The sequence below is a fragment of the Pleurodeles waltl genome, chromosome 1_2 (genome assembly GCF_031143425.1).
Source record: "Pleurodeles waltl isolate 20211129_DDA chromosome 1_2, aPleWal1.hap1.20221129, whole genome shotgun sequence".
NCBI lineage: Eukaryota > Metazoa > Chordata > Amphibia > Caudata > Salamandridae > Pleurodeles > Pleurodeles waltl.
In genome coordinates, this window is record NC_090437.1 from 448,232,364 (window position 1) to 448,376,542 (window position 144,179).

Sequence of the window (144,179 nt, forward strand, 5' to 3'; positions counted from 1 at the left end):
CAATGGTTTATAAATTAGCATTATGCATAATAGGAATGACAAACTGAACTTAACATTTGGAGTTTTGAAGCGTCATCAGATTGAGGAAATCGTGCAATTGTTATATGAGTATTCAACAATAGAGATAATGACTTCCAGGTGGGATAGATATCGGACCACCAATCCCAGAATGCTTTGCAGAAAAAAATACATGCAGCAACAACTAGTGTTAAACAAACTTAACCACCTTGAAGAAGACAGAAAGCTGAAACATGTGGTGTGTGGCAAAATGTTGGTTGACAAATAAATGGAGGTTGCTTAATGGAGCCCCCGGAAGTGCAGTGTGATTTTTGTTTGGTATGGAATCTGTAGCTCTGTAGGCCCTTTGCTTTGGAATAAATATATATATATATATATATATATATATATGGAAAATGTCACTTACCCAGTGTACATTTGTTCGTGGCATGATGCGCTGCAGATTCACATGCTGTGCACTGTTCCTGCCATCTAGTGTTGGGCTCGGAGTGTTACAAGTTGTTTTTCTTCGAAGAAGTCTTTTCGAGTCACGAGACCGAGTGACTCCTCCCTTTCGGCTCCATTGCGCATGGGCGTCGACTCCATCTTAGATTGTTTTCCCCGCAAAGGGTGAGGTAGGAGTTGGTAGAGTAAGGATACTAGAGGTGCCCATGCAATGGAGTAGAAATGTATGTACATAGTGTGTAGTAAAATAATATTTATTTACATATTTACAATTTACATGCAAGTAAAACGGCTACAGGCTCCCGGGGAGGTGGAAGGGCGCATGTGAAGCTGCAGCGTATCATGCCACGAACAGATGTACACTGGGTAAGTGACATTTTCCGTTCGATGGCATGTGTAGCTGCAGATACACATGCTGTGCATAGACTACAAAGCAGTAATCTCCCCAAAAGCACTGGTCAGCCTGTAGGAGTTGAAGTTGTCTGAAATAATGTTCCTAATACAGCCTGTCCTACTGTGGCTTGTTGTGTTGCTACCACATCTACACAGTAATGCTTAGTGAATGTATGGAGCGTAGACCAGATGGCTGCCTTACAAATTTCTGTAATTGGTATACTACCAAGAAAAGCCATTGTGGCGCCTTTCTTTCTAGTGGAGTGTACCCTTGGCGTAATGGGTAATTCCCTTTTAGCTTTAAGGTAACAAGTTTGAATGCATTTAACTATCCATCTGGCAATGCCCTGTTTGGACATAGGGTTACCTGCACGAGGTTTTTGGAAAGCTACAAACAATTGTTTAGTTTTACGAAATTGTTCCGTTCTGTCAATGTAATACATTAGCGCTCTTTTAATGTCTAATGTATGCAATGCTCTTTCAGCTACTGTGTCTGGTTGTGGAAAGAAGACTGGGAGTTCCACAGTTTGGTTTAGATGGAATGATGATATGACTTTTGGTAAAAATGTTGGATATTTGTACGGAGAACCACTTTATGTTTATGTATTTGTATAAAGGGTTCTTGAATAGTAAATGCCTGTATCTCACTAACTCTTCGAAGTGATGTGATGGCTATTAGAAAGGCTACTTTCCAGGTTAGAAATTGGATTTGACAAGAATGCATGGATTCAAATGGTGGGCCCATGATTCGTGGTAATACAATATTAAGATTTCACGAAGGTACTGGTGGTGACCTTGGGGGTATGATTCTTTTTAGTCCTTCCATAAAGGCTTTAATAACTGGGATTCTAAAAAACGATTTTGTATGTTTAATCTGCAGATAAGCAGATATTGCAGTGAGATAGATTTTAATGGAAGAAAAAGCTAGATTTGACTTTTGTAAGTGTACTAAATAAGTTACAATGTTTTGTGTGGAGGCTTCTAGTGGCATAATTTGATTAGCCTGGCAGTAGCAAACAAATCTTTTCCATTTGTTCGCGCAACAATGTCTTGTTGTGGGTTTTCTTGCTTGTTTAATGACCTCCATACACTCTTTTGAAAGGTTTAAATATCCAAATTCTAAGACTTCAGGAGCCAGATTGCTAGGTTGAGCGATGCTGGATTCGGGTGTCTGATCTGTTGTTTGTGTTGTGTCAACAGATCTGGTCTGTTTGGTAGTTTGATGTGGGGTACTACTGATAAGTCCAACAGTGTGGTGTACCACGGTTGGCGAGCCCACGTTGGGGCTATAGGTATTAGTTTGAGTTTGTTTTGACTTAGTTTGTTGACCACATAAGGAATGAGCCGGAGAGGGGGAAAATCATAAGCAAATATCCCTGACGAGCTGATCCATAGAGCATTGCCCTTGGACTGAGGGTGTGGGTACCTGGACGCGAAGTTTTGGCATTTTGCGTTTTCTTTTGTTGCAAATAGATCTATGTTTGGTGTCCCCCAGCGGTAGAAGTGATCCTGTAGAATCTGGGGATGTATTTCCCATTCATGAGTTTGCTGTTGCTCTCGACTGAGATTGTCGGCTAACCTGATTTTGAATGCCTGGTATGTATTGTGCTATCAGGCGAATGTTGTTGTGAATTGCCCAATGCCAACTTTTTTGTGCTAAAAGACACAGCTGTGACGAGTGTCCCCCCCCTGTTTGTTTAGATAATACATTGTTGTCGTATTGTCTGTCTTGACAAGAATGTGTTTGTGGGCTAGCAGTGGTTGAAACGCTTTTAATGCTAGAAATACCGTTAGCAGTTCCAAGTGATTTATGTGAAGTAGTTTTTTTTTTGATTGTCCCACTGACCTTGTATGCTGTGATTGTTGAGGTGTGCTCCCCACCCAACCATGGAAGCGTCTGTTGTGATAATGGCGTGAGGCACTGGGTCTCAAAAGGCTGCCCTTTGCTTAAATTTACAGGGTTCCACCATTGAAGCGAAGAGTGTGTTTGGCGGTCTATCAACACTAGATCTTGGAGTTGACCCTGTGCCTGCGTCCATTGTTTTGCTAGGCACTGCTGTAAGGGCCGCATGTGTAGTCTTGGGTTTGGGACAATAGCTATGCATGAGGACATCATGCCTAGTAGTTTCATCACAAACCTTACTGTGTATTGTTGGTTTGGTTGCATGCTTGATTTTACAATTTGGAACGACTGAATTCTTTGTGGACTTGGAGTGGCAATAGCTTTTTGTGTGTTGAGTGTTGCTCCCAAGTATTGTTGTATTTGGGATGGTTGTAGATGTGATTTTTGGTAATTTATAGAAAACCCTAGTTTGTGTAGAGTATCTATGACGTATTGCGTTTGAAATTGACATTGTTGCTGAGTGTTGGCTTTTATTAGCCAATCGTCCAAATATGGGAATACGTGCATGTGCTTTCTCCTTATATGAGCTGCTACTACAGCTAGGCATTTTGTAAATACTCTGGGGGCTGTTGTTATTCCGAACGGTAGCACTTTGAATTGATAATGTTTGCCTTGTATTACAAACCTTAGGTATTTCCTGTGAGATGGATGGATGGGTATATGGAAATACGCATCCTTGAGAACCAGTGTTGTCATGTATTCCCCTTTTTTTTAGTAAGGGAACTACGTCTTGAAGTGTTACCATGTGGAAATGATCTGATTTGATAAAGAGATTCAGTGTTCTGAGATCTAAGATTGGCCTTAATGTGTTGTCCTTTTTTGGAATAAGGAAATACAGGGAGTAAACGCCTGTTCCCTTTTGGTGATAGCGTACTAGCTCTATGGCTTGTTTTTGTAGCAGTGCTTGGACCTCTATATGTAATAGGTCTAAGTGTTGTGGAGACAATCTGTGCGGTTTTGGTGGGACATCTGGAGGGGATGTTGTGAATTCCATGCAATAACCATGTTGGATAATTGATAGGACCCACGTGTCTGTGGTAATATGTGTCCAACTGTGGTAGTATCTGGTTAGCCTCCTCCCCACTGGTGACAAGTGTTGGGGTAGTGTGACATTGAAGTCACTGTTTGCTAGGGCTTGGTTTGGCAGGCTGGAATTTCCCTCTTCCTCTTGGGAATAGTCCTCTATAGGAACCCCAACCCCCCCCCTTTGGTATTGTGACTGGTAGGTGGGTTTTGTTTGGGAGGTGGATGGTTTAGATGTCTGTTGCCGAAACCCCCCTCTAAATTGTGGTTTCCTAAAAGTGCCTCTGAATTGTGGGGAGTAGAGCGCGCCCATGGCTTTGGCTGTGTCTGTGTCTTTTTTCATCATCTCGATCTCTGTATCGACTTCTGGCCCAAACAACTGATGTTGGTTAAACGGCATATTTAGTACCGCTTGTTGTATTTCTGGTTTGAATCCAGAACTTCGCAGCCATACATGCCTTCGAATGGTTACAGCTGTGTTGACAGTTTGTGCTGCTGTATCTGCAGAGTCTAATGCAGACCTTATCTGATTGTTTGATATGGCCTGTCCCTCTTCATCTACTTGCTGGGCAAGTTTTTGGTGTTCCTTGGGCAAGTGCTGGATGATGTCTTGCATCTTGTCCCAGTGTGCCCTGTCGTAGCGTGCAAGTAGGGCTTGCAAATTTGCAATTCACCATTGATTGGCTGCTTGTGATGCCACGCTCTTGCCCGCTGCGTCGAAATTTCGACTTTGTCAGGTGGTGGGGCATCCCCTGATGATTATGAGTTCGCCCTTTTTCTTACAGCCCCCACAACCACTGAGTCCGGGGTGAGCTGTTGCGTTATAGGGTGGTTTATATTTCTTTTCGACCCTCGGCGTGATAGCTCTTCCCTTTACAGGCTCTCGGAAGACCTGTTGTGTGTGCTTGAGCATGCCTGGTAGCATTGGCAGGCTTTGATAGAATGCGTGGGTGGATGCCAGAGTGTTGAAAAGGAAGTCATCCTTCACTGGTTCAGAGTGCATTGTTACGTTGTGGAACGTAGCTGCCCTGGACAGTACTTGCGTATATGCTGTACTGTCCTCTGGTGGTGAAGGCTTGGTTGGATAACACTCTGGGCTGTTGTCCGATATAGGTGGATCGTATAGATCCCATGCATCAGCATCATCTTGGGTCATCCCAGTATGTGTGGGTGGCAGCGTTATCAGAGACTCTCCCCTTTCTTACGAGGCCTTCCTGAAAGTGTTTCCTGGCCCCCGATCGCAGTTTCCTGAAAGTGCCTCGTAAGAAAGGGGAGAGTCGCCCCTTTCTTATGAGGCCTTCCTGAAAGTGTTTCCTGGCCTGCGATCGGGGGCCAGGAAACACCACTAGACACCAGGGATTTCACTTGGGGGGGGGGTCGGCCCCCTCGGAAAACGGGATGCCATCCCCCCCCGGGGGCATATTTTTTTTTACAAAAAAAGGTAGGTGCCCCCAGGGGCTAAATTTAATTTTTATTTAAAAAAAGAAAAGAAAAATAAATGGACAGGGTGTGGCACGTGGGCAGGGCGACCCCCTGTGGGGGCAATATTTTTTTTAGTTGTTGTAGGGTTTCCCTGGGGGCCATTTTGGCCCCCAAGGAAACCATACAACAACTTAAAAAAATATAGATCTATATATATATATATATACATGGATATATCTATAGATAGATCTATAGATATATATAGATACATATATATATATATATATATATATATATATATATATATATATATATATATAGATCTATCTATAGATATATCTATGTAGATAGATATATATATATATATATATAGAGATATATATATATATATACATATATATCACTTTTGTCAATACGTGTGTGGTTTCCCTGGGGGCTGCGATCGGCCCCCAGGAAAACCAGACCCACATATAAAAGTGATATTTATATATATATATAAAAAAAAAAAAATATATATATATATATATATATATATATATATATAGATTTGCCACCAGTTGTCTTGCAGTTGCAGCTTGCGTCTTCTAAGCCAGTGTTCCCCAACCCCCGGGCCGTGGACCGGTGCCGGTCCGTGGATCAATCGGCACCGGGCCGCCCCACTGTGGCCGGCGGTAAATGTTTGATAATTTTTACGTGGCCTGCTTGTCACACAATGGGACAAGCGGGCCACGGAAAAATTATCAAACATTTACCGGTCCACGGCAGTAAAAAGGTTGGACAACACTGTTCTAAGCAATGCACATACTTCAACTGACGCTTTTCAACTGTAGCTTTTAGGCAGCAATAAAAAAGTCAAGTAAGTATTGTGATTATGTTTCTGCTACAAAAGGGTCAGACTTGTCTAGTGGCAGTTTTAGCGCCATAAAGAAGCGCAGAAGGTTTATATGCCTACTGCAAAGAGCAAATTTGTATTTTATGTAAATAGCTGAGTACATTAGTAAAGTCAGCAATTACCTGCGCTATAATACAAATGAAATGTATGTGCGGGGTGGAGGGCGGCTATGGAGAGATGAAGGGCACTTTTGAAGGGTGGTAATGAGGGAATCCGAGGAGGAGGGAGTGGGAGCACCAATAATGATTGTTGGACTGGGCGCAGGAGGTGCTAAAGACTGTGACGAATGGTGTTTTTTTAGTGTCTTGAAAGAACGTGCTGATTGAGGGAGGAAGCGCAGGTAAGGTGGCCTCTACTGTTGCACGTATCTCACACACACCATCCATTTTGTGACTGTCTACGTAGGCTAGTGTTTTAGAGCAATAGTTTAGCCAATAACAGAGATGGCATCTTGATGGATGACTGCTGCCGTCACTCGGGATATAGAGGACAGCTCTGACATAGGATCAGAGACTGAGACATCAGATACTGAGACAGCATCTGAGGGATAGGACAATGGCGCAGACTCTGGGAGTGATTTTTCAGTCAGAGGAGTCCCATTCGATAACTCCTCTTCCAGTAAATTATGAGGGAGGTGGTGAGGACAGTCCTGCTGTCCCTTCGCAAGCAGTCTGTGCAACGGGGTAATAGTGGGTTAGCCCAATCCAGAGAGCAGGTGAATACGGCGGCAAGCAGAGAGAGAGAGTGCTCTCTTGGGAGCTCCCCAATTTAGTTCAGCCCCAAATTCCACCGCCCAAATCATATTGTGGAGACATCAAAATTATTTATCGCAAAACAAACTGGTTTTCTAAGGCAGGCACCTGTGTTTTTGGTCCTGGGTTCGACGGCCATATAGAGAAACACACTAAACCCAAACATTTCTGGAAACTAGACATTCGGGGGAGTCCACAGAGGTGTGACTTGTGTGGATTCCCCAAAGTTTTCTTACCCAGAATACCCTGCAAAGCTGAAATGTTGAATAAAAACTTCTATTTTTCTCGCATTTCTGTCACATAAACTACAGGAATATGCTGGGATCCACAAAATTCCTACCACCCAGTGATTCCTCACCTGTCCTGATAAAAACACTACCCCACTTGAGTGCCTACATCTAGTGCCTGCGTCAGGAATGGATCACCCCAGGGTCAACAGCTGCCTCATGTAAGGACCAACCTTGACCGTTGTGTGATCTATTCCTGTTGCGGGCACCAGGCCTACTCACACAAGTGAGGTACCATTTTTATCGGGAGTCTTGGGGAAACACTGGGTGGAAGGAAATTTGTGGCTCCTCTCAGATTCCAGAACTTTCTGTCACCGAAATGTGAGGAAAATGTGTTTGTTTAGCCAAATTTTGAGGTTTGCAAAGGATTTTGGGTAACAGAACCTGGTCAGAGCCCCACAAGTCAGCCCATCTTGGATTCCCCTAGGTCTCTAGTTTTCAAAAATGCACAGGTTTGGTAGGTTTCCCTAGGTGCCGGCTGAGCTAGAGGCCAAAATCTACAGGTAGGCACTTTGCAAAAAACACCTCTGTTTTCTGTGAAAAAATGTGATGTGTCCACGTTGTGTTTTGGGCCATTTTCATTCGTGGGCGCTAGGCCTACCCACGCAAGTGAGGTACCATTTTTATCGGGAGACTTAGGGGAACGCTGGGTGGGAGGAAATTTGTGGCTCCTCTCAGATTCCAGAACTTTCTGTCACCGAAATGTGAGGAAAATTTGTTTTTTTAGCCAAATTCTGAAGTTTGCAAAGGATTCTGGGTAACAGAACCTGGTCAGAGCCCCACAAGTCACCCCATCTTGGATTCCCCTAGGTCTCTAGTTTTAAAAAATGCACTGCTTTGCTAGGTTTCCCAAGGTGCCGGCTGAGCTAGAGGCCAAAATCCACAGGTAGGCACTTTCTAAAAAACACCTCTGTTTTCTGTGAAAAAATGTGATGTGTCCACGTTGTGTTTTGGGCCATTTCCATTTGTGGGCGCTAGGCCTACCCACGCAAGTGAGGTACCATTTTTATTGGGAGTCTTGGGGGAACGCTGGGTGGAAGGAAATTTGTGACACCTGTCAGATTCTAGAACTTTCTGTCGCCGAAATGTGAGGAAAAGTGTTTTTTTGGCCAAATTTTGAGGTTTGCAAAGGATTCTGGGTAACAGAACCTGGTCAGAGCCCCACAAGTCACCCCATCTTGGATTCCCCTAGGTCTCTAGTTTTCACAAATGCACAGGTTTGGTAGGTTTCCCTAGGTGCTGGCTGAACTAGAGGCCAAAATCTACAGGTAGGCACTCTGCAAAAAACACCTCTGTTTTCTGTCAAAAAATGGGATGTGTCCACGTTGTGTTTTGGGGCATTTCCTGTCACGGGCGCTAGGCCTACCCACACAAGTGAGGTATCAATTGTATCAGGAGACTTGGGGGAACGCTGGGTGGAAGGAAATTTGTGGCTCCTCTCAGATTGCAGAACTTTCTGTCACCGAAATGTGAGAAAAATGTGTTTTTTTAGCCAAATATTGAGGTTTGCAAATGATTCTGGGTAACAGAACCTGGTCAGAGCACCACAAGTCACCTCATCTTGGATTCCCCTAGGTGCCGGCTGAGCTAGAGGCCAAAATCTACAGCTAGGCACTTTGCAAAAAACACGTCAGATTTCAATGTAAAAATGTGATGTGTCCATGTTGGTTTTCCTGTCGCAAGCATTAGGCCTACCCACGCAAGTGAGGTACCATTTTTATCGGGAGACTCGGGGGAACACAGAATAGCAAAACAAGTGTTATTGCCCCTTGTCTTTCTCTACATTTATTCCTTCCAAATGTAAGACAGTGTGTAAAAAAGACGTCTATTTGAGAAATGGCCTGTAATTCACATGCTAGTATGGGCACCCCGGAATTCAGAGATGTGTAAATAACCACTGCTTCTCAACACCTTATCTTATGCCCATTTTGTAAATACAAAGGTTTACTTGATACCTATTTTTCACACTTTATATTTCAGCAAATGAATTGTTGTATACCCGGTATAGAATGAAAACCCATTGCAAGGTGCAGCTCATTTATTGGCTCTGGGTACCTAGGGATCTTGATGAACCTTCAAGCCCTATATATCCTCGCAACCGGAAGAGTCCATCACACGTAACGGTATATTGCTTTAAAATATCTGACACTGCAGGAAAAAGTTACAGAGTAAAACGTGGAGAAATATGGCTGTTTTTTTTCAGCTCACTTTCAATATTTTTTTCTTTCAGCTGTTATTTTCTGTAGGAAAACCTTGTAGGATCTACACAAATTACCCCTTGCTGAATTCAGAATTTTGTCTACTTTTCAGAACTGTTTAGCTTTCCGGGATCCAGCATTGGTTTAACACCCATTCCTGTCACTAACTGGAAGGAGGCTGAAAGAACCAAAAATAGTAAAAATGGGGTATGTCCCAGTAAAATGCCAAAATTGTGTTGAAAAATGTGGTTTTCTGATTCAAGTCTGCCCGTTCCTGAAAGGTGGGAAGATGGTGATTTTAGCACCAGAAACCCTTTGTTGATGCCATTTTCAGGGACAAAAACACAAGCCTTCTTCTGCAGCCCTTTTTTCTCATTTAAAAAAAAAAACCTACATTTTCACTGTATTGTGGCTAATTTCTTGGTCTCCTCCGGGGGAAACCACAAACTCTGGGTACCATTAGAATCCCTAGGATGTTGGAAAAAAAGGACGCAAAGTTGGCGTGGATAGCTTATGTGGACAAAAAGTTATGAAGGCCTAAGTGCGAACTACCCCAAATAGCCAAAAAAGGGCTCAGCACTGGGGGGGGAGGAAAGGCCCAGCAGCTAAGAGGTTAAAAGAAATCGAAAACACACATCAAAGACACCTACCCAAAAACCACCCAATACCTAGCTGTGTAATCACGGTGCACTCCCAAATGTACGTACATAGTAGAACACAGTACACAAAAATACATGTAATATATAAAATAAAATTAGTAATCATTGTGTGTGTGTGTGTGTGTGTGTGTGCAGTTGCCACTAGGTAGTTAGAGTTAGGATCATGTTTCCATAGAAAAAGCGTTTTTTGACTTGCCTATATCTTTGGCACCATTTGACGAATCTTCACGAACTTTTAACCAAAAAAGTGCTGCAGTGATTCTTGTTGCACATGGAAGGGCCAAGAAAAAGGGGGCTCAAAATAGGTTTCATTTCCCATGTTAATTTCCATAGGTTCTTTAGACACGACTACAGGCTGAACCACTGGATGGAAATACACCAAATTTTGCAGAAAGCTGTCTGTCGGTAGCAGATTACGCTTTCGCTTATTATGAATCTGTTCAGTAGTTTTTGAGATATTAAGGGAAAATGAATTTGTATATCTATGGCCGCAAATAATTCACAAAATCTGTACATTTTTCACGAAAAAGCGTGCAAAAAGAAGCATTGCAATTGGCTGACCGCAACCTGACTACAAAGTTGCAGCCGCCGTTTGTTCGTGAATATGGAAAAATCTGAAAAAACACAGACCCATTCATGAACTAATTCATTCACTCATAAATGCATTCAGAGACTCATGCGTCCACTTACACACCCACTCAAACACCCATGCACCCCCTCACACCCACTCAGACTCATACACCCACTTTCAGACCCACACACACGCACTGACAGATCCACTGACAGAGACTGGCCCTGTGGCCATCCTGCGCTGCTCACAACCAAAGGATGTGTGTGGCGTGGATTTGGGTGGTTAGAAGGGCTTTGCTGCAAGTCCTGGCTGTAGGCAGGGGTTGGAATAAAATATAGTAATTAAAATTGCTTTATGTTAAAAAAAACATAGAAATTCACTGAAAAAAACAAAGGTTACAGGGACATTATAGTTAGGTTCTGAATTTACTTGTACTCGCGCCATAGCCATGCACAGCTAATTACTCCACATATTATATCATTGAAGAGATCTTGTTTGTCATCTTTCATATAATCACTGCAACATTTCCAGTAAGAAAACTGTGCATGGCAAGGGCATGAGTTATAGTTACCTTGGGGTGCGAGTTATAGTTACTTAAAAGAACTCTAACTATAACTTCTGAATTTCTATGGTTTTGTACAAGTAAATTCAGAAGCGGTAACCTTTGGTTTTTTCATATATATATATATAATTTTGCAATTCAGAGTGTCACATGCTATTTATTACCATTGTTGACTGTGGGAGGGGGAATGGCTCACTAGAGGCGAAACGTTTCGCAGTTCATTATGTCATTATGACCCTTCCCTCCCTCAACAACAAATAGCATATTATATTCTGCACATCTGCACATGCGGATTATGCAATGAGTTTTGTTCATGTGTATTTCTTTCACCAAACAGTATTTAAACAAAACCAGGATCTTAGGGGTTACGGTTGTGCAGTAAGGTACACCACAATAAAGAGGATTCATGACAAGGAGCATTGTTTCCCTATTTCATGTAAATTGCTACATGCAATCTGTGAGGCAGTACCCTGTTTTCTCCAGTCAGTTTTGCTGTATGGCGGTAATAAACTGGAATTTGACTTCTACACTGTAATACTGTAATACAAAATGTGTTAATGTGGTTATGAGTACAGTTGCTTCAAATAACGTGTTATTGGGCCACATCTGTTTTCACTGCTGCAACACAAACTGTATATATACATATATATATATATATATATATATATATATATATATATATATATATATATATTCAAGCCAATTCAGTCCTCTCACAGCGCGCTCTCCAGCTGGTGATTGCGTCAGGGATGGACCATATCCTTTCAATTAATTTACCGTATTTATCGGCGTATAACACGCACTTTTTCTCCCTGAAAATAGGGGGCAAATGATGTGTGCGTGTTATACGCCGATAAAATGTAATGAGTTTTTTTTCTGAAATTTCCTCTTAAAATGAGGTGCGTGTTATACGCTGGTGCGTGTTATACGCCGATAAATACGGTACTTCAAATAAATGTGCAGAACTCCAAAAGACTTTCTTTTCATTTTTAATGGTTCTCCAGAGCATACCATCACCAACACCAATGTGTTTCGACTCTCAGTCTTGATCACAGTAAGTGAGTGCATTTTCTATTTTGCCTATATATATTCTCCCACTTGCTGCCATTATGCAGCATTCTGGGAAATGTAGTGAGAGTTAGAATATAATACAAACACAAAACAAAAAAAATACTTAACAAACCACCATTAAGGTGCCCAATATATGTTGACAGACATTCTATTCCAAATTCCCACAATTCTACAATATAATGCCACAGTGTTGAAAAGGAAGTCATCCTCCACTGGATCAGAGTGCATTGTTACGTTGTGAAACGTAGCTGCCCTGGACAGTACTTGCGTATATGCTGTACTGTCCTCTGGTGGTGAAGGCTTGGTTGGATAACACTCTGGGCTGTTGTCCGATATAGGTGGATCGTATAGATCCCGTGCATCAGCATCATCTTGGGTCATCCCAGTATGTGTGGGTGACAGTGTTATCGGAGACTCTCTCCTTTCTTACGAGGCCTTCCTGAAAGTGTTTCCTGGCCCCCGATCGCAGCTTCCTGAAAGTGCCTCGTAAGAAAGGGGAGAGTCGCCCCTTTCTTACGAGGCCTTCCTGAAAGTGTTTCCTGGCCTGCGATCGGGGGCCAGGAAACACCACTAGACACTAGGGCTTTCACTTGGTGGGGGTCGCCCCCCTCGAAAGACGGGACGCCACCCCCCAACCCCCCCACCCCGGGGGCATATTTTTTTTAACAAAAAAAGGTAGGTGCCCCCAGGGGCTGAATTTAATTTTTATTTTAAAAAAAGTAAAAAAATAAATGGACAGGGTATGGCACGTGGGCAGGGCGACCCCCTGTGGGGGCAATATTTTTTTTAGTTGTCGTAGGGTTCCTCTAGGTATTTGGCCCCCAAGGAAACCATACAACAACTAAAAAAAATATAGATCTATATATATATATAGATATATCTATAATATATCTATAGATAGATCTATAGATATATATAGATACATGTATATATATATATATATAGATCTATCTATAGATATATCTATGTAGATATATATATATAAATATATATATATATATATATATATATATATATATATATATATATATATCACTTTTGTCAATACGTGTGTGGTTTCCCTGGGGGCTGCGATCGGCCCCCAGGAAAACCAGACCCACATATAAAAGTGATATTTATATATATATATATATATATATATATATATATATATATATATATATATATATATATATATATATATATAGATTTGCCACCAGTTGTCTTGCAGTTGCAGCTTGCGTCTTCTAAGCAATGCACATACTTCAACTGACGCTTTTCAACTGTAGCTTTTAGGCAGCAATAAAAAAGCAAAGTAAGTATTGTGATTATGTTTCTGATACAAAAGGGTCAGACTTGTCTAGTGGCATTTTTAGTGCCATAAAGAAGCGCAGAAGGTTTATATGCCTACTGCAAAGAGCAAATCTGTATTTTATGTAAATAGCTGAGTACATTTGTAAAGTCAGCCATTACCTGCGCTATAATACAAATGAAATGTATGTGCGGGGTGGAGGGCGGCTATGGAGAGATGAAGGGCACTTTTGCTGGGTGGTAATGAGGGAATCCGAGGAGGAGGGAGTGGGAGCACCAATAATGATTGTTGGACTGGGTGCAGGAGGTGCTAAAGACTGTGACGAATGGTGTGTGACAAGGTGTTTTTTGAGTTTCTTGAAAGAACGTGCTGATTGAGGGAAGAAGCGCAGGTAAGGTGGCCTCTACTGTTGCACGTATCTCACACACACCATCCATTTTGTGACTGTGTACGTAGGCTAGTGTTTTAGAGCAATAGTTTAGCCAATAACAGAGATGGCATCTTGATGGATGACTGCTGCCGTCACTCGGGTTATAGAGGACAGCTCTGACATAGGATCAGAGACTGAGACATCAGATACTGAGACAGCATCTGAGGGATAGGACAATGGCGCAGACTCTGGGAGTGATTTTTCAGTCAGAGGAGTCCCATTCGATAACTCCTCTTCCAGTAAATTATGAGGGAGGTGATGAGGACAGTCCTGCTGTCCCTTCGCAAGCAGTCTGTGCAACAGGATAATAGTGGGTTAGCCCAACCCAGAGAGCAGGTGAATGCGGCGGCAAGCAGAGAGAGAGAGTGCTCTCTTGGGAGCTCCCCAATTTAGTTCAGCCCCAAATTCCACCGCCCAAATCGTATTGTGGAGACATCAAAATTATCTATCGCAAAACAAACTGGTTTTGTAAGGCAGGCACCTGTGTTTTTGGTCCTGGGTTCGGTGGCCATATAGAGAAACACACTAAACCCAAACATTTCTGGAAACTAGACATTCGGGGGAGTCCACAGAGGTGTGACTTGTGTGGATTCCCCAAAGTTTTCTTACCCAGAATACCCTGCAAAGCTGAAATGTTGAATAAAAACTCTATTTTTCTCGCATTTCTGTCACATAAACTACAGGAATATGCTGGGAACCACAAAATTCCTACCACCCAGTGATTCCTCACCTGTCCTGATAAAAACACTACCCCACTTAAGTGCCTACATCTAGTGCCTGGGTCAGGAATGGATCACCCCAGGGTCAACAGCTGCCTCATGTAAGGACCAACATTGACCGTTGTGTGATCTATTCCTGTTGCGGGCACCAGGCCACACAAGTGAGGTGTCCACGTTGTGTTTTGGGCTATTTCCATTCGTGGGCGCTAAGCCTACCCATGCAAGTGAGGTACCATTTGTATCGGGAGACTTAGGGGAACGCTGGGTGGAAGGAAATGTGTGCCTCCTCTCAGATTCCAGAACTTTCTGTCACCGAAATGTGAGGAAAATTAGTTTTTTTAGCCAAATTTTGAGGTTTGCAAAGGATTCTGGGTAACAGAACCTGGTCAGAGCCCCACAAGTCACCCCATCTTGGATTCCCCTAGGTCTCTAGTTTTCAAAAATGCCCTGGTTTGCTAGGTTTCCCAAGGTGCCGGCTGAGCTAGAGGCCAAAATCCACAGGTAGGCACTTTCTAAAAAACACCTCTGTTTTCTGTGAAAAAATGATGTGTCCACGTTGTGTTTTGGGCCATTTCCATTCGTGGGCGCTAGGCCTACCCACGCAAGTGAGGTTCCATTTTTATCGAGAGACCTGGGGGAACGCTGGGTGGAAGGAAATTTGTGACTCCTGTCAGATTCTAGAACTTTCTGTCGCCGAAATGTGAGGAAAAGTTTTTTTTGGCCAAATTTTGAGGTTTGCAAAGGATTCTGGGTAACAGAACCTGGTCAGAGCCCCACAAGTCACCACATCTTGGATTCCCCTAGGTCTCTAGTTTTCACAAATGCACAGGTTTGGTAGGTTTCCCTAGGTGCCGGCTGAACTAGAGGCCAAAATCTACAGGTAGGCACTCTGCAAAACACACCTCTGTTTTCTGTCAAAAAATTAGATGTGTCCACGTTGTGTTTTGGGGCATTTCCTGTAGCGGGCACTAGGCCTACCCCACACAAGTGAGGTATCAATTGTATCAGGAGACTTGGGGGAACGCTGGGTGGAAGGAAATTTGTGGCTCCTCTCAGATTGCAGAACTTTCTGTCACCGAAATGTGAGAAAAATGTGTTTTTTTAGCCAAATATTGAGGTTTGCAAATGATTCTGGGTAACAGAACCTGGTCAGAGCACCACAAGTCACCTCATCTTGGATTCCCCTAGGTGTCTAGTTTTCAAAAATACCAAGGTTTGCTAGGTTTCTCTAGAGACCAAAATCTACAGCTAGGCACTTTGCAAAAAACACGTCAGATTTCAATGTAAAAATGTGATGTGTCCATGTTGCGTTTCCTGTCGCAAGCATTAGGCCTACCCACGCAAGTGAGGTACCATTTTTATCGGGAGACTTGGGGGAACACAGAATAGCAAAACAAGTGTAATTGCCCCTTGTCTTTCTCTACATTTTTTCCTTCTAAATGTAAGACAGTGTGTAAAAAAGACGTCTATTTGAGAAATGGCCTGTAATTCACATGCTAGTATGGGCACCCCGGAATTCAGAGATGTGCAAATAACCACTGCTTCTCAACACCTTATCTTATGCCCATTTTGGAAATACAAAGGTTTGCTTGATACCTATTTTTCACTCTTTATATTTCAGCAAATGAATTGTTGTATACCCGGTATAGAATGAAAACCCATTGCAAGGTGCAGCTCATTTATTGGCTCTGGGTACCTAGGGATCTTAATGAACCTTCAAGCCCTATATATCCTCGCAACCGGAAGAGTCCATCACAAGTAACGGTATATTGCTTTAAAAAATCTGACACTGCAGGAAAAAGTTACAGAGTAAAACGTGGAGAAAAATTGTTTTCAGCTCACTTTCAATATTTTTTTATTTCAGCTGTTATTTTCTGTAGGAAAACCTTGTAGGATCTACACAAATGACCCCTTGCTGAATTCAGAATTTTGTCTACTTTTCAGAACTGTTTAGCTTTCCGGGATCCAGCATTGGTTTAACACCCATTCCTGTCACTAACTGGAAGGAGGCTGAAAGCACCAAAAATAGTAAAAATGGGGTATGTCCGAGTATAATGCCAAAATTGTGTTGAAAAATGTGGTTTTCTGATTCAAGTCTGCCCGTTGCTGAAAGGTGGGAAGATGGTGATTTTAGCACCAGAAACCCTTTGTTGATGCCTTTTCCAGGGAAAAAACCACAAGCCTTCTTCTGCAGCCCTTTTTTCCCATTTTTTTGAAAAAAACTAAATTGTCACTGTATTTTGGGTAATTTCTTGGTCTCCTCCAGGGGAAACCACAAACTCTGGGTACCATTAGAATCCCTAGGATGTTGGTAAAAAAGGACGCAAATTTGGCGTGGATAGCTTATGTGGACAAAAAGTTATGAAGGCCTAAGCGCGAACTACCCCAAATAGCCAAAAAAGGGCTCAGCACTGGGGGGGGGAAAGGCCCAGCAGCTAAGAGGTTAAAAGAAATCGAAAACACACATCAAAGACACCTACCCAAAAACCACCCAATACCTAGCTGTGTAATCACGGTGCACTCCCAAATGTACGTACATAGTAGAACACAGTACACAAAAATACATGTAATATATAAAATAAAATTAGTAATCAATGTGTGTGTGTGCAGTTGCCACTAGGTAGTTAGAGTTAGGATCATGTTTCCATAGAAAAAGTGTTTTTTGACTTGCCTATATCTTTGGCACCATTTGACGAATCTTCACAAAATTTTACCAAAAAAGTGCTGCGGTGATTCTTGTTGCACATGGAAGGGCCAAGAAAAAGGGGGCTCAAAATAGGTTTCATTTCCCATGTTAATTTCCATAGGTTCTTTAGACACGACTACAGGCTGAACCACTGGATGGAATTACACCAAATTTTGCAGAAAGCTGGCTGTCGATAGCAGATTACGCTTTCGCTTATTATGAATCTGTTCAGTAGTTTTTGAGATATTAAGGGAAAATGAATTTGTATATCTATGGCCGCAGATAATTCACAAAATCTGTACATTTTTCACGAAAAGGCGTGCAAAAAGAAGCATTGCAATTGGCTGACCGCAACCTGACTACAAAGTTGCAGCCGCCGTTTGTTCGTGAATATGGAAAAATCTGAAAAAACACAGACCCATTCATGAACTAATTCATTCACTCATAAATGCATTCAGAGACTCATGCGTCCACTTACACACCCACTCAAACACCCATGCACCCCCTCACACCCACTCAGACTCATACACCCACTTTCAGACCCACACACACGCACTGACAGATCCACTGACAGAGACTGGCCCTGCGGCCATCCTGCGCTGCTCACAACCAAAGGATGTGTGTGGCGTGGGTTTGGGTGGTTAGAAGAACTTTGCTGCAAGTCCTGGCTGTAGGCAGGGGTTGGAATAAAATATAGTAATTAAAATTGCTTTATGTTAAAAAAACATAGAAATTCACTGAAAAAAACAAAGGTTACAGGGACATTATAGTTAGGTTCTGAATTTACTTGTTCTCGCGCCATAGCCATGCACAGCTAATTACTCCACATATTATATCATTGAAGAGATCTTGTTTGTCATCTTTCATATAATCACTGCAACATTTCCAGTAAGAAAACTGTGCATGGCAAGGGCATGAGTTATAGTTACCTTGGGGTGCGAGTTATAGTTACTTAAAAGAACTCTAACTATAACTTCTGAATTTCTATGGTTTTGTACAAGTAAATTCAGAAGCGGTAACCTTTGGTTTTTTCATATATATATATATAATTTTGCAATTCAGAGTGTCACATGCTATTTATTACCATTGTTGACTGTGGGAGGGGGAATGGCTCACTAGAGGCGAAACATTTCGCAGTTCATTATGTCATTATGACCCTTCCCTCCCTCAACAACAAATAGCATATTATATTCTGCACATCTGCACATGCGGATTATGCAATGAGTTTTGTTCGTGTGTATTTCTTTCACCAAACAGTATTTAAACAAAACCAGGATCTTAGGGGTTACGGTTGTGCAGTAAGGTACGCCACAATAAAGAGGATTCATGACAAGGAGCATTGTTTCCCTATTTCATGTAAATTGCTACATGCAATCTGTGAGGCAGTACCCTGTTTTCTCCAGTCAGTTTTGCTGTATCGTGGTAATAAACTGGAATTTGACTTCTACACTGTAATACAAAATGTGTTAATGTGGTTGTGAGTACAGTTGCTTAAATTACGTGTTATTGGGCCACATCTGTTTTCACTGCTGCAACACAAACTGTATATATACATATATATATATATATATATATATATGTGTATATATATATATATATTCAAGCCAATTCAGTCCTCTCACAGCGCGCTCTCCAGCTGGTGCTTGCGTCAGGGATGGACTATATCCTTTCAATGAATTTACTTCAAATAAATATGCAGAACTCCAAAAGACTTTCTTTTCATTTTTAATGGTCACCAGAGCATACCATCACCAACACCAATGTGTTTCGACTCTCAGTCTTGATCACAGTAAGTGAGTGCATTTTCTATTTTGCCTATATATACTCTCCCACTTGCTGCCATTATGCAGCATTCTGGGAAATGTAGTGAGAGTTAGAATATAATACAAACACAAAACAAATGAGGGCTTATGTCTCCCCAGTGATTCAGAAAGGCAAGCTAGAAGCTTAACATGCTGTGCTCTAAATAGAACAAGCAGAGGGAGAGTAGAAACTGTTAGGTAATATGATAGCTTTGTTCTTATGTTTTACTCTCCTGGTGACTATTTCAATCCTACTATGTTGTATTGTTCTGGTTATGCGGCTCACGCCTTATTATCTAAAATACAGTCGTTTTATTAAAACATTATATAAAACTTATACTGTCTTTGTCATTTGTATATGAGACCATATTGTAAATGAGAGAGTTGGTTTGGATCTGAGTGACCACGACTTCCCTGAGAAGTTCCAAAGATGTCATGTGCTCGGCTGCCTAATAATTTCTTCCCCCTGGGAGAAATGAGGCACTGCTAGTTAGCCGGAGCAAAAACCGGATTTAGGGTGACAGTTCTTTACAAGTGGGTCAGACTCAGTCCCCCACACCGTTATCGATCCTGCTGCCTAGAAATCCAGTAGTCTCATTTAGGATAATGAGAGCCCACGCGACATGGCGCCGCCAATGATTGGTCTGGCTCTAATGTTTAGGTCTGACTGACTCTCTCGGTCTCATATATATTTTGACTCCTCGGTTCCGTACGCGGAGACGTCCGTGGGGCTGAGGGTTTCCGCCACCACAGGATAGGTACGTCCTATTGCTTAGTGGTTGGTTGTTCAAGCTTGAACTTTGAAAGGAAAAACCCCGATATTGGTGTGCCTTCTCTGACCTAGAGCTATTTTTTGCAAATGGCGAATCCTAATGTAGTGAATATAGCAATCAATATGCGTCACAGGACATCTGATAGCACATTGACTGACAGTCCAGGGGGGTCCAGTCACTTTTGTGGTGGACGCCCATGCAGCCTATAGAACAGAACTTTTTTATTCTTGGGTCATATTTCCAGCAGCTGATGGGGGTACTAATACTTTTCACGAATACACTGTTGCGAATGTCCCTGGACAATACCGGGCTTACGCTTACTTAGAGATACCTCTCTCTTATCAAGAACACCATAATTGGCTTGATGGCGCCCTCCCACATACAGTAGCACAAGTGAGATTAGGTCCGATGAGTAATGATGGTCCGACCTGGCCTTTATTGGCTACTTACACACCATATCCTGCGGTTGCAAATTTGGCAGTGGCTGATGTGCGTCGTTTATATATAGACTTAGCAACAACATACAGAAGACTGGTTCAGTTTGTGATGCAGACATTAAATACTAATGCAGCGCGTGCTGCTCCGGCACACCCACATGCAGTGGTTCCGGGAATCAATCCGGCCACTGTACACTCAGTTATGGGCAAGGTACCGGCTAAACGTGAGGAGACTCCATTTTGACTGGCGCAAAAAATTAATACGCTGGAAGCAGTATTTCCCCATACGGGACCTCAGGATAAACATAGAATTTTGACGATGTGTTTGCCGTATGGGATGGTTCCTCCGGTGGACCTTTGTAATACCTGGGACACAGTGTTTGCCGCGCTCTACACTACAGCACACGGTACACCGACTTTAGCTAATTTACCGGAAGTGCTTAAACAAATTCAAGATGAATATGGGGCTGCCCCTGCCTTAGATTTGGGCATGCAGTTAATGGGCAATTTTGCCGCAGTTTCTTCTATTATTTTGAGTAATCTCAAGGGAGAGGCAGTAGCACTAGCCGTGCGACTGCGTCTTCGGGATGTTCTGCAGATTAATCAAGAGCGGGAACTTCCGCGAATAATAGCTGAGACATATTCAAGTATTGGTCGCGATAGCCTAGGGGCTAGACCGCAGAAACCCCATTGCAGGGTAAAAATAATAAAGATAATGCTAAGCAACAGCAACCTGAGGGTACAAAAAAGCGCTGGGAAAAGAAACAGCAAACACCTAAAAAGGATGGGGGACAGTCTCCGCAACCGGAGACCCCGCAGAATAGGTATAATCTCAGGAATAGGGATAATTTGAAGACGCCTGATAGATATCAATATACTGATACACGCCAATCTCGTTCCTTTCAGGACTCCTCAGAGAAGAGAAGTGAGAGAGGTGGGCGGTCAGAGCGGAGGACGGAGTACGTGAAACCGAGACAGGATTCACAACGCTCGGCGGAGGTTTCTGTTCAACAGGAAGAGAAACCGCTGCAACAAAAACAGCAATTTAAAAAGAAAAAAGTGGCAGCAGTCTCAGTTAGACATGCCGCTCAAGAAGAGAGTTCTCTTGACGAACAAGACATGGGCGTTAGCACTGTTAGACAGCGCGGCAGAGGTCACAATAGTTCGCCAGAGTCTTCTAGAGCATCTGGAGGTGAAAGCAACTGATGACTTCACACAAGTCGAAACGGCGGACATGCGAGTCTCTGATCCTGATAGAGTATATCAGGTGACTCTACGATTAGAAGGGGACATTGACCGCATTGTACACGCCATCTTTTGGGACCATGTGGTAAAATCATATGATGTTCTGTTGGCCGAACAGGATTGGCCACCTGACTTTGTTCGCGACTGTCCGGTTGGGGAGGATGTTATTGAACCTTCCTTCTCACCACTTGTTCCGAGAGAGCTAGCGGAGTCCTATGGTAAAACATGGGCTCTAGCACAGGCTCCCGCCCTATATAGAAATAATGTGGGGTGGGATAGACAATCACCTTATCATGTAATTCCAATAAAGGGCACACCTCAGCCACAGCCGCAGTATCCTATTAAATTTGAGGCAAGGGCATCGGTTCGGAAAATTCTTACACAATTGGAGTACCAGGGTGTAATTGAGCCCTGTGTCTCGCTGATGAATAATCCCTTATTTACGGTTGCTAAACCGGACCATTCATATAGGATAGTGGTGGATTACAGACATTTGAATAGTCACACACGCACATATGAAATACAGAATTCACATAGCGCAGCGCTTATGAACAATATAGTGCGTAAGAAATACAAAACAACGTTGGATATCTTGAATGGATTTTTCTGCCAAAATATAGCACCCAAAAGTCGGGACTATACCAGTTTCAGTGCGTTTGGCTCTCAGAAATGTTTTTGTCGTTTGCCTCAGGGGTATAAGAATAGCCCTGGACTGTTTTCGGCTCGTGTGACTGAAATGCTGCACGAGTTGGACCCTGAAGCGTTATCATATGTTGATGACATATATCTGACAGACGATGAGGTTCTGCAACATCTAAGGCGCGTATCGCGCATTGTTGTGGGGTTTGCTGATATTGGCTATAAGTTTAATTTTAAGAAATCAAAGATTGCCATCCTCAGCGTAATTTTCCTGGGATATGAGTTGTCGAGTGAGGGCAAGAGCCTAGCGCCACATTTTTTGGAGAAATGTGCTTTATTGCAGCCTCCTAATACGGTCCGGAAGCTTCAGTCATTGTTGGGGTTTCTGAATTTTGGCAGAACTTACATTCCTGATTATGCTACGTGTATAAAACCCTTTTACGAACTGATTCGCCCGAATTTTTCGAGTACATTTTGGACGATTGAGCATACACACATACTGCGAGAGTTACAGACTGATCTCTTAGCGGTTAAACACTTACACACACGGGACAATAAGACACATTTAGTCATCAGGATGATACCTGGGGCTGTTGGGTTTACGTATGTCACCTTTAATGAGGGTGAGACAGTCCCGATTGCATACAAGTCCCACTTGTATTCTGCTGCAGAACAACGATTTGCACAGACTGAGAAAATACTCACTGCAGTACAGATGGCTGTGATTAAAGAAAGACCGCTTGCCCAGGGCCAACGCATCATTGTCGTTTCCCCGATTCCGGCCTTAGAGGCTGTTACAAAAGCGAGTGTTCCTAATTCGAAAGCTTTACACCCGCGATGGATACAATGGGCTACGTCTTTGACAGCCACTGATGTAGATTACATATTTGACCCTAAACTGCAGACTCAGGAATTACTTCAATATGAAATGGAGTACCCAGTTCCTGCTGGCACATTGCCTATTGACCAATATCAAGTGGTCATGTATACCGATGGCTCTGCGCAACCAGCGGTTGGGACTAAACAACAGTATTCTGCTGCATGTGCGGTGGTGAGTGGCACTATGGAGGGGGAGGTGTTCTGCCCCCGACATACTTAGACTAAAACCTTGGGAGATTGCACGGTGCAGCTGGCAGAGCTCAAAGCTCTTTTGTTAGCGTTGGAGCACGCGGATCCGGCGATTTTGACCTTGCTGGTCTGTGACTCCTACTACTGTGTTCAGTCTTTCAATGAATATCTGCACTATTGGAAGTTGAATGGGTTCAGAGATTCTAAAGGCAACACCATTAAACATAAATTGTTGTGGGGTAAGGTTGCGAATCTGAAAGAAACGCTTCCTAAGGTCCATGTTGTGCATACACTTGGACACCAGCGCATTGGAATACACGTTGCTGGGAATACTTTGGCTGATGAAGCCGCAAAGTCGGCAGTGGCTGTCGCCACTGTGGCCGCAATGACTCGTTCGAGTTCCAAACCAGACACAGAGATTTAAAAAGCTACGGCTGATGGCACGCCGTTTACTAAAGGATTTCCTTCTAAATATAGTTACTGCTTGAGTAGTGCGCTAAATGCTGTTGTTAATATTCCAGGCATTGGTGTACATGAACTACCCAATAGAATTGAGAGACCTCGATTAATTTCTGCAGCACATGAGGGGGTGGCATCTGCACATGCTGGTGTGGCTGCCACGATTTCACTTTTACAGGCTCGTTACTGGTGGCCTGGTCTCTATAAAGAGACGAAGCAGTATGTCCTTTGTTGTGACGTCTGTCAACAAATTAAAGCTTTGTCGGCTAGACGCCCGCAGCAGACGCCCCTTCTCATTTCAAACAAACCGTTACAGTGTGTGTACTTGGATCATTGTGGTCCGCTGACACCAGATAGTGCATACAAATATATATTGGTTGCTGTAGATTGGTGCTCCAGATTTGTGTGGGTAGGGCCACAACGCTCGGCTGACGCTCGGACTGTTATTAAAGATTTGCGCATCTTTGTCGATACATTTGCAGTTGCGGCTTTTCATTCGGACCAGGGCCCTGCTTTTGCCTCTAAGGCATTTAGGGACACCATGGGTTCGTTGGGGGTCCAACTCCAATTCTCGTCTCCATTTCATCCCGAGGGAAATTCTGTCGTGGAGCGTTTAAATCGTGATTTAAAGCAATCCTTAACGGCCAGAGTTATAGGTACGGGTCGTAGTTGGCTAGCCCACCTCTATGGAGTACAGAGAGCGCTTAATAACTTGCCTAGACGGTCACTGGGGGGTCGTACTTCATATGAGTGCCTGTTTGGAACACGAATGTATGTTCCTGATCTAGATGGTCCTGGTGTGGAGGCAGCAGTTACGCCCTTTGACATAAATGATCGTGTCACTGTTTTGCAGGATTTACAACAATAACAATGGAAGCAAATCTGGATAAACATGAAAAACAAGTAGAAGAACGAAAGCAAATGAAATTCATAAGGGATGAGGTGGATTCCAATACAGGAAGAATCCTGACCTTTGCAAAAAGAGTTGATATTCTGAAACAACAACTACACACGGGCCAGCTGTTGCTGGGGGCAGCTGTTGAAATAACGAATAGTGAATTTGATACTGATTGGAGTGGGGTGAGGGAGAAGTAACATCCCTCAACACACAGAAAACAACTTTTTTAGACAAAATGAAACTACTTTACATGGATCAAACAACACCAAGAGGCAGAGGTCGAGGACATGGACGCAGTGCAGGAAGTATACAAGAAGAAAGAGATGGAGAAAGACGAGAACGGGCCAGGAAAAACAAGAGGCTACCCACTAAGCAACAGACAAAGGAAATAAGACAAGAGGATGAGAATAAGGGTGAGGACAACTTCGTCATCAACCTGTCGAAGCATGAGTTAAGAGAACAAGAACTAAGGTACTCATTCTGAGTTTGGCGGTAACCGAACTGCCACGCCAATGGCATGATGGCGGAGCAGACCGTCAAATCACGACTAAGGAGCTGAAACTAACGCAATACAGACAACTCACCGCCAGCCCCGCCACCGCCGACGAGCAGCATCCACCGGCGGAAGACAACTTCAGGCAGGAGGCAGCCAATGTCTGGCCCTCCATATTCCGAGTAACCATTCCGCCAGAATATCCGGTGGGGCCTTACTGCCATGAAAAATGTGGCGGAAACAAAGTATAAAAGGAAACAACCACCTTCAGGCACAGAGACGACGCCACGGCCGCCATAGCAAATGAACTGCTAGTCTTCCCAGCATTGTATCTCGCCATACATCTTCAGGACCACCGACAAAGACAACAACCGTAAGTATACCTAGCACAGAGGGGAGGGAAATGGCAGTGAAACACTCCCACACAGAACACACATACCCCACACACACAGTGAAGGTCACACACACGCACACACAACATACGTCAGTGCCAAATACCCAATATACTCACAAAGCCATGCAGATACGTGCCTAACATACAGCGCAATGCACAACACCACCAACACACCCCATAACCACACAATGACAACTACCCCACAAACACCTCAATGATGGCATAGACAGGCACGTTGTGCGACACCACTCACACACCATGAACTCCACGTAGCAATGACACACAATCAATAGCTGTGAACACACATCCAAACAATCATACATGTGACACAACACGTACAACCAACAATCAAGGAAATATACACATGCAGCACTAGACACCCGGACGCACACAACACCCCATACAAACACACAAGCAAGCAGACACACACATCAAAACATCCCTATGGCCCAAACCATCTACAAGCACATGCAACAACACAGACACAATCCACACACAGACCTCACACACCTTTGCACACAGATGGCACACCACCATGTAGAAGGAAACCAGGACAGGCATCTTATCTTGCCAACCACAGCAATGTGGGAAGTTGTATTCAACCAATAAACTATACACAAAATGTGCCAATGGCAAGTCCAATGTCCACTACAGCAGGACACATTGTCCATTAATATGGGCCCAACTTGACTCCTGACTGAAAATAGGCTTCCACTTCATTGGGGCAGCAATGGGACAGGCAATCACCTTAGGGGTGTGGGGGTGGTGGGGGATGCTTGGATGTGGAAGGGGCGTGTTTTGTTTTGGGATTGGGAGGGGTGACCTTGGCACTGGGAGGGGTGGCTTTTTTTGCCGGGTGGAGGAGCAGGGGAAACACCAGAGGGGGGACCCAAGGAATGGGAGGTGGAAGGGCCCGAGAGGGGCAGGGGGGCACGCTGTTTATGGGGAAGATGGGGTGGGAGAGGAGTAAGGAAGTCAAGGGCATCAAGGAAAACTCTCTTAGGTACATGGGGGCGGTCACATGACTGAGGGTTGGGAGTGGAGGTAGAGGGAGTGCTCGTCTGACGTGTCTGTTTGCTGTACGTGGATGCTGGTGTGTGCAGTGTCTGGATGTGTATGGTGGATGAATGTTGGGTGGGTGAGTGGGTACCTATGCTTTTCTTGGGAGGAGGTAGAGATGGAGGGAGAGGGAATGGGTGATGTGCGAATGAATGTTGTGGTGGTGTGTGCAAGTGAGGTGGATGTGCTGCAGGTGGCAGAGACGGTAGTCGTGGTGAGTGTGATGTGGTGTGTGGGGTGTGTGACTGTTAGTCTGCAGTTGTGGTGATTGAGGGGAAGACAGGAATGACAGCAGGGCCAGTGTGTGATGATGCTGTGTTGGCAGGTGTGAGTGGAGATGTGACTGTATGGGAGGAGATGGTGGGAGAAGTGTCTGTTGTTGTGTCTGCAGATGTGTGTTGTGTGTGTGCATGCCTGTGTGAACGTTTGTGATGTCCATGTCTGTCTTTGCGCACCTTGTCTGTTGTAATGGGTGTATGTGTTTGTGTTGGTGTGCCATGGACGGGTGTAGGGAGAGGGCTTGTGGATTGGGAACAGGTAGCTGGAGGAGGGACAGAAGATGAAGGGATACTGGCTGTCGTCAACGAGGAGGCGAGATCCTTAAACGATCTCTGGAGGCCAGACAAGGCACTGTAAATGCCTTCTAAGAACGCAATGGTCTGCTGCATCTGGGATGCCAGTCCCTGGATGGCATTCACGATCGTTGTCTGCCCCACAGAGATGGACCTCAGGAGGTCAATAGCCTCCTCATTGAGGGCAGCAGGGCTGACTTGGGCAGGGGCAGAGATGCCTGCGGCGAAGGAGACTCCCACCCTCCTGGGTGAGCGGGCACGGGCAAGTGGGTGGGGTGCTACATGGAGGGCAGTGCTGGAAAGGGGAGTGGCGGACAACAATGGTGTTGGTGTGGTACCAGAAGGGTCCGCCACTGTCAGGGAGCCACCATCGGAGAAGGTATCTGAGTCAGATGTTGTGGTAGCTCTAGTCTCCCCCGTGGTGCTCCCTTCTCCCTCCGTCCCACTGGTCCCCTCGGCTTCACTGCTGTCTGCCTGCTGGGTCACGTGGGCTGCAGCATCCCCACTCGCCGGTGCCCTTCCTCCCTCGCCAGATGATGCTAATGCACACAGACAGAGGAAGAGAGAGAAAAGGAGGGTGGCAGAAACAGAAAGGGAGGAAAATATTAGTACCCACACATTCACTTCACATACACACAATGCAGATAACAGTCGCTGCCTGCAAAACAACAGACCAATTAGCAGTCATTCCCAATTAGAGTCATGCAAGCTATGTCCAAACCCATCCAAACCCTGCAGACCAAACTCCTGCATGAAGACAACTACATGCCCATTGATGCAAAATGACTACTGCTAGAATCAAGCCCAGGACTATACGCAATAACATGTCATCCATAACGGGATGATACTAATCTAAGCAGAGAGGAACTCCGTACACTAACTAACTGATAGGAATGTGAGGAGTACATGTGGTACAGAGGATCCATTGATGTAGGAAGTGATGCAACTGCAACCTTCACGTAACATGCCTGTCATTACCCATATACAGTGCCATCATGACTACTTCGTACTACTACAGTACACGCGGAGATGGAGGATGCAGCCATTGACATGACAGCAGATTTGAGAGACCCATACCTACAGCTGAACATGTGTCACTGCACCACCACTATTCATCCTACATGGCTCAACAGAGTGACCGTCACACACTCCTACTTTATGGGTGTGGAAACCAGGACTGTACATTCCCTAAATCACATATGACTATGTTCATTCCAAGTCCAAGGAGGGTGACAGTGCACCACCATGCAGTAGTGACCTGACAGTCAACACTTACCCCCTTGTGGAAGCTGTGCTGTCTTCAAGCACCCATCCAAATCAGGGTAGGCCAACACCAGTATGCGGGCCACTAGGGGGGTCAGGGTCCGACGTGTACCCCTCACATGTTGGGAGGCCGTCCCCAGCTGGACCTTTGCGGTCTTCCGGGCTCAGCGCCGCAGGTCCTCCCACCGCTTCCTCCAGTGGATGCTCTGCCGGCAATGGGCCCCGAGGGTCCACACTTCCTTGGCGATGGCTCGCCATAAGCCTTTCTTCTGGTGGGCGCTGACCTGATTGGGAAACAGTGAGAAAAGGGGGGACAAGATGTAAATGATACCAATCCAGCAGTAAGCTTTGGTGACACACAACGAACACTGCTCATGCACACTGGCAATATCCCACACATATCATGTGCATGCTACAGAACTGATCAGTAATGACATGTCAATGTGCACACACATACTTCGTCAAACAACACCCAACATGTGGGACCAAGGACGTTGTACTGACCTGTTGTCCAGAAGCTTCGTACAACCGCCATACAAGGGTAGGACCCATTCCACAAGTTTTTCCATCTCCTCTGTTGAGAAGGCTGGGCCCTTTCCCCCGCAGTGTGTGCCACTGTTGATCCAAGAGACAGGACACAGCAGCATACAAAGTGGAGGTCTGTCTAGCCCGAATGCCAGGAGTCAAGTGAGCTGTCCCACACAAAATGGAGGTTACGACCGTAGCATTCATGACCGTCACCGACGGCGGTGATGGTCATTGGTCCCAGTCTCCAATTGACATCAATGTTAACCAATGAGGAGTTGCACAGTGGTTGTGACCGCACTCTGCAAATACGACTTCCGCCGGCGGAACATGGTCACTTCCAGCAGTCCAAAGCGTGCCGGACACGCGGCTGCCATTTTAGTGTGTAACATTACTGTCCAGCGTAACTACCTGCCTGTCATCACAAATACATACTTCATGTCTGACATGGTGAATAAAGACACACGTAGTGTGTATCTAGTGACATTTACAGACTTGTCACAACAATTGTCAGCATACTTGATCAGTATAGTAAAACACAGGGAAGGTGTAGGTGTACATGTCCTATATACGTCCATTCACACAGGAATCATGTGCCATTGTCTGGTTAGGTACGGAGGGTAGAGTAATGTGTACTCCCACATTACAGGCAACTTGCATGACTACTACATAATAACTGTTGTGTGCCATACTGAATGGCCTACATTGTGACAGATACCCTTATTGTTGTTTGCATCCCGGCACAAATTTGGCCACAATGGAGTGATGAATAATGCACCAATTTACCGGCCACTTGTAGATCTTGAAACCATGGAAGAGTGCTACATCATTCTGACCTATCAACTGAACCGTTTGTGCATCAGGGAACTGGTCGCCCAGTTGAAGGCAGACCTCCTGCCGGGTTTGAGGAATCCCCATGCCATCCCTCCAACAGTCCAGGTGTTGTCAGTCCTGCATTTCCTGGCGAGTGGCTCTTTTCAGAGCACAGAGGGGCTGGCTGCAGGCTTTTCGCAGCCCAAGTTCTGTAAGGTTTTGCAGGATGTGCTGGATCCTGTAAACAAGCATGTGCACAGGTACATTAGGGGCCAGATGTAGCAAGGCTTCTGCGCCTAACAAACAGTGAAAATCGCTGTTTGCGAGGCGCAAAAGCCACATCGCGATGCCCATTCCCATTTTGCGAGTCGGTAACCTGGTTACCAACTTGCAAAATGGGACTGCGAGTCACAAATAGGAAGGGGTGTTCCCCTTCCTATTTGCGAGTTGCAGAGCGATGTAAGATTGCTTTGTGACCGCGAACGCGGTCGCAAAGCAATCGCAGTTACCACCAGTGTCACACTGGTGGTAACCCATTCGCAAAAGGGAAGGGGTCCCTATGGGACCCCTTCCTCTTTGTGAATGGCCTTGAAAATAAATTTTCAGAGCAGGCAGTGGTCCTATGGACCACTGCCTGCTCTGAAAAAGTGAAACGGACACATTTCATTTTTTCGTTTGTAATGCATATCGTTTTCCTTTAAGGAAAACGGGCTGCATTACGAAAAAAAAAACAGCTTTATTTAAAAGCAGTCACATACATGGAGGTCTGCTGTCTCCAGCAGGCCACCATCCCTGTAAGTGCTGCGACTTGCAAGGGGGTCGCAAATTGCGACCCACCTCATTAATATTAATGAGGTGGGCCTTTGCAACCCCCTTGCGACTCGCAGATGGTGTCAGGGACACCATCCTGCATCCGGCATTGCGACTCGCAAATTGCGAGTCGCTCAGACTCGCAATTTGCAAGTCGCAGTGCCTGATTTTCCTACATCTGGCCCTAGGTTCCCACTACCTCCAGATTTTCCCACTGTGAAAGTAGCGTTCTACAACATCTCAAATGTCCCACATGTAATTGGGGCCATTGATGGGATTCAGATTGCCCTGGTACCTCAGAGGATCGATGAACGGGTATACAGAAGCAGGAAAAGTACATATTCACTCAATGTACAAGTGGTGTGTCTTGCAGACCAATACGTTGCACATATGAATGCTAAATTCCCAGGATCAATCAGCACATGATTCCTACATCCTGAGGAACAGCAGTGTCCCTGTAATGATGTCAGAGCTACAGGGAGAAAGGGCCTGGCTCGTAGGTATGTGTACTGCTCTCCACATCAGACGTCTATACGGCTCATGACACAGTCAGCACTCCGCCTAGCAATGTTACCCATGGCCATGTTTTCTTTTCCACACAGGTGACTCCGGATCCCTCAACCTGCCGTGGCTCTTGACACCTGTGGGACATCCAACTACATTAGGGAGAACAGGTACAATGAGGCACATGGCCGGACAAGGCGTGTGATTGAACACACTTTCGGACTCTTGAAAGCCAGATTTTGTTGTCTACATGTGTCGGGTTGTGCTCTACAGTACAGTCCAGGGAAAGTCTGCAAAATCATTGTTGCATGCTCCATAATCTGGCCTTCAGAAGGCACATCTCACTTTTAGAGGAGGGGGTTTTAACGCTGGAGCAGTGTTTGTTGCCGGTGACTCTGATGCTGAGGGGGAGGCTGACGAGGATGAGGCACATGACAACAGGACTGACATGATTCATCATTACTTTCCTTGATGTACAGGTATGACTGCATTACATATCATTTGCGTATGGGAGATGTATTGCTGAAGCCAATCTGTAGCCAGTATTTGCATGCATCAAGGTATGTGTAGGGACTGGAGCCTTACCCATTGGTTAACGACCTTGAGGGGTAGGTGACTCACCATGAGAGGTAGTGGAAATGCACAGCTGCTAAGTTCATGTGTGGAATACTGGTGCCATTGCGGTACAGCCTTCTAGTTGTACTAAAGGTTTAGGGTCCTCAGGCTGCCTATTTGGGGATATGTTAGGGGACTTATCAGTCTTGTCCTGCTGCGTAGGCATGTTATGCATTGTCATCTGCTGGGTGTTCCTGACTACTCAGGGAGTTGTGCAATTGAGGATGTTACCTATATTTCATCTTTTCTGTCCCACATGTGTGTGAATGTCAATGCAGACCCTTACATATGGTGTAACATAGCTGCTGGAACACTTGTCTTGTGTTTGTGTTCAACTGCTATTGATGTATGACTATGGATTACATTCCTTACAACCTTGTAACTTTTTCCATTTATTTATTCCTCTTCAGGTGACATCTCTGTTTGCAGTCTGATTGCTGATTTGCCTGTGGGCATAGGTGACAGTGGATGCTAAAACAAAATGAATGTACTCACACACCTGCTCGAGTATCCCACTACATCTGTAACTTGGACATTTAGGTTGTGTAGACCTGTGTATTCTTTTGTTGTTCTTCAACATATTTGGCAATACTAACAATAAAGAGACATGCATTATGACTTGTGATAATAGGTGTTTATTTAGTGTTGTATTTCACAGTCCAGAGGAGTGGGGTACTGCTCTAGGTGATGAACAGAGTGGGTAGTCCAGCTGTTAGGTTCATAGGTCCTGTGTCCATTTGCCTCGGAATGATGTGACCTTGGTATTGGACAGCCAACAGGGTGTAACAGTGGCCCACAATGGTGACATTTCAGAAAGGGATCACTTCCTGGCGGGGGGATTGGTCTTGGCCTGGGGGCCTGTAGGATGTCTGGACGTGAGACCTCTTTTACGGGGGTTCCTCAGCTGCAGGGTGGTGTTGTCCTGTGGGTCCTCCTGCTGTGCCTCCATTCCAGTAGGAGATGCTGATGTTGAGAGCAGTGGTGTTGACTGACTACTGGATGGGGCCTGCTGTTGGGTGGAGAATGTCCGCAGGATGCAGTTGAGTTCCTTGAACTCCCCTAAAATGGAGGCCATGGAGGCATTGTGTGCCTGCCACTGCTGCCTGGTCCCCTGGTGGTATTCCTCCTGCAGTCTTTGGATGTCTTGCAAGGTGGTGAGTATCTGTCCCAACTGGTCCTGGGTTTTCTGGTGGGCTCCCAGGACCCCGGAGATGGCCTCCTGGACTGTTGTGTCCTGTATCTGCCTCGTACCTTGTCCCACGATTGGCCTCCCACTGGCCCTTGCCCTCTATGCCTGTGCCCCTGGTGCAGTGTGCCCCCTCCGACTGTCACCAGGACCATCATTGTCTTGGGGTCACACAGTTGACTCCTGCCCCTGTCCTGTGGGGCACACTGATGATTGATGTGACCTTGGGACACAGGTATGGGAAAGTGGGCTCTGCTGTGCACTGGCTGCCACAGGGGAGGTGGTTTGAGTTGTGAGCAGGGTGAAGCTGCTGGTGGTGGACTGACCACTCATGACTGATGGGCCAGGTTCATTGTCTGAATCCAGACTTGCATGTGAATCATCCCCTATTGGTGCTTCATCCAGCCCTGAGCTTCCTGTCACAGGGCTCCTCTGCTGTGTTTCAGTACTTGGGAGACCTGTGAGATGAGATGTATTGTGTCAGATGATGATATTTGTGTGGTGACACGCATGGTTGTATTCCCTCATTCACTGTATTTGCAGGGCCGTAATGGCATTGACAGTTTCCAGTCCACTGCTTGTGTTCCCATCAGTGGAAGGTTGCAATGGCCCTGACTTGCAGTACAGTTTACATTTGTCTTGCTACTATCATTGCCATGTACTAATGTGCATTCCTACCACATATTGGAGATGGGGAGTGACATGGTTTAATGTGCAATTGCAAAGATGTGATGGACGTAGAAGTCAGGAAAGTGTAGGGAATGTTGCATTGTGGTAGTTGTGATGCTTTCTCCTGTGTGAGGCATACATGCACTAGGTTGGGCTGTGAGGGAATGGCATCAGAGGGGAGATGTGGCATGCAAGTGTGTGTATAGGGCCAATGATGGGATTGTGCACGTTCGGTTGGTTTAAGGGGGTGAGAAGGTGGTGGGAGTACATGCTGTGCACAGGGAAATGGTAGTCAGTGAGTACAGTGGACTTACCAGTGTCTAGTCCAGTAGCAATTCCCGTCAGGCCTTCCGGATGTAGTATGGCCAGGACCATCTCCTCCCAGGGTGCCATTTCTGGGGGAGGTGGCGGGGGTCCGCCACCAATCCTCATGACGGCCACTTGGTGCCTGGAAGCCATGGCCCATACCTTTCCCCTAAGGTTGTTCAACCTCTTCTTAGTGTCCTCCCTTGTGCGTGGATGGTTCCCCACTGCATTCACCCTGTTGACTATACTCTGTCATAAGTCGTTCTTCCAGGCTATGGATGTCTGCTGGACCAGTGCTCCAAACAGTCGCAGCTCCACTTTTACTACTTCTTCGACCATTACCCTGAGCTCCTCTTCTGTGAATCTGGGTTTTTTGTGGTGCCATAGTGGTTGTGTTGTAGGTGGGGTGTATGGTGTGCAGGGATTCTGTGAGTGCTGTTTGTAGTTGTGATTATGTGTAATGGTATGTGCATGTGCTCTGTAGTGTTTGTGTGCAGTGGTGTGTTGTGTGATGTGTGCTTAGTATGATGGTGCCTGTGGCATCTAGGTGCAGTGCCTCCTTCCAGTGTGTTCTTCTCTTGCTCTGTCAGGGTTTCTAGTTGCAAAGGGTTCTGGGTATTTTGGGGGGTTGTGTTTTTTAGTGCCTTGGACAGGTGTGTGTTTCAAGTATTGCTATTGGTGTAGTGTTGCTGTGGTGGTGGCTACTTTTTTCCCCGCTGCAGTTTGGACCACCAATGGATTACCGCTGTGTTGGTTTCCACAATGCGGATTTGTGAATTGGAATTTGGTGGGTGCCATTTTCTTGGTGTGGCGGTGGTGGTGGTGCAGCCGCCTTGTTCATGCCGTCGTTTGGGCCGAAGTTGTTGTTTTTTCCGTCTACATTTGGCGGTGTTGTGATGGTCACTCGTAATGCGGCCGGCTTCAATACGCCATCGCTGGGGGTGTATCGGCTGCTGTTTGCACAGCGGTCTTCGGTAATGACCGCCAAACTCGGAATGAGCACCTATGTCTACTCTGGAGGGGCCTGACATTCTGCCCTGAAAGACATTTTGACTATGTAGAAACTAGAATTGATCTTTACAAATGTATTCGCAAATTGAAGTTAGCGAAGTTCTTCTTTAAGATGGAGCCAAAAACATGATTGGAACCCAATCAGACTTATGACAAATTGGAACTAACTACTGAACAGAGAGCTTATTTGAAATTTTTTTTGACCTACTGCATAATCTACGAGGTGAAGACCTAATAGAAACACAAGTACTAAGGGAACTGGATATCAACACAGAGGGCCATCGCTATTCCAAGTTTATACCAAAATCTACATTTTGCCCCAATTTGACACCAGGAAACAAAATAGATACCTTTTATGAACTAGTACTTGCAGACATAGAAAAAGTAAAGACGATGACCAATGGTAAAGAGAATTTAAGTTGTGGTGAGCGAAATGCACTGAAAAAACTGGTGGACAAGGAAAAGCTGTTACGGCTCTGTCGTCCCATCTCTAGGGGGCGCTGTAAAGGGACTGTCTGTAGCCTGGGAATCACCTTGAACACTCATCTAGAGTCCCTCTCTGACTCCCGTTTGTTTCCATTTTCGCTATGGTATGCTTTTGTAGAATTGCATGTGCTTCCTGGGACTGCAAATCCCATAATGCACAGCCTGGTAGTCAGGAAGGCCTGGATTCTGCTATACATTGTTTTCTATGGGAGAAGTCCAGTTGCTCCTTTTTACTGGATTCTCCTCTCCAGGACTTGCGAGTATCTGAAACTACACACACCTGAGACAGCTCCTGTGCAGCCCAGTCATGTGATTCCACATGGGATTTGCTGCAGCCTGGAACTGCTTATAAGCAGCCATTTCCTCAAGACCCTCATCGTGCATTGGAGTTCGATTCCTTTGTGTTCCAGTCTTGTTCCTGCTCTGTTTCAACTTGAATCTGCTTTCTGTTTTTCTGCCCCGTTCCTGCTTGTTCCAGTCAGAGTCTGCTCCGTGTCTCTTAGCCTTGTTCCTGTTTGTTTCTTCCAGAGCCTGCTCCCTGTTTCTCAGTCCTGTTCCTGCCTTGTTTCAGCCTGAACCTGCTCTCAGTTTCCCAGTCCTGTTTCCTGCTTGTTCCAACTCCCTGTATTCCAGTCCTGGAGCCCGCCTGCTATCTGTTTCCCATTCCTGTTTCTGCTTGTTTCAGCCAGAGCTTGTACTCTGTTTCCCAGTCCTATTCCTGTCTTTACTTCAGCCTGAGCCTGTTCCCAGTTCCTGCCTCTGCCTCCTAGTTTGTTCCTTCTGTTTCTGTTGCCTCTTGGGTATTTGTGTCTGGTAAGTGTACTATCAGTCTTCACCTGTGTATAAGTGTTTTCCTTTGTACTGGGGTTGGCTCCTGGTTTCCAGGAAGCAATTCCAGCCCTCATCCTTTGTCTAGTGTTATACGTAGTCCTTAGAGCCTAACAGTGACAGTGTGTTATTGCTGTTTTTCCAGGAATTGCCACTATTTCCAGCTGGACCCACAAGGGCTTTTCTTGTGTATGTAAGTACAATCCTTGTTTGTGCTCTAAGGGTCCAGAGACAGAATCACTTCTGCTGCCTCCTTTCTATGGGGCTTGCGGGGTGACTATCTGTAAGAGCAATCTGCACAAAGGCACTTACATTCTCTGTTGCTGTGGGAAGTTCTGAGCCCTACCCTGTGTACAACCTTAGTGGTAACCCCCAGTGTGTTTGTCCATTAGGAATCTGTTTTCTGTTTGTTCACACTAAGGTTGCTCTGCTGTTACTGTCCTGTTTCCTGTGCCTGTCTATAGCTGTCCTTTCCCCTGTATGCCTTTAGCTGCTTTTCTGTCCCAGTACACTACCTCTTTGGGATATTCTGTGACCTCAAGGGGTGCCCCAACCAGAGTCCTGATCAGACCCACCCGAATCCGTGACAGAATGCACAAACCAGCTCCCCAAGCAGTAAAGGCACACACAGACCTAAAATGTTTTCCTATCATGTTAAGACACCCCTTTCTAAACCTATACTTTCTCTGAAGACCTCTAAAAAAGGCCTTAGTTTTAAGGATAGACTTGTTAAAGAATTCAAAGATTGCAAATTCAGTACTACATTGCGTGGCTTGCTGATCCATCAATGTTCAACTATAATCATATCTATGATTATGACCCCCAATCCTTGTCTGTAGAAGAATTACAAAGAAATAATGAGTTTTTGGAGATTCTATTACCTCAAACAGGAGAGAATGTTCCTAACAGTGAAAGTGTTTTTGCTACCTCTGCACAAGCCACTTACTCCCAAGAAAAACTGGTTAATCCTTGCCTCATGCTAGTGCATCCCAAGTTCACTTCTAGGACTCTGCTATAACAAAGAACCCCAACACTGTCCAAGAAGCCACACTAGGGATTCCCTTGTTTTCTAATGCATGCTTTAGCCCATCTAGGTCAGTTTCTCAGAATTCAAAGTGCTGTGCTGACTCTTAAAGATCTACCAGTCCCTCAGAGCTTTCAAGTCAGCAGACTAGACCCTCTATCTAAGTCTCAATCCCTAAAAGCTCTGCTAAACCCTTTTCTATTGTGAGTGGGTTTGATAACAATATGGACATACACATACTAAAAGAGCAGTTTTGGGACATTAAAAGGCAGGTATTAGACTTCTATGATGGATATGTTGTAATATACACAAAAAACCTTGCACGTGGGCTCTTTTCATCAATGCATATTTCACTGTTGCCTGAACCAGACATCCTATCTATCTGTAAGTTAGAAGAAGTAACAAAGCAGCTGATGGAAACTACTGCAAGGCAATTTGAAAACCTGAACAAAGAAAATGATCACTAGCTTTGGCTTAAAGAACAGTATGCTACTTCATGTGCCTTTCCAAAGACAACTATAGTGCAGATGAACGAGTTACTTACCTTCGGTAACGACTTTTCTGGTGGATCCATTAGCTACCTGTGGATTCCTCACCTAATGAATACTCCCATGGCGCCAGCATTCGACTTCTTCCCAGCTTCTGCACGTCGACGAGGACGCCACATTAGCCCACGCGACGCCGTCTGACGCCATACAGGCAAGAAGAGGTCCTCGCCGACGTGCCAACGCCAGTACCAATATTTTTTACGTGCATGAGAACAATAACCCTATGCAATGAAAGATCAAGGCAACATCTCATAACATTGTAAAGTACACAACATTGCAATAAAATGGCTATAGATTTAATATAACTTTCTTTCCTCTTTTTTATTTTATTTTTTTTAAAAACAAAACATTTATATATACCAAATATGAATATATACATATACAAATATCCATATATACAAAATCTATTGCAGTCCTAAAGACCAAGAGGAGCACACTCAAGGAATACTTGGTGAGACCAAAGAGGCAACGGGGAGGCGGGTGGGACCGTGAGGAATCCACAGGTAGCTAATTTATCCACCAGAAAAGTCGTTACCGAAGGTAAGTAACTCGTTCTTCTGATGGATACAACTACCTGTGGATTCCTCACCTAATGAATAGAGTCCCAAAGCAGTACCACGCCCGGTGGTGGGTGCCTAAATGGTCAAACCAAGAAATCCTGCAGCACTGACCGTGCAAAATGGCTGTCCCTTCTGACCTCAGAGTCCAAGCTGTAGTGCTTCGCAAAAGTGTGAAGGGACGACCAAGTTGCGGCCTTGCAGATGTCGACCACAGGAACACCCCTAGCCAAAGCCGAAGTAGCCGACTTAGCCCTGGTGGAATGAGCTCTAATACCATCAGGAGGATCCTTCTTTGCTAAAGAGTAACAGATTTTAATGCAAAGAACAACCCACCTGGAGAGCGTTCTCTTGTGGACTGCCTTTCCTCTCCTCTTGCCCACGTATCCGATAAACAGCTGATCCTCCAGCCTGAAATCCTTCATTCTGTCAATGTAGAAGCTTAACGCCCTCTTTGGGTCCAAGCGATGTAGTCTTTCTTCCTCCTTTGAAGGATGAGGCGGAGGATAGAACGTGGACAAAGTGATTGTCTGGGCCAATTGGAAGGGTGAAACAACCTTCGGAAGGAAAGCAGACTTGGTCCTCAACACCACCTTATCCGCATAAAAAGTTGCATAAGGAATCAATCTGTCTCTCTCCACACCATACCACAAATTTAGACCACCTATTAGCGTAGATAGTTTTAGTGGAGTGTCGCCTGGCCGCTAAGATAACATCCACTACATCAGGCGGGAGAGAGAAGGAACTCAGGTTGCCCTGTTCAATCTCCAGGCATGAAGGTGCAGGCTCTGGAGGTTGGAGTGTAAAACCTGCCCCTGCGACTGCGAGAGGAGGTCTGCCCTGAGAGGGAGACGGAGCGGAGGGCACATTGAGAGTTGGAGAAGATCGGAATACCACACTGTCCTTGGCCAATCCGGAGCTATTAAAATTACTGAGACCTGGTCTTGGCGAATTTTCCTCAATACTCGAGGAATCAAGGGTATGGGGGGAAACGCGTAAAGCAACTGGTCACACCAGTTTCTCTGAAACGCGTCCCCCAAAGCCCCCTGCACCGGATACTGGAGACTGCAGTATAACGGATAATGCGTGTTCTCCCGAGTGGCAAACAGATCTATCCGAGGAAACCCCCACATCTGGAAGATCAAACGAACTTGATCTGGATGGAGACGCCACTCGTGGTCGGCCGAGAAATGGCGACTGAGACTGTCCGCACGTACATTCAAGACTCCGGCCAGATGATTCGCTATCAAGCAAATCTGATGGTCCTTTGCCCAGGACCATAGTCGAAGAGCTTCTCTGCAGAGAAGGTACGACCCTACTCCACCCTGTTTGTTTATATGCCACATTGCGGTAGTATTGTCCATACAATAGGACAATAGGACAATAGGGCAATAGGGACTGACCGCAAAGGGATGGGAGGAAGGCCTTGAGAGCCAGACGTACAGCCCGCAACTCCAACAGATTGATATGAAAAATCTGTTCCTCTGGAGACCAAAGCCCTTTGATCTCCAGATCCCCCAGATGAGCTCCCCACCCTAGAGTGGAAGCATCCGTTATGACCGTGGTCACTGGTGGTGACTGCGCGAACAGCTTTCCTTGTGAAAGATTGTTGCCAGCAATCCACCACTTCAAGTCCGCAGCAGCATCTCTGGAGATTTCGACAGAACCTTCGAGATCTCCTTTGTGTTGAGACCACTGCCTTCGGAGGCACCACTGAAGAGCCCTCATGTGCCAGCGAGCATGCGTGACCAACAGTATGCAGGAGGCAAACAGACTGAGCAGACGAAGGACCTTGAGGACTGGAACGACCGCTCCATTTCGAAACATTGGAACCAACTCCTGAATATCTTGAATCCGCTGAGGCGGAGGAAAGGCTCGATTCAATGTTGTATCCAGCACTGCCCCTATGAACAGGAGGCGTTGAGAGGGCTCTAGGTGAGATTTGGGCACGTTCACCGAAAAGCCCAGGTCGAACAACAACTGGGTTGTTGACTGCAGATGATACGACACAAGCTCCGGGGACTTGGCTTTGATCAACCAGTCGTCCAAGTAAGGGAATACTGCTATCCCCTTCCTTCTGAGCTCTGCCGCAACCACTGACATCACCTTTGTGAAGACTCGGGGTGCTGAAGTAAGACCGAATGGGAGGACCGCAAACTGATAGTGCTGCGACCCCACCACAAACCGGAGATACCTCCTGTGCGACTTGAGTATCGGGATATGAAAATAAGCATCCTGCAAGTCGACAGACACCATCCAATCTCCCTTGTTCAACGCCAAAAGCACCTGAGCTAGGGTCAGCATCTTGAACTTTTCCTGTTTGAGGAACCAATTCAAGATCCTCAGGTCCAGGATTGGCCTCAACCGACCATCCTTCTTGGGAATCAGGAAGTACCTCGAGTAACAACCTCGACCCCTTTCCTGCTCTGGGACCAACTCCACCGCGCCCTTTAATAGGAGGACTTGAACTTCCTGTTCTAGCAACAGGAGGTGTTCTTTTGAACAATACGATGGGCGGGGCGGGATGGGGGGCGGAAACTCACGAAAGGGAAGGGTGTAGCCTTTCCCCACAACGCTGATAACCCAAGTGTCCGATGTAAAAGTCTGCCACTTGTGAAGAAAATGCCGTAACCTTCCCCCTACAGGAGAGGAGTGAGTGGGGATTGGTGGAAGCCTAAGGCTGCTTCCCCTGCTGCACCCCTCCAGAGGACGAGGAAGAGGCAGAGTGCTGCTGAGAGGCTCCCCTGGTGCGGACCCTACCCCCCCCTCTAATTGATCTAAAGGTGAGAGAAGAGGCAGGTTGCTGGAATCTCCCCCGAAAGGAAGAGGAGGAAGAGCCACGTCCAAATCCACGAAACCTCCTAAAAAATCTGGAGGAGGCAGAAGAAGGGGCTTGCAGTCCTAATGACTTGGCTGTGGCCCTGCTTTCTTTAAACCTTTCCAAGGCCGAATCCGCTTTGGCTCCAAACAGTTTGTCCCCATCAAACGGGAGGTCCAACAGGGTCGACTGCACGTCCGCAGAGAACCCTGAGTTGCGGAGCCAAGCCTGTCTCCTCGCCACCACAGCCGTGCCCATCGCCCTAGCCACCGAGTCAGTCGTATCCAACCCAGATTGGATAATCTGGGTTGCGGCAGCCTGGGCATCCGAAACAATGTTCAAAAGTCCTTGGGGAAGCTCTGTATGTGAAGATGTTATGTCGTCCATAAGAGCATAGATGTACCTCCCCAAGATACAAGTCGCGTTGGTGGACTTCAACGCCATGCTACAGGACGAGAATATTTTCTTAGATTGTGAATCCAACTTCTTGGAGTCTCTGTCCCCCGGCACCGTCGGAAAAGATCCCGGCGCAGATCTAGACGAACAGGAGGCCTGGACCACCAAGCTCTCCGGCGTAGGGTGTCTGGACAGAAAGCCAGGGTCAGATGGCGCAGCCCGATACCTCCTGGCCACAGCCCTATGAACAGCCGAGGAAGATACTGGCTTCTTCCACACCTCCAACACCGGATGAAGCAAAGCCTCATTGAATGGTAAAAGAGGCTCCGCTGCAGTAGAGGCCGGATGTAGAACCTCAGTCAACAAATTCTGTTTCGCCTCCGCCACCGGCAAAGGCAGTTCCAGGAAGTTAGCTGCCTTTCTTACCACAGCGTGAAAAGTAGCTGCCTCCTCAGTATACTCCCCTGGAGATGACAGGTCCCACTCAGGAGAAGTATCCAGCCCACTGGCTGTATCCAGACCATGAAGCTCACCAGATTCCTCAATCTCTCCTTCCTCCAAGACTCGTTGGTATTCCTGCTCCTCCAAAAGACGGAGAGCACGTCTTCTAGAATGCAGCCTTTCTTCGATACGCGGCGTCGACATGGCCTCCGCCGAAGTTGAGGATCGGCGCCGATCTCCGGATCCATCCGACGCCATGTCCGGCGCCACAGGCAGCTTCGACGCCTAGGTAGGAGACGGACGAAAAGAGGACCGTCCTGGAGTCTCCGATGGTCCTGTCGGAGTCACTGGCCGAAACCCCGAAGTCGACGGGATGGAAACCTCCGGGGCCGAAATCTCTGGAGCCACCGGAGCGGACACCGGAGTCGACACCGGCGCCGAGCCCACATTCCCTAAAGGGAGAAAGGGCATAAAGGGTGCCGGCCGTAGTGGCGCCGGAGCACCCAAGGTGAAAGCCAACGGCCCCGAAGGACCAGCTGGAGCACCGCCTGGAGCCATCTGCTGAAAGATGGTATACATCGCATTCAAAAATGCGGTATTATCGGCTCCAGGCGCAGGAAAAGCCGGATACTGGGGTGCCTGGATCGAAGGCGACCCCGACGCCAGCCTCGACGTCTGTGACGCCGGAGAGAACACCTGAGGCTGCGTCACTTCAACAACTGAAGAAGACTGTCCAGGCGAAGTCGGTAAAGCCGGAGAAGGCAACGGCGTCGACGGGTGTGGTGTGACTGTGCGACTGACCTCCCAAGTCTTTCGACGCCGAGCCGAAGGCAACCTCGAACGAGACTCCTTGCTGGAATGGCGCCGTGACTCCCTATGGCGCCGGGAGTCTCGATGACGCCGATGAGACCTCGCGAGGAGGACTTCCTATGATGCTTCTTCTCCTTCCTTTTTGACTTCGCCATGAAGAGTTTAGCCTCTCGTTCTTTTAGGGCTTTCGGATTCATGTGTTGACATGAATCACATGTTGCGACGTCGTGGTCGGAGCTTAAGCACCATAAACAGTCGGAATGAGGGTCAGTAACAGACATCTTGCCCCCACACTCCCGACAGGGCTTGAAACCCGACTTCCTCTGAGACATAATAACCTCAGAGAAAAAATTCACGCAGCAGAAAAATACACTGTAACTTCGAAAGCATCAGTAGCTCCCTCGAAGATAACCGTTTCGAATGCACGGAAAAAAAGGGAACTGGCGTCGGCACGTCGGCAAGGACCTCTTGTTGCCTGTATGGCGTCAGACGGCGTTGCGTGGGCTAATGTGGCGTCCTCGTCGACGTGCAGAAGCTGGGAAGAAGATTTCCGTCGAATGCTGGCGCCATGGGAGTATTCATTAGGTGAGGAATCCACAGGTAGTTGTATCCATCAGAATTTCCCTTCTATTAATGACTGTCAAAAGACAGTTCCAGTTATAAATATATCAGCCTCTTCTTCAGACTTTCTCTCAGCTTGTAGTTCTCCATTATATCCCTGTACAGTTCGCTGAGTCTCTGACATCTCTAAGAGATTTGACACTTCTTGATTCAAAGGATGAATCAGAGTCTTCCGAAGAAATTTTCTAAGCCCCTCTATCAGACCAAATAAAGCCAAAGGAAGAAGAGAGCTCTGATGCAGATTCCAATAGCTGCACCATAAGAAACGAAGATATGACTTTACTGGAGATTTAGGGCAAGTTGTGCAACAGTGTTGAAATATCTGAATCTAGTAATGACAGTGGTTCCTACCCTGCGGTGAACAAACCTGCAGATAGTGCTGTTCAAATGATGTACACACCAGAAATTTCAGATTGTGGGGATACTCCTGCTCTTTTCAAACGATATCATAGAATTCTCAGATAATGAAGAGACATTTCCTGTTTCAAGTGAATTAATGGATTTTACTAACTGTGAAGAATTACCTGCAGTTACTAAGAATGTAATGGACTTCTCAGAAACTCTAAAAATCTCTTCTGTCAAAGCAAACAGTGGAGCTTTCAGACAAGGAAGAAAGCCAGCAATCTGAAACTAAAAAGCATGTCATAAGAAATGATAGCCTTCTCCTAGAACTGGACACAGTTGCAGCCTCAACCACTGATCCTGACTTGCTGTTCCCTGCCACTGTGTTTCCTGTTTCCAGCTCAACGCTTAGTGAAGAACAAATCTTTGATCTACTGGTATCTGATCTTAATGTAAAACCAGCCACACCAATGCCACCTGCTGTGTCTCTGAACTTAAAGACTCCTGAAAACCAGCACTCTGAAACAGAAGTATTGAAGAAAGTAATGTCTCCCACCAAAATTAAAGACATGAAATTGAATCGTGTATTCAAAGATCTGATGATAAGTACTGTACTTGTTGTTTTATTGCAAAAAAACATAATCAATTCAAAGGCTAAAGCTGAAAATTTAGATAACAATGTAAAGGTGATTTCTGAAGAGACTCCAGTTGATTTATTTCCAAAGAACAACCTTTCAGTGGTTACAGAGTTGAAGATCAACTACCTGTAGTAGAAACGCTTTGCAAAGAAACCATTTCTGATACCACAAACACACCACAGAGCACTTGCAATGCAGAAATCTCAGTCTTGTCTAAAGATCACCCTAAAGAGTTAGCTTGTGGGACTTCTACATTTTCAGTTGTTAAGCCAGTTTCTAAAGACTTAAAAACTCTTGTTGATCCTGTAATTGATACTCCAAAGTCATCCAAAACTAAAAAAAAATCGGACTTTTTCATGTTTACCTTTAGAACACCATTTACCCAAATCTCCCAAGTCTCTATGCTTTGCAAGCCTCAGACCACAATCAATGTAAATACTGCTGCAGAAACAGACATATCCTGCTTGTCGGAAGGTGCTACAGACCTGGCGGTTAATAATATGCCAATTATCTCCTCCAAAGAAGAAAGTACTGAACAGGAAATTGATGTCCTAAAGAGTACCGCCCATAATGCCATTCCAGATCTCCTTGCTTCTGAATCCACTTCACCAGAAACCAACTCCATGCACTCCTCCTATATCAATCAAACAATAAAGAGGAACGACATCGGAGCCCATATGGGTATTAATACATGGTTTGCTCATTGGATGATTCACCTGTGGCAGGACTATAAACTTACCAACCAAGGTTGGTGTTGGATGTTCTTGCTATGGCTTTTCCTCTTCAACTTTCTTTAGCCAAAGGATTGCCTTCTCTTCTTGAGCAGACTGGTGGTGGTGGGGGTGTATACTGTTACAACTCTGTCATCCCATCTCTAGGGGGCGCTGTAAAGGGACTGTCTGTAGCCTGGGAATCACCTTGAACACTCATCTAGAGTCCCTCTCTGACTCCCGTTTCTTTCCCTTTTCGCTATGGTATGCGTTTGTAGAATTACATGTGCTTCCTGGGACTGCAAGTCCCATAATGCACAGCCTGGTAGTCAGGAAAGCCGGGATTCTGCTATACATTGTTTTCTATGGGAGAAGTCCAGTTGCTCCTCTTTGCTGGATTATCCCCTCCAGGACTTGCGAGTGTCTGAAACTACATACACCTGAGACCTCTCCTGTGCAACCCAGTCATGTGATTCCACTTGGGGTTTGCTGCAGCTTGGAACTGCTTATAAGCAGCCATTTCCTCAAGATCCTCGTTGTGCATTGGAGTTAGATTCCTTTGTGTTCTAGACCCTTTATGGGATGGTGTTCCAGTCTTGTTCCTGTTCTCTTTCAGCTTGAACCGTCTTTCTGTTTTTTGCCCTGTTCCAGCCAGAGTCTGCTCCCTATCTCTTAGCCTTGTTCCTGTTTGTTTCTTCCAGAGCCTGCTCCCTGTTTCTCAGTCTTGTTCCTTCCTTGTTTCAGCCTGAACCTGCTCTCAGTTTCCCAGTCATGTTTCCTGCTTGTTCCAACTCCCTGTATTCCATTCCTGTTTCTGCTTGTTCCAGCCAGAGCTTGTGCTCTGTTTTCCAGTCCTATTCCTGTCTTTGCTTCAGCCGGTGCCTGTTCCCAGTTCCTGCCTCTGCCTCCTAGTTTGTTCCTTCTGTTTCCGTTGGTTTCCTCTTGGGTATTTGTGTCTGGTAAGTGTACTATCAGTCTTCACCTGTGTATAAGTGTTTTCCTTTGTACTGGGGTTGGCTCCTGGTTTCCAGGAAGCAATTCCAGCCTTCATCCTTTGTCTAGTGTTATACGTAGTCCTTAGTGCCTAACAGTGACAGTGTTCTATTGCTGTTTTTCCAGGAATTGCCACTGTGTTTCCAGCTGGACCCACAAGGGCTTGTCTTGTGTATGTAAGTACAATCCTTGTTTGGGCTCTAAGGGTCCAGAGACAGAATCACTTCTGCTGCCTCCTTTCTATGAGGCTTGCGGGGTGACTATCTGTAAGAACAATCTGCACAGAGGCATTGACATTCCCTGTTGCTGTGGGAATTTCTGAGCCCTAACCTGTGTACAACCTTAGTGGTAACTCCAGTGTGTTTGTCCATTAGTAATCCGTTTCCTGTTTGTTCACTCTAAGGTTGCTCTGCTCTTACTTTCCTGTTTCTTGTTTCCTGTGCCTTTCTATAGATGTTCTTTTGAGTGTATGCCTTTAGCTGCTTTTCTGCTGCAGTACACTACCTCTTTGGGATATTCTGTGACCTCAAGGGGTGCCCCAACCACAGTCCTGATCAAAACAGCCCGAATCCGTGACAAAAGCTAGAAATCAAACCAGCAGACAAGCTAGGGAATATTTTCATCATGGAGAAAAGCGATTACTTGGAAGAGGCCCTCCAGCAACCAAATGTAACCTCTGTCAGACAATCCTCTTAATGACTTTACCATGGATCTAGACAAGAGACTTTAGAGGTGGTACTCAGAAAGTTTAATAAATGATGATGAATGGACATTTTTGATGAATGAGTCCAGTCATCTCTACGATCTACTTTGTACCAAAAATAAACAAAACATTAACCAATCCACCAGGTAGACCTATTGTATCTAGCTGTGGATCCTTATGTGAAAATCTAACATTATATGTGGACTACTTCCTTGCACCCACGGTGAGAAACTTAAGGTCAAATATAAAAGACATAGGAATCTTTCTAAAGCTGCTGCATGACATAGCATGGCAAGAAGGGTACCTATTAGTCACCATAGATTTAGTGTCCCTTGACACATCAATCTCACATACAGTTGGATTTAGAGCAGTAGAATAATTCTTGCAACAAAGAAGCATTCATGAGCCAAAGCACTCGGAAATGCTATTGAGGATGGTAGAGCGATGTCTGAGAAATAATGAATTTATTTTTAACCATCAGATTCACTCTCAGACATGTGGGACAGCCATGGGAGTTTCCTTCTCTCCGAGCTGCGCTAACCTCACCAGGGGTGTGTGGGAGAAACATGTTGCGAGGAGAGAAGAAAACTATGTATATATGGAGTAAACTGTTAAGTGGCTTAGTTACATAGACAACTTATTTCTGATTTAGAATGACTCAGAAGAACAATGCAAAGAGTTTATTGATCAACTGAATACAAATAGCGTAGGTCTACAGTTTACATACAAAATGAGCAAGACAATGGGGGTCATTCCAACCCTGGCGGTCATCGACCGCTAGGGTGGAGGACCACAGAAGCATCGCCAACAGGCTGGCGGTGCTTCCCTGCCCATTCTGACCGCGGCGGTAAAGCCGTGGTCAGAAAAGGGGATCCGGCGGTTTCCCGCCGGATTTCCCCTGTCTGGGCTGAATCTCCATGGCGGCGCTGCTCCGACCCCCTTCCCGCCACCCTGTTTCTGGCGGTTTTTACCGCCAGGAACAGGATGGCGGGAACGGGTGTTGTTGGGCCCCTGGGGGCCCCTGCACTGCCCATGCCACTGGCATGGGCAGTGCAGGGGCCCCCTAACAGGGCCCCAGCATGATTTTCACTGTCTGCTTAGCAGACAGTGAAAATCGCGACGGGTGCAACTGCACCCGTCGCACCCCTGCAACACCGCCGGCTCCATTCGGAGCTGGCTTCTATGTTGCAGGGCCTTTCCCGCTGGGCCGGCGGGCGCCCGCCGCCCCAGCGGGAAAGCCAGAATGGCCTCCGCAGTCTTTTGACCGCAGTGCGGCCAAATGGCGGTGACCGCATGGCGGGCGGCGGTCAGAATGACCGCCAATGATTTATTTCTTGGATGTGACAGTATATATTGAGGAGAACAAAATACAGACAACACTACACCACCAGACAACAGCCACCAATAGTGTACTGCACAGATCAAGTTTCCATCCCGGATCTTTAAATAAAAGCATCCCTTATGGGGAGTTCATTAGGATGAAAAGAAACTGTTCTAATGTTAATGAAATGGAAAGCAAATTCAAGGAAACACAACAGAGGGTCCTCGATAGAGGTCATAAATATCAGCACATAAATCATGGGAAAAATAGAGCAAGATCCATGACGCGTGCACAGATACTCACAAACAGACAAAATGTAGTTAATGAGGTGGAAGACACAACCATTAGGTTGATTCTGACGTACAGTAAAGAGAATCACAAGATCTTAAATAAATATTGGACTGTGATCAAAAAAATCCAGATATTGGCCAGCTCACAGGGATGCGCCCAGACGTGATCTATGCTCATTGGTTAACTCAAGTAACTTGCGCCCTGCGGTAACTATAACTTTCACCTTCGCCATGCACAGCTAATTACTCCACATATTACATCATTGATGACACCTATGGCATCATTGATTTCATTACTGCAACATTCGCAGTAAAATTATTGATGAGAAAACTGTGCATGGTGGGGGCACGAGTTATAGTTACTTTAGGGCAAAAGTTATAGTCACTTTAGTTAACTATAACTGCTGAATTTCTATGGTTTTGTGCAAGGGAATTCAGAACCAAACTATAATGTCTCTGGGCCTGATTACAACTTTGGAGGAGGTGTTAATCCGTCCCAAAAGCGACGGTAAAGTGACGGATATACCACCAGCCGTATTACGAGTCCATTATATCCTATGGAACTCGTAATACTACTGGTGGTATATCCATCACTTTACCGTCACTTTTGGGACGGATTAACACCTCCTCCAAAGTTGTAATCAGGCCCTCTGTAACCTTTGTTTTTTTCAGTGAATTTCTATGTTTTTTTAGCATGCACAGATGTAAATATAACTAGCACCTATGGCCTGGCCCGGTGGCCAACCCTCCTGCATGCACCCAAACCCAAGCTGCGCACAGCCTTCTGCCTTCTGCCGCAGGCAGCATGAGGTTGAATGCAGTGGGTGGTTTGTTTGTTTTTTAAATCTCTGGATCAGCACATTAGATCCGCAAGTCGTACAAAAACAATAATTGGGGAATTTATTTCCCACGAGGGATCACTAAGGGAACCCTCTACGTGTCCTATGGGGTCAGGATGTGTGTATCCTGACCCTTTATGTGTTTTTTAACTCTTCTTTTCACACCCCCAAGCCGATGCGACAAACAAAATGGCGGCTGTAACTTTTCTGTCAGGTTGCAGCCAGCCACTCAGGGCCTTGCTTTCCCCCCCGGATCCACAACCCTATGGGCCATATTTATACTTTTTGACGCAAAGCTGCGCCAGTGCAGCTTTGCGTCAAAAATATTAACGCCGGCTAACGCCATTTCGATGCGCCATGCGGGCGTCAAATTTATACTTTGACGCACGGCGGCGCAACCAACAGGTGGGAGTCATTATTTCGTGACGCACACAGCGGCGTCAAGTCGTAAAGAAAACCAACGTTTACGCGACGCACATCACTGTGGGTCGATTTACGACAGCGCAACCCGGAAAGCGCTGTTTTTTTTTTACGCAATAGCGTCAAATTTACCCGCGAACACTGCCCTTTCAGCAGAGGAGAGCCAAAATGGATCCCAGATGCCACTACAGACCCCAGGAAGATGACAGCAGACCAGGAACCAGCCAGGAGGACCCATACCGGAACCAGGACATTTTCAGAAAAAAACGTCAAATTTACCCGCGAACACTGCCCTTTCAGCAGAGGAGAGCCAAAATGGATCCCAGATGCCACTACAGACCCCAGGAAGATGACAGCAGACCAGGAACCAGCCAGGAGGACCCATACCGGAACCAGGACATTTTCAGAAAAAAAAAGAAAGTGTCGCTTCAGTGCAGAGGAGCAGGAAAGCCTGGTTAAAGAGGTGACGGAACACCAGCACCAATTGTTCATCACCTCTAAATTGCCAATCAGTAGGAGAGAGGCCATATGGCAAAAAATTGTGGACAAGATCAACAGTGTGGCTGAAGAACGCAGGACAGTCACCGAGTGTAAGAAACGCTGGCATGACTGCAAACGTAGGACAAAAGAAAAAATGGCCAGGAACAGGAAGGCAGCACTGCAGACTGGAGGGGGGAGTCCAGCACACCAGAAGGCCCTGGACCACATGGAGGAGATGGTCGCAGCCGTCATCCCTGAGGAGATCGTCACAGGGATTCAAGGACAGGATAGCGCAAACTATCACGACACAACGCACATGCAGGGTAAGTTGCATGGGGAATTAAAATGCAACAATGATACATGCTACCGGAGGGGGGAATACCTACTACACAATGCATGTAAGTCAGCACATAAATGAAGTGGCATGGGTAAAGGGGCACGGCAGGGGGGCATGCCCAGCACAGACTGAATCTGGGGCACGACAAAATACAGCACCAACAACAGTTCCATGGGGCCATCCTGTAATTACAACAATAGAGCCAAGGGAAAGCAGCGACAGGTGGGAAGGCCACTACGTCAAACTCACATCCAGGCACTTGTCTGTCAAAATCTATCCTACATCAACTAGGTCCCTATCAGTAATCCAGTAGCCAAAACAACAACTGCAATGTAACTGCGACAACAGTTGACAATAACACCTCTCATCTCTGTGCAGCTATAGTAGCAAATGGCAGGAAACTCCCCATGGAACATACATACCTAAATTAGGGGGTGAGGATGACATCTGCAACTATTTATAGAAATAAGACAAAGGCACCAGTACACTCAAATGCCAATGCCCATACTTGACACATACATCAGCCAAAGTAAACAGCAATAGGAGCCACACAGCACTAAGGACACACACATGCTGCATACGTCAGGGTCCCTCACGTGCCTGGCTAACAAGGCAACATCACTAATGTCATACTGCTCAGACAACAACTTGAGGAGGGGACACAGGCAACTGGTCACTGAAACACACCTGCACAGTCTGACAACCAAATAGGACCTTGATACGATAAACAGGGCAATCCAATTAAACACACATGACCCAACATCATCTCCAAACATCAACAATGTTTACATCCATACCACATCCTAACATTGACATGCATAGGATATGCCACATTACATGTGCATTTCGGGCAATGTGAATTAAAAGTGTTTGGGGCAGGTCCTGAGAGGCAAGTGTGCTGCCAGGGCATTCACAACACCCACAGCCAGTCAAAGTGTAGTGTGGTAAGTGTTACGTATACTTTGCGCATTAGCTTCAGGCTTTAGGCCTTTGTGCACCTTGCCCTGAATGTACTTTTACGCATTTGCTCACATCTAAGAGCCTCTGAGCACTTTGCACTAAATGCTTTTTATTAGGCTTCCTATCAGTTAATTTTGCAAATAGCCAGTCCTACGGTGTTGTTTATTAGTCAAATCACACTGTTTTGCCTACTTCAGCACTGGAGTTCGCCAGAACATATTCACTCTGTGCCCCAGTCAAGGATACAGTCTGGTACATTGCCGATAGACGTGGTAGGGGTTAAGATTTGGCATTCCTGCGTAGGGACACTTTGTCATCACAATGACATATTACTTATAAAATCACTTCCTTGTCCCAAGACACGCAAGAGGGAGTTTCCAAACAGAGAACCACAACTAGACGCTGCCTGCCTTGTTGCAGATGTAGAACCAGATCACAGGCCATTGCTCAGATATGAGGGATAATGTCTCCCCAGTGATTCAGACAGGCAAGCTCGAAGCTTAACATGTTGTGCTCTAAATAGAACAAGCAGAGGGATAGTAGAAACAGTTAGGCACCATGATAGCTTTGTACTAATGTTTTACTCTCCTGCTGACTATTTCAATTCTACCATGTTGTATTGTTTGGGTTATTGTGGCTCACACCTAAATATCTACAAGTCAGTTGTTCAATGAAATCATCATATAAACAAATACTGTCTTTGTCATTTGTGTATGAGATCATACTGGAAAAGAGAGAAATGGTTTGGATCTGAGTGACCACGACTTCCCTGAGAAGTTCCAAAGATGTCATGCGCTCGGATGTCTAATCATTCCTTTGCCGTGGGAGACATGAGGCACTGCTAGTTAGCCAGAGCAAAAAGAAAGAATCAGGGTGACAGAGTTATTTACAAGTGGGTCAGACTCAGTCCCCCACACCATTAGCTATCCTGCTGCCTAGAAAGCCAGTAATCTCATGTAGGATAATGAGAGCCCACCCAACAAAATGTCTCTCCATAAGAATAGTTAAACACAGGGGGACGAGTAGGACAAAAAGATGGCTATTCCTAAATTGTTACAAAGCAACACCTAGAGGCAATTAGGCAGACAAGTCTGATAGCTCTATATCATACATGTGACACACAGGTGGGCCATAGGCCTACAACAATGCCCATATGAAGGACAGCAGATACCAAGACAAAAACAGAGCACAAAGTTAAGGCATCCAAAGGCTTGTATCTTATTGCAAAATTGTCACAACACAGACACACTAATTGTACCCTGTTTCATTGCAGAGGAACATGGATCTCCTGCCGATATGCCTGTCCCTGATTTCCCTGATGACATGGATGACGAGCCCATAAACATTCCACAGGAGACCATCCAAATGGTCCTTGAAAGCCTCCAAACCCCACCTTCAGTCACAAGGAGGAGCATAGAAGAAGCAGCCACCACAGTAGAACCACCCGTCACCCCAATTGTAATACCTGCCAGCTCCAACACAGCTGAGGACTCTGACGACACTGGCACCAGCTTCGAAAGAACCGTCGTTGGGGTACAGCGGGAGCTGGCCAAGGAGGTGCGGGTGGGGATGCAAACTATGGCAGCCAGCCTTGAGGGGGTGCGTTCGTGCATGATGTCTTCTGCTGATCAGGCAGCTGCTATGCAAGCCCTAACATCTCTCTTGCAGGAACTTGCCAAAACACAGAAGGAAATCAGCACAGCTGTCATCCAGTTGACACAACATCTACAACTGCAATCCATTCAACGTGTGCACAAATGCAACATTGAACCCCTCAGGGCCGCACTGGCTGCCTACCATTGTGATGTGGCTGCCATTCTCAAAAACCAGCAGGTCCTCCTTGCTGCAGTACTGCCCTTAATAACTCCACAGGGAGCAGCCCCCGGGATGTCTGCCTCCACGTCTTCTAACACTGAGGTGTGTGTTACCCCTTCACAAACAACAACAACAAGGACAAACCAGGCAACACACACATCAGAAGAAGAAGACATGGAACAGATAACATTCTCACAGAAGAGTACCCGGAAGCACTAGTCCCTGCACCATGGCCTACTTTCACCAAGGTCCTACGTTTTGTCAAATGCCAGTCTCACTACAACTACACTCAATGACTGTTCTGCAATCCAGTGTATGACTTGTCACCATTGCCAGTGAATGTCTCTCTCCTACTATTTGCCAATTCCTGTCCCTCTGCACTGTCTGTGACATCACCCCAGCATGTCAGGAGCATCATCCACACCCCTTCTGTAGGATCACCATGTAAGAATGCACCAGAACGGACCCAGCAAACATGGACAATGGACATTTTGCAATACAGCACCTATAAATAAATAGCACTTGCACACCTATCATGTCTCTGTGTTATTTCACACTTCAACTGTGCAGTACATAACTCCAAAGTGCCTGTGTGGCAACCATGTAGATTGTCAATACAACTGTCCTGATATCATGTAGTCTGAAACATCTGTGCAGTGGCCAGGATTGCATCATAGCCTTACCATACTGAGGAGAATAACTGATGAAGGGACTAACCACACACAATCATGCTGTGTTGGACAGAATGATGCACCATCTATAGCTATTCTAGTCAACTAATGGTGGCTGAGAAATGTAGGCACCATGCAATACTAAAACATGAAATTATGCTGCAAAATGTAAGGAAACATTAACAAATTACACTGCATCAATCACCCTTTCTGAGTATACTTCCATGAAGGAAAGTCATTCTGAATTAGTACACACATGATGTAGGTCAGCAATGAAGGCAACAAGACAAGAGTGTTAACAACTCCTCATCTACAAAGATCTCACTGAACTTCACACTGCAGTCCGACCTATTAAATTACCCACAATAACAAGTCTGGAAGCACACTTTGTGAAGTAGAATACATACTCACCAACACAAAACCTTGGTGATCAATGCAAACTACCAATGGTGGGTCTCACAAATGGTGGATACTTACCAAGTTAGCACACGGGTAGCTGGCATGTTAAACCTCAATTTCCTGGGGATGGCGAGCATAGGACACAAATGTCATACAAAAACATTCAGCTACACTGATGTCAAGGCCATGATAAAGTAGCACCTAACGCATCATGTAAAGGGTTAACTATATATTTATTACTATTTATTAACACAAGAGGCAACTAAGGGAAAGGTAATACCTACACTAATCTAACCTGACTACTACTAACCCACAACTGTCCCTAACTAACCTAAGCTAAACTTACTCTACACATGTAACGAAACGATCTAAACATCAACTCCCCACCCACCATTATGAGACAGGACACATGCAGGACAACAATTACTAACCTACACACATACTATACTATCCTAAACAAACATATATTTTTTTGTAAATTTTTGTATATTTTTTATATATATATATATATATATATATATATATATTTTTTTTTTTAAATAACAGGAATCCCAACATTGCCACACAAAAAATAAAGATAGAAAGATTAAGGACCCCCCACCCTCTTCCCTAACACTAACTAAGCTAATTACCTATACTAACCTAATACTTATCCCCAAAACCCAACTATCAGTAGAAAATAGGAAAGAGGAGAGAGGGGAGGGGTAAAAGTTCAACAGGGCAAAAGTCCTAGAGGTTCGCCCTCCGTAGGGTCCGCCTGATGGAGCTGACCCTTTTTTTTATATAGGCCACATCCTGGCTCAGGTTGTCCACCTTATTGAACAGCTTGTCCAATTTTCTACTCAATGCCAGGAAAGCGGCTGGGTCCACAGGAGGGGCTGATGTAGTTTGTGTGCCGGCCGAGGTTAAGCTTGTGCCAGGAGTTGACTGCCCACTGGACTGTCCTGGTTGTAGAACATGGCTGGGTCCAGGTCTTGAGGATGAGCCAGGGTCTACTGTTCCCGACGTTGCTGGGGCCACTTGGGGAGACCTGGTGGATGTGGTGTTGGTGGCTGTTGTGGGCAATGTAGGCCGACCCTGTGGTGAGGCCCACCATGCCCCGGAGGCCCGATCCGAGTGATATTTGCGGGCCATCCTCCGGTACCCAGACTGCACCTGCAGGATGTGCCTGTATCGCATGGCACGCCTCTTAAATTGGTGTCTATCTGCAGCACTCATGTTTGCAGCTGTGAAGAGAAAAGGCAAATATTTTCCTTTGGAATTGCATTGGGTGGAATAGCACAATGGGTTATTTGTACATTACTAGTAATGTATTTGTTGCAGCAATTGTCACAACATAGTTCACTTAAAGGCTCAGAGGAAGTACATGTGAAGCCTGCATACATAAGGGCATCTCACACCTAGCATATCCATGTCTCTACATGATGGATGACATCACCCTAAACTACTCATCCAAATTATGCCTAAGGCATCTGACATTATGGCTGCACCTCTTCCGCATACTGACTTCACTACATATGTCACTCTATGTGATAACTATCACAATCCTCACTCAATGCCATTTGTACTTTGTTGTGTGCTAATATTGAACCCATGGGCCATAACCGAATGTGTACACTAGGGGCCAGATGTAGGAAGATGGAAAATTGCGACTTGCAATTTGCTATGCAGAACGGTGTCTCCGACACCGTCTGCGAGTCGCTATGGGGTCGCTAAGACCCACCTCATTAACATCAATGATGTGGGTCCCAATTTGCGCCCCCTTAGCGACTATGGGCACTCACGGGGATGGAGGCCTGCTGGGAACAGCAGACCTCCATGGCCGTGACTGCTTTTAAATAAAGCTGGTTATTTTTTCCCAAGTGTAGCCCGTTTACCTGAAAGGAAAACGAGCTGCACTTAGATAAAAAACCAAAATCTTTAGTTTTGGATTATTTCAGAGCAGGTAGTGGTCCCTTGGACCACTGGCTGTTTTGAAAAATTTTTGGGGTCCACTCACAAAGGGGAAGGGTTCCTATGGGGACCCCTTCCAGTTAGCGAGTGGGTTACCATCCACTTCAAGTGGATGGTAACTGCAACTCCCTTTGCGACCACGTACTCGGTTGCAAATGGAATTGCATACCACTGCGAGTCGCAAATAGGACGGGAACACCCCTTCCTATTTGCGAGTCGGAAATGCATTTTGCAAGTATGTTCAGAATCACAAAATACATTTCTGCATAGCAAACAGACGTTTGCGACTCACAAAGAGCAATTTATGCCATTTGCAACTTGAAAACTGTTTGCTACATCTGGCCCTAGGTTCTAAACAAAGTTGCTAAAGGTCACAAGTACGTGTAACATACTGGTTGCTACAGTCCTAGGTACCCTGTTTCCCATTAACATTACAGTCTTTGAGGGTGGGGTGGGAAGAACAACCAACAATCCCATGTTCAATGCACACCCAGGAGTGTATAGAAAGGTCAACAAGTATGTGCCTTCACACACAACACCTATGAAGGGCTAGCAACACGTTGGAGTCAGCCAAACATTGTCACATCCAAGGTCCAACCATGTCAAAATGCTCTGACTTAGGCCAACATCACATACTATCAGTGAGGCATGTTTTACAACACATACAGAGGAGCAAGAACACCCATGATCATGAGTCGACAGAACACCTAGGCCATTGCACTCTATTCACACACACTTCTAGTTCAACTAGTGGAAGTACATGCCCCCGGAAGATCCAACCTACAGTGTACACAGTGCATCCCCAACTAGGAAGATGCACATTACATCAAAGCCATTTGCCAAGGCTATCTGGGAGAATGTCAGTCTGATATGCAGACTCAGTTCAAGCCAAGTCCCAGAGCAAGTCTTACATTAACCAGTGTATTCCACATGACTCATCCCATTCCCCATTGCGGCCCAACTGGAATGACCTACAGCCCCTAAATCTGAGAGATGGCTAAGTATTGGTCTACAGAAACAGAAGTGATATTTGAAATCCCACTAAAGCAACAATGCCAATGAATGGGCAGCGCATCAAATCATGAATTTTGTTGAACACACAGTAGTCCATCATGCATCACTAGCACAAAATTAAACATAGCACTCAGGCCACACTCACTGTAGGTATTGGGGTCCTCAAAATGTGCCACCTCTCCCACGGTGTACGGTGCTGGTCCACCTGTAAAGCATGAAAGGAAGAATATACTCAGACTCGGTGCTCTGACAAATGATTGCAGTTACTATGACACTGTGTGAATATGACATGGTAATAATACACTTTCCCACATGCTCATACTGCATGGATGATTTTTTATAAACATAAACATTGGATGAGTCTCCTACTACAGTTACAGACCCTACTACACACATGCAGTGGCCAGGACAGTCAGGTGTTGTCAAAGATACCCCTCCATTAGTATGCCCCAACAATTATGGCTTGCATACATCTCATCATGTGCATCCCAGAGAGACATCCAAAAGCTGGTTACTTGAGGACTGCATGACCCCTCACAATCAAACAGGCTAGGTGGACATTTTCAACACACAGCATCCAGACACACATGTGACATATGTGTGGACAACATAGCTGCCTTCATGTGACGTGAAGCCAGCACACATTTATAGCATCATCATGGGTATACAATTTTCTGTCTAGCTATGGCGTCAACATATGTAGGTATGTTGTTTCTACATGACTTTCTCACTGGCCAATATGACCTTTAGGTTTAAGATAGAGGCATTAACGTGTCGCTTGTCTGACACAAAGGCAACACTACATTACATACAGCTACAGGCATCCGGTATGTGTTGAAAACATGAGCCATCTGACTCCTAGCATTGGTCTTCCGACACATTCTGCAACAAATACACATTAGGGGCCATATTTATACTTTTCGACGCACAACTGCGCCAACGCAGTTGTGCGTCAAAAAATCTAACGCCGGCTAACGCCCTTCTGAAGCGCCATGCGGGCGCCGTATTTATTTAATGACGTTAGCCGGCGGAGCTGCCTGGTGTGCGTGAAAAAAAATGACGTACACCAGGCAGCGCCGGCGTAGGGGAATATGGAGCTTGGGCGCCAAAAAATGGGGCAAGTCAGGCTGAGGCAAAATTTTTGCCTCAACCCGATTTGCGCAATTTTTTTAAACTCCCAACCCCCATTGAAATGACTCCTGTCTTAGCAAAGACAGGAGTCATGCCCCCTTGCCCAATGGCCATGCCCAGGGGACTTCTGTCCCCTGGGCATGGTCATTGGGCATAGTGGCATGTAGGGGGGCACAAATCAGGCCCCCCTATGCCACACAAAAAATAAATAAAAATTACTAACCTGAACTTACCTTATGTTCCCTGGGATGGGTCCCTCCATCCTTAGGCGTCCTCCTGGGGTGGGCAAGGGTGACAGGGGGGGGTCCCTGGGGGCATGGGAGGGCACCTCTGGGCTCCTATCCGAGCCCACAGGTCCCTTAACGCCTGCCCTGACCAGGCGCTAAAAAACGACGCAAAAGCGGCTGGACGTAATTTATTTTGACCCGCCCACTCCCGGCCGTGATTTTTGCCCGGGAGTGTAAATACAGCGCACATGCCTCGGAGTAAATTTTTTAGACGGGAACGCCTACCTTACATATCATTAACGCAAAGTAGGTGTCCACGCAAAAAAGTGACGCAAACTCCATGGACTTTGGCGCTAGACGCGTCTAACGCCAGAGTATAAATATGGAGTTAGTTTTGCGTCGAATTTGCATTAAAAAAAACGACGCCTATCCGGCGCAAACGGAATATAAATATGGCCCTAGGTTTCCCTAGCATTATACACAGTCAGCTACTTATCTAGCAGATTGGGTAACAATCATCACATGTCCCCACACAGATTTCATTTATTCACATGTAATTTATTTGTACTCACCAACATGGCCACCAATCCTGATTCCCAGGTGGTCCAGCAGGTCCTGCTCCCTGGATATGAGATCAGCCAAGCGGTGCTTCAGTTGATGCTCATTCCTCATGCTCCCGTAGACCCGGACCAGGTGATGGCGCACCTTCCCCCACTGGACTTTCCGTGCCTCCGTGTGATACCCCTGTATCACACGGCCCCCAGCCTCCAGCATGAGTGGGAGGAAATGGCAAACGAGCCAAATACATCCCCCCAATTCCTCCTCACCCATCCTGGCAAGCCGAGGCCTACCTGACATATTTAGTAATTTAAAGGAGAAAAATGAGATAGACAAGTAAAAGTGGGAAATGGGGAAAGGTAGAGTAGTGAAGGAAAAATGAAACTTAATAAAAATAGCCCAACTAACCCCAAAGTTAAACTACCCAGAACAGACTCCCACAGACAATACAAACAAAAACAGGATTGGACAAAAGTACACTAAACAGACTAAGACAATATTACACAACAAGACTAGGAACACAGAAAGACAAAATACAAGGTACACAGGACACAAAAGCAGTTAAACACAGGACTACACTTTCAACACAACCACACAGTCTAGAAAAGATCTGAGACTGCAAAGTGAAAGTGAAAGTTAACTCACAGTACAGATTTTGTAAACAGGATATCCTATTACATCACTTCCTGCATAAAATGGCCGCCGTTTTTATTTTTCCGTTATGTGTCATATTTTCACGCATACACATTGTGCGTCATATTTTTTGACGCATAACATTGCACATAATGCAGAGTCAAAAGTAATTTCTTCATTGTTCCCTTACATTTCTGTGTGAGGCTGAGTTTACAGTTCTAGTGTAGAATTATAATTTTCTGGCAAATATGTGAAACATATATGACCATTTATTTTTGACTCTGCATTCTGTGCACTCCTGTACGTGAAAATATGACGCCCATGCTGTCTGCGTGGAAATTTGACGCTTCATACACACTATGGTGGACATGTACTGTAGCTTATTAAATTATTAATTTTCATCTCCTATTTTTTGACTCTGCATTCTGTGCACTCCTGTACGTGGAAAAATGATGACGCCCATGCTGTCTGCGTGGAAATTTGACGCTTCATACACAATATGGTGGACATGTACTGTAGCTTATTAATTTATTAATTTTCATCTCCTATTTTTTGACTCTGCATTCTGTGCACTCCTGTACGTGGAAAAATTATGACGCCCATGCTGTATGCGTGGAAATTTGACGCTTCATACACAATATGGTGGACATGTACTGCAGCTTATTAATTTATTAATTTTCATCTCCTATTTTTTGACTCTGCATTCTGTGCACTCCTGTACGTGGAAAAATTATGACGCCCATGCTCTCTGCGTGGAAATTTGACGCTTCATACACAATATGGTGGACATGTACTGTAGCTTATTAATTTATTAATTTTCATCTCCTATTTTTTGACTCTGCATTCTGTGCACTCCTGTACGTGGAAAAATTATGACGCCCATGCTGTCTGCGTGGAAATTTGACGCTTCATACACAATATGGTGGACATGTACTGTAGCTTATTAATTTATTAATTTTCATCTCCTATTTTTTGACTCTGCATTCTGTGCACTTCTGTACGTGGAAAAATTATGACGCCCATGCTGTCTGCGTGGAAATTTGACGCTTCATACCCAATATGGTGGACATGTACTGTAGCTTATTAATTTCTGAATTTTCATCTCCTATTTTTTGACTCTGCATTCTGTGCACTCCTGTACGTGGAAAAATTATGACGCCCATGCTGTATGCGTGGAATTTTGCCGCATTATTAAATGATATCTTCATTTTTTACAGTTGGGGAAGGAAATTTGTCATGGCCAAACGGTGCTATGTGATACACATTTGTGGTTAGCTATGACACATGTCCCTTATTGGATGTATAGATGGCATTCACACTGTAATAATGATGATATTTTCAGAAAATGTATTAACCATATTTGTACACATATTTGGGGTAATTGCTGATGGCTATTTTGAAATGATGAATGGTATACCATGATGTATTCCTTCTCTAAAATGTGCCCACAATTTTCATGGTAATGCATATATCTATATTCCAAACAGGGAGTGCAATAGTCACTTACATTTTTTATGGGGCTAACCATGTCCTATTATGATTTTGTGTATCTGATTTGTGTTTGACTTTTGACATGTAGGACACACATGCGCCTTATGCATGTGTTTACTTCACAAGTACATGATTCTTGTATATTTGGGGGGCGGTAGAGGTGGACTTAGGCCCCCAGCACCCTACGCATTGCCCTTCCAGATTTGCTGATTTATCCATGGCTTTCATTTATTCGGTTATGCAAAACCTGCAGCAGCAGGCTAATGTAAGGCCATAGGGTATGAATCACTGTTGGCCATTCATTCATCTCATTTGCCCATTTGACGTTTGCACTATTGTTGATTTGGAGCAATCTGACATACCATTTTCCAATGACTATGTTTGCAAACTCTCAGCGTTCCTCATGTGCTGATGACAAATAGGTTGTTGATGTATGTGGCCCTTTATGCATTACCTGGTTTAGTGGCATGTTAAATTTTGCCTGCTAGGTTTGAACTGGGACACTACTGTGATGGGCAGCTTGCAAATATTTGGTTGATTGGATGACATATGGTTATATGTGTGTGGGAATGTGGATCCACTATCACCTGTCTGGGTGTATGTTGTCACTGTAACTTCAAGGTCTCCTCATGAGTTAGTGGCAGCTAATGTTGTTCCGATTGGGTATTGTTTATATCAAAAACTTGAGAGAAGCCATTGTGTACATGGTCACGTACACATGGATGGTCCCACCCTGTCACTGAACACATGTAATGAGACTTTCAAATGATCTACATTTTTGGTCTGAGTGAGAGACTTTCTCAGGTGTCTGGATCAGGCACGTGTAATTGGCACTTTGGTACTCCTGTTGGCCTCGGTGGATGGTAATGTATCATGTAACATCCTACCCTCTGTGCAGACATTTGTGATGTTTTTTTTTTGTGTGATGAGTATTTTATCATTATTGCTCAATGAGACAACATCCTTTTTCAGCAATTTAGAACTAAAGGTGGTCAGAAATGAATAGGCCAAAGCATGATGTGGTGTTTGTTATCGGTGTTTATTTACAATTGTGCTTTAAGTGTTGATATAAGAAATTAAGAAAAAAAATTATTGACAATCTGTTGGCGCCTACGCACTCCTGCTGCCGTGTTTTGTTGTTCCCCCTCCTGTTGCAGGCCAGCATCCTCCTCTTCGTCATCTTCAGGCATGTCTGGGTTTGCTTCAAGGAGGGGAATGTTCCTGTTTACACAAATGTTGTGCAATATGGCACAAGTGAGTATGATCTTACAGACCATCTCTGGGGAATAGAGTAGGCTACCACCAGTGATGTCAAGGCAGCGGAACCTTGACTTTAGGATCCCAAAGGTCCGCTCAACAATGCTGCGTGTCCTCTTATGGGCGTCGTTGTATGCCCGCTCTGCAGCAGTAGTGGGGTTCCCATATGGTGTCATTAGCCAAGGCTGGATGCCATACCCCTGATCAGCTGAAATAGAAACACAGAATGGGATCAATTAGATGTAGTAAGCACTCTTGTACAGACCTTTGATTGCAGTAGTTGTCTTGTGTTGTCTGTGACTCTTTTGTGTACTAATGTGACAACCTATACTTGTAGGGTAAAAGTTTAGCATTGGGTTTTTTCCTTGGCTGAGCAAGTGTTTGTTAGCTAGCCTTTTGTCAGCAGTCTGTATTTTTTTTTTAATAACAGTGTGCCCTCCCTTGCATTGTGACTTGTGATACAGGTGTCCGTGTGTCTTCACTGGGGGTGAGATGATAGTTCCATGCAGAGTTAAAACATGAAAGTGTATTTGAAACGTTCATATGAAAGTACCCTGGACACCCCATACCTTAAGACTTATGCAATGTGTTAATGTACAGGTTATTGTGATTCTTCCAATTTGCAAGGTGACATTTAGGCAACCACACTCATTCATGTCTTCACATTAAGCTGTGGAGTACATTCCAATGTGCGACAGGTTCAATGGTGACTTCTGACACATGGCTAGTGATGTGAGTACCTCAGTGTGTTCCAGGCTAGGTGTTGCTATTGTGGTGTATGTGTTGTTTGTCCTAGAGGGTTGCTGTGCAGTGTGTATATGAGTTAGATTTTTGTCCTTACCAACAAGTAGTCCATTGCCATACCGTCCATCCTGGAAGTGTTGGTTGATGGTGCTGTGACGGAAGATGAATGCGTCATGTACACTCCCAGGATATTTAGCCACGATGTTGCTGATCAGTCCTTGGTGATCGACTATGGCCTGCACGTTGATTGAATGTGTGTGCTTCCTGTTGCGGTAGAGGTGTTCTGTAGCAGCAGGTGGCACAAGGCGTACGTGTGTGCAGTCGATTGCACCAAGGACGTGTGGGAAGCCACTGATGGCGTAGAACCCCTGTTTAGTTTCCTGCTGCTTCTGCAGTGTGTTAGGGAAGCAGATGTGGCGGGGTGTCAGGCGAATGATGGCATCCAGTACTTTTGGCAGGAATGCGGGGAATGATGGTTGTGATATTCCACCAACCAGGGCACCAGTTGTCTGAAACGAGCCACTTGCCAGCAGGTGAAGTACGGCAAGCAGCTTTGTTTCTGTTGGTATGGTGTGGGGTGTCACCAAAGTGAGGGCCAACTGCTGTTCGATATTTCTGAGCAGCTGCTGAATGGCCTGCCAGTTCAACCGGTACCTCTGGATGCCATGCAGGGTTGTTCTTGGGCGGAATATCTTCTCCTGCCTTCTGCGCTGTCTTTGGGGTCCCTGCTCTTGTTGTTGTGGCTGCTGTTGTTGCTGCAGTGCTCTGCATCTACGTGCACGCTGAATAAAAATCACCTCCATGTCTCCCTGTTGCTGCTCTGCTGCTCTGCTGCTCTGTTGTTTGTTCTGTGTGTTCTGATTAAATACAGGTGTGTTTGCCCCATTTTAACGCCTGTCCTGACCCAGGCGTTAAATTTTGACGCACATCGGGTTTTGCGTCATTTTTTTGCTCCGCCTACCGGCCGGGAGTCCTTTTTGCCCGGAAGCATAAATACGACGCGCAGCAGTGTGCGTCGTTTTTTGGACGGGAACGCCTACCCTGCATATCATTAACGCAGGGCGGGGTGCCGCTTCCAGAAAACGGCGCACACTGCTGATTTTGCTTGTGCGCGGCCTCTGGCGTCAGGGTTTAAATATGGGGCAACGTTTGCGCTGATTGTGCGTCACAAAAGTGCACCCATGATATATGTCTTTGCATCAGTGCAGGTTAAAAGGTAAAAAACAAAATTGATCGAGGGCCACCTGTGAGCAGGGCTGACCCCCTGTGGGGACAATTTTTTCAATAGATGTGTGGTATCCCTGGGGGCCACGATCACCGCCCACCCACCCCCAAGGCAAACCATACACACACACATATATATATATATATATAGATAGACAGAAAGCGAAAGAGTCTCTATAGAGGGAGAGAAATATCTCTCATATGTTTATATATATGTATATATTTCATATACATGTGTGTGTGAGTGTATATATCGACTAAAAAAAACAAAGGTTAGAGGGACGTTATAGTTAGGCTTACATTTAAAGCGTACAAAACCATGGAAATTCAGCAGTTATAGTTACCTCAGCTAAATATAATTTGCACTCCCCTAATGCACTGCTTATGACCTCATAGATTACATAACTCATGACATGGTCAGTGACATCACTGATGACATCATCCAGTTAATGCATCTGATTGTAAGAATGTGTAAGTGGGTGAATGACTGGTTCAATTATTAGGTGTATGGGACAGTGCATGGACGTGTGAATATCTGTATGGGTGATAAAATGACTGTGTGACTGCCTGTATGTGATTGAATGAATGGGTATGTCAGTGACTGTCCAGATGAGTGAGTGATTGTGAGAGTGGTTTTGTGTGTAAAGCAATAGGTGTCATTCTGTTTCTGAATGAGTTACTGTCTAGTTAAGTCACTGAGTCTATTAATGGCTGTAATTGTAACTGAGTACCTCTGTCACAGACTGTATTGAGAGGGAATAGGTGTGTAAGTGGGTGTATCATAAAGTGAATGGGCGTGTCAGTTTTGTATATTGGAGAATGAGTGGATGTGTTATTGTGTTGGTGAATAAGTGGGTGTGTTAGTGGCTACATTAGTGACTGACTGGGTGTATCAGTGCCTTTGCATGTCAGTCAGTGGGTGTGTGAATGGCTTTATAATTGAGTGATTATGGGTGTTAGTGATTGTATTGAGGACTGAGTTCGTATGTTAGTGACTGGATGGGGGAGTGTGTGGATGTGTTTGTGGCTGTGTAGTTGATTCTCTGAATGTGTAGATGATGAGTGATGTAATAATTGTTTTTTCTGACCCTTTGTATGGATGTATCAGAGTGTGGGTTAATGGCTGCATAGGTATATGAATGGATGTGTCACTAACTCTATGATTCTCTTAATATGTGAGTTTGTACTGTATGGGTGACTAAGTGGTTCTGTCAGTGACTTATTAAGTGGATGAATGTCTATATATCACTAGTTTTATCTATGTGTGAAGAAATATGTGAGTAGTTGTGTGTGCGTGTATATAGAAGCGTTTCTATGTGTGTGTCAGTGCAGGGATGATGTCATCAGTGTTGTCATTTGAGATGTCATCAGTGATGTCACTGAGCATGTCATGAATTATGTAATCTGTGAGGTCAAAAGCAGTGCATTAGGGAGGCACAAGTTGTAGTTAGCTAATGTAACTGTAACTGTAACTGCTGAATTTCTATGTTTTGGACGCTTGAAATGTCAGCCTAACTATAACGTCTCTCTAACCTTTGTTTTTCTTAGTGAATTTTTATGTTTTAAAAATAATCTATATACTAACTATAACGTCCCTATGATCTTTGTTTTTTCAGTGAATTGCTATATTTTTTTTAAATCTACTTCCTGACTATAATGTCCCTATAACCTTTGTTTTTTTCAGTGAATTTCTATGGTTTTTTAACATACAGTAATTGTCATTGCTATATGTTAATCCAACAGGCGCCGCGTACAGCTTTCGGCCAACCCCCTATAAGCACCCAAACTTGCACCGTGTACGGCCTTCACCCGTGCGCAAGGGAGGTTGCTCACAAGACCTGGTCTGCAGCCTAACCCTGAAGATAATTCCCCGTAACCATCAAACCCCATGCTGTACACGGGCCTTTGGGTGTGCACGACGTGAGTTTGCCTTGGCCTCTCCGGGTGTAAGAATAGATGTGAGAGGGTGTATCTAGGGTGAGACTGCCTGTCAGATTGTCTGTCTGGGTATGAGAATGCATACATCAGTGTTTTAGTGAATGCGTCAGTGTGTGTGTGCAGGTCTGTGAGTGGGTGCATGCGGGTGTGAGTGGGTATGTGAGTGGGTGCGTGAGTGACTGAGTGGGTCTGTGAGTGAGTTAGTGGGTGCGTGACTGTCTGACTGGGGCTGTGAGTGGGTGCAAGAGGATCTCAGTGGGTCTGTGAGTGGGTGCGTGAGTGTCTAAGTGGGTGTATGAGGAGCAGAAAGAGACTGAAAGAGAAAGATATTGAGCCAGACAGAGTTTTTAAGGCTCTGATGTATGATAACTTAAAATTACAAACTTAAAATTACATATTTTTGTTAACTCAATAATAAGAAGGTATTATTTAATTTTACATAATAAAATCACCATTCATTTTTTTATTTTAACATTTGAAAATTTAAAAAAATAGAGGGAAACGATTCCAGCTGGACTCAAACCCCCAGTACTCAGTGTAAAAGTCCTTGACTTTCACGCTGAGCTATTTTTGCCTTTTTTTTAGGTCTGTTTTTTTTTTGCCCTTTAAGGGCTATCTGGGACCATGGGGAACGCTGGATGATAAGCAGTTTGTGGGTCCCAGCATATTCCTGTAGTTTATGTCACAGAAATGCAAGGAAAAATTGTGTATTTATTCAACGTTTTACCTTTTGCAGGGCATTCTGGGGAAAGAAACTTTAGGGAATCATCAAAAGGGATAACTCCCTGGACTCCCCTTAATGTCTACTTTTCATAAATGTCTGGGTTTAATAGGTTTTCCCTAAATGGTTCCCGATTCCAGAACTAATTAGTACCCTCACCTTAGTTATCACTATTGCCACAGTAAGTTTTGTGACCTTCCCTGTCGCGGGCCATGGGCCCTCCCACACGAGGTACCATTTTTATCCAGGAACTTAGGGGAAATGCTGGATGTAAGGAAGTTTGTGGCTCCCCTCAAATTTCAGAACTTTCCATCACTGAAATGTGATTTTTTTTTTGTGCCCAATTTTGAGGTTTCCAAAGGATTCTGGGTGACAGATTCCCTAGGGGTCTAGTTTTTAAAAATGTACAGGTTTGCTAGGTTTCCCTAGGTGCCGGATGAGCTAGAGCCCAAAATCCACAGTTAGACGCTTTGCAAAAAAAGCATTTGTCTTACAGTGTAAAAAATGTGATGTGTCCACATTACGTTTTGGGGAGTTTCCAGTCGTGGGCGCTAGGCCTACCCACACAAGTGAGGTACCATTTTAATTGGGAGACTTGGGGAAATGCTAGATGGATGGAAGTTGGTGGGTCCACTCAGATTCCATAACTTTGCAGGACTGAAATATGAAGAAAACGTTTTTTTAGCCAAAATATGAGGCTTGCATAGGATTCTGGGCGACAAAACCGTGTGAGAGCCCCACAAGTCACCCCATCCTGGATTGCCCTAGGTGCCGGCTGAGAAACAGCCCAAAATCCACAGCTGGGCGCTTTGCAAACAATCCATCAGTTTTCAGTGTAAAAATGTGATGTGCCCATGTGTTTTGGGTCGTTTCCTGCGTTTTGGGCTGTTTCCTGTCACGGGCACTAGGCCTACACACACAAGTGTGGTACCATTTTAATCGGAGACTTGGGGGAATGCTAGATGAAAGGAAGTTTGTGGCTCCCCTCAGATTCCATAACTTTGCAGCACTGAAATGTGAGGAAAATGTGTTTTAGACAAAATTTGAAGTTTCCAAAGGATTCTGGGTAACAGAACCTGGAGAGAGCCTCACAAGTCACCCCATCCTGGATTCTGCTAGGTAGTTTAAAAAAAGATACAGGTTTGCTAGGTTTCCTTAGGTGCCGGATGGGCTACAGCCCAAAATCCACAGCTAGGGACTTTGCAAAAAACGCATCCGTTTTCAGTGTAAACATGTGATGTTCCCACGTTGCTTTTTGAGGCGGTTCCTGTCGGAGGCAGGCCTACCCACACAAGTGAGGTACCATTGTTATTGGGAGACTTAGGAGAATGCTGGGTGGAAGGACGTTTGTGGCACCCCTCAGATTCCAGACCTTTCCATCGCCTAAATGTGCAGAAAGTGTTTTTTAGCCACATTTCGAGGTTTGCAAAGGATTATGGGTGACAGAAGCTGGTGAGAGCTCCACAAATCATCCCATCCTGGATTCCCCTTGTTGTTTAGTTTTCAAACATGTACAGGTTTTCTAGGTTTACTTTGGTGTCGGCTAAGTTAGAGCCCAAAATTCACAGCTAGGCGCTTTGCAAAAAATGCATCTGTCTTACAGTGTAAAAAATGTGATGTGTCCACATTACGTTTTGGGGCGTTTCCAGTCGTGGGCGCTAGGCCTACCCACAAAAGTGAGGTACCATTTTAATTGGAAGACTTGGGGAAATGCTAGATGGATGGAAGTTGGTGGCTCCACTCAGATTCCATAACTTTGCAGCACTGAAATATGAGGAAAACGTTTTTTTAGCCAAAATATGCGGCTTGCATGGGATTCTGGGCGACAGAAACATGTGAGAGCCCCACAAGTCACCCCATCCTGGATTCCCCTAGGTGCCTAGTTTTAAAAAATTTACTGGTTTGCTAGGTTTCTCTAGGTGCCAGCTGAGAAAGGGCCCAAAATCCACAGCTGGGCGCTTTGCAAACAATGCATCCGTTTTCAGTGTAAAAATGTGATGTGCCCACGTTGTGTTTTGGGTCGTTTCCTGCGTTTTGGGGTGTTTCCTGTCACGGGCACTAGGCCTATCCACACAAGTGAGGTACCATTTTAATCAGAGACTTGGGGGAATGCTAGATGAAAGGAAGTTTGTGGCTCCCCTCAGATTCCATAACTTTGCAGCACCGAAATGTGAGGAAAATGTGTCTTTTTAGACAAAATTTAAAGTTTGCAAAGGATTCTGGGTAACAGAACCTGGAGAGAGCCCCACAAGTCACCCCATCCTGGATTCTGCAAGGTAGTTAAAAAAAATATACAGGTTTGCTAGGTTTCCCTAGGTGCCGGATGAGCTACAGCCCAAAATCCACAGCTAGGCGCTTTGCAAAAAACGCATCCGTTTTCAGTGTAAACATGTGATGTGCCCACGTTGCTTTTTGGGGCGTTTCCTGTTGGGGGCACTAGGCCTACCCACACAAGTGAAGTACCATTGTTATTGGGAGACTGAGGAGAATGCTGGGTGGAAGGAAGTTTGTGGCACTCCTCAGATTCCAGAACTTTCCATCACCTAAATGTGCAGAAAGTGTTTTTTAGCCACATTTCGAGGTTTGCAAAGGATTATGGGTGACAGAAGCTGGTGAGAGCTCCACAAATCACCCCATCCTGGATTCCCCTAGTTGTCTAGTTTTCAAACATGTACAGGTTTGCCAGGTTTACTTTGGTGTCGGCTGAGTTAGAGCCCAAAATTCACAGCTAGGCGCTTTGAAAAAAACGCATCAATTTTCAGTGTAAAAATGTGATGTGTCCATGTTGTGTTTTGGGGTGTTTCCATCCACAGGCTCTATGCCTACCCACACAAGTGAGGTACCATTTTTATCGGGAGAATTTGAGGAACACAGAATAGTAGAACAAGTGTTATTACCTATTGTCCGTCTCTGCATTTTTGCCTTCTATATGTAAGACAGTGTGTAAGAAAGAAGTCATTTTGAAAAATGCTCTGTAATACACATTAGTATGGGGACCCCCAAATTCAGAGATGTGCAAATACCCACTGCTTCTAAACTCCATATCCTGTGCCCATTCCAGAAATGTATAGGTTACCTTGATACCTATTTTTTACTCGTTATATTTTACCAAATTAACTGCTGTATATCCGGTACACAATGAAATCCCACTGCAAGGTGCATCTCATTTATTTGCTCTGGGTACCTTGGGTTCTTCGTGAACCTAGAAGCCCTGTATTTCCCAGAATTATCCAGTGGGCATAACGGTATATTGCTTTTAAAAATGTTTTTTTTTCAACTCAGTTTCAATATTTTTTTATTTCAACTGTTACTTTCTATAGGAAAACCTTGAAGGATCTACACAAATGACCCCTTGCTGAATTCAGCATTTTGTCCACCTTTCAGAAATGTTTAGCTGTCTAGGATCCACCATTGGTTTCACACTCATTTCTGTCACTAACTGGAAGGAGGCTGAAAGCACAACAAATAGTAAAAAGGGGTATGCCCGTTAAAATGCATAAGCTGTGCTGAAATATTTGGCTTTCTTAGTCAAGTCTGCCTGTTGACTTTGTTGATGTAATTTGTAGGGAAAAAAACAGATGCTTTTGTCCGCAGCACTTTTTCCCATTTTTCTCAAAGGAAAACAGATTCTAGCTGTATCTTCCCTAATTTCTCAGTAACAGCAGGGGAATCCACAAACCTGGGTACCTTTAGAATCCCCATGATGTTGGAAAAAAGGCATAAAATTGGCATGGATAGCTTATGAGGAAAAATAGATATGGAGCCTTAAGGCCAAATTACCCTAAATCGCCAAAAAAGGGCTCAGCACTGGAGGGGGGGTGGGGCAGCAGCAAAGGGGTTAAAGACTGAAAGTGAAGTATGTGACAATCTTTTTGTAACACACCACAAAACATAAATACCTGTAAACGAACTGTACACATTTAGCTGTTAAGAAAGCGGACCTGAAGCACATTTTTTGTGTAATTTTGAGATGTGATAGAAACAAAGGGCCTAATTACAAGTGTGGTGGACCTCAGACCGCCACACTCACAGTGGCTGTCAGACTGCAGCGCTTCTGGCAGTCAGACCGCCACTTTACAAAACTCAGGTTTTTGCCCGCTGACCTAGCAGGAAACTCTTAATGGGCCCGGTGGGGAGGAAGCCAGTATGGTAGCAACCTCCCTGTTGGAAGTTCGGGGGCTTTCTAAACCATCCGCCAAACTCGTAATGAGGCCCATACTGTTTAAAAGAAAAAAGAAAACACCATGTCTGTGATGCTATTAATTGTGTTTGACCAATGATTTTGTGTTTCACCACTGCGCATATTAGTTGCTCAATGTTCACCAGTAGCACATTATATGTTTTGTTCAGTTTAGCTGCCTATTGGCTTTGACATGGCATTAGCCATTACATTTTGTATTCAGTTTAGCTGCCTATTGGCTTTGACATGGCATTAGCCATTACATTCTGTATTCTGCCTATTGGCTTTGACATGCTGTATTCAGTTTAGCTGCTTATTGGCTTTGACATGATATTATACATTACATTCTGTATTCAGCTTAGCTGCCTATTGGCTTTGACATGATATTAGACATTGCATTTTGTATTCAGCTCAGCTGCCTATTGGCTTTGACATGATATTAGACATTACATTTTGTATTCAGCTCAGCTGCCTATTGGCTTTGACATGACATTAGACATTACATTTGATATTTAGGTTAGCTGCCTATTGCCTTTAACGTGGAGTTAGACATTGCAGTTGAGAATCCAAGCTGTATTTTTCCAAGCTATGTTTTTCCACAAGATGAACCAAGCTGTTTTCTTCACACCAGACTAGACCTGATAAGAGAGAGTACATTTGGTGTTTTCCTTTCTGCTCAGGCTTGGGAAGAGGAGAAGTCTAGGAGATCTGGCCAGTCTCCAAAGGCTTGCGTAGTTTTCCCGAGTCTGAGAGGAGGGGGCACGCTTTTGTAAGAATGACTCTGGGCTTCAGTGATTTAGATTCAAATCTGCTTGACTTCAGGCTGGAACTAGGGGCCAGTTGCCAGTCTCCCGTTTGGGTAGATAATCTCTTTCTCGCAGTTGACCGGAGTCATCAACTTGCAGACCCCAGGGAATGCAAGCTGTAAAGCTGTGGAGTGAAGCAGGAATACAGACAGTAGGAGATTACTTTGAAGACGGCAATTTAATGGCGTTCGAGGCTCTCCAGGCCCTGACGGAGATAAATCCGGGTCATTTCCTGACATATCATGCCGTATGCCACGAAATCAGAAAAATATGGGGAATAGGCACCTCGGAACCAGAGACCTCCCCAGTGCTCCACAAGCTACTACAACACAGTGATCAAACAAAAGTAATATCCAATTTATATAGAATCCTCAACAAGACGCCTGAGGTACAGGCAGGGAAGGCATGGGGTAGATGGAATGCAGTCCTCCCCACCCCGATCCCACTGAAAGACTGGCCTAAAGCCTTGTCTCACATTAGAGGTGTGTCAAGGAATCCCAGATTTAGATATACCCAATTCAATTACATGCATCAAACATATCTTTCCCCAGCCAGAATAAAGCGCATGTACCCTGATTCAGTACCAATATGCCCCAGATGCAAAACACCGTCAGCCCCCTTCTATCATATGGTATGGGATTGCCCTAATATACAAACGGTCTGGGCGGAGGTGGTAGGGGAGATATCTAGGCTAACGGGTCTTGCACTGTTAGCAGACCCTGAGTCCTGTCTGCTGGGGCTGAGAAAGAGACCCAAAAAACAGAGACACCTACACAAATTTATAGACTTGGCCTTTTTAATGTACAAAAGATTAATAGCAATACATTGGAAAGCCCCCAAAGCTCCCGATCTGAAATCCTGGTACGTTGGGCTCGCGCTGAATACCAGGTACTAAAAAGAATGGTGCGTGAAGGGCGACAACACACAGGATGCTCCACCTGGGAGGATTTGGTAACAAAATTGGAGGCCAAGAACGATGAGATGCCTCCTTGAATTGGGGTACATATACTCGCGAGAACCACAACATAAATCCCCCTGCATTCCCCGCTAACCCATAGGACACTCAGGCACCACAGCGCATGTATATCACTTCTTTCCATCTTTCCAGTAATAATTGTCTGTCAAACCTTCGCCACCACAGTACCAGCGACACGAGAGGAGTAGGAAATCAGGGGTGCTATCTGCAAATACTAATCCGGATGGCGCCCTCATCAGGCAGCCAGGGAATTCATGCATGCAAAACAAGACCCACACTGGTCATGAGCGAATACCTATATAAAATAAATAATAAAGGATAAACCCATAGAGGGTGCAGCCAGAAATGATACTGTAAAACTAGAAGTGTTCCGTGAAGTGCATAATGGGGAGGGGGGTGATTGTTAAATGACCTAGATATTAATTATTGTATTGGTTTATCCTGTGATTGCAAACTGAACAATTTGTATTATATTTTGAAATATAAAATCAATAAAAAATATTTAAAAAAAAAAAAACTTGCAGACCCCAGAAAGATGAAGCTGAGTTAGGTCCTGCCGCCTTGCTCAAACGGTGATGAATTTAATTTTTATGCTTTGCTTTGAATATATCATCTTTATGCTGTGTACATTGCAACTGAGAAGTACTGTGATATATTTTGTTTTCATTGCTGCGACTACTTTTACTCTTTTGAACGTGTGCTTGAAGTCTATTAATTCGTCTCTCAAGAACTTGTTGGTGGGGAAGAATTAAGAACAATAAAGGTCTTCTTTGAACTCAGAAGTGCATTCCAGAGAGGTTCTGTAAGCTCCGGTATGAGATAAGTAGGAAGGCAGAACAATGTCTCAGAGTTTTTCTTTTAACATATTTTGGCCCAGAAAATAAAGTCACAAAAACAACTACAAGAGGCCCTATCACCCTAGCGGACAAGCATAGAGCTTGAGCTAGGAGTGCTTTAAAAATATATGGTAAGTTATTCTGGGATCACAGATTTGATGACCCAGGAGACTGTTGTTTTTAATGCTGCTGGACTCTCTGAATCCCCCAACACTGAAAAAGCCTTGGGGGTGCCCCTGCCTAGTCCAGGTACACCACCAAGCTCAAAATATAAAAAATAATAATTTCCTAACAGGGAAACAAGGGGAGCTCCTTCAGAATGAGTAGTGAATAATAAATTTGCAGCTCTTGACGATCATTTATTATTCACTCTTTAAAAAAAGTTACTGTTGGTGTCCCGGTGCCACCTGGACACCCGTATTTTATTTTTATAAGGGGAGGGAGGGCCCCCCCCACCCTTGAGTCTTTGCAGGTCCTGGGGATCCCCATCCCTGGGCTGTAATTTTTTTTACTAAGGAGAGGGGGCACAGCAACCCCCCTGAGCCACAAATGGCCCTGAGGACACCATCCCTGGGGCTGTTTTCTTACATAAGGGGAGGGGAGCAAGCAGCGACTCCCCCTACCCCCAACCACTAGTGGCTCCGGGGACCCCATTACCCTGGGTCTTTTAAATAAGGGGAAGGAGGTACGCATCCCCCATCCCCAAGCCATCCAGGGTCCCATCCCCCAGGGTCTTTATTCCTAAATAAAGATAGGGAGCATGAGTCACCAAGGGCCTCAGGGACCCCATCCCCCGTGCCCCTCAAGCCTCTATAAGCTTAATATTTTAGAACCCTGAATGGATGTGCACCAAATCACAAAAGGCACGCTTCTGGATCAAGATCTAGTTTCCAGCCTAATTTGGTGTAATTAAGATCAACAATTTTTGCAGCAGCGCCGCCTAAAAAAAAGTATTTGGAAAATGCGTAGGGAAATTTGGTTTTGGGATCCCATCCCCCGGCCTTCCTTTTAGCTCAACCCCTCACCTGATGGATCACCACGAAGCAATGAGTGTTCCAAATATTTGTTTTAGTGGCTTCAATAATTACCGATTTGAGTGAAAAGGGGGTGCCATTTCATTGGTGCATTGCCAGAGAAGGACCCAGTGAGATTGTTCTATGTCTTAAACAGTGCACTATGATGTTCTTTGTGTTTCTGAAGTAACTGGAATCACCAGAGAGTTTGAGTTTCCGAGTAAATTAATTAGGTGTACTGCACTTCAAAGGCAGGTTAGTTTGAAATAGCAGCAGAACTCAATGTGCACCCAGTAGAGGGAATCAAAGGGAATCAACCACAAAAAAATCAGATTCTGAAGGGAAAATTAACAATTTAAAGACATTATCCCACTTTAAACTATCCTTAAAACTAGATGCAGTAACACACTGGACACTTGGGTTCCATTTCTCGGTTCATCTGCATGCAAAGGACCAAATACCCTCTTTGTATATAGTTGGGATTAATCAATTTAAACCTGGCATAGGAAATATTGGCCCTCATTAAAAGATCGGCGGTAAAAACCACCTACTGCCGCGGCGACAGCCACCAAAGGACTGTCGCCGCGGCAACCAGCCGTCCGCCATAATATGACCACAGCTGGATTTCCACCACAAGAAGGGCAGAAATCCAGCTGTGGCCATCCTGGCCGATGGCGGTAAAATGGCGCTGTTACCACCAGCAGCACCACGGCAATAGACCGCCGCCAGCCGTATTATGAGAAATAATACGTCCTGGTGGTGTTCTGCTGGCGGGCACTGCTGGCTGTAGCAGCGCCCCGTCCTGTCTCCTGCCGAAGATCCCCTGGATCTAGGTAAGTTGGATCTCGGGGAGGGGGTGGGGAGGTGTTGTGTGTGTGTGTGTGGGTGCGTGCATGTATGTGTGTGCGTGTGTGCGTGAATGCGGTGTGTGTGTTGAGTGCTGACTGCATGTGTGCATGTATGGAAGTGTGAGTGCGTGTATGTTTGAAATCGTAATGCATGTCTGCGTGGAAGTGTGTGCAGATGTGTGTGTGATTGGATGTATGAATGCGTGTGTGTTTGTGTGTGAAGGGGACGTGGATGTAGGGGAAGGTGGGGGGGTTTGGAGAGGTAAGGGGTGGGGTGGAAGGTTCTTTGGAGAGGTAGGAGGGGTGGGGGACCCCTATCAGTGACAGGGAAGGAATCCCTGTCACTGATAGGGCCTACAGCCATGGTTTTCGTTGCATTACAAACGCCACGAAAACCATAGCGGTAGGCGAGGTAATGGCGGCCGCCGGGCTGGAGATGGTTATGTCGAGCCTGGCGGCTGCTACCGCCGTGGCAGTTGGTGTGGTACACTGGCGGGAAGCCAACCCGACAATGTCATAATGTGGCGGTAAGTACTGCCAGCCTGTTGGCGGTATTACCGCCACATTATCGCTGACCACCAGGGCCATAATGACCCCCATTGTCTTTTTGGGGGGTGTTTGGACAAAATATAAAGTTTAGAATATTATGGGACATTAATATCGTGGGGTAGAATATCATTGGCAAGAATAGTGTTTTTTGGGGTATATAATGTCATATTCAAGAATATTGTTGTTTTTGATTTTGTTTTCTTTAATATAGTTGGAACAATAATACTACTTTTTCATTTATTGTGTTTTAGTGTATTGGTATATTAGTTATTACCTTTTTAAAATGTAGCCTATAATTGTAACCGATTTAGTAATTTATTTTTCAATATAACTAGCTGTTCATAGTGTGGTAGCAGGTTGTTGAATATATAAAGGAGCATGATGGGAAGTTAAGTTAATTAAATTATAAATAGTTTAAATGTAATGGTAATTATTTTTCATTGTAAATTATTTAATTAATTATTAATCAGCTTAATTGTTTAGATGTTATCTTACAGTTTTATATTAATTTGTAATAGTAAGCTATATTTTAGTAGTGAGTTGGGTTTGTAGGGCAATAGGTTGGGAGGTTTATTAAAGTAAACTCCATTTAAATTTAGAATTATCTTATTTTTTATGTAAATTAAGTAATTAAATATTAAATATATAAATTACTTAATGTTAAATACTTGTAATTGAATTTTTGAAGTGTTCCACTTTTCCGGAACAACTTATGGCTTTGCTTTAGACTTTAAACTTAATCCTGGATTTCCCTTGGAGGCAGTGCAGTCATGCAAATCTAGCTGATTTTGCACTTGTAATTCGGCAATGTAGTTTTCGGTTAGCTCAGTAAACAGCAAACTACAGAACTCCTGATGTGCCATCACCAAAGATCCGGTTCAAAAGTAGCCATTTGCTGAACAAGGACAGCCAGACAGTGGCCCCTTTAGTCACTCTATTTATTTAGGTAGTAAAGCATAGGATTAAATCAAGGATTACACCCAGATTTCGAGCACTATGGGTCATGTTACAACCTTACTTTCTACAAACATCAAAACCTTGCCAATGAGAGTCCCTGTTTTTCCAGAATTCCAGAGGTACGAAGGTAATTAAATTCTTCCAGGATGGATGAAAGGACAGATGGATTAAAGGGAGAAAGATGGATGAAGGGAAAGAAAGATACAGAAGGAAAAAAAACAAAGGATGATGCACAGAGGAAATATGGACGGATGAAATGAAGTGGTATTGGAGAAAGGGAATGAAGAAGGGAAAAAAGATTGAATGATGGAAGCAGAAAGGGACACTTAAAAAATGTAGAAGAATTGAGTGAAGGAAACAAAGATGAAATATGAAAAAGGGAAATGAGGTGAGAATCTTGTAAATAATAACAGAAAACGTTGACGAGAACGAGAAAAAGGGAACAAATAAGGCAATAAAGAAGGTATGTGACAAGATGTATTTTTCCAATACCTTTATTGTAGATAATAACTTCTAGTACAACAAACATCCACCCTTAGGTAGCCCATGAATCTTCATCTCCTCTTCCACCTTCGTCCTTCTCTCAACCGTCCTCCGTGGAATGCCACATCACAGGATTCCACCTATTACCTCACCATCCCTAGAACCCCACACGACCGCACAGTGAATTACAGTGCATGGAACCATAACACATCTCCCCCTTTACAACCCATTAAATAAATTACAATAGAAAACATTGTAAAAGAGAATAACTATAGTACAACATTTACATAAAGAACTTTGATAGGTAAACTAAAACAACAATGTATGCATTATAAAAACAATGAACAGAATAACATTTTCAAGGTGTAAAACCTTTACACAAAAATGCAATTTTCCTAATATTTCACAAAATCTGAGAGATACTTTGGATAAACTCTGTTCCTTACACTCAACCTCAACTTCTCACTCACACCTGGATTGGTTTTCTCACACACACTTGAATCAGGTTGAAATGGGTCCTTCAATTCCCTTGCATTACGACACTTGGCAAGACGTGACATACTCCAAACTTCTCCATCCTCAAGAACAACCACATTTTTTTTTATTTCCACAATTTTCTTAGGTCCAGAAAATTTAGAAACACCTTTATGACACCAAACAGGCTTTTTAATATACACCAAATCTCCTTTAGACCAAATCCTTTGTTTTACACACATCCTTCTATCAAATCTCTTCTTATACCTATTTTGGTTCTCAACAATTCTGGCCCGGACAGACTTAAAATCAGGTACATCTTCTATTTTCTGGGATCCAGAATGCAACCATGAAGGATTCAACTTGGAACCTGCCAATCTGCCCTTCAAAATGCGGAAAGGAGACATTCCCGTGATAACATTAGGTGCATTCCTATGAGCCCATAACTTTTCTCTTAAAACACTCTTCAACGGCAATCTATGCTCAAGTGCCACCTGAACACTTGCTCTCACCAACTGATTCATCTTCCCCACCAAACCATTAGCTTGAGGAGCATATAAAGCAGTACGGTGATGAGAAATTGCCAAATCCTTAAGAAATTTCCTCATTTCCAAAGAAGTAAATTGCACTCCATTGTCTGTAACAACAATCTTGGTAATACCCTCACACGCAAAAACTTCAGTCAAAAACTCAATCACATTCTTTGTAGTGATGGAACTTACACAGCTAGCAGTAACCCATTTTGAGGTGTAATCAACAAGAACAATTACAAACCTCTCACCAGGCGGTAACAACTCAAAAGGTCCAACTAAATCTAAGCCTAATTTGACCCATGGCTCGTCCGGAACCGGTAAAGGAGACAAAGGAGCAGTTCGTACCACTTTAGATTTATCATTACTAGCACACAATCCTTAACAACTGCTTCAACTTGCTTGTCTAATCCCGGCCACCAATAGCGCTCTCTAAGACTAGCTTTGGTAAGATTCTTACCCAAGTGTCCATCATAGGCCAAATTGATTAATTTCCCATGCAAACCAATAGGTGTAACTAGTCTATATCCCCTGTACAAATTTCCTTCTATGATACTGAGTTCATCTTTCACACCCCAGAACGCATAAACTTCTACCAAACATTCATCCAAACACGGCCACCCATGCACCACATAGTTCATCACGTACTACGAACAATATCCTTGCTGCATTCTTCACTCCATTCTTCCGCATCAAGAGCAGTCTCTTTAATCCATGATATAGGAGTAGGCTCCTCAATACCACAATCCATCACTGCCATTCTAGAAAGAAAATCTGCAGGAATATTTTTTTTCCCCGGATAATACTCCAATGAAAAGTTGAAATCCAGTAAACTCTCAACCCAACGCCTAATCCTAGGTGTGGTGTTCTCATTATTCCTGCATGCAAACAATTGTACTAAAGGTCTATGATCCCTTCTGAGGGTAAATGGTAGACCCCACAGATAAAACTTGAAATGGTTAATCACCCATGTGCAAGCCAGTGCTTTGCGCTCTATTACCGAATAGCGTTCTTCCACTCCCCTAAGGGAACGTGAGGCAAAAGCAACCACTCTCTCCTCTCCATCAACCAGTTGAGAGAGTACAGCACCCAAACCCTTTAAGCTGGCATCAGTAGATAAAATAGTTTTGCGTTTAACATCAAAGTGACCTAACGTAGGCATTTTGCCAATGTCTTCCTTTACTGCCTTAAATGCTTCATCACATTCTAGAGACCATTAAAATTGTACACCTTTCTTTAAAACAATTCTAATAGGTTGAACAACACATGCAAAGTTCCGAACAAACTTCGAGTAATACTCTGCAAGACCAAGAAATGACCTAACTTGATCTTTATTAGTAGGTGTTGGTGCAGACAAAATCGATTTGGCAAATTCTAACTTGGGTTTAATGCCATCTCCAGATATAGTGTGACCAAGGAATGAGACTGTGCTAACTCTAAACAAACATTTTTCCCTCTTCAAAGTCAAACCATTACTTCTTAGTCTATCAAGCACAGTTCTTAGAACAACATCATGCTTAACTGTATCTTCACCATAAACAAGTATATCATCTTGAAAAAACAAGACTGAATCAAGACCTTTGAGTACCTCTCTCATCACTCTCTGAAAACAAGCAGCAGCTGAGACCAGCCCAAAAGGCATCCTCAGAAATCTGAACGCTCCCAAAGGAGTAACAAAAGAGGTAAGATGTCTTGACTCCTCATGAAGCATAATCTGGTGATAAGCTGCTGATAGATCCATGACACTGAACACTTTAGCACCATTCAGCATAGTCAAAGTTTCACTGATATTTGGTAATGGTTGACGGTCCACCCATATAGACTGATTAAGCCCTCTAAGGTCAACACACAATCTTATTTTTTTACCATTGTCTTTAGGGACCAAAACTATGGGGGCCAACCATTCAGAAGACTCAATTTCTTCTATGACTCCTAAATCCAACAATCTATTGAGTTCTTCCTGTAATGGTTGTAACATCAAATGGGGAACTTTCCTTACTTTGTATACAATCGGTTTGGCACTTGATTTCAAAATGATCTTATGTTTAAAATTCTTTAGTAAGCCTAATTTGTCACAAAAAACTTCAGGAAACTCAGTGGCAAACCCCTCAACATCACCCATATTGGAAACCGAAAGACCCTGGTCAGGAGCATTTGGATTCAAAATTATTCCCAAATCTCTTTGATGGCGCCACCCCAAAAGATTATTGCCACGCTTAGCAACATAAACCTTCCCTACAGTCTCACGCCCTTTAAATTTGATTGACATTATGGAGTAACCAAATAAATCAATTTTCTGTCCACCATACCCAATAGGAGCAATATCAGGTGGAATCAATTTGATATTATCCTCTCCCAAAATTCTTTCCCAATTCCTGTCACCTATCAATGTAAAAGGGGATCCAGAGTCAGCAAGTACTGAAACAGTTCTCTCTCCAATGTCGATATCACATTTTGGCATAACAAGTTTATCACATGTAATTTCCTTATATTGCAAATCCCCAGTGTCCGTGTTATTAATACACAATACAATTTGCTGACTATCAACAGGCTCCCCAACCATATTTATCTTAGAACTTCTGCAAACCTTCGCTAAGTGTCCTTTCTTCCCACACTTCCTGCAATTAACATTCCTTGCAAAACACTTAGGATTGTTAGCCAGATGACCAACATTTCCACACTTAAAACATCTAATTTTAGAATCTCTCTGTACGTCATTACTGATTCTCATCTTTTCAGCAATTTTATGTACTAACTCATTCTCACAAATGCCATCTGAAGTTGAAATCGCAGCTGACATAGCTGTTTGTCCACAGACTATATGAGTACCAGTAATAGGACCCACATCTTTTATTTCCTTCACCCAAAGAATGGCATGTTCAATACTCTCAGCAATTATAATAGCTTCATTTAGCGAAGGATTCTTGGCCAACAACTTTTCTTGAACTCTGGGATTGTTTGTGCAACGAACCAACTGATCACGTATTAAAGATTCAGTTAAATTTGCAAAGTCACACGTCTGAGCCAATGTTTTAAGTGACGCAATATAATTTCCAACTCTCTCATCTTTCGCTTGATGCCTCATAAAAAAATTGTGTCTTTCCATAACAACGTTGATGCGACCATCAAAATGTTTTTTAAGCATCATGAGAGACATTTCATAAACATCTCTTGGTTCACCTTCAGCAGAACCAATGTTTATAAAATCAAGGCTATCATAAATATTACGTCCCTCAATACCCAAATTGTGCAATAAAATTCCCTGTTTCCTTGCTGGAGAGAATTTCTCTCCACCAATACCGATCAAGTAAGAGTCAAATACGTTTATCCATTTCTTCCATGGCAAAACAGGTTCGCCGCGTTCCGACACAAATTGAGGTGGTTGAGACATGCTGAGAGGAGAATGCTGCGACATAATGTGTGTTGATAAGGGGTAATAAATATATAAGAAGTTAAGATAGTTTAACTATATACGTTGACTAAGAATCTTAACACAGTTCAAATAGGTCAGCACCCTAGTTATTAGCTCTTTATACATTGTCTAATAAACTTGTTTGGGTTCCATAGTTCAAAGTAGGTCAGCAGTCTAGTTGTTGGCTCTTTATTGTTCTTCCGTTTTTTTTTTCCTTACTTCCTGTGAGAAATATCGGGATCGGTAGTGCTGATACAGGTTCACTTCCAAGAACGAGGTAAACTGCTCAAGGTACTTATACTTAAAAGAAATACGCGTTCCAGCAGCGTATGTAAGACTACGGAAATCAAAAATTCACGCGCACACAGTGCCAGGCGCGTTGCAACACGATCGTCAAGCGCGTGTACACTAACGGTACAACCTAGAGTTGTAGTCTCACAGGTTCAGATTAAACTCTTCTGAAGATTAAATGTGAACTTCTCACTCGCAGCATAAGTGTCAAAGCCAACTCTCATCGACAAATACTTGCCGCTTGTATCCGCTTGTATCCACAAATGCGCAAAGGTTTTACACGTGTAAATTCGAAACAGCGTTTCTTCTAAAAATGAACATGTCTTCTAAAACAGCATTTCGGCTCATGAAAAGCCTAAGAGATATACTTGCGAACTCTGTTGTAGTTGTGTCCTTAGTTTCCTTTGATGCAGCGCTTGACACTCCAGAAAAGCACAATAAATATACAACGCATGGAATCTTGAAAGCGGTGGATGTTCGTAGCTCGTCGCCAATGACAAGATGTATTTTTCCAATACCTTTATTGTAGATAATAACTTCTAGTACAACAAACATCCACCCTTAGGCAGCCCATGAATCTTCATCTCCTCTTCCACCTTCGTCCTTCTATCAACCGTCCTCCGTGGAATGCCACATCACAGGATTCCACCTATTACCTCACCATCCCTAGAACCCCACACGACCGCACAGTGAATTACAGTGCATGGAACCATAACAGTATGAATTAAGATAATGAAAGAAAATAAGGTGCAAACAGAGGGAACAACAAATAAAGAACATACAAAAGAGACAAAATGGAAACAAGGGGAAAAAGAAAAGAAAGATGGAAAATAAATGAAGAAAAAGATGAACAGATGGTAAGATGGAAACAAAGGCAACAATGTGAAATGAAGATAGCAAAACAAATAAAGGAAAATGGAAGGAAAGAAAAAACAAAATACAAGCTTGAAAGAAGAAAAAAAGGAAGACATATGGAAAGAAGGATTAATACTATGAGGGGCAGAAGCAAATACACATTGAGGGAACCAGACCTTCAAAATACCACCAGTGTCTAACCGTAATCTTGTGCAGAGGTCCCTTTTACAACTGCCGGTAAAACCAATAGCTTCTTCAGCCAATGTATTTGGAAATTATTCAGTCAAATGTACAATGTAGCCCATCATTTATACACTTTCTTTGGAGGGAAAGACTCCTTTAGAATTGAGATGTGAAATATACAATTTAATCACAATGTTTTGTGAATTATATGGGGAGGCAAAACCTGAACAAATGCCAGTCTCATTCACCTCACTTACTGATTTACTAGGATGGTTCAAAATGAGGGAGATTTTAGTTTTCTGGCTACTCCCTTAATAAGATATCGCAGATGTGAAAATTGAGGTCAAATGCCACCCTTCTTTAAAAAAAAGGCTAAATAATTATCTCCTAAAGGGCATTTACCTAAACATATGGAATAGAAGCCTTTCACTAAGTCCTCCATGCTTCACAACTTGACAGTACGTACCAAGCACTTTCTCAACATCTCATGCTCTGATGATGGATTAGCAGTGTATATTCTGCTATATATATACAAATACAATAAAAAATCAACCAATACCAAAGCCACTAATAGTACTTATTCTTTAAATGGCATGTTTGTGTGAGTAGATTGACTGACTAAAAGAATGAGTCATTTGGGAAATAAATGTATTGATAAACATATGTATGAATAGGTACCTGAATGTATAACTTCATCTTTACATAAACTCTGTAACTCCACCATTCATCTTTTCATGCACTTATCTATCTTTTCACCTATCCTTTATGAAGGATAAAAAAGCAGATGCCAACGGCAGGCTACCGAGGTGTTTCTTTCTTTTGCTAGTGCTCTGGCATAAAAACCCATAGACTGCGTCTTTAAGAAAGTCCCATTACATGTATTTGTTCAGATCTCCTTTTGGGTGCCCCGTGAGGATGGACCCCTTGTGGAAGAATATTTTTCCAACTCGTTTAAGTACTTGGAACCTATGGACCACTGATTCCCCAACATATGTTTCACCCATGCCGCTGGCCCAACATCATCACGGTATAAGCCTTCTACTTGATATACTTTTCAAGTAGACTGTTTTTCTATTTCCCCTGATACAAGAGAGGGCTTGTGGTGAATCTCGTAACCACAATCTTCTGCCTATGGGATGGGCGTTGTCCACCTATGTGAGTTTTTTTTTTTTTAAGAGATTCAGGCCCTCATTAAGAGTTTGGCGGGCGGCAGAAGCCGCCTGCCAAACTCTTACCACCTTCAGACCACCTGAACCACGGCGGCCCTTATAGGACTTCACCGCAGGGCTGACGGGAAGAAACAGTGTTTGCGCCCATCGGCCCTGCAGTGAACAGGGCCTTAACATTCCATTAGAAGCCGGTGCCAATGTGCGCAATTTGGGCAGTGGAATGCACGACGGGCTGGGCATGGGCAGTGCAGGGGCCCCCATGGGGCCCCCGATGCCCCCATTCCACCCCCAGGAAAAGGCTGCTGGAAGTTGTAATCCCCAGGGCAGCGGTGCATGCAGCGCCACCCTTGCGGATTACACCCGTCAAGACTGCCAGGCTGTCAACGGTTACGCCACGGTCATAATGTATCAGTCGGACCACCACGGCGGTCCAACCGCCACTGCGAGTCTGGTGGTCTTAAGACTGCAAGACTCGTAATGAGGGCCATGATCCTCTGTTAGTTGCTGGGGGGATGGTGGAACGTGCATCAGCAAGGGAATGTAAGTCAGGGCATATCCCCATCAAACAATCTGCAGGACTCACCTGTGAGATGTTCTGGTTTGCCAACCCGGCAAGAATTGACAAATCCTGCCTCCCACCAGTGCCTTGCTCCACTAAGGAGACGCTAAAGGAGTTTGGTATGTGGAGCAGCATGGGGTAGTGGGCTTGGTGGCTTGTTGACCTTAAGCGTGGAGCGGTAGAAACCACGGCCTCTGAACTGCTGGGTACCTTGCGGAGGTTGAATTGGCTGGCAGTATGGGGTACCTCTGCAGAAGCCACAAAAAGAGTGGTAGGCCTGATGCTGCTGGAGAGGTAATGAAGATCAGCCCAGGAAGTGTGCTCTGGCCTGCTTTCCTTGAACAAATCGAGAGCTAAGTCTGCCTTGTCCCCAAGCAGGCGAGTTCGGTTGAATGGCATTGTCCATGAGGGATGTCTGGACATCAACTGAAAAACTGAGGGTCTGCAGCCAAGCATGACGGTGAATGGTAGCACTGGTGCTAATGGCCCACTCTACAGAATCAGATTCTAACCCACAGCAAATTGTGAACTTGGTCACATCAAGACCACCCTGTAATGCCTGGATGAGGACAGGTCAGAGACCTTCAGGAATACCTGGGAGTGGAAATAGCACCTCAGCAGACAGCTGGCATTCACAGATGGCTGCACCAAGCTTATAGACAAGAAGACCCTTTTTCCAAACATCTTCATCCGTTTTAATCTCTGAAGGGGGAGTAGTTGAAAATGTGCTGTGAGAAGTTTTGCCAACAGACACTTGCACCACCAAGCTTTAACAGGAGGGATGTGGAGATAAAAATGGTGGGTTGTCCAGGGTGGGTGGTGGCGTTATGCAGTCTGGCTGCTGACTGGGAGAGCCAGAACAAGGTTTGGCTCATGACCCTAACAAGGTGTCCGCAGAGGTAAGAGGGACTCAGTGGAGGTTTGTCCTGGTGCAAGGACTTCAGTACGAAAATCAATAAAGAAGCCACTCAAGATTAAAGATGAACTAATGACTGAATATTGTCACTTACGCTAACTTCCTAGTTTGCTCCATGGGCCTCTTTTAAAGGCACTATCCTACAGTTCTTTCTCCCTCAGCTATGCATATCTGCACAGGTGGTTCAAAATAGCTCACAGTCTTTCCCTATTCCTCTCCGTGTGGTCCATTTCCCCATCCATCCTACTGGGCTGTCCCTTTGGGGCCACTGGTCTCTCTTTCTGTTCTCCACCCTCTCTCCCACCTCATATCCCCACCGTATGAAAGTGTCCCTTTTAGACATGGTCACCCTCACTTTTTGGTCACTGGTACGGAGGATTTTCGACTGAGGTGCACTGGGTCCCTGCTAAACATGTCCCCAATGCCCTTTCCATAAAAACATGTGTATAACTGGCACACACTTCTCTACCCTTGTAAGTCCCTGGTAGAAGGAACCCCTGGTACCAAAAGCCTGGGTAGTGAGGAGGGTCCATAAGCGCTGCAGCTTGTATTGTGCCAACCCCAGGGAACCCCAAAACAAGATGCATGCAGCTGCCATTGCAGTCTGTGTGTCTTGGTGAAAGCCAGGCAAAAACAAGACATGGCAGACCCAGTGTGTGCCATGACACAGTCACTGCATCTAAGTATATGTAAGTCACCCCTACAGCAGGCCCTAAGGCAGGGTGCGTTATATTTGATGTGTGGTCGTAGCGGCACGAGCAGATATGACCCTGTGATGCACAGGTCTATTGCTGAGCTTTGCAAGTTAGAAGGGAAGACATCTTAAGGTATGTGCTGGACACTTGTCATCACGACTTACCCAGCTACATAATGGTTTCATTGAAACCTATGGTGTTTGGTATGAAACACCCCATCTTAATAAATCCAGGCTGATGCCCCCGGAGTGCCCCCCGAACCCTACTAGTCTCTGATAGTGTTGGCTGACTAGTCTCGACCAGCCTGCCACCACAGACAGGTTTCTGACACCTGGAGGTGAGAGCATATGCTCACAAAGGCCAGAAACAAACACTGCTCTGGAGAGAGATGTTGTCACCTACTCCAGCAGGATAGCTAGCAAATCTGCATACCAAAGCTAGGGACTTCAAAGGACCTGTCGCCTTTAGTATGCTACCCCATACCTGGGTGTAGCTACCCTCTGCCCTGAGGCCCACTTGGCACCAGGCAGGCAGGATAATTAATTAATCAGTAAGCGTGTACCACCTTTGGTCTAGCCACACCCCTCTGATGGGCTACTCAAAGTGGCACTCCAGGAATGTTTCTAGCATCTTGTTTTTGATTGGAACTAGGACTTCTAGGATAGGGTTATGCCCACTCCCCACGGGAAACGGTCATGTAGGGGGTGTAGTCACCTCAAGGGTAAATACCCCATTGGCTACTACTCTACACTCCATTAAATGCCACTAAATTTTGTATTTAGGTGGCCGCCCAAAACCAGAGGAGGAGATTTGTCTGTCAAAGAAGAGCGAGAACTGTGGACGACTAGCAAACTTTTGAAGCGAAACCCTGCCTGCTTATCTGCTCCTGTCCCAACAATTGCAACTCGTCCTGCAGCTGTGGGGACTTCAAAAGCCTCAGAGGTTCTCCAGCACGTTGCCAGCCCATCAGCTCCTCCCCTGGAGTAGAGGAACCATTTCCCTGCTTCCTGCTGCCACCAACCGGCACAACACCAAACACAACACCCCCAACGCAAGACTCACCCGCTCTGCCCCCACCAACCAACCCCGCCGCACACCAGCCCACAACCAGAACACACCCCGCAACAACACCCTCACGCACCACACCAACGCCACCCACCACAACCACCTCGACTGCCTGCTCCTCAACACACGCTCCCTTCACAAACATGCCATAGAACTCTGGGACCTCATCACATCACACTCACCTGACATCGCCTTCCTCACGGAAACCTGGGCCAACCCCTCCTCAGAACCCGACATAGCCATCGCCACCCCCAAGGGATACAAGACCGCCTCAACAGGCCAGGCGGTGGCATCGCCATCCTACACAGAGACACCATCAAAGTCACCACCAGCTCCCAAGACGCTATCGACAACACAGAACACATGCACTTCCTAATCCACATTAACAACAACTCCACCCTCAGAGGTACACTAATCTACAGACCACTAGGACCACGCCCCGCCTTCTGCCACACCATCGCCGACAGCATCAGCTCGCACGCCCTCACCTCCACAGACTACATCCTCCTCAGTGATTTCAACTTTCACTTAGAAAACCTACAAGACCACAACTTTACCTCCCTCATAGACAACCTCACCAACCTCGGACTCAAACAACTGGTCACTGCACCCACCTATTCAGCAGGAACACGCTCAACGCAATTTTCACTGCAAGCCAACACATAGCCTACACCCACACCACCGAACTCCTCTGGACTGACCACCACTGCGTCCACTTCTCCTTCACCAAACCCCCCACACACTACCATCAACACACCACACCCTACCGCATGTGGGACAAGATCCCCACAGAACGACTAAACTCCCAACTGGCCCTTAACCCCCCCGCGCCAACGACCCCAACACAGGAGCACACAACCTCTCCAAATGGATCACCACCTGCTCAGACACACTAGCCCCCCTCAGAAAACACATCGCCACCCGCAACATCAAGAACGCCCCATGGTTCACCCCTGAACTGCAAGACTCCAAACGCAAATGACGCCAAGCTGAGAAAATATGGCGACTAGAACCTTCCACAACCAACTTCTCCACTCTCAAAACCACCGTTCGCACCCATCACCAACTCATACGCACTGCCAAAAGAGATCACTACAAGACAAACCTTGACAACAACTCTCAAAACAGCAAAGAACTCTTCACCGTCATCAATGAACTTGCCAAACCCAAAGCCAGCAACATAGACCCCGCACACACACAGCCCCTATGTGATGCCCTTTCCAACCACTTCCTCCACAAAATCTTGGACATCCACAACAGCTTCATACCACACACACCCACCACACACACTCCTCACTTACCGAACCCAACCCCCACTCTTGACCCCCCCCAACACACTCTCCACCTGGACCCCCACCACACACGAAGAAACCGAAAAAAACATGAACTCCATCCACTCCGGATCCCCCTCCGACCCCTGCCCACATCGCATCTACAACAAAGCCAGCCCAACCATTACCCCCATACTCTACAACATAATCAACTCCTCTTTCGACTCCGCCACTTACCCAGACCCCTGGAAGCACGTGGAAATCACTGCTCTCCTAAAAAGAAAACAAGCCGACCCGGAGATCCTCTCCAACTACCGCCCCTTCTCTCTCCTCCCTTTCCCAGCCAAGGTTGCAGAGAAATTAGTCAATGCCCGCCTATCCCACTTCCTCGAAGCAAACAACACTCTTGACCCCTCACAATCCGGGTTCCGCAAGAACCACAGCACTGAAACCGCCCTCATTGCATGCACCGATGACATCAGGACCAAAGTCGACAAAGGCGAGACCATCGCACTCATCCTCCTAGACCTCTCCGCAGCCTTTGACACCATCTGCCACCACACACTCCGCACACGCCTCCACAACATAGGAATTCGCCACAAAGCCTTAGACTGGCTCACCTCCTTCCTCACCGACCGGACCCAGAGAGTCCGCCTTCCACCCTCCCACTCCAACACTACCAAGATCACCTGCGGAGTCCCCCAAGGGTCTTCCCTCAGCCCCACACTCTTCAACATCTACATGATCCCCCTAGCCAACATCCTCCGAGCACACGGAATCACTATCCTCTTCTATGCAGATGACACCCAACTCATCCTCTCCCTCACCCCCAACCTCACCACCATCAAAACCAACCTACATGCTGCTCTCCTCGACACCGCCAACTGGATGACCACTAACCACCTCAAGCTCAACTCAAACAAAACCGAGATCATCATCTTCGGCCCCAATAAAACCACATGGGATGACTCCTGGTGGTCCACCGCCCTAGGCCCCCCGCACCCACCCCTGCAAACCACGCACGCAACATTGGCATCATCCTGGACCCCTCCCTCTCCATGACACAGCAAAACAATACTCTAACCTCCTCCTGCTTCCACACTCTCCGCACTCTAAAAAAATCCTTCAAATGGATTTCCCCAGAAACCAGGAAGACAGTCACCCACACACTCATCAGCAGCAGACTGGACTACGGTAACGCCCTCTACGCCGGCACCACACTCAAACTCAAACGCAAACCTTAGAGAATCCAGAACACAGCTGCACGCCTCGTCCTTGGCATCCCCTACCACAAACGAATCTCACCACACCTCAAATCCCTTCACTGGCTCCCCATAGACAAGAGAATCACATTCAAGATCCTCATCCACGCACACAAATCCCTCCACAACACCGGCCCAACCTACCTCAACAAAAGAGTGAACTTCCACACTCCCACACGCAACCTCCGATCAGCCGACCTCGCCCTAGGCAAAGTCCCCCGCATCCAACGCACCACCACAGGAGACAGGTCCTTCTCTTACCTCGCCCCCAAAACCTGGAACTTCCTCCCCACCACCTGCGCAAAACCAAAGACCTCCTGCTCTTCAGAAAGAACTTCAAGATATGGTTGTTCGCTCAGTGACCCTCCCTGCCCCCGTTGCTTCCCCACCCCCAGCCCCTTGAGACCCTCCTGGGTGAGTAGCGCGCTCTACAAATTTTTTGATTGATTGATTGATTGAACCGCAACATTCGATCCACCGTTTTGCTGACCACCAAGTCCACCAATCCAGCAGCCATCCAGGATGAGGTCAGTGTGCTCCACGAGGCCAGTCCTGTCTCCCCTCCAAGTGAGACGATATCAGGCCCAACATGAGTTGAGCTGCACCAATACCTGGGGTACTGGACCCCTCGCACCAACCAAAGCTTACTGAAGCCATTGCATACTCCAGCGGTACATCCAAAGACCTGCCTGACATCCTTCTCACTCATCCATCTGCCTCGTATTGTCTCTCTCTCTCTGTAGGTCACCCAAAGAACAGTGTGCGTCTTGATGTGGGATCATAAAGATCCTCTGCACCCGAGTGCCCGGCCTGGGTCCCCCACTTCCAATGGTGCCAGCTGCTCCCAGGACAACCGAGTCCCCTGTTGGGAGCTCCCGGACTTGTCCCCAACTCCCCCCTTGCACTCTCTTTCTAGGTGGCTCTCATCACCAAGTGTGCGGTGCACAGGAACCGACTCGACTAGCACCACTACACCTGTGCGCCCCAGGGCAGGTAAAACTGAACTTCTGGCCTTGTTTGTGAGTTTACACTACTAGCACCCTACTACTCACAGGGGACCCCTGAGAAGTGACTGAAAGAACCCCTATTCAGTAAAAGTACTTTGAAACCTTTACCACTTAAATTCGCATTTTGGTAAAACTGTTGCTTAGTTGCACATATTCATAAAACTGCAACAGTACTTATTCTCTTGAAAGTATTTTGGTGTTCAAACATAACATAAACAAAGTAACTATTTTTCAAAACCAGTGGACCCCCATGGGTCTGTGACACATTCCCAGGGGGTCCGCAGACCTGGGCTGGGAGGAAGGCACTTCTCCAGCTGGGGCCTCTACAGGAACACCTGCGTGTTTTTATATTTATTACTTCCATTGTTCAACACTGCACAGTTCCATGTACAGCAAAAATAAAAGTGCCAAGGTTACTCTAGTGAAATGTACCTGCTGGAGAGGTATGAGAGTTTTGGGCAGTGGCAGTTTTGACTTAAAGGTAGCACAGATGGTTAATATACCTGCTGCAAAGAACATGTACCATGCCAAGAACAGTATTGTATGTGCATGGCATAGTGGGTTACTGTTTTTGTCACAGAGATTTTTTTGTTACTATGCAGTTCATAATTTTAATCTAGCACAGTGAGCTATGAATTGCTATTAAAGAGTCGCATGCAAACTGCATCACACAATTTAGAAAGTTGTTTTTTTCCCAAGTCTTTCATTTTCCCTATGCTGCGAAAAAAGGTTTGCTTGTGTAGAAATACATTCTTATTATTAACGTCATCGCTAACCACTGTGCTGTGTTCTGAATCCAGAGTGTGTGCTTCTCCAGACCAAGCACTCTTAGAAAATGCCTACCAGTGTGGATGACATATGCGAATCCTACACTTTGTAGTCCCCTGTAAAGTGCCCCAACACCCTACAGTGGTATGAGAGGTGCTATAAAGCAAATTAAGTACATGTCCCACAGAGGCTAGGGAGAGATGAGAGACCCTTATGGTTTACTTCCTTTCCCCACACACATATATATAAAAATGCTTTCACAGATCTTACATTCCTAAAAAATAAAAACAGAAATCGCTCCGAAAAAGTAGCATCTGACCGTAGGAGTCACCTTTCCTAAATAAAACCAAACACTGAAAAGCTAGTCGCCAAGGTGCAGCACCAACCTTCCAAGTAAAATGTTTCGATTTTTGCATATTTTTTCAATATAAAAGAATTATATCCTTAGTAATTTGAGTATTTGCTTGGTGTGCACTTGTTATATTTTATTGCGAATTACTAGTTAAATGTTTGAAATTTAAATCATACAATTTGCTGGGGGTCCCTCGCTTCCAGTAATGATTCATTGGGGGTCCTCGGGAGTCAAAAGGTTGGGAACCACTGTTCTAAACTATTTGTTTCAGGTTGCTTCTTGAGTGTGTGTCTCATTTATTGACTCTTCAAGTTCAACAAATGCTTAGCGCTGTCCTCTAATAAGCCTAACTGCTCACCCACACTACCACAAAGGAGAGCTTTTGGGATTGTTGCTTTAACCCTGTAAACCAATGAGGGTCACCTGTGCTATCTGCATAGTGTACCCCAACATTTGGTACACTACACTGATAGTAGCCTTTTTTACAACCTCTCCGTAATTTATCCTTGTCACTCAATTACAATCCTTGGTCTCCAAAACCATTCTCACCTCCCAATGCTAATCAAGATACTCTGAGAACAGCACAGAAATTATACTTTCATATGAGGAAACTGGAAGCTAGCGACCTCGATCATTTGAGAGTGAACCACAAAGTTTCAAGTAACACAGCACTGACCGTTTCATAATATTAGGCAATGGACTGCCTTGGTCGGATGTGTGAAATATATTCGTAACTCATGGACAAATGCATCTTGTGCTGCCCTGTCATGTACAACTTGAACAAGAATGTTGGCTGCTGTGCTTTCTAAAACAAAGAGAAGAAGGTTTGTAGCTCTTTACCTGTCATCATCCTTGAGGGGACAACAATCTGCCTAAATGGACTTGGCTCGCACAGGATATCAAAAATACAGAAGGAGATAGGAGGAATGGTTACCGTATGTCTAAACACTTGCAATTGCTCAGAGTGGCACTCCAGCCCATTCACCTTTTGTCCACCATGCCACCCCAGATTAGAATCAGCGATATAGAAGTCAGTCTTGGTCCTTCTTCGATAGAACAGTCCAGCAGAACTGTCAAGTCACGTCCTCCCAAACCGGACCACAAGCAGCCCAAGACTGGTTTCGGCCTGACTGGGCCTCTTCAGTCAAGTGTAGCTTTGTTCTAGTGGCACAGTAAACAAGGATCCCATGACTGTGAATACCCTTTGCCACTTAGGGCATTACATCAAACACACAAAGGGGAAAGAAGGAATGCTTTAAGTCTAAACACTGGCAAACGCTTGGGACAGCATTCCAACCTGGCCTTATTTACCCTCTGTGCCACTCTAAGCAAAGGCCCTGTGGTATTGTCTATTTACTTATGTAATCATTTACTATTAAGATGTTCTGTTACTATTTACTATTAAGATGTTCTGTTACTATAAGAGCCACTCATTCTCGTGAGCAAGACAGTTCTTAGAATGTAGAATGCAGGCGGTCAAGGGAGGTTCCTTCAGGGGCAGTTGGGTTTGGACGTCTTGCTGACATGATGAGGCTTCTAGATGTTGTACTTATGCTTCAATAAACCAAGTTTATTCTACTACATATGAAGAAACCACTCTTCTGTTAACTCATTTTGGCGACGTGGATGGGATGACAGATGTAATTTTATCTGATGATACGCTGATGAAAGATCAAGAGTTGAAAAATGCTTGGCACCATTAAGAGAGCACAACATTTCATTAATGTTAGGGAGAGGATGATGATCTACTACAACAGCTTTATTCAATTCTCTGAGATCTACACAGAGTTTTGCCTCTCCATTGGCATTCTTTGCCACAACTACCAGGGCCACCCACTCTGATGCTTCAACTTCTTGAATTATACCACTAAAGAGTAATTTGTCAATCTCCTCCTTCATTTTGTGTTTGACGCTGAAAGGAACATATCTTAATTTTGCAATTTTGGGTTGGGCCCCAGGCTTTAATCTAACCTCAAGTAGATAATCATTTAGACAACCAATTTTCTTATTGAAAACTTCAGGGAATTTGTTTATCCATACTTTCCCCGATTCTTCCACCTGATTAACAGAAGGAGGATCTTTTAGGATTACTGGTGGAACTTCATTTGGGTCCAAATAGACCCGTAATCACGCTGATGAAACCAGCTTATCAAGGAATCACCTTTTAAGGACACATTACACTTTCGCTGGAATAATACATTCCTTAAACTCGATAGTACCCCAAAAGTACCCAAGTAATTTGATTGGTACGCCACCATATCCCTTGGGACTGATATCAGGCTTCAACAACTTAAGTTTACCCTTTAAGTGCTGATCGTAAAAACTTTCGGGAACTAGAGTTATTTTCGCTCCAGAGTCAAACAAGATTTTAACACCCTCACCATTTACTAAGATTGTTTCCAGAGGACCACTCAAACATCCACTCGTACTTTGTAAAATATCAATTTCGTTTACAAAATCCACTTCGTCACTTATATCTTCACAATCTACTTCCCTCACTTTCTTAGCTCTCATTTTTGCCCTACAACATTTCGCTAAATGTCCTTTCCTACCACAGCTTTTGCAAAATACTTTCCAAGCTGGACACTCCTTATTGTTAGACATGTGTCCCACATTGCCACACCTGAAACACTTCCCCGGAAAAGACTTTGGGCCTGATTCTAACTTTGGAGGACGGTGTTAAACCGTCCCAAAAGTGGCGGATATACCACCTACCGTATTACGAGTCCATTATATCCTATGGAACTCGTAATACGGTAGGTGGTATATCCGCCACTTTTGGGACGGTTTAACACCGTCCTCCAAAGTTAGAATCAGGCCCTTTATCCCTTTAGAATCATTCCTCTCTTTAGAATATGTGACTTCTTTCTTATAATTTGGTACTGTTTTGACGGAAACTCCTTCCTCTGCATCATACTCAGTTGTTACCATTTTATGATTCTTCAAAACCTCAACACAATTCTTAAGAGTGCTCACACGCTTTTGCAACAGTAAGTACTTCATCCAACGATGGGTTGTCCTTTTGCCACATGTTCTCTCCGGCCTTTTCTAATGAGCATCCCAACATGAATTGGTCTCTTAAGGGTTCTTCATACGAAACTCCAAAAGCATAGGTAGTAGCAAGACCTCGTAACGCAGTGATGTATTGCTCAATTGTTTCACCTTGTCACTGTATTCTTTTCCCAAATTGATAGCGCTCCAAAATTGTGCAAACTTTGGGTAAATAATGCAAATCCAGTTTTTTCACACATATCTCATATTCATTGAGGACGGCATCGTCATTGGCAGACAAATCAGGTAAGTTTTCAAATATCTCTTGTCCTTCAGTGCATTAATAAAGATGTCTTCCTTTCAGCACTGAGAGAAGTACCGCAGACCTTAGCATAATTAGTAAATAACTTTTTCCACTTTTGCCATTTGATAGGAGGTTCACCAGGAGATATTTTGAGAATGATAATGCTGATGGTGATTATTTTGCAGGTGATGATTTTGATCAGGATGTTAAAGTTTGTCTCGTAACGAGTGCTGTTATTCAAGAATCAGAATGGAGAGAGGAGTTGCTGAAAGATGACATTTTATGGAAAGTAATAGATCAGACTATGGCCCTCATTCTGACCCTGGCGGTCGGTGATAAAGCGGCGGCCAAGCCGCCAACAGGCCGGCGGTCTAAAATATGCAATTCTGACCCTGGCGGGAACCGCCAACACAGCCCGCCAACTTAACACTCCGACCGCCACAGCGGTACAAACAAACAGCGCGGCGGTTCCCGCCAACAGCCCGGCGGCAGACAAAGTACCGCCCACCCTATTACGACCCACCAATCTGCCACCTTTTCCGGGGCGGGAGCACCGCCGATAAGAACACGGCGGAAACAGACTACGAACGGGAAAACGCTCACCTCTACGCACTCCACGCGAGATTCCGGCAGTATGGAGCCAGAGTTGCAGGTCATCCCCGCACTCCTATTCCTGCTCATATACCAGGAGCACGCCCGGCGGCGCGGAAGACATCGGTGAGTACGGCACCTACGACACAGGGGAGGGAAAAGATTACCGGCACACACCCACCCACCCACACCCACTACAACACACACATCAATGCATTCCCACAGATCACTGTCACAAACCACAAACCACCCCCCTCCGAAATAATGCAAAGACCAAAAGAAGAGATCTTAAACGGGCAGATATATTGAAAAATAGACAGCAGTAATCCAAATAAATAAATAAACTATGTACAAAATATATACAGCTACTAAATGTAGTCCAACCACTGTCCGTGGATCACAGGGGTCCTGTGCAAAGGGGCAAGGCCCAGTCCCACGACAAGAACTCCACGGAGAGAACACTGCAGGGGCATCAGAAAGAAAATAGGACAGGCACCTCAGGGGGAAGGGAAGGGGGGGCACCTCAGCCACTTGAGTACACGACGCCAGATCCACGAGGGGACTCCATGACCACTGGCCCATCCTGGGGAGAGCAAAGCCACAGTCCAAACAGTCCATACAGTGGGTGGCCTGCCCACTGGGCCATCCTGGGGAGAGCAAAGCCACAGTCCAAACAGTCCATACAGTGGGTGGCCTGCCCACTGGGCCATCCTGGGGAGAGCAAAGCCACAGTCCATACAGTCCATACAGTGGGTGGCCTGGCCACTGGGCCATCCTGGGGAGAGCAAAGCCACAGTCCATACAGTCCATACAGTGGGTGGCCTGCCCACTGGGCCATCCTGGGGAGAGCAAAGCCACAGTCCATACAGTCCATACAGTGGGTGGCCTGCCAACTGGGCCATCCTGGGGAGAGCAAAGCCACAGTCCAAACAGTCCATACAGTGGGTGGCCTGCCCACTGGGCCATCCTGGGGAGAGCAAAGCCACAGTCCAAACAGTCCATACAGTGGGTGGCCTGCCCACTGGGCCATCCTGGGGAGAGCAAAGCCACAGTCCATACAGTCCATACAGTGGGTGGCCTGCCCACTGGGCCATCCTGGGGAGAGCAAAGCCACAGTCCATACAGTCCATACAGTGGGTGGCCTGCCCACTGGGCCATCCTGGGGAGAGCAAAGCCACAGTCCATACAGTGGGTGGCCTGCCCACTGGGCCATCCTGGGGAGAGCAAAGCCACAGTCCATACAGTCCATACAGTGGGTGGCCTGCCCACTGGGCCATCCTGGGGAGTGCAAAGCCACAGTCCATACAGTCCATAACAGACCCCACTGCCACTGGAGGAGGCAAGTTGGCCAGAGGACATCCTGCAGCCCTGCCCGAGATAGATCCTGCCCTGCCACGTCTGCCAAAGGGCCAGCGGTTCTTGCCTTGAAGGGCCCAGTTCAGCGGTTCTTGAGACGGCGGGGCCCAGTTCAGCGGTTCTTGAGACGGCGGGGCCCAGTTCAGCGCTTCTTGCCTTGAAGGGCCCAGTTCAGCGGTTCTTGAGACGGCGGGGGCCAGTTCAGCGGTTCTTGAGACGGCGGGGCCCAGTTCAGCGGTTCTTGAGACGGCAGGGCCCAGTTCAGCGGTTCTTGAGACGGCGGGGCCCAGTTCAGCGGTTCTTGAGACGGCAGGGCCCAGTTCAGCGGTTCTTGAGACGGCGGGGCCCAGTTCAGCGGTCCTTGCCTTGAAGGGCCCAGTTCAGCGGTTCTTGAGACGGTGGGGCCCAGTTCAGCGGTTCTTGAGACGGCGGGGGCCAGTTCAGCGGTTCTTGAGACGGCGGGGCCCAGTTCAGCGGTTCTTGAGACGGCGGGGCCCAGTTCAGCGGTTCTTGAGACGGCGGGGGCCAGTTCAGCGGTTCTTGAGACGGCGGGGCCCAGTTCAGCGGTTCTTGAGACGGCGGGGCCCAGTTCAGCGGTTCTTGAGACGGCGGGGCCCAGTTCGGCGGTTCTTGAGACGGCGGGGGCCAGTTCAGCGGTTCTTGAGACGGCGGGGCCCAGTTCAGCGGTTCTTGAGACGGCGGGGCCCAGTTCAGCGGTTCTTGAGACGGCGGGCCCAGTTCAGCGGTTCTTGAGACGGCGGGGCCCAGTTCAGCGGTTCTTGAGACGGCGGGGCCCAGTTCAGCGGTCCTTGCCTTGAAGGGCCCAGTTCAGCGGTTCTTGAGACGGCGGACGGTCTATGGCCAACTGCTAATTGCCTGGTGGTGCCCTCCTGGGCAGCGGGGATGGTGCTCCTTCACTGCCCACCTGGGCTGTGGGTGGTGGGGCCCTCCTGGCCAGCTGGGCTGGGTCCTCCCTGGGCAGCGGCTATGGGGGTGGTGGGCTCTCCCGGGGCAGCTGTGCCGGTTCCTCCCGGGGCAGCGGCTATGGGGGTTGTGGGCTCCTCCTGGGCAGCAGGCCTGCTGCCTGACCTCTCCAACTTGCTGCCCTTGCCCTCCTTAGTCGTCGGCCTGTGGCCCTTTCCTCCCTTTGGAGCTGTGGCTGGTGACTGTCTCTGGGTGGTGTCCGGGGGGGATGTAGAAGGCGGGCTCCTGCGGCGACCCTTCCGCCTTCTGCTCCTCTTCCCAGGGGGTGGGCTGGCTGTCCCCTTGCTGCTGGGCGAAGATCCAGACATGCGGGCTGGCGGGCTCCAATACCCCTGCACCCTTGTCAAGGGGGCTGCAGGGCTGGTGGTGGCTGAGGTGCTCTTCTTACCCCGACGAGAAGGAGGGGGGGGCTCAGGGTCAGGAAAGAAGTTAGTAGTGGCGAGGAAGAGCTTCTTGGGACAATGGAGAGTGGTAGGTACAGTGGGAATGGGAGTGGAGGGAGAGGATGTGGTTGTAGGTGAGTCACGTTTGCTGTCTTTGGGTGCAGGTGCAGGAGGGATAGGCTGTCGTGAGGTGGATGGCTGTTGGGTGGGTGGGTGGCTGCGTTTGTGTGGTGTGGAAGAGGGGGTGACAGACACAGTGGGAGAGGACACAGGGGACGTGTAAATGGCAGTGGGGGTGGTGACTGCACGTGTGCGGACTGGAGTGGAGGGTGTGCTGGTGATGGAAACACTGGCTGATGGTGAGGTGAATGGAGGTGTGAGTGTAGACGTCACAGGGAGGGAGGAGGGAGACGAGGAGGTGGGGGTTACAGAGGTGGTAGTGACTGTTGGCATGTCTGCATCGGAATGTTGCGTGTGTGAATGTCTGCGTGATCTGTGGTGCTTATGTTTGGATGAGCTTCTCTTGGGTGTTGAGGTGTGTGCAGGCTGGTCTGATGGTGTGGGTGGGACAGGCAGAGGAACAGGAGACTGGGAGGAGGGAGTTAGTAGAGGCAGGCAGGAGACAGGGACAATGGCTGCCGTCAGTGCTGAGGCCAGAGCCTGGAACGATCGCTGATGGGCAGCCTGACCCGAATGAATGCCCTCCAGTTACGCATTGCTGCGATGAACCTCCCTCTCCACCCCCTGGATGGCATTCAAAAGGGTAGTCTGCCCAACAATGAGCGTTCGGAGGAGGTCAATGACCTCCTCACTGAGGGCAGCGGGGGTAACAGGGGCAGGGCCTGAGGTGCCTGGGGCGAAGGAGATGCCCGGCTTCCTGGCAGAGCGGGCACGGGGCGAACGCGGAGGGGCTGCTGGGAGGGCGGAGATGGTGCGCTGGGTGGCGGCTGTACCTGTAATGGCGGGGGGCACGGATGGAGCCACCCCCGCAAGGGAGCCCCCTTCCGAGGACGTGTCCGTGTCGCTGCAGGGTCCAGTCGTCCCCGTCGTGGAGCTCCCCTCGCCCTCCGTCTCACTGGTCCAGTCTGACTCTGTGGCATGGCCCTCCTGGGCCATGTGAGATGCAGCTCCCTCCTGCCCCGATGCCACTTCTCCTCCGCCTGATGATGCTGATGCACACAAGCACAGAAAGACAAACAAAAAGGGGGGGGGAGAGAGAAATAAAGGCATATTGAGTACATGGATCTCCGGTACAGTTAGCGGACATGACAGACACAGATGCCCCCTGCACTAAGTTGCGCACTTGGGGTACGCTACGCATTCCGTGGAACATGGCCTACACGCCTAGAGTTGACAACTGCACCCATGGATGACACGGCCCAGGGATGGCTGTACTGACAAACTACTGAGGGTGGTGGCTGGGGACACAGGGGCTTACGGGGGTGCCCAGCCTACAGATATCGCCCTGGCCTAGGGGGACCCCGAGCCCTCCTCCCCCACCCAGACACCTCCACTGCGCGACAACAGAGTAGATAATGCTTGTACTCACCCCCTTGTGTCTGCTGTGCTGCCCTCACGCGCCCATCCAATTCAGGGTAGGCCACCGCCAGGATCCGGAACATCAGGGGGCTCAGTTGACGGCAGGCACCCCGCCTACGTTGGGAGGCCATCCCCAGCAGAGACTCGGCGGTCTTCTTGGTCCCGCGGCGGATGTCCTCCCACCTCTTGCGGCAGTGGGTGCCCCGTCGATGGTGGACCCCCAGGGCCCGGACTTCCTTGGCGATGGCACGCCAAATCCCGATCTTCTCATGGGCGCGGACCTATGTGACACGTAAAGGGAGGGAGAAATACCACGTTCAAGTTTCTCAGCATTTTCCTTTCCAGTGGCCCAACGCCCCCCATCCCCGCCAGGCCCCCCGCCATGCCCAACATGCCCCCCATCCCCGCCAGGCCCCCCGCCATGCCCCCCGCCATGCCCAACATGCCCCCCATCCCCGCCAGGCCCCCCGCCATGCCCAACATGCCCCCCATCCCCGCCAGGCCCCCCGCCATGCCCAACATGCCCCCCATCCCCGCCAGGCCCCCCGCCATGCCCCCCGCCATGCCCAACATGCCCCCCATCCCCGCCAGGCCCCCCGCCATGCCCCCCGCCATGCCCAACATGCCCCCCATCCCCGCCAGGCCCCCCGCCATGCCCCCCGCCATGCCCAACATGCCCCCCATCCCCGCCAGGCCCCCCGCCATGCCCCCGCCATGCCCAACATGCCCCCCATCCCCGCCAGGCCCCCCGCCATGCCCAACATGCCCCCCATCCCCGCCAGGCCCCCAAGCCAGCCAGTGGCCCCAAATCCATATTGAATTAAACTCACTTGTTGGTCTGGAGGACCGTAGAGTAGCGCATACTGGGGGAGGACCCCATCCACAAGTTTCTCCAACTCCTCTCCAGTGAAGGCAGGGGCCCTTTCCCCAGTCGCAGCAGCCATTGTCCCTTCCAGACCGAGGTCACAGCAACACTTGCAGTATAGGTCCTCTCCTGTGAAAGTTCAAGTCGCAAGTGGATAAGTAGATAGAAAATGGCGGTCACGTCCGCGGCGGTGCGTACCGCGGCGGTGCGTCCCGCCACCGCCGGCGCCCTTCGCCATTGGCTCCTGAAACCCATAGGCTTCAATGTTAACCAATGCGGCTTCGCGCCGCGGTCTTCGCCCGCCGCCCGCCGCGGTGTGCCACGCCAGCGCATTGACCTCACATCCCATTGTCACACTTCACAGGTCAGGCAGCCGCCATTTCGAGGGTGCACATGGCTCAATTTCAACTGCGTCACACAGGCCTAGGCCTTGCATAGCCACTCAGACACGCCATTCACTGCATAGAGAATCGTATACTGTGCTAGCTGTGAGTACGTACCTGTGGGTTGCTTGACTGTGTGCTCCATGTTGTCCTTCCTAGGCACCGTCCGCTGGGTTGGGCGAGGAGACGGATGAATCCTCCCGTGTACCGACCGCTGGTGGACCTGTCGACAATGGAAGAACGCCACATTATCCTGACCTACCGTCTTAACCGTGCCACTATCCATGAACTGTGTGCCCAGCTGGAGCCCGACCTGATGTCCCCCATCCGCCAACCCACAGGGATTCCCCCTCTGGTGCAGGTCATGTCAGTACTCCATTTCTTGGCAAGTGGGTCATTTCAGACAACCGTGGGAATTGCTTCCGGAATGTCTCAGCCCATGTTTTCGAAGGTGTTATCCAGAGTGTTGTCTGCCCTGATGAAATCCGTGAGGAACTACATCATTTTCCCTGAGGTGGGCGAATTGGCTACAGTGAAGGGTGATTTCTACGCCCTTGGACATATTCCCAACGTAATTGGTGCCATTGATGGGACCCATGTGGCTTTGGTTCCCCCAAGAGACAGGGAGCAGGTGTACAGGAACCGAAAAAATTACCATTCAATGAACATCCAGGTGGTGTGTTTGGCTGACCAGTACATCTCGCATGTAAATGCCAAATTCCCAGGGTCAGTGCATGACGCCTACATCCTCAGGAATAGCAGCATCCCTTACGTGATGGAACAGCTACAGAGACACCGTGTATGGCTAGTGGGGGACTCTGGGTACCCCAACCTGTCGTGGCTACTGACCCCAGTAAGGAATCCCCGGACCAGGGCAGAGGAACGGTACAATGAGGCCCATGGGCGTACTAGGAGGGTGATCGAACGCACCTTTGGCCTCCTAAAGGCCAGGTTTAGGTGCCTGCATATGACCGGTGGATCCCTAATGTACTCACCTAAGAAGGTGTGTCACATCATCGTGGCCTGCTGCATGCTTCACAACCTGGCTTTGCGCCGCCAGGTGCCTTTCCTGCAGGAGGATGGTCGAGACGGTGGTGTTGTGGCAGCGGTGGAACCTGAGGAGAGTGACGAGGAGGAAGACGACGGGGCTGAAACAGACAACAGGGACAGAATCATTGAACAGTACTTCCAATAGGACACAGGTAACATTTCAAAGATAATTTAGTAAATGTTAACTACTCTGCAGCATCTCTGCTGCCTGTCTATTTGCCCCAGTGTATGATGACTGAGTTTTGGCTTTTCCCTCCCTATTTCAGATCTGGGGTCCCCACTACGAGTCCTGTGCTTCGTTTCCCCATGGACTACAGCTTTGTGGCAGCTGTTTGTTGACTTCACCATGTACAAGGACATATTTGCACTGTCATGTCAATTACAATCTATTGAAATCACAGCCAGACTCCTGATATTTTGGTGCAAAATAGGTGTTTATTGTAGTGCTCAAAATGGGATGGGTGGTTTCAAGTGGGTGGGGGCTATGGTGAAGGAATGTCCATGGCAGAGTCCAGAGTAACAGTCACACAGGTGCATTGTCCAGAGGCCTGTGGAGAGATGGAGCATGGGCAGTTCAAGGATGGACAGGGTGACAATGTGGGACAGTGGGATGACATCAGGTGGTATCCTTTGCTGGCGGGGGTCTTGACATCCTACTCTGTCTTCTTGCGAGATCTCAGGGCCCTCTTGCGGGGTGGTTCTTCTCCTGCAGGAGGTGGGGGTCTGGTGGGCTGCTGCTGTGCGGGGGCCTCCTGTCCACTAGCGCCGGCGGAGGTGGATGGCTGTTCTTGGTCCAGGCTAGTGGCAGGGGCCCTTGGGTGTTGTTCAGTGTCCGCCCTGCTGTTTACGAGGTCCTGCAGCAGCCCTACCATGGTAACCAGGGTGGTGTTGATGGCTCTGATGTCCTCCCTGTACCCCCGATAGTGTTCCTCCTGCAGCACCTGGATCTCCTGGAACCGGGCCAGTACCGTCGCCATCGTCTCCTGAGAGCAGTTGTATGCTCCCATGATGGTGGTGAGGACCTCGTGGAGAGTGGGTTCCCTGGGCCTCTCCTCCCCCCCCTGTCGCACAGCTGCCCGCCGAGTTGCCCTGTTTCCCTGGGCCTCTGCCCCCTGGCCGGTGTGCCCACTACCACTGCCCCCAGGTCCCTGTTGTTGTTGGGGTGGTGGGTTATCCTGGGTGCCCTGTAGTGGTAGACACACCGCAGATTGACGCGCCCTGGAGACAGAGGCATGGGCCCGCTGGGTGGGAGCTGTGCTGGTGTTCCCAGAGGGGTTTGGGTCTGTAGTAGCCTGGGCCTGTGTGAGGGGAACCGACTGTCCAGAGGTCCCCGATGGTCCGGGCTGGTCATCGGTGTCCAGGTCGACAGAGCTGCTGTCATCGCTGACGGCCTCTTGGGTGGGGGGTGTGGATAATTCTGGCCCCTCCGCCGCGGTGTGTTGACGGTCGGGTCCTGCAGGGGTATAGAGGTATGGTTATAGTTTCAATGTGTGGCATATGGGTGTATCTGTGGGTTCTCGTGTCCCCAAGTGCTGGCATTCGTGTGTGGGGGCTTTGGTGAGGGTGGCTTGTGGGGGGGATGTGTATATGCATTGGGCATGCTTTGGTGATGGGTGTCCATGCTTAGTGGACGCATGCAGGCCTATGTTTTGGGATGTGTGGGTTGTGATGGTGAGACATTGGCGGGGAATAGGTGTGCTGGGGGTGGGGGTGGGGGTGAGGATGGTGGTGGGGGTGAGGATGGTGGTGGGGGTGAGGGTGGGGGTGGGGGTGAGGATGGGGGTGGGGGTGAGGGTGGGGTTCGAGGATGGGGGTGAGGGTTGGGGTCTGATTTGGCATGCAGGTGGGGGGGAAGCAGTATTGAAGCTTCAACTTACCAGTATCCATTCCTCCGCCGACTCCTGCGAGGCCGTCAGGATGCAGGATGTTCAAGACTTCCTCCTCCCATGATGTGAATTGTGGGGGTTGAGGTGGGGGTCCTCCGCCAGTCTTCTGCACGGCGATGTTGTGCCTGGATACCATGGAACGCACCTTCCCCCGTAGGTCGTTCCATCGCTTCCTGATGTCTTCCCGATTTCTGGGGTGCTGTCCCACTGCGTTCACCCTGTCGACAATCCTCTGCCATAGCTCCGTCCTCCGGGCAATGCTGGTGTATTGTATCTGTGTGCCGAACAGCTGGGGCTCTACCCGAACGATTTCCTCCACCATGACCCTGAGTTCTTCGTCTGTGAAGCGGGGTTGTCTTTGGGGTGCCATGGGGTGGTGTGTATGATGTGTGGGGTGGAGTATGTGTATTTAAGTGAGTTGAGTGTGGTGGTGTGTGTTGTTTTGTGTGTGGATAGTGTGTGGGTGATGGTGTTGAGTGGCTGTGGCTGTTATGTTTTGGATGCTGGTGTCTCGCTCTTGTCTTCTTTACGAATTTTTAAGCGTAGGGGTTTGTGGGTGATGTGGGTGGGTGTTTTATATTGTATTGTGTGTGTGGGAGTGGTGTGTGTATGTGTATCAGGTGTGTGGGATTCAAATCGTCCAATGTGGCTGAGTTTTGTTCGTTTGTGTGTATTCTGACCGCGCCGGTGTGTCCCGCCAATGGAATACCGCGTTTGAATGACCGCCGCGTGGATTCGTGGGTCGTAATGGGATGGGCGTATTTCTGTTGGCGTGGCGGTGGAGGTTTGGTCACCTCCACCTTTCCGCCGACCGCTGGTCTGGCGGTCTGTTGTGGCGGTCGGATTTTCGGAGGTTTGCCTTCTGCGGGTCAGAATGACCGTGGCGGGTTTCCGCGACCGCGGCGGGATTATGGAGGATTTCTGACCGGCGGTAGGCGCCTTTTACCGCCGAGGTCAGAATGACCACCTATGTGTGGATGGGGTATAAAGAAAAGTTGTGAGGAGCGTTTGGTACCTTTCTGGCAAGTAAGGGATGAATTGGCAGTCATTGACCATCTCCTGGCAAGAGGTAGTAAGTTAATCCCTCCCCATTCTTTGAGGAAGAAATTGGTGGCACATGCTCACACTAGCCATATGGGCATTAACAAAACCAAAGAAAGATTAAGTAGTACATATTGGTGGCCCGCCATGGACACTATGGTGGAGAGAGAGGTATGATATTGTCAAATGTGTGCCCAATCAGATAAGGTTTTAAAGTGCAGGGTTCAACCTATGGTGATAACAGAGGACGTCTTAGGACCATGGATGGATGTGTCGTTAGATATTCTCGGTCCGGTGAGATTAGGTTCGGTAGATAGGTGTTGGACCTGGCCCTTTTACAGGGTCGTTCCCCAGACTTTTTGCTTTTGCCTCCTTATTTTTCTGACCTTTGTTGGTTGACGTTTTGACTCTGAGCACTTTTTCACTGCTAACCAGTGCTAAAGTGCATGTGCTCTCTCTTACAATTTTGGTATGATTGGATTATACCTGATTGGCATATTTAATTTATCTATAAGTCCCTTGTAAAGTGGTATCCTTATACCCAGGGTCTGTAAATTAAATGCTACTAGTGGGCCTGCAGCGCTGCTTGCGCCACCCACTGAAGTAGCCTGTCAAACCTATCTAAGGCCTGCTAGCGCAGAACCTGTGTGCGCAGTTTCCTGCCACAGGGACCTGGCATCTAAATTTACTTGCCAGGCCCAGAACTCCCCTTTTACTACATGTAAGTCACCCCTAAGGTACGCCCTAGCTAGCCCTCTGGGCAGGGTGCCATGTATGTAGAAGGCAGGACATGTGCCATGTTGCGTGGCCTGTCCTGGTAGTGACAAACAGCCTAACTTGGTGTCTCACTACTGTGAGTGCTGCCCTCTCATAGGATTGCATTGGAAATGCCCTGCCTTATGTGTAAGGGGTATTGTCTGATTTATGAGGGGTGGCGTAGGCATGTTTGGTATGGTTGTGACAGTGGTAAGAAATGCTACTGACTGGTGTAGGTGTATTTTTTATTACCATCACAGAAATGCCACTTCTAGAAAGTGTGCATTTATCTGTTCTTATAACTTTGGTGTTTTGCAGCTTATCTCCAATCAACGTCTGGGCAGACTGACAGTTGGGGCTTTGTGCATACTTCTCAGACAGCCTGAACACAGGGAGGGTGGAGGTGACACAGAGGTGCATCTACATATTGTAAAGCCTTCTTAGGCTGAGAGAAGGGAGAAGCAGGGCACATCTGCATTTGTAAAGACTGTGCCCTGGCCTCACACAATAGGGTTGTTAACCCCCCACTGATGTTTGGAGCCTGTGCTGAAAGGAGAGAGGGGGCACTCCCAGAACAAGTTGTAACTGTCTGGAACCTCCTCTCCCTACCATTGTGAAACACTGTAAAAACTGACTATAAGTACAGGGGAATTTTCCCCACAATTTGAACATTCTTGGAACTGGAAACTGGACACAGAACGCTGATGAATGGACTTACCAGGAAACCACCTTGGAATGCTGCTTTTGTGCTGACCTGTGACCTGCCTGGACACTATAAGGAACTGCCACTATCTGCCCCCTTGTGCTGGTCTGTAGTTGGGCCCACCAACCCTGTGCTCCTTTGGCCTCCTGATTGGTCCCAGGGGCAGGGTGCTGTGCCCCTGACCCCTGTACCAATCTCTCCAGCTTTTCCTAGCCCTGGGAGAGAAGCGCTCACCCCTAAGAAAATTGCTGCCAGAGATCACCGCCGCAGCCCGGGCCTCAAATTGGCCTTAAACGCTTGTGAAACCGCTTTATTCTTGCCCTCCGAATCACCGCTGCAGCCCGGGTTCCTGGGCTATTATTAGCGCAAGGTCCACGCTCAACTAAGTGCCCCCGGGGCATGAAAGAGATCTCCGTGGAGCCGGCACGCTCCTAGCGGCGCCCCCGGGGCACCAGCCGCCCTCTCTCCTCCTGGGAGCGTCCCGGCGGCCGGGAACAGCTCCTGAACACTTGCGCACCGATTCCGGTGCACGCGAGTGCTTCTTCAGGCCCCCGGTGGGGTCCAGGCTCACAGGACCACTTGCAGGACACGGAGAAGGCGCGAGGAGCGCCCCTTCTCCGGTCTCTGCCCTAGGAGCGGAACGCTCCGGTATTCGGGCAGCTTTCTTCTCCAGCAAGTGTCTCGGGAAAGGAGACCTCGTCGGAGGTCCCTTCCTGGTTTTGGGCCATAACTTGTTGCTGGGCCACACCCGACCCCCACTCCACAGACAGGGTGCGAGGAGGCTGAAGCAGGCCCCCACCATGAGGGAGGCCCCCCTGTTTGGCGCACAGGAGCGCCGGGGTCCCCCGTGATCATCTCCAGGCACTGGAAGTGCCTTCCTCCACCAGCCAACAGGTACTCTCTAGAGACTCTAGGCTCTAGGAGCCTAATATAGATGTACAGATGTCTGCTATAGCCTACCTGTTTACTGGTGATACATATATGTGCTAATGTTCCTTTTCTAGGCATGTCTAGCTGATATGAATGTATATGACTTGTGGTATATTCTCTAATGTTCCTTTCATGGGTATTTAGAAGTTGTTCATGACAAGTGCATATACGTTTTACTATAATTCCTGACTACTGCGTATGTTGCAGAATCCTGAGTACTTACGTGTTCTAATGTGACAACTGCATATTCTTGCAGAATATTAGTAACTTGTGTAACCCTCTGACAACTGCTAAGGTAGCAGGATATTACTTACGTGTAATGTTGGTCTAATTATGTTTGGTGCAATACAGATTATTTTTACATAGCTTAGTGTTTACTTTGTGGTGTACATTTTGGTCACGTGTGTTGTGTGTTGTGCGAACGCTTTAAACATTGCCTCCAGGTTAAGCCTGACTGCTAGTGCCAAGCTACCAAGGGGGTGAGCAGGGGTTATCTTGGACGTGTAACTCCCAAACCCTGACTAGAGTGGGGAGGTTCTGCCTGGCTGAGGTGCATACCCTAGCCAACCAGAAACCCCCTTTCTAACAATGGGTATGTGTTAGTATCTATTGATATGTATTCCAGATGGCCAGAAATAAAGATAGTGAGTTCAGTAGAGTCTGGAAATGTAATTGCTTTTCTTGAGGAACTTTTTGAGAGGGAAGGGTTTCCTTCTTCAATTCTTACTGACAATGGTGTCAAATTTACATCAAAGATTATGGAATCCTTTTTGAAAGATAGAGATATTAAACACAAAAGGGCAGCCTTGTATCATCCCGAGTCGAATGGCGTAGTAGAACGTGTTATTAAGGTGCTTAAAGAAAGTATACAACTGGCACAAGGAGTTAAGTGGGAGAATGAAATAAAAAAAAAGGTGCATGAATATCGCGTAACTCCACACTCTTCCACAGGAGTGGCACCCTTTCGCCTGTTTAAGGGAAGATTGCCCTGTCATGAAATGGCTCCTGGGTGGGTACAAGAAAGACGATTGAGCATTTATCCTTTTGCCAGTGATGTGAATGGATGGAGAAACAAGGAACAGAGTAAGAAAATTCAGAGGAAAGAATGGTATGATGTATGCAAAAGTGTGAAGGAAACTAGAATAAAAATTGGAGACTGGGTAAAGATAAGATCTCCTAGACGTGAAAAAGGACCTACCAAATTTATAGGACCATTTGAAGTAATAAAACTATTTAAAAATGCAGTAAAAACGAATGACCATAAGATATGGAACTTAAACAGAGTGGCGAAATGTGGTATTGGTGAGTCAGGTGAGACAAGAGAACCCGCTACTCCGGATGGTGGGTCTTGTATTGATTCTGATTCAGTTAAGAATTTGTGTTCCAGGTCTAAAATATTGATAAGGAGGCCAGAGAGATTATGAGACTATGTATGATTTGTTCATGTCAAAATAGGAGTTTGTATAAGTTATGGAGCTGTGAAAACCTTCTAATTTCATTTGATTGTTTTGAAGTTTGGAATGTAAGGGAGGTGATGTGGTATTGTCCATTTACTTATGTAATCATTTACTATTAATATGTTCTGTTACTATTTTCTATTAAGATGTTCTGTTACTATAGGAGTCACTCATGCTCGTGAGCAAGACAGTTCTTAGAATGTAGAATGCAGAAGGTCAAGGGAGGTTCCTTCAGGGGCAGTTGGGTTTGAACGTCTTGCTGACAGGATGAGGCTTCTAGATGTGGTACTTATCCTTCAATAAACCAATTTTATTCTACTACTTATGAAGAAACCGCTCTTCTGTTACCTCAGGCCCGCCTTATGCAAATCAGTACTGATCCTGCTCCTTATTGGAGTAGTCCATTCTGCAATTCCATGCATGCCTCCTCCAGAAGGGAACACAAGCAACCCCAGACCAGGTTTGGCCATGTTAGGCCTCATCAGTGCGGTATAGCTTGGATCGATTGCACAGTGAATAAGGGAGTAGCGTCTGGACACACACTTGGTCACTCAGGGGGTTATATCAACCAAAGGCCAAAACCGTCTTATGCGCAAAACGATATCAACAGTCAGGCTGTCATGGGTAGGCAATGGACCACTGACATGTTTTCCTGGAAGAGTACAGGTCGGTCAAACGACTCAAGACATCAGGCTAAGGCAACTACAAAACTAGTCAAGTAGTAAAATAAAGAAAGTTGACAAAGTGCAATAGCGACGTCAACGATGTACCCCAGCACTGGAAAAATGAGCCAGTCCTGCAGTGATTATGAAGAATTGGAGGGCAAGAAAGCCAAGCTTTAATGGCTTCTTGGAAGAGGGATGTTCAAAGATAGCTTTGAGATACAAGGGAAGATAGTTCCATAGCTTTGTGTACAGTATGAAAAGGAAAGACAACACCTAACTAGATTTGACATATCACAACCCCGGCTGGGATTTGATGAAACAGAACTAAACTGTAAAATGGAGTGTAGCATGTCAAGTGAAAAAATGACATATGGGTCAATGTTATAAAGCTTGTAACAGATACAGAGTATGTCATAGACAATGTATTCTTATGCCAATAACCACTGAAATCATCGAAGATGGGCTGATGTGCCTTAACATTCATGCAATAACTAGGAGAAGATGAGCCACCAAATTTTCTACTATATGCAACAGATAGATCATATATTGAGAAGTACCAACTATGAAGTGTGGCAGTAGCTGAATCCCGAAGATACCAGGGCATGAATGATTGATTTCAATCAAGTAACATAAAAGCAATTCAACATTTTTAACAGAGTGCTTAGAATAAAATAGCATGAGCTAGCAAACAGGGACCAAAATATAAGCTCAAGTTCGAAGAGGATACCCTGGGTTCCAGTTTGTGCAAACTGTACTAACTGAATGTCCCGTGGAACATGGACCGGACCATAGGTACACAAATCCCCTAAAGAGGATTACAGTCAGTCTTATCATCTTTTAACTCAAGATTATTTTCTCCATTCAAATAGGAAGCAGGACAGTTAGAAGCTTACTTGGGTAGATGATAGTAAAGTGTTATGATGGACATGCAGAAACTTAGCGTTTATCAGCCAAACAACAAAACACAAATCAATAGTTTCTGATCAGATGGTAAGTTTGGGCATACATAGGTCGAAAACAGTAGCATTCAAGCAGAGACCTGAGAGATTCCACCTGGCACCTAGTGGGAAGCATAAGAAACTGAAGGAAAAGCAATAGCTTGTGCATAGTTATGCAGAAATAATTAAAGCCAACTGTAAGGAAATCCCTTTTTTTGTATGGTCACCACCCAGGTTTCTCGGCTGACACTGTTGGTTTTTCAACTCTGAGAGTGCACTGAGGCCTGCTAATCAGACCTCAGTGCCTGTGCCCTGACCCTAAAGTTGTATGTCGAATTGGCTGTACCCAATTGGAAATGGGCAACTTACCTCTAGCTCCCTAGTAAATGGTACCCTAATACCCATAGCGTGTAGGTTAGACAGGCACCCAGGGCTTGCAACACTAATTGTGCCACCCTAGAGGTCCGTCCAGTAAAATAAGCCCCCAGTCTGCAACTGCAGACTTGTAGAGCAGTCCTGCACTGCTAGCCCGACTATGCCCTTGAAGGCAATGGCAAAGCCACAGCTTCCCCTGTGCATATGTGAAAATCACCCCTCTGGCAGGCCTACCGAGCCCTGTACGCAGGGTGTGACATATGGCACGGGCAGACAGGAAAACACAAGAAACAACTGTTTTACTGTGGAAAGACTTGGGGGGTCATCGCCAAGCGGGAACCGCCGAATGACCGCACCGCGGTCAAAAGACCGCGGCGGCCATAAGACAGCGGCGGCCATAAGACAGCGGCGGCCATTCTGGCTTTCCCGCTGGGCCGGCGGGCGACCGCCAGAAGGCCGCCCGCCGGCCCAGCGGGAAACCCCCTTCTACCAGGATGCCGGCTCCGAATGGAGCCGGCGGAGTCGAAGGGGTGCGACGGGTGCAGTGGCACCCGTCGCGATTTTCAGTGTCTGCTTTGCAGACACTGAAAATCTTAGTGGGGCCCCCAGGGGCCCCACGACACTCGTTACCGCCATCCTGTACCTGGCGGTGAAAACCGCCAGGAACAGGATGGCGGTAAGGGGGTCGGAATCCCCATGGCGGCGCTGCAAGCAGCGCCGCCATGGAGGATTCCCTGGGCCAGGGGTAAACCGGCGGGAAACCGCCGGTTGCCCTTTTCTGACCGCGGCTTTACCGCCGCGGTCAGAATGGCCAAGGAAGCACCGCCAGCCTGTTGGCGGTGCTTCCGTCATTTTAGCCCTTGCGGTCGCCGACCGCCAGGGTTAGAATGACCCCCTTGGTCGCCTGTTTAGCGAGTACAGGATTACAAGCGGACTCCTCAACTGTGCTAACTCCTGAATGGTGCGACCAAAGTAGGCACTCCAAGGTATGAAACAACTTGTTACATTAAGGCTGACTTGTATTCCAATTCGAAATTAATCTAACTTGTTGCAGTCTGCTGCTTTAGCAGAGTTGCCACTTTGCTGGCATTAAAACGTTTGGGCCTTCCTAGGCACATATGGAGCCTGCTCCACGAGACAGCTTTCTGCCCTCCTGGAGAGACGTGCCAATGACTCTAAGGAAGGAGAACAATGGAAGATTACAGGTCAGGGAGGTGTCAGCTCCCTTCTGCAGGAAACCACTTAGGTATTAGCCCCAGAAGGCAGGCTTCAAAGGTGAAGCAATCTTTGAAGAGCAGATGGGGGACACCAGGGGGGAAGGCTGCCTCATTGTTGAGGTAGACATGCTGGCATAGGGAGCAGAGAGGAGAAACCAGCTGTCAAACTGGTTTCCCTAGGGGCATGTAGCCCTGAGGTAGCCTCAACTCAGGGGTGGGCTAGGGAGGTCTGAACACTGACAGGGGTCTTGCCACCTTGGGAGTTGGCAGAATGGTGCATGATGGGATGCCAGATGCCACACTCCACAGGAAGTGGTCACTAGGTTGAAGGAAACCTGGTAGCCCATTGGCTACCAACTGCATCCTGTCCTGAGGGCATTTTCCGAGCATAAACAAGGTACTCTTGGCACCCAGACTTCAGATCTCGACCAACTCAGAAGAAGGACCGAAGAAGGATTGTGCTGTTGCGCTGAGGGACCAGCAAGGAAAAGCAGCACTGACAAGGACTGCACCTGCTGGCTAGTAAAGTGATGGACTGTGCCTGCTGCGTCCTGCTCAGGGAGGTCTTCAGATTCCACTCAGACCAAGAGAACTCCAATGGCCAGCCAACTGGCTTCCTGTGCGCAGCACAGGGACACATCAGCTGAAGAAGCCTGCTGGGGCATGTTGGTAGCCCAAAGTCTTCAACTACCACTGCTGCCGCCCAGGAGTGCGGCTGGAGAATTGTTGGGACCCCCACAAGGAAAGTTATAGACCTAGGAAAGATTGGCATGTGACCGCGATAACTGGTGACTGGCAGTCTAGTGGCAACTGGACCTTGGACAGACGTGAGAGGACTTTATGGAACATCAACACATTAGCCAAGACCCTCTCATCATCTTCATGGACTTTGGAATCCCTGCAGGAAGACCACCGTCTGCCGCATGGCATCCACAGAATCCTAAAAGAATCTTCAGCATCCTACATCCCTTGCATCAGGACCACTCCATAGGAATCTGACTGCAATGCGGTTAAAGTGCGTGGAACTGTTGAAGGACTGCTTCTCCTGTGAATATAACTGGTCTTGAGGACTAACTCCCTGTCGGTTGGTCACTCCAAGTACTTCTAACTGACCACAGTGACACTTGTCTATGTTTTCTTTGGAAAAGTTTTTAACCGCTTGGGTGCCTAGGACAACCAGCTCGTCCTGCTATGGCCGAGCACCCCCCTCCCCTGGGCAGAGATGGAAGGGGAATCGCTTCCCCTTCCACCCGATCTCCCCATGGCGTCTGATGACGCATCAGAGGCCTTCCCCCCGGTTCTGGAAGCTCAGCTTCCAGTGCCGATCAAAGGAGAAATGAAGGAGTCTGTCCATTTTCCAAACAAACCGTGAGCAGTGATTGTCGAGTCCTGGGTGCAGCAGGCAGGGTTTGGCGCCTTTTCTTTGTGCAGCAAGACTTCAGTTCTCAACCTTTGGGTCTTCTTTGTTGCTGGTCTTCTTTTGTCCTTAGAATCGGATTCCCTGGTCTAGGGATGCCCACTAAATACTGTATCTAGTGGGCATTTAGGGGAGTACCTGGTAGTGACCAATGGGTCATCCACCTTAGGTTGGCTACACCCACTAAGAGACCACTTTCTGTAGGCAGAGGTTACTTCCCTACACCTGATTGGCTATTTTCCTTCCATGCAAGATGGAGGTAAATGAAATGGAAGGGTTGCCTCACATGCAACACCTTAGGGGTGGTGCAAGCTGGAGCTGCCCACTCCTCCTGTCCTTTGTGTGTTTTTCTGACATTGCTCGTGCCAAAAGTGGTGGTTTGCAACAAGGACAGCCATCTGCTCCTATCAGCAGGCTTTGGGGTTCCAGTTTCAAGGGCGGTAAGTATGTATGTATGTATGTATGTATGTATGTATGGCGTATTTATAAAGCGCATTCCAACCCGTGGGCATCGAAGCGCTGACTGAGGTGGGGCAGAATCCATGTGCCAAGGGACTCCCCAGTTATTGCGGGAAGAGCCACGTTTTAACCAATCTCCTAAATCTTAAATGGTTATGTTCTTGCCTAAAATTCAACGGGAGTGAATTCCAGAGCTTGGCGGCCGCAATGGTAAACGCTTTATCTCCCCATTTCGCCTTCTTAGCACGGAAGGTTTGAATTCGATAGGCAGAAGCAGATCGCAGCGGCCTATTAGGCCTATAAAATTGTAGCTTGGAGGTCAAAGCGTTGGGCCCAATCCCATGGACAGCTTTATGAGTGATGCAGAGTGCCTTGAAAGAAAGCCGCTGGGCTACCGGAAGCCAATGAAGGCTTCTGAGGGAGCTCTTAGCAGAGGCCCCACGAGGTAACTTCAGTACAAGCCTAGCCGCGGTGTTCTGCATCACCTGTAGCTTGTTGAGGGATGCTTTATCCAGGTTAAGCAGCAGCGCATTTCCATAGTCCAGTCGAGAAATGACTAGAGCCAGAGTAGCGGCAATTTTACAGGAGGGTGGAATAAAAGGGAAAACTTTCTTTAATTTCTTCAGCATCCACATACAGGACTTAACTATCAGATTAACCTGCGGTTTAAATGAGAGTTGGTCATCAAAGAGTAACCCTAAGTTTTTCGAGGTGGATCCTGGCTCCGGGAGGGTGCCGCATTCTTTCGGCCACCACATGGAAGACCAGAGATCCCTTTTCACCCCGAAACACAGGATTTCCGTTTTTTCACAATTGAGTTTTAGCCAATTGGCTCTCATCCAATTGTTTACTGCTATCATACAAGCATTAAAGCGGATAGCCACTTTCTCTAAATCATTATCGATAGGGATGATGATCTGAGTGTCATCAGCATACAAGGTGGGAATGAAGCCGAAAGTACGAATTAATTCTGCCAGCGGTGCCACGTACACATTAAACAGCGTAGGGCTGAGTGACGAGCCCTGAGGGACCCCACACGGCAGCAGATAAGCTGGGGATCTGAAATCACCACTACTAACCGTAGCCCACCTGTCGGACAGAAAGGATTCAATCAGTTTGAGAGCTTGATCTCTTACACCAGCCTGGTGCAGACGATCTAATAGAATATGAGGGGCGATGGTATCAAATGCTGCAGACAAATCTAGCAAAACCAAAAAGACCCCTTGGCCCTCATCAACCAATCTGCGAATGGTGTCGGAAGATGCAATGAGAGCCGATTCCGTGCTATGCAATTTCCGAAAACCATGTTGCGCACTGTCTAAGCCCTTAGTGGCTGATAGGAAATCAACTAATCCTTTATTGAGATGTTTTTCTAACATTTTAGCCGCAAAGGGAAGAAGGGCTATAGGGCGTAGATTAGTCAAATCGTCAGGTTTGCCAGTTTCCTTCTTTTTTAAAGGAAGGATCGTAGTTTCTTTCCATGCCTTGGGGTACACACCTGTTATAAGAACTTCCTGAAAAATAGGGGTCAACATAGGTACTACTAAGTCGGGTACAAGTCGCAGGATAGCAGGAGGACAAGGATCCGTTGGGGAGCCAGATTTGCATTCAAGTAAAAGCTTGTGCATGTCCTCTTTAGATGGCAATTTAAACCTAGATAATAAATGAGGCTCATCCAGCGACCCATGGGGTGTCAATTCCTGGCATGGGGGCACAATTGACCGTAAAGATAGGTTAACATATTCATCGTCCGACTCAAAACTAGAGTAGATGTTATGAATTTTGCGTTCGAAAAAATTGGCCACTTTGTTGCAAAAGTCTTGGGAATTTTCACCTTTAGAAGTATCTAGGGGGGTGGTGAGGGCAGTGATAGTTTTAAATAGTTCCTTAGAGGAATTGGCCGCCTCGCTAATTTTAAGTGTGAAATAATCCGATTTAGCTATCAAACAAGCTTCTTTGTAAATTTTTAGAGCTGATTTAAGTTTCGCTCTCTCCTCATCCCGAGGGTTAAGTTTCCAGCAGCGCTCTTTCTGCCGGTATTTTCTTTGTAATATTTTAAGCTCTTTAGAGAACCAAGGTTGATTAAGTTTTTTTGTAGCGCGAGGAGCCACAGCCCTCGCCGGAGCTAGCGAGTCCATTGCCTGAATGATGCCCTGATTAAATCTAGCAAGAGGGGGTAGAGTGGATACCTTAGGGTCATTCCAATTGTGCCTTAATGCGATTGCTAAAGGTTCTGATTTAATATTTTTCCATGGTCTCAACCGTTTGTTCTGGGGAGTAGATATCGAAGGCTGCTGCTTGACCAAAAATTTAAATGTCAGGAGAAAGTGATCCGTCCATTCTAATGGGAATGTTAGGAGATTAATTTCAACCTCGGAGTGGGCAAAAATCACATCTAGGGTATGGCCGGCTCTATGAGTGGCCATCCCATTCTTAGGGACCCAATCCAGGACCGCCATCCAATTAAGGAATTCCACCACCCGCGGATCCGTCATATTATCAAAATGAATATTAAAGTCCCCTAAAATGATGGCAGTAGAGGCCATCATTAACGGTTCCAATAAGGAAGTCCAATTTGAAAGAAACTTGGAAGTGGGGCCGGGGGGTCGGTAGATTAACAAGCCTTCAAAAATAAGGGATTTACCTAAAGAAAGTTTAAATGCCATAATTTCACAGACCTCCGGCATATGACTAGCATTATTCCAGGTACAAGTGAGCTCAGATCTACAAATTATAGCCAAGCCACCTCCTCTGCCTGAATTCCTATCCACTCTATAGAAGGAAAAGCCCATGGGGGCCGCCGCAATAAAATCGGGATCAGAGTCTGGCCTTGCCCAGGTTTCTGTCAGGAAAAGGCAGTCAATATTCAGGGAGGAAATTAGTTCATTAATTTCAAATTTGTGTTTGGGGAGGGATCTAGCATTAATAAGGGCAAAAGTGCCCGTCGATTTAAAGTTACTAGTACATTTGCCTGAGGCGTGTACTATGTTGTTGCCTCCTCCTCCCCACACTCCCTGAGTAGTCTGCCTTCCCGCCACAGAAGAAGTTAATGTACTCCAATTACACTGTGCGCATTTCCAGGTATGAGCAGCATCCATAGTGAGTGTGTTCATACATCGGGGGCCTGCCAAATTCTTAAGTTCCGTAATAGTATACCTGTACTTAGAAGTGCAAGACATAAGGTCCCTGGCCCTCCGGCCCGTACTGGCGCGGACGGGCGCAGACGGGCTTGCCTTTGGCGCGCCAGCGGCGCGCCCGCTGCGCGCGACCGCTGCGCGGTCGCGTTTCAGCCCTCATTTTATCCCCCTAGAAGAGGCAGAACAACTATACCGCACACCGCGGTAATTGCCGACCTGCAGACCGGAAGTGGGTACTAGACAGCCCAACTTCCTGCCCCCAAGAATCCTAAGTAGAGAAAACCGCCGGAAAGAGTAATAAGCCTCCTCCCGACCGCCCTCCAGAAAAACTGTCCCCCAGAATGGTGAAAGAAGCACCTTAAGAATAAAATAATCAAGCGGTGAGTGGTAAGAATATTAAAAAAACAAAAAGCAGCGCGGATCTTTCTAGTAATGACAATTTCAGATTCAAATTCAGTTAATCACTCAAATTCATAAAAACAATTCATTAAAATACTAAAAGCATTTAATACAAACATTAATCTTAAAACGAGATTGGGGAGTGGAGAAAACAACGGCAGTGAACACAAAAAACGCGCTCACCTCTGTCGGCGCGGCCGCGTTTCAGCCCTCATTTTAAACTTGCTAGCAGGGCAGTGCACATTACTGAGGGAGGGGCTGTTTACACCTCCGCACAGAAAGGGCTTTGTTCTGGGACCCAGAGAGCAGGATCTCTCACCCCAGGGTTCCAGAATCTTATCTTCATGGTGGCAGGCTGATTGTGACCAACCAGCAACCATGCCAGGGTAGTTAGCTTTTTCAGGGGTCATTTCTAAGGTGACCCCTGGGTATATTTCAGAATAAATCCAATGCTGGTACCAGACTGGATTTATCATGCTGAATTTGATACCAAACAACCCAGGGTTCAGAGCACCCATCATGTAGCTGTGAAACTCGTACTGACAAGTGCCCAGCACATGTATTTATAATGGCTGCTCTGTTCACTTACTATGTCCCAGGTTTGGCAAGGACCCAGTAGGGGCATACTGCTCATGCTTCTATTCCCACAAACACAGGACAGTGTGCCCTATCTTAGGGCTGAAAGGCCTGCCAGAGGGGTGACTTACCTACATTACATGCAGTCTACAGTTTACCAGGCACACAGGCTGTGTGCCATGTTGAGTCTGCTTTTTTTAGGATTGCCCCAGGACACTCACCCTGCAATGACAGTGCTGGGTGTCTCGGAGTGCATGGCCCTTGAGGGTGGCAAAATCTGTGCTGCTGCCCTCAGGGGCCTAACCTTAGTACCCCATGCCCTGGGTACTTAGGTACTATTTACTAGGGACGTGTAGATGCAGCTTAGAGTTTGGCCAATTTTGCCAATGCATCACAACAGTTTTGGAAAAGAGATCTGGCCCTGGGCACTAACAACTTTGATACCACATCCAATAACAGGCAAAAAGTGGAATTGTCTCTCAACTATTTCTCCACCAACCTCCCAGGTGTGGAAGCAACGGCATCCCATATGCAAGTGTACAAGGAAACAAGTATCTCATATTTCTCTGCAAGGTACACTTTTACTTTCAATCCCACCACCAGCATTTTTCCAGTCCTTACAAATAATCCAAACCACACTTTCCAACTTTGAAAGATTAGGCTTTGTCAATCATTCACCAAAGAACAAATGTAACAGTTGCACAATCCTGAATCCTCTTCCAATATCTGCCGACCTTTGATCAATACTGGATAAGAGTGAAACAGTTAAATCTAATAGTATCAGTTTGAATGTGGGATAACTCTACATCCTGTGGGCACTGACTGTTTTGTGGTAGTGTTCTGATTTCTGGGTAATCAACCTCAGCTATGCTAGAATAAAATAACTCCCTGCATATGAAAAGTCAAACCTCGTGGCTACCACTAAGAGCTGATAACCCTGCCCTTCTGTCTTGGACTTTGAATATGCCCTTTCCCTCGCACTTTTCCCAACAGCCGTCCATAACATCATTAGAACATTACCATATGGCAGCCCAGTCAGTCAGTATTTCCAATTTTATCAGAATGCTACTAGAAACGACATGATCATCTAATGCCTGCTGAAACCAGTCCATACCCAATGAAAGTTGAACCCCCGGTCATGACAACACTCACTTATCACTTCGCAGGTGTATTCATTGAAGGACTGTACACAGTAGTACAAATCACAAACAACCAATGTTAACTGTGCAGGATCCGTATGTTCCAGTGCCATCACCTGAGCCTTTAGCTCTGCTAGTTGAGCTGTGCAATCCCCTAGGGTGTGTGTGTATGTATGCTAAAGACAAAATGCATTATCCTCCATGTAGCCACTTACGACTGCGCAAGTAGCGGAGTATTGATGTTTTGTGCCTATTGCTGGTTGTGCAGAGCCATCGATGTACATGACTCTTTGATACTGATCAATAGGTAGTGTATTTGCCAGAACTGGGTATTCTAGTTCATACTGCAAAAATTATTGAGCTTGTAATTTTGGGTCGAAAATGTAGTCAACATCAGTGACTGTCAAAGACGTTGCCCACTGAATCCAATGTGGATGTAATGCTTTAGCTTTTGGATCGCTGGCTATAATAACAGCCTCAAGGGCTGGAATTGGAGATATGACAATAATGTTTTTCTCCTGGGCTAGTGGTCTTTCTTTAATGACGACCAACTGAACAGCAGTGAGAACTTTTTCAGTGGGAGCAAAATGTTGTTCTGCTGCTGTATAAAATGTGATTTGTATGCTATCGGGACTGTCTCGCCCCCATTGAAAGTTACATAGGTGAAACCAATGGCACCAACAATTACTCTGATGACCAGATGTTTTTTGTTGTCCCTTGTGTGTAAGTGTTGTGCTGCAAGCATGTCTGCTTGCAAAGCTCTGAGAATGCATGTGTGTTTGCCTGTCCAAAATTTACTAGAAAAGTCAGGATGTATTAAGTCATATCAAGGTTTTATGCGTGATGCGTAATCAGGAATGTAAGTTCTGCCAAAATACGTTTTTATATTATCTCTATTTCTGGGATTATATCTATTCTGTGGGATCTCCATATGGAGAGGTTCTCCCCTTTCTTTTTTAGGTGTTTGTTATTCTTTATCCCAGTGTTTCTTAGTACCCTCAGGAGCTTGCTTGGTAGAATCTTTATTAGATTGACCCTGAAATTGTGGTTTTGTTGGTCTGGTCCCCAGACTATCTTGACCAATGCTAGAGTAGGTCTCCGCAATTATCTTTGGCAGCTCACGTTCTCGATCCTGTGGAGGAACATCCCAGAGCCGCATGCGCACCGCTAGTGCAACTGCTTCGCCTTTAGGGTTACTTTTTATAATTGAGGATACTCTGGCAAAATTGCCCATTAGTTGCATCCCCAAGTCCAGGGCCGGAGCAGCCCCGTATTCGTCTTGAATTGGCTTCAACAGTTCCGATAAATTGGCAAGTGTTGGTGTCCCATGTGTGGTAGTATAGAGCGTGGCAAATACTGTGCCCCGAGTATATCAGTTATCTACAGTGGGAATCATCCCAAACGGCAAGCACATAGTTAATATTCTATGCTTATTCTGAGGTCCCATGTAGGAAATACTGCTTCCAGTGTGTTTATTTTTTTAGCTAACCACAACAGAATTTCTTCTCGGTTGGTGGATACCGTACCCATGATCGAATGTACAGTTGCAGGATTAATACCTGGCGTTACTGCATGTGGTTGCGCCATGGCAGCACGTCCTGGGTTTGTATTCATTGTTTGTATTACAAACTGTACTAATCGTCTGTATATTGCCGTCACCTTGGCATTTAAGCAACGGACTTCAGCTGCCATTAAGTTTGCTGCAGCAGGGTGAGGTGTATAAGTGGTCAATAAAGGCCAGGTAGGACCATCATTACTTAGAGGACCTAACCTAACGTGTAAAATTGTGTGGGGTAGGGCACCATCAAGCCAATTATTATGTTCTTGATAAGATAGAGGTATTTCTAGATAAGCATATGCTCTGTATTGTGCAGGTATATTTGTGGGTGTATAGTGATAAAATGTATTTGTGTTCCCATCTGCTGCTGGAAATGTGACCAAAGAAAAATAAATTCTGTTTTATAGGCTGGGTGAGCCTCAACAACAAATGTAACTGGACCCCCCTGGGAAGTTAGGCCATGTGCCAATAAATGTGCAGTAAGGGGTGGTCGCATATTGACTGCAATTGCTACCTGTTGCGGATTCGCCATGATGACTGGTTAATTTTGTTCAGAGATTAGCACACCAATTGGGGATTATCCTTTTAAGAGTTCACGTTTTAACAACCTACAGTGTTAGTTAGGTATTCCCTACTTAGCTGAGGAGGAAAATCCTCAATATCACGGACGTCTCCGTATATAGTACTGAGGTGTCCTTGTATGTAGTGAGACAGAAATACTCAGAAGGACCAGAAAATTAGAGCCTGACCAAACGCTGGCGGCGCCACGTCGCTTAGGCTCTCAATATTCTAATGAGACTACTAGATTTGAGCGGCAGGATCACTTGCACTGTGGGGGACTGAGTCTACAGGTGACACCTGTCGGCCTAGTCTGGGTTTTGCTCCGCCTAACTAGCAGTGCCTCATCACTACCCAAGAGCTGGGATGATTGGGCAGCCGAGAATATGACACAATTGATTCCTCAGGGAAATAGTGGTCACTCAGATCACATCCGTTTCTCTCAGTTACATTAGTCTCACATATACAAGTACAATCAGAGGCACCATTTGTTTTAATAAGGTTTTAATGAAGCAACTGCATCTTAGATAATAAAGCATGTACTGCAGTTAACAGGAAGATAAAGCATAACAGGATTAAAATTGTGATAAGGAGAGTAAAGCATAAAAATAACGCTACCATGTTGTCACTTGAGTCATTAAAATAATTCCTACCTAGGCTATGTTAGAGCACAGCATGTTAAGGTCTAGTTCTGCCCTTCAGGTTCCCCTGGGAAGACATCATCCCTCACACCTGAGCAAAAGGCCTGTAGTCTACATAAGCAGCTGTAGCGAACCGTTCAACAATCAGCAGATAGTCGTGGTCATCTAGCTGGAATCTCCCTCTATCATGTATGGGACTGAGAAGTGTTTTTATAATAAACAGCTGATGTTCTGAGAAAATGTCCCCACATAAGAATGTGTATGTTTCTATGAACACAAGAGACAAAGCGTTGCCACGTTTACCGGCAACCTATCTTACTGCAGCCTTGAAAAAAGCAAAGAGTGAAAGAAATGTCTTGTTTAAGAATGCAGTGTTGGCCTAGGCAAAGAACAGCTAGATAGAGAAAATAAAACAAGATCGCAATTGTGGTTATTGTTAAAATAATAAACAAAGCTGAAAAAAATATATCTAGGTTAAAGTGCACAGCGGCAGGCTTGGTTTGCTAAAATAACATATATGGAGCTATAACTAAAATGGCTACACAACACCTCGATGAGGTCCTCAAAGGCATCCTTTTTCGCGTCTTTAGGTCAGTTGCGGTATTTGTTGAGGGCTGACTTTAAGGGGCTCGGTCTATATTGTCTCTGCTGGTGTACCATCTTCTCTCCAGTTGTTTGCAGCTGTGCTTCAGTGTTCTGATTTCCGGTGTGTACCAGCTGGCTTGTTTGGTGGATCTGCGGGTTTTGGCTGGTTTGATGGGAGTGACTTGGTCAGTGGTGTTGGTGATCCAGGAGTTGAAGTTCTCAACTGCTTGTTCCAGGTTAGTTGTGGAATCGGACTGGGTGGTGCTGAGGGCATCCATCCTCTGGGTCTGTGTCACTATGTTCCAGCAGCAGAAGGGGGTGTTGGGTGGGTTGGAGGAGGTTCAGGGTGATCCTGTGATGGTGAAGGGGACGATGGAGTGGTCAGTCCAGGTGAGTTCTGTGGCATATCTGTATTTGACTGTGTTGCTGGACAAGAAGATGGGGTCCAATGTGTGTCCTTCGTTGTGTGTGGGATCCGTAACCAACTGGGTGAGGCTGATGTTGTCCATTCATTCCAGGAGGTTAAAGGAGCTAGTGTCTGTGGGGTCGCCCAAGTGAAAGTTGAGGTCTCCAAGGAAGATGCAGTGCTTGGACTCGATGGTGAGTAGTGCGATAAAGTATCTGATGGCGTCACAGAGGCTGGTGTGTGGTTGTGGGGGTCTGTAGGAGAGGGTGCCTTTGATGTTGTTTTTTTCTCACCAGTGTGGAGTGGAAACTGAGGTGTTCCATGATCGGTGTGGTGTCGTACTGGAACAATTTTTTGTGGATGATGGGGATGCCCCCTCCTTGTTAGTTGGTGCGGTCCCAGTGAGTCAACTTGAAGCCACTTGGCGTTGCAATGGCGATGTCCGAGGCGGAAGGGGTTGATCCAGGTGTCTGTCATGAAGGCTAGGTCAGGGACAAGGGTGGTGATGGTGTCCCAGACATTGGTAGCGTCTCTGCAGAGTGATCTGGCATTGATCAGGAGGCATCAGAGTGTTTCAGGAGTCATCTCGGTAAGCGGGGTGAGAGTGTCAAGGGTTTCGGTGAGGGCAAGATGTCCTATTTTGTAGGTGAAGAGACAGCGAGGACAGGTGAATGGTCCTGCAGTGGTAGAAGGAGATGCGATCTTAGGACTCTATCAAAATTTCACTTCTTTTAAATCTCTTTGCAATTTTTCACCTCACATGCTACACATTAAGGGATGCTTTGCATGCCTTGGAGAGGTTAGTGGCTCCATACTATGTTACACTATTTCATGGGGTTTACAGGACCCTTACCAGTGAGTCACAGCCTCCCTAGAGCTTTAGACCCAAGAATTGTGTGGTTTGATGTAGGATGAAAGTTCAACTACTCTAAAGCTGGGAGTTACTCTTGTGTAGTCTGCTAGGGCTATTCGAGGGGCTGTCCTCTCCCAGTTAATAATAGAACGTGAGTAATGCCTGGCATTATAGAAACGTAGGCACTGCATTAGACTACCTCGCTAATCCAACAGGCATACCTTGTATACACCTCCACTTGGTTTTAGAAATATTTTGCAGAAAGTTTCAATTACAATGTACTATTCAACACTGTGATAATAATGGTTCATGTAATATGCTGCAATGTTCAATTAAATAAATAAAACAAAATGCTATACATGTTTTTTAAGATGGCATACGGCCATTATTTTACCTCACAGGTTACCAGCATAATGGCAGTTTCACGTGGTAAAAATATAGTTAAACATTTCACGTGTAAAGGCATCTAACTGAGTGGCACCATGCCTTCCATTATGAAGGTGGAGCCAAAATTCTCATCATTTGGTATTAAAGTTAGTATCCTAGCTAAGAACAGGGGGGCATATTTACAAGGAACTGGCGCAGCATGGGGCTGTGCTAAAATTGGCAGGGCGGCGCTGCGTAAGTTCTGAAACGCAGGGATGTGCTGTATTTACAAAAATACAGTGCACCCCTGTGTTTTCCCTACCGCTGTTTCTAAATTTAGCTGCCAATGCAGGCATCCTTGCACCATAGTGCAAGGGTGTCTGCGTTGAAGGGAATGATTTTTTATATGCAGTAAGGGACACCTTCCTGCACATAAACAATCTACAATGGTGATTTGGCACTTCTCTGCAGCACATATATAAGTAAAAGTTGTCATTATTGAATGATTGTTTATATGCTGGAAGGGACAACTTCCTTCACTTAACCCTATGGCAGCCAAGGACGTAACGGTTACGTCCTTGGCTGCGGCCCTGAGGCAACAAGGATGTAACCGTTACGTCTTGGAACTGGCTCATGGGGGGGTGCTAGCGATCCCCCCATGAGCCTCGCATCAGCGCCCCCTCTGCAGGGATGAAAGGGGAATCGCTTCCCCTTCCACCCCCCTCTTCCCCGTGGCGTCTGATGACGCAAGCGCGCAATCGCGCGTGCTGACCACATCAGAGGTCTGCCCCTCCGCTCTGGAAGCTCAGCTTTTGCATTTCTCTTCCGATCACTGGAGGGGGCGAGAAAGGCTGGAAGTGAGAGGAAAGGCTTTTCCTCTCCTTTCATGTCTCTCTCAGCATTTCTGCTGTCGGCCGATCGCGATGGGATCGGGCGGCAGAAATGCCCACTAGACACCAGGGATTTTTTTTCTCCAAATTGTCATGAGGGGAGCGCCTCCTTGGGCAAGGGCCGCTCCCGAGGGGGGTGATTTATTTTTAGGCCAACACCAGTGAATTATTATTATTTTTTTTTTATTACACTTACGCATAAGGAGAGTGGCCCCTTAGGCAAGGGTCGGTCCCCGGGGTGCCAAATTGTTTTTAGACCATTTCTGTCCCCCTGGGGGCAGATCGGCCTCATATAATTAGGTCGATCTGCTCCCGGGGGGGGGGGGGCAGAAACCACTAGACACTAGGGTTTTTCTTTTTTTTTTATAGTTAAGCATAAGGGGAGTGGCCCCTTGGGCAAGGGCCACTCCATAGTATGGGGGGGGCAAAATATATATATTTTTTAATTGTTTATTTATGCACAGAAAAGAACACATATAAATATGCACTACATTATAGCAGATTACATTTAAGGGAAATTACAGTCAGCCGACTGGCCAATGACAGTACCAGTTTGAGACCCCAACCTGAGACCCCACATTGTGCTCTGACCTAGTAAGCATAGAGAAATCAAACATTTATGGTACTAGCCTAGGTCGAACCCAACCACTGCACACTCAGTAGGTACATTGATTAGCGGCGCAAACCACTACAAATTCAGTGCAGTCCATTTTAATACATTAACTATCAAACAAACAGAACACTGTGATTATAGCGAGCACTGACAGAACAAAACATAGTGCAACAAATGCCCATACGACATCGAAGACATCCCGCACACGTGGCCAAGGGGGGAGGGGACACCCGGGGGGAGCAACTGGACAACAGTCCATATACAAGTCAGGGACGAAGATGAGGAGGAAGTCCACTCATGACGATCCCCACATCAAAAGCCAACCCTGGAGACACAACCACCATAAAACCCCAAAACTCACAGCCATGCCTCTATAACCCCCAAACTCATTCCTTGAATGGCCTAACTGTGTCCAGAACTTAGCAAGTTGAAGCGTCTGTTAAGGGGTCTTCCCCCTCACTCTCTCGTACACCAGATAACTCATTAATCATGGCACGCCAGAGATCCAAGTCGCGATCAGCATGCTCATCCACTCAAACCTTTCGTAGGCGACACTCCTCTGCGGTAGGGCAAAATATTTTTAGGCCATTTCTGCCCCCAGTGGGTGCAGAAACCTCTACACACCAGGGATATATATTTATGTTTTATTTACTTTATGTTTTTCTGTATGGGGAGCGACCCCTTAGGCAGGGGTCGCTCCCCTGGGGGGCAAATTGTATTTAGGCCATTTCTGCCCACCTTGGGGGTAGATCGGCTTATTTTTGTTAGGCCAATCTGCCCCCAAGGGGGGCCGAACCGCTAGACACCAGGGATTGGTGTGTGTGTATGTGTGTTCTGTTTGGGGGTAGCCCCTTGGGCAAGGGTCGCTCCCATGGGGGCACATTACTGTTGGCCATATCTGCCTATCGGTCCATTTTTAAAAGGACCATCTGCCCCCAAGGGGGGGTAGAAGGTCCACCAGAGACCAGGGAAGATTTTGTTTTTCAAAATAAGAGGGGGGTATAGCTGTACCCCACCCCAAATAAATGGGGCCAAAGTTGTTCTGCCCACCACTGGGCAGATTGGGCAATTACCCCTGATCCAAATCCCGAGGGGGCAGAAATTCTACTAGATGCCAGGGAATTACAAAAAAAAATAGTGGGGTGGTGGCTACCAACCAGTACGGGCCTGGTGAGGCCTCCACCCCGACTGGGGGTAACAGTCTTTCAGCTTTCCCCCGCACACTAAGACATCTTATCCCACTGCAAGCGAGAGGACATTTGATTATTTTGGGTTTTGGTTTTACATTTGGGCCATTAGAGCTTGGTAACTCTCAAAATCGTCCCACTTGGAATGGTGAGGGCTGCACTTTTTTTTACTTTGGGATGCTGCCATGTAGAAAAAGCCACAAGACCTAGATACATCTGAAAACTAAACATCTGGTTGATTCCAGGGTGTTGTGCTTCACATGCACCCGCACCATTTTCTTACCCAGAATGCCTAGCAAACTTTGCTGGAAATCACACATTTTTGTGATGGAACCTTCCGGAATCTGCAGGAATCCACAAAATTCCTACCAACTGGCATTGTCTCATCTATACCTAATAAAAATTCTGCCTCACTTGTCAGCCTAAAAATGTTTTTTTTTCAAACTGCCGTTTTGGACCCGCTTTGGTTCCCCCTCAATTTTAACATGTTTTTGGCTCTTCCTGGTCACAGGCACTTGGCCCACCTACACAAGTGAGGTATCATTTTTACCGGGAGACTGAGGAGAACGTAGGGTGGCAGGAAATTCGTCCCAGTGCGGTGATCCCACACAGAAATGTAGGAAAATGTGATTTTTTTTTAGCTAAATTTGAGGTTTGCTGAGGATTCTGGGTATGAAAACATTTGGCTCCGCTCAAATTCCAGAACTTTCTGTCACTGAAATGTGAGGAAAAAGTGTTTTTTGGCCCCAATTTGCCAGCTGAGCTAAAGGCCAAAATCCACAGCTAGGCACTTTGCAAAAAACAGCTCTGTTTTCTTCTGTAAAATGTGATGTGTCCACATTGTGTTTTGGGGCATTCCCTGTTGCGAGCGGTAGGCCTACCCACACAAGTGAGGTACCGTTTTTATCGGGAGACTTGGGGAAACGCTGGGTGGAAGGAAATTTGTGGCTCCTCTCAGATTCCAGAACTTTCTGTCACCGAAATTTGAGGAAAAAGTGTTTTTTTGGCCAAATTTAGAGGTTTGCAAAGTATTCTGGGTAACAGAACCTGGTGAGAGCCCCACAAGTCACCCCATCTTGGATTCCCCTAGGTGTCTAGTTTTCAAAAATGTGCAGGTTTGGTAGGTTTCCCTACGTGCCGGCTGAGCTAGAGGCCAAAATCTACAGCTAGGCACTTTGCAAAAAACACGTCAGATTTCAATGTAAAAATGTGATGTGTCCCTGTTGCGTTTCCTGCCACGAGCAATAGACCTACCCACGCAATAGAGGTACAATTCTTATCGGGAGACTTGGGGAAACTCGGAATAGCAAAACAAGTGTTATTGCCCCATGTCTTTTTCTTCATTTTTTCCTTCCAAATGTAAGACAGTGTGTAAAAAAGACGTCTATTTGAGAAATGCCCTGTAATTTACATGCTAGTATGGGCACCCCAGAATTCAGATATGTGCAAATAACCACTGCTTCTCAATACCTTATCTTGTGCCCATTTTGGAAATACAAAGGTTTTCTTGATACCTATTTCTCACTCTTTATATTTCAGCAAATGAATTGCGGTATACCCGGTATAGAATGAAAACCCATTGCAAGGTGCAGCTCATTTATTGACTCTGGGTACCTAGGGCTCTTGATGAACCTACAAGCCCTATATATCCCCGCAACCAGATGAGTCCAGCAAATGTAACGGTATATTGCTTTAAAAAATCTGACATCGCAGGAAAAAGTTAGAGTATGACATGGAGAAAAATGGCTGCTTTTTTCACCTCAATTCCAATATTTTTTTATTTCAGCTGTTATTTTCTGTAGGAAACTCTTGTAGGATCTACACAAATTAACCCTTGCTGAATTCAGACTGTTGTCTACTTTTCAGAAATGTTTAGCCTTTTGGGATTCAGCATTGGTTTCACACCCATTTCCGTCACTAACTGGAAGGAGGCTGAAAGCACAAACAATTGTAAAAATGGGGTATGTCCCAGTAAAATGCCAAAATTGTGTTGAAAAATTGGGTTTTCTGATTCACATCTGCCTGTTCCTGAACGCAGGGAAGATGGTGATTTTAGCACAGCAACCCCTTAGTTGATGCCATTTTCAGGGAAAAAACCACAAGCCTTCTTCTGCAGCCCTTTTTCCCATTTTTTGGAGAAAAAATACGAACTTGTTGCTGTATTTTGGCTTATTTCTTGGTCTCCTTCAGGGGAACCCACAAAGTCTGGGTACCTCTAGAATCCCTAGAATGTTGGAAAAAAAGGACGCAAATTTGGCCTGGGTAGCTTATGTGGACAAAAAGTTATGAGGGTCTAAGCGCAAACTGCCCCAAACACCAAAAAAAAGGCTTGGCACCTGAAGGGGAAAAGGCCTGGCAGCTAAGGGGTTAAACAATCATTAATGGCCTTTTGCTCTTTCTATGTGTGCTGCAGATAACAGCACACATAGATAAAGCAAAAACGAGGAGTCTGAAAAGTATACTGAAATACACCAGTTTTAAACATATTTTCTTCTTCAGTTGTATTTGTTTTTAATAACATTTGAAGGAAAAACAAGTAAAAAGTATCTCCGCTTGGGCTCCATTTAGAAGTTGAGTTTTTTTTTGTTTTGTTTTTTACAACTGTTGAGTTAAGTTTGTGAAACTGTTCCCAAAAAAATCATTAAAATTATCGAAACAAGGATATGCTAACAGAAGCGAGCGTGCACGTTCTTTCTGTACAAAGCAAACCTGGGGAGTAAACAAAGCCAAAAATACAATCAAAGCAACACGACCACAACATTCCGCTGAGAACTGCAAGGAACGTAGGAATTAGCAACAGGGTTTAGCATTCATTCTGATCTGGTGGATTACAATTGGCTTAAAGCAACCCATCGACCACTTACAGTGATTGTACATCGTGATTACAGATCCATCCAATCTTATTCCATTTAGCTCTGCTCCAAATATAAAACGAGCGAACGGCGAAGCTCTTGTTAGAGGCTACACCGGTTCTCTTTCACAATTCGTTTGAGGTTATTGTTTAGCTGTTGGAGAATTTCGGCTGCACGTGCCAGAGGCGCATCCTTCGTTTGACGCGCGCGAGGACAGACGCACGTGAAGCAGAAAGCTGCACCATCGAGGGTTCGAGGGGTAATTGAAGTGAATGCTTCTAACGCCGACACGCTGAAGCAATGCAGGGAAAAGCCGGTGGGCCTCCGATCTGTGTGCAGTTCGTCTCCCTCATCGCCATTGTCTCATTCGGGCTGTACAGCATCCTGAAAGGGATCTCCTTCGGCTTTTTCAACTGGTGGTACATCCTGGGCTCGGCGTGTATGGTAGCTGCCGCCTTCGCCTCCTTCCGCATCTATGAAGCCTGCCTCCAAGGTGTGGACAGGGAGACTGCAACTGAGCTAACCCGCAATCCTTAGAGAGAAAGGTTCGGGTAGTGGCGATCTCCTGTTGGCCCACCCTGCCTTTCATCTCTTTGGTGGCTTCTGTTATAGTGATGAGATAGCTAATTCATTCCCGTCAATTCTGCAGGTTTCAGAGGTAGGTAGGATACCGCCTCTTGGCAAACCCGTATCCTACAGATTTCTCTGGGTCATTCCACTGTGTCTGGGAAGCTGCAGATTGAGTGTATTAAGAGGTTAAGGCCAGCTAGTTACCTGAGAGAGGGTTATGAACAAGTCCCTGAAAGCAGCGTAGTACTGCATACTTTGCTGATACTTTTGGAGTTACCGACTGACATCACTACACCACGAAGGCAAGTCTGGTGATGAAGAACTGTGTAAGCATAGACAAAAGTGGCTACAGTTCACAACGGACACTTAATCATGTCATATTTCTTTTCGTGTTTCTGTCGGAAACAGAAACCAAATAGTGCTACTCACTGACGTCGTCCTCAGAGCATAAAATGCGGATTCTTGTGTAGACATAATTTGAGCCAAAGGTCGGGTGATATAATTTCAAGTGTTGTCATCACTGGAAGCCCTCAACATTTTGAAGGCGAGCAGCACCAAGGCTAGGATTGTAGTGCACGCATATTCAAAACCGTTTTGAAGATGTTGCCACCCGAGTACTTAAGCTGTGGCCTGGTTGTTCCAAATAAGGAAAACAAACAATTTATCTTCTGCTTTTCAATATGTGGAAAACCTGTGACTTTCACTCACCCATCCGCATACATTTTCTCCTCAGTGAGTTAAGAACCTGCTCCAGAGATCTGTCTGCAACCTGCATGTTACTCATGCCTTAATTGTATACGTTCTGTGAGTGATGAAAGCTTCTATTAGTTTGCACAGCTGTATCTGTTATGAAGGGAATGGAAGATTGCATTTGCTACATTTTGTGAGAGTGGGAAGCTTGCTTTGATACTGCCATCTTATATCAAGTCTGTGAGGATGCAAAACGTGCAGTGCTGCTGACTGAGTCATATTTGCCTGTGATGGGAAATGCTTTCACTGCTGCTGCCCTACTTAAATTTGTCCTTTGCAGGTGGAAAGCTTGCACTATCGCTGCTCAAAGTGTGCCTGTTCTATGAAGAACGGGTGTTTCTACTGCTGAATGAAGGAGACTCCACTTCTTTTGAAGGAAAAAAAGGATACATAGAATGCGCTTGCAAAGCATGCTCTGTGAATGGGGATTTTTCCACAATATTTGATGTAAGGTGCCTGTATTCCTGAGTAAGTTCCCATCCCCAAATGGGCAATATTCAAGCACCAAATATGTTGATGCAAAAGAGAAACTATGTCCATTGCTCTACCCTCTATGTATGGCCTGGCTTGACAGCACAGCTGTCGTCAGACTATCATGTGAGCATTACTAGAGAATGGCTTTTGCTCCGCCCACATCTTGGGAGCTAGAGAAGTGTATGATTTGATTGGGCAGAAGTTGTGTGCTTCCACAAACAGTGCTTGCATTCCACATAGCTGTGATCATTTTATTTATCCAGCTGCCTGATGTTGAACTTTCAGGGGCACTCATGCCACTGTACCCCTGTTAAAGTGTCTTACTATGACTAAATAATTTAAGCTGTTTTTCTCTGGCAGCAACACAGATGTGAGGAGAGAAGTCATCAACTCACATGTATGATTAGGTCTGGCTTGACAGTGCAACTATTGCCTGAACTTTTAACCTACAACAATATCATTCTACAGTTCTTTGCTTCCACACAAATTCACATCCATTTCCATACTATTTACCTGCAATGCTTCCCATTGCCATAGAGCACGCATTTATAGCCAGACCTACTGGCATTGCCATTGCTGATTTTAATCTTGCAGCAGGGAGAAATCATTGAAAACATTTTTATTTCACTTGCACACAATTGTAATATTGGTCTGAGAGTTTAACAAAGGAGAACATAAAAGTTGACATGAGACATAACCTTAACAAAACTAGGAAACCAATAGCTAAGAAACTGTAAAGGTAGTGAACAGTAGTATTCTTGGATGTTAACAGTGTTAGTTGTGGCACCCACTGATGAACCATACCAAGCTAGGCAGGTGTGAGTCATGATCCTATATGATAACACAAATGTACAGTCATTCTGTGTTTTTAATAGATGTGGTTCTATTAGTGTTGTCACTTTCTTTCAGCTATATTTTGTTTCTTGTATGTTAGTGGGTTTTTATGGACTATACAAATATTTTTTAACTCATATCACTGCCTTTTGTTTGTTAGCTACTTGTTTTGTACCTGCCCTGTATAACTGACAGAAGTGTGTAATGTTTCACCTGTTACAGCCACTGATCCTGTGCTATTTCTTGAATAAGGGAAATCTGCAGTTATTGTCCATGCTGTTCCTTTGTTATAATGTGAAGCTCAGAATAAAGCTTTCCACTACACAAAAGACAAACAATTCATATTGCCAAATCTCATTTTAATGTATGACATAATAAATGAGTGAAACCTAACAATAAAGCAACCAGAGTATACTTTTGGTTTTATATGTGAAAGAAGCAGGTTTTGAAATGGACTAGATGACTCAGCAACATTTTAAAACATACCAGACCAGTGGCTGCGTCCTTTATAACACCTTTGTGCAGTTCTGGCATTTTGCATTCTGGGACTTAGAAACCATGAACGAAAGTGTTAAGGCAAAAATAAAACTGCCACAGTTCAATATGCTGCATGTCCTACTAATTAAAACAAAATACGATATTACGGTAGGTGAACCCTTACGCCTTCCCGGGGCCAAATTAAGAAAAAAAAATGTTTTATTGTGTTCTGTGGATCCACCGCAGGCCCCAGTGTGGCCCTTGGGAATCACAGCAGAGCCAGAGGTGGGTGCTCGTTGGTGGCTGCGGCCAGGCCCTGTGACTAACCCTTCAGCCCTGCGCGATGGAAGGTTGGGCACCAGCGGGAGGCTGTGGCGCACGTAAATGGACATCTTATGTTATAAAAAAAACCCAATGAAATTCACTCAAAAACAAAGTCTAAAGTTGAGTTATAGTTCGGAACTGTATTAATTTAAACAAAAAAGTACAAATTCACTGAATTAACTAAGGTTAAATGTCAGTTAAAATGTAACTGTTTAAATCTAATAAAACAACGAAAATTCACCAGCTATAGGTATCCCAAGTAACTATAAACTCGCACCCTTGCCATAAACTGCTTTTAGCCTCACATATTGCTTCACTCATGACATATTCAATAGCTGCATTGATAACATCATTAATGGCATCAGTGATAAGAACAATGGGGGCATGAGGTCTACTTTCATTAGGGCACAAGTTATAGTCACTTGCAATAACTTATAACTGGTGAATTTCAGTGGTTTTCTTATTATATAAGCTTGTTTCAACTAACATTTTCACCTAACTATATACGAACTATAACCCCATTTCACCTTTGTTTTTTCAGTGAATTTTGAAGATTTGTTTTCAAATGTCAATTAATCCCTATGGGGCCTGGGATGAGGTGGTCTCGTCCTCGCACACGGGAAGACCACCTTGTCCTGCACCGGGCCCACCAACACCCCCGTCAGAGATGGAAGGGGAATTGCTTTCCCTTCCACTCCGAGCCACTGACGTCTGATGACGTCAACACGCAATCGCGTGCTGACCTCATCAGAGCATGCTTCCTGAGCAAGCATGCTTCCAGCACGATGTGGAAGAGAAATGTCTAGTATTTCTCTTACGCTCGGGAGGAGGGGGCAGGCAGAGGCATGAAAGGAAAGGAAAAGCCTTTCCTTTTCATGTCTCTGCAAGCATTTCTGCTGCCCGTGAAATGCCTACTAGACACCAGAGAATTTTTTTAAAATCTTTTTTATACTTACACATAAGGGGAGCGGCTCCTTGGGCAAGGGCCACTCCCCAGGGGGCAAAATATTTTTAGGCCTTTTCTGACCCCCCCCCCCGGGGCAGATCGGCCTATTATAATTAGGCCGATCTGCCCCCCCTAGACACCAGGGATATATATATTTTTTGTTTACTTTATGTTTTTATGTACGGGGAGCGACACCTTAGGCAAGGGTCGTTCCCTTGGGGCAAATTGTATTGACAGAAACCACTAGACACCAGGGAATTTTTTAAAATTTATATTTATACATAAGGGGAACTGCCCAAACTATTTTTGTGCCTTTTCTGCCCCCCTCCCGGGGGCAGATCAGCCTATTATACTTAGGCCGATCTGCCCGCGAGGGGGCAGAAACCCCTAGACACAAGGTATATATATATTTTTTTGTTTACTTTATTTTTTTATATGTGGGGAGCGACCCCTTAGTCAAGAGTCGCTCCCCTGGGGGGCAAATTGTATTTATGCCATTTCTGCCCCCCTTTGGGGCAGATCTGCCTATTTTTATTGGGCCAGTCTGCCCCAAAGAGGGGCAGAAACCACTAGACACTGGGGATCTTTATTTTTTTGCATCAATTTCATGCAAGGTGTAGGACGTTGGCTCTGTGTACACTATCTCAAAGTGAGAGATAGTGTGCACAGAGTCCAGGGGTTCCCATTAGAGGTTGATAGTGGCAAAAATAGATAATACTAATGCTCTATTTGTGGCAGTGTGGTCGAGCAGTTAGGCTTATCAGAGGGTAGTGTTAAGCACAGGTAATAAATGAGAACACACACTCAAAGACTTAACTCCAGGCCAATAGGTTTTTATATAGAAAAATATTTTCTTAATTTATTTTAGAACCACAAGATTCAGAATTCAAGTAAGTACATAAATTGTAAGGTAGTTTGCATAGGTAAATATAGAACTTTGAATGAAAACAGTAATGTACACAGTTTGGTATAAAATGGCAATAAGCTATTTTAAAAGTGGACACTGCAAAATTCAATAGTTCCTGTGGGAGGTAAGTAAAGGTTAGTTAGTCAGGTAAGTAAAGCACTTACAAGTTCAGTCTCCCGTGCATAGGCAGCCCACCGTTGGGGGTTCAAGTCAACCCCAAACACCCAGCACCAGCAACACAGGGCCGGTCAGGTGCAGAGGTCAAAGAGGGGCCCAAATAACATAGGTGCCTATGGAGACTATCTGCTAGCAGGTAAGTACCTGTGTCCTCGGGGAGCAGACCAGGGGGGTTTTGTATAACACTGGGGGTTCCCAAACAGGCACAAAAAATACACCCTCAGCGGCACAGGGGCGGCCGGGTGCAGTGTGTGAACAAGGTGTCAGGTTTTGTGTTGAAATCAATGGCGTGACCCGGGGGTCACTCTTACAATGCAGGCAGGGCACTGGGGGGCTTCTTGGGCCAGCCACCGACTGGGCAAAGATGAGGGCCGCCTGCTGGGCACTCCTGCATGGGTAGTTGGTTCCTCTCGGATCTGGAGGCTGTGGGTGCAGTGCATCTTCCAGGCTTTGGGTCCTTGTTACCGGGCAGTCACGGTTAGGGGGATCCTCTGGATTCTCTCTCCAGGCGTCGCCGTGGGGGTGCAGCGAGGTCATCTCAGGATGGACACACCATGGGAGTCGCTTGGGGGTCCTCGCTGCAGTGTTGGTTTCTCTGGACACACTGTCCAGGGGCGTTGGGTGCTGAGTGTTGTGGACTCACGCTTCAGGAGTGAGGTGAGAGTCCCTTTACAGGTGGTTTCTTCTTTGTTGCTTCGGACAGAGCCGCTGTCCATGGGAGTTTCTTGGTCCTTTGGGTTTGCAGGGCAGGCCTCTGAGTTGGCAGAGGTCGCTGGTCCCGCTGGATGCGTCGCTGTTGCAGGTTCTTTGAATCTGGAGACAGGCAGGTAGGGCTGGGGCCAAAGCAGTTGTCGTCTCCTTCTTCTCTGCAGGGTTTTCAGGTCAGCAGTCCATCTTCTTAAGGTTGTCAGGAATCTGTTTATCTGGGTTCAGGGTCACCCCTAAATACTAAATTTAGGGGGGTGTTTAGGGCTGGAGGGCAGTAGACAATGGCTACTGTCCCTGTGTTTGGGTACACCCTCCTTGTGCCTCCTTTCTTTGGGGAGGAGGAGCACATCCCCAATCCTATTGGGGGAAATCCTCCAATGCAAGTTGAAGGATTTTCTAAGGAAGGGGTCACCTCAGCCCAGGACACTTTAGGGGCTGTCCTGGCTGGAGGGTGACTCCTCCTTGTTTTTCTTATTATCTCCTCCGGACTTGCCGCCAAAAGGGGCTGTGTCTGGGGGGGGGGCATCTCCACTAGCTGGACTGCCCTGGGGCAGTGTAACACCAGGCTTCAGCCTTTGAGGCTCACCGCCAAGTGTTACAGTTCCTGCAGGGGGAGGTGTGAAGAACCTCCACCCAGGACAGGCTTTGTTACTGGTCACAGAGTGCACAAAGGCACTCATCCCATGTGGCCAGACACTAGTCTGGAAGTGGCAGGCTGGCAGAGACCGGTCAGCTTAGCACTAGCAATTGGGCTGGCATGCAGGGGGCATCTCTAAGATGCCCTCTGTGTGCATTTCTCAATAAATCCCACACTGGGATCAGTGTGGATTTATTGTGCTGAGAAGTTTGATACCAAACATCCCAGTATTCAGTGTAGCCATTATGGAACTGTGGAGTTCGTGACTGCCAAACTCCCAGACCATATAATCTTTATGGCTACCCTGTACTTACAATGTCTAAGAATTGGCTTAGACACTGTAGCGGCATAGTGCCCATGCAGCTATGCCCTCACCTGTGGTATAGTGCACCCTACCTTAGGGCTGTAAGGCCTGCTAATGGAATGACTTACCTATGCCACAGGTAGTGGGTTGTGGGCATGGCACCCTGAGGGGAGTGCCATGTCGACTTAGTCTTTTTCTCCCCACCAGCACACACAAGCTGTGAGGCAGTATGCATGGGCTGAATGAGGGGTCCCCAGGGTGGCATAATACATGCTGCAGCCCTTAGAGACCTTCCCTGGCCACAGGGCTCTTTTACAAGCGACTTATCTGTGTGCCAGGGCTGTGCCAATTGTGGAGACAAAGGTACAGTTTTAGGGAAAGAACACTGGTGCTGGAGCCTGGTTAGCAGGGTCCCAGCACACTTTCAATCATAACTAGCATCAACAAAAGGCAAAAAGTTAGGGGGTAACCATGCCAAAGGTGGCCTTTTCGTACACAAGAGGAGCGACCCCTTAGGCAAGAGTCGTTCCATCAGGGGGCAAATTTATTTTAGGCCATTTCTGCCCCTCTTGGGGGCAGATCGGCCTATTTTAATTAGGCCCATCTGCCCCCAAGGAGGCAGAAACCACTAGGCACTGAGATTTTTTTTTGCGCCAGTAAGGGTAGCTCCACTGGGGGACAAATTTATTTTAGGCCATTTCTGCTCACCTTGGGGTAGATCAGCCTACCGGGGGCAGAAACCACTTAGGCACCAGGGATTGGTGTGTGTGTGTATTGTTTGTGGGGCAGCCCCTTGGGCAAGGGTCGCTCCCCATGGGGGCACATTACTGTTTGCCATAACTTCCCACGGCAGATAGGCCTATTTTTGGAAAGCTCATCTGCCCCCCAGGGGGGCAGATAGCCCACCAAAGACCAGGGAAGATATTTTTCTTTCTTCAAATTAAGAGGGTGGAGGTATGGCCACAACCCCATCCCAAATAAATGGGGCCAAAGTTGTTCTGCCCACTAATGGGCAGATGGGGCAATTAACCCTGATACACACCCGGGGGGGGGGGCAGAAACTCTACTAGATGCCAGGGAATAAAAAAATAAAATAGTGGGGTGGTGGCTACCAAGCAGTATGGGCATGGTTATGCCCCCACCCCAACTGAAGGGGGTAACAGTCTTTCAGCTCTCCCCCGCACACTAAAACATCTTATCCCATGACAAACAAGAGGACATTTGATTATTTTGCATTTTGGTTTTACATTTGGGCCATGAGTGCTTGGCTAACTCTCAAAATCGTCCCACTTGGAATGGTGAGGGCTGTACTTTTTGGACTTTTGGGATGCTGCCATGTAGAAAAATCCACAAGACCTAGACACACCTGAAAACTAAACATCTGGGTGAGACCAGGGTGGTGTGCTTCACATGCACCCCGCACCATTTTCTTACCCACAATGCCCTGCAAACCTCCAACTTTGCTGGAAATCACACATTTATCCAACATTTTTGTGATGGAACCTGCCGGAATCTGCAGGAATCCACACAATACCTACCACCCAGTATTGTCTCATCAATACAAATTTTGACCCACTTGTCAGCCTAAAAATGTTTTTTTTCAAGCTGCCCTTTTGGACCCGCTTTGGTTCCCCCTCAATTTTGACATGTTTTTGGCTCTTCCCTGTCACAGGCACTTGGCCCACCTACACAAGTGAGGTATCATTTTTACAGGGAGACTGAGGGGAATGTTGGGTGGTAGGAAATGTGTCCCGGCGCGGTGATCCCACAGACAAATGTGAGAAAAATGTGATTGTTTAGCTAAATTTGAGGTTTGCTGAGGATTCTGGGTGAGAAAACATTGGGGGATCCTTGCATGTCACACCTCCTGGGATTCCCTCTGGTGTCTAGTTTTCAGAAATGTTTGGGTTTGGTAGGTTTCCCTATATGGCTGCTGAGCCCAGGACCAAAAATGCAGGTCCTCCCCCACCAAAAACAGGTAGTTTAGTATTTTATAATCTTGATGTGTCCACATAGTGTTTTGGGGCATTTCCTTTCACGGGCACTAGGCCTACCCACACAAGTGAAGTACTATTTTTATCTGGAGACTTGGGGGAATGCTGGGTGGAAGGAAATTTGTGGCTCCTCTCAGATTCCAGAACTTTCTGTCACCGAAATGTGAGGAAAAAGTGTGTTTTGGGCCAAATGTTTAAGTTTGCAAAGGAAGCTGGGTAACAGAACCTGGTGAGAGCCCCACAAGTCACCCCATCTTGGATTCCCCTAGGTGTCTAGTTTTCAAAAATGCGCAGGTTTGGTAGGTTTCCCTAGGTGCCGGCTGAGCTACAGGCCAAAATCCACAGCTAGGCACTTTGCAAAAAACAGGTCTGTTTTCTTTGGGAAAATGTGATGTGTCCACGTTGTGTCTTGGGGCATTTCCTGTCACGGGCGCTAGGCCTACCCACACAAGTGAGGTACCATTTTTATCGGGAGTTCCTCATGGACATCCCTGGGGGATAAGACCTCAATATTGCTATGTAATCCATGTATTTTATTTTATTTGCTGATGCACAAAGTAAGCTACGGTTGCTTTGGGTATTTAGGCAGCCATCCACTTACAAAGAAGAACATACCCCACCCCTGCACAGTGCTTGCGCTGTTTACCAAATCTCCAAGTAGCTCTACGCATTTAAAGCGTGCATGGTAAAGGCAATCTTGAAATACTGAAATGCGGGCAGCCACAGGGAAATTAGGCAAACAAGCACAGTGCTTGCACTATTTACTTAATCCACCCGTGAACCCTTGCGCTTGTAATTAAGAACAAAGCAAGCATTGGTGAAACCTAATGCATTTACCATTGCTTGTTGCTATTTGAAGGAAACCCGTTCAGTAGTTTTTGAGATGTTAAAAAGAAATATAGAAATCTATAGGCGCGAAGGTTTCGCGAATAATAAGGAGCACGTGCAAGGAAATGCAGACCTCTGATTGCCTGCCAACACTTCAACCAGGAAATGTTGGCAGCCATCTTGGGACTCGGCTTTAGCCGAGCTCCACAAAAAAAGATTAAAAAACAGAAAAGGGGCCAGAGTAGGGGTACCCTGACCCCTTATCTCTGGTGCTGGGGTCCCAGATGGACCACCCCACAGAGAAAAAGCAAGTTGCAGCGGTTTCGGTGACAAAAATAAATAAATAAATAAATACTCTGGCTCCCACACTTGTTTTAGTGAAGCTCCCCGGGGTGGCCAGTTCCTGGGGGCATGTGAGAAATAAGGAAGGGGAGCATGCCCCTCGCCCCCCAATTCCTGGGCTTATCGAAGCCCCTACAAACGCCACCTCCCTGGTTAGAATATTACATTGAATGCGGGCATGGAGATGGGGGACGGGACTGTGCATCCCTCCCAGCCCCTGGGACCACCTCCTCCCCAGGGCAAAGATTCAATTGCATGTGGGGGTGCGCACCCTCCCCCGCAGCCCCGGGGACCATTACCTCCTTGGGGCAAAGATTCAATTGAATGCGGGGCAGTGCAGCCCCTGCGCCCCCCACTGCCACAGGGTCCACCACTGGGACATAGCAGTTTGCTTTTGCTTGGTGGAGCTCCTACCAAGCGAAAACAAACAAAACTCTGCAGCAGAGTTTTCATCTGTTTCCCTGCATGCAAATATGTGTGCAGATAAACACACAGTTGAAAAACATTGCTCCTGCAAGCAGGGAGCTGCTATTTAAAGCAGCTTCCTGCTTCTGGGAGCAATGCCGGCTGCCGCAGGACATGGGGAGCCAGCTAGGACCACGTGGGCCTTCAGACCTTCCCTGTGGTCCAGTCACTTCTCTCTCTCTCTCTCCCATCCCATAATGGGATGGAAGAGAGAAAGAGATATTGTTATTGCAATGACCTCTCCACACAATGACTTCAAAGAGTCAGACTAGCAAGATGTTCGGTACAAATGTTAGTTACGTTTGGATGCAGAGCAGAACTGAGTAACTTCTGGCCTAATGTTTAAGGCCTTGTGTTGTCATTCAGTAGGCTGAAGATTCAAATCTTAGTACTGGCAGTGTATTTGTTTATTTACTAGTGTTTTGATTGTTAAAAATTCCTAGTAATGGAACAGTCAAGTTTCTTTCCAGTCACATGCGTGGATTGACTGTCATAGGTATGTCTGGAAGCTGCACAGCAAGGAGTCACCTACGGCCTAACGGTTAAGGTCACAGACCCTCACACTGAAAGTTAAGGGTTCTACTCCAGGTGTGCCTGTGTTCATGTTCTTTCTTTAATTTCTTTTAAACTTCAAAAGTTTAAGGTTCATACTAAAAAGGTGATCTCACTCATTTTAAATGACAAGTACACTTTTCTTTAAGTGTGCTAAAATATCTCATTCTACATGTATCATTCATCAAAGCCTAAAAACTGCTCTCCCTCTCTTTTCCTCTCAATTTCTCTCTGTCAATCTATTTCTCTTAATTCCGCTCCCTTAATCTCTCACTTTCTATGTGTATTTTTCTCTCTCTCTTCCTTCCCTCTAAAGGGATGGAAGAGAGACAGATTGTTATTGCAATGGTCTCTCCATATAAAGAGTTGAAAGTGTCACACTAGCAAGATGTTTGATTTGAATGTTAAGGTCTCAAACCCTCACACTGCAGGTTGAGGGTTCCAGTCTAGGTGCGTCTGTGGTCATTTCCCTACCCTAGTTTCTTTTCAGCTTGAAATTTTAAGGTACGTAATGAACAGTGATGTCCCTCTTTTTAATTGACAAATACATTTTCTTTTCAATTTGTCCAGAAATATCTCATTCTAAGTATATCATTCATCAAAGCCTAAACAACTCTATCACTCTCCCTCTCACTCTTTCCCTCTCTCTCTCAATGTTTTTCAGTCTCTTTCTCCCACTCACACAGCCACTCAGATCCTTATGCACTCTCTCACAGACCCACTCAAACACTGACTTACCCACTCACAGACCCACTCAGATCTTTACACATGGGTGGTTATAGGGGGATGGGGGCAGGGCCTGGTCGCAGGCCGTGTGTGGTTCCAGTTGAGTGATTATAGGAGGTTGCCCGCAGGCCGTGTGCGGCTGTGGATGGATTAATGTATAGTAATTAAAATTACTTCACATTAAAAAAACAAAGAAATTCACTCAAAAAAAACAAACGTTAGAGGGACGTTATATTTAGGAAATAGAATAATAAAAACATAAAAATTAACTTAAAAAATCAAATGTTCATGGACGTTGTAGTTAGTATAGGAAGCTGGCCTTGTGTGTGGTGAGCACCTATACCCTTATCACCTTATAACAGGTCCAGAGATCCCCTATTAGTGAAGTGTAGACAGTGTCTAGGAAGCCAGGGCTCTCTAATGGTAGCTGTGGATGAGCAGCCAAGACTTATCTAGGGCACAGGCAAAGCTTATACAATACCGTTATAGCCACACAGCAACTGATCACACATGAAAGAACTACACATTGCTACAAAGGTAAAGGTACTTTATTACGGTAATACAACACTATAATACTTATAGGCAGTTCCTCCTAACTGGAGGTAAAAGTACACACTAATCATATACAGATTCGCAATCAGTAAAATAGCATAAGAGCAACAAGCACTGGCAACACTTAGTAAAAATAGAACTAGGGGAGGGCCAAACCAATTACTAAGAAAGTGGAATGCAAAATACAGTCTCTGTCTCCCCCAAAAAGAATGTGAAGTTGTTAGAGGGGAGCTGGAGGAACTAGGAGCCCCAAGAGGTGAGTATCAGACTGATCCCCAGCGACCAGGAGAAGAGAGGTAAGTACCTGGTTTTCCCAAAGACTAACAGGAGGACTTAGAAAAAGGATTATATGAGAACAGGACCAGACAAGAAGAAACCAAAGGTGGATTCCGGTAAAAGAGGACCTGCAAAAGAAGGGGACAGAGTTCAGTCCACAATGAAGTGTCCAGTGGGGGCAGAAGCCACTACCCATCTTTCTGTGGATGCAGAAGTAGGTCGACAAGGGGAGAAGAAGACCAGCTGTGGAGACCAGGTGCTGAAGAGGAGTCCATAAAGCAGTGCAGATGGTGTCCCAGGTCAGTTGTCGGGTCGCATATGGTCAGTGGTGCAGAAGAACCACCAACAAGCCTTGGCAAATGAAAGAGGAGCAAAAGAAGAGTTGCAAAGCTGAAGAGGACCAGCAAGGCCCAGGGGACCCAACCCAGGAAGGGGAGTCCGAGGTGACCCTCAGCAGTCGGGAGAGCCAACAGAAGCAGTCGCAGACCCCTGATGCAACCCACTGGCAGCAGGCACAGTAAGTCGCAGTGAGGCCCAGTCCGCATACATGAAGAGGAGTCCCACGTTGCTGCATCAGCAGAGAGGAGACTGTGCTTTGCAGGAAGAATTGCTGGGGGCTGGGGCTACAG